This window comes from Lepus europaeus, chromosome 5, assembly GCF_033115175.1.
Source record: "Lepus europaeus isolate LE1 chromosome 5, mLepTim1.pri, whole genome shotgun sequence".
In the NCBI taxonomy this organism is placed as follows: Eukaryota; Metazoa; Chordata; class Mammalia; order Lagomorpha; family Leporidae; genus Lepus; species Lepus europaeus.
Window position 1 is genome coordinate 19,652,351 of NC_084831.1, and position 141,371 is coordinate 19,793,721.

Sequence of the window (141,371 nt, forward strand, 5' to 3'; positions counted from 1 at the left end):
GCCTTCCAGGATGCATTAGAAGGAAGATGGGTCAGAAGCAGAGTAGCCAGGTCTGGGTCAGGCACTCTGATTTGGGATGCTGGCATCTCAAGTGGTAGTTTAACCCATTTTGCAATAATGCCTGCCCTATTTTTATTTTAAATTACAAATAAGAGTTCAGTGTAAAATATTTGTAATTAAATATTTTAAGAAATATTTATTTGAGGGGTAGAGTTACAGAGATAGGGGGAGACAGAAAGAAAAGTCTTCCATCAGTTGGTTCACTCCCCAAGTGGCCACAGCAGACCAAGCTGGGCCTATCTGAAGCTAGGAGCCAGGAGCATCTTCCAGGTCTCCCACATGGGTGCAGGGGCCCAAGCACTTGAGCCATCTTCTGCTGCTTTCCCAGGCCATAGCAGAGAGCTGGATCGGAAGTGGAGTGGCTGGGACACGAACTGGCACCCACATGGGATGCTTGCACTGCAGGCAGTGGCTTAGCCTACTATGCTACAGCGCCAGCCCCTATATAAAATATTAATAAAGGCAAAATACATATACTGATAAAGTTCACCGAATTCCTACCAGCTCAAAATAACTTTTTTGTCACTACACCCCACAGATGGCTTCCTATGTGCTAGCCACCATGCAGAGTGATTCACGGAACAGCAGTCAGAGGTGAGAGAGACATCTCAGCGAGGCTTGCCCAAGGTCACACAACTGGAAAGAGTGGCAGAGCTAGGAACCAGGCCCCAGCTTTATCTGATTCCAAAGTTCTGCTGGCCGTTAACATGCTGGTGGATTTCCTTCTAATCTTTTTTTTCCTCTGCCACAGGAAGAAATGTTTACATGTAAATATTCCTGGATTTTCCTCCTTCCTCCCAGCCCGAGTTCTAAGGAGTCTTTGTGAAGAAGGCAGAGGGGACAGATGGACCTCAGCAGAAGCATGCAGAGCCCTGGGGGTCTCCTGAGAGCAGGGAGGGTCTGGGCAGGGCCTGGGGAAAAGAAGGACAGAAAGGGACACTTGGGGCATCAGTGGTTGACCGTGAATTTGGGAGGATTGTGGAAGGACATCTTGGGGCCAGCGCTGTGGCGTAGCAGGTGAGGGTGCTGCCTGCAGTGCCGGCATCCCGTATGAGCGCTGGTTCTAGTTCCGGCTGCTCCACTTCCTGTCCAGCTCTTGCTAATGCACCTGGGAAAGCAGTGGAGGATGGCCCAAGTCTTTGGGCCCCTGCACCCACATGGGAGACCTGGGTGAAGCTCCTGGCTCCTGGCTTCAGCCTGGCTCATCTCTCACTGTTGTGGCCATTTGGGGAGTGAACCAGCAGATGGAAGATTTGTCTCTGTCTCTCCTTTCTGTAACTCTGCCTTTCAAATAAATAAATATTTTTTGTTTGTTTGTTTGTTTTAAAGAAAGAACGTCTTGCCATAGGATGGGCCGTGTAACCTCTGCAGAGTTCGGCTTCCTGTTGGTGCTTTGGGAGTTGGATCAGGTTCTTTTAGGTGACGAGGGAGAAAAGGACTGCTTTATTCGGGCTCTTGTACACTTTGTGCATTTTTTCTTTTATGGAAATAAACTAGGCTTCCTGCCCTTGCTTGCTCTGTGGCCCCCACCTAGAATGCTCCACCCATCTCTCCTGATCCCCACCCTTTATTCTCGGAGGTCCACCCCCCTCCCCTCCTTCGTTTGCCTCCAGCTCTTCTCTAGTTCCTCGTGATAGCCAGGTAGGGTAGGTCGTGGCCCTCCTCCCCTTCGCGCACTGGGGAGCTGGTAGGACATACCAGGCAAGAAGTCTCTGCCACTGGTAAACCTTTGACTAAGAAACTGGTCTGGTTTGTTGGATCATTTACAACTACCTCGTGGCTGGGCTGGCTGTTGTTTCCCTCTTTACTTGGGCTCTAAGAAGCTCAGAGCTTTTCTATTTCTTGGTCTGTATGCTCTCTCCCAATTTTATTACCTTTAGCCTTAAAAGTCCTTTTATTGGGGGTGGATGTTTAGCACAGCAGTTAAGACTCCACTTGGGGAGCTGGCATTGTGGGATAGTAGGTAAAATTGCCTGCATCACCAGCATTCTGACCCAGCCCCCTGCTAATGGCCTGGGAAAGCAGTGCAAATTGCCCAAGTATTAGGACACCTCCACATGGGAGACCCGGATGAAGCTCCTGGCTTCGGCCTGGCTCAGCCCCGGCTGTTGCAGCCATCTGGGGAGTGAAACAGTGGAGGGAAGAGTTTTCTGTCTTCTTCTAATTCTTTGAAATAAATAAATAAATCTTTAAAATGCTTAAAGAAATAAAGACTCCACTTGGGTTGCCCACGTGACATATTAGAGAGCCAGTTGGAGCCCCAACCGCTTTGCTTCTGATCCGGCTCATTGCTAACGAGCCTGGGACAGCAGTAGAAGATGGCACACGTACTTGGGCCCCTATCACTCATGTGGGAGACCAGGATAGAGTTTCAGACTCCTGGCTTTGGCCTGGCTCAGCACTGACTGCTGTAAGCATTTGAGAAGTGAACTAGTAGATGGATATCTCTCTTGTTTTAATCTCTCTCTCTCTCTCTCTCTGTCTTGCAAATAAAATTAAAACAAATATATAATTAATCTAGGAAAACAAAAAAGGAAAAGGCCGGCTTAGCAGTGCAATGGAGCAGAGACCTTAGACATAGCCCCAAGTCCATCATCACTGATGCTGTGTGACTGTGGGAAATTCTTCTGCGCCTTGGTTTCCTTGGGGCTCCTGATCCCCACCTTCTCAGACATTTTATTTTATTTTTACAAGATGTATTTGTTTATTTGAAAGTCAGAGTCACACAGAAAGAGGAGAGGCAGAGAGAGAGAGGTCTTCCGTCCAATGGTTCACTCCTCAGGTGGCCACGACGGCTGGAGCTGCACCAATCTGAAGCCAGGAGCCAGGAGCCAGGAGCTTCTTCCGGGTCTCCCACGTGGGTGCAGGGGCCCAAGGACTTGGGCCATCTTCTACTGCTTTCCCAGGCCATAGCAGAGAGCTGGATCGGAAGAGGAGCAGCCGGGACTAGAACCAGTGCCTGTATGGGATGCTTCAGGACAGAGCTTTAACCCGCTGCACGGCCCTGTCAGAAATTTTTTATAATCATACCCAGGCCTAGAGAAAGCAATTCCTTGTATGGGAAGAAAAAGTGAGGTGATTGTGGAATATTTAGAGAACGGAGAGAAACACGTGTACGTGTCCTGTGGGAGGCAGCTACCCCATGCCTGGCATATACATGGGTACTGCACAAAGTTTATGGAAAAATGGAATTAAGCTTAGTGCAGTTTTGAAATCCATGCATTCTTGCATACTATGTGGTTTTTTTTTTTAAAGATTTATTTATTCATTTGAAAGAGTTACACAGAGAGAGAGAGAGAGAGAATGGTCTCCCATCTGATGGTTCACTCCCCAATTGGCTGCAACGGCCACGGCCAGAGCTGTGCCGATCTGAAGCCAGGAGCCAGGGGCTTCTTCCGGGTCTCCCACGTGGGTGCAGGGGCCCAAGGACTTGGGCCATCTTCTACTGCTTTCCCAGGCCATAGCAGAGAGCTGGATTGGAAGTGGAGCAGCCGGGTCTCGAACTGACACCCATATGGGATGCTGGTGCTTCAGGCCAGGGCACTAACCCGCTGAGCCACAGTACCGGCCCCCTACTTTGTGTTTCTTTTGAAAAGAAATTTAAATATTTATTTGAGAGGCAGAGATACACAGTGAATACTCTCCCATTCATTGGTTCACTCCTGAAATGCCCGGGACAGCCCAGGCTGAGCCGGGCCTAAGAGGAACTCCATCAGGTCTCCCACAAGGGCAGGAACCTGGGGCATCACCGCCACCTCCCAGGGTCTGCATCAGCAAGAAGGTGGGGTCAGGAATTGAACATAGACACCCTGATGAGACACGTGGGCATCTTAACCTCTAGGCCACACACTTCTCCCCTCTTTGGAGATCTTTCAGTCTTGGCTCTTAGCTTACCCAATCTTAGCATCCTCCTGGGGAAAGAAATGAACAAACTTAAGAGATGACTCGAGCAGGAGTGAGAAAGCGTTGTTCTAGAAGGGAGTTTATGTCAAAAATTAGTGAGGGGACTGGCACTGTGGTATAGCGGGTTAAGCTGCCACCTACAGCACTGGCATCCCATAGGGGCTCCGATTGTAGTTCCAGCTGCTCCACTTCCGATCCAGCTCCCTACTAATGGCCTGGGAAAGCACAGGAAGATGACCCAAGTCCTTGGACCCATGTGGGAGAGCTGGAAAAAGCTCCTGGCTCCAACCTGGCTAAGTCCTGGCTGTTGTGGCCGTTTGGGGGGTGAGGTGCTGCTGCCCCTGCAGGCAGCCAGGCCCTGTATGGGAGAGTTCAGGGGGGCAGGTTGGGTGGGCAGGAGGGCACCTGAAAGTTGCCGACCACCACGAGGCCCACAGCGTTGGTGCAGCCCGTGATGAGTGCCGTGGAGTTAACCCAGGAGTGTCGGCTCTGCTCCAGGAGCTGCCTGTAGCGCAGAAGGCAGATCAGGGCCACCATAAAGCGGCCATGTTGCCAATGAGGCTGAAGAGGCAGCTCTCTGGGGGATTTGTGCTGCACTTGCTGATGAGGGGGACATCGTCCAGGGTGCAGCAGGTCTTGGGGCCCCCTTGCTCAGTTGGGTCAGGAGAGCAGGACTCGTTGTAGGACCAGCTCTCCACAGGGCACACGTGGCCTGTGGCATACACACGGCCACGGCATACACAGTCCATATGCCAGTGATGGAGAATGCTGACAGACAGGAAGGAGGATCCAGGCGGTCATGAGGGACGGGAGCCAGGGTGGTGGTGTGGGGGAGACGAGGTAGGCGGGGAGGAGGGGCGGGCCACAACCATCAGCTGCCCTGGCCTCCCGTAGAGCCCAGCCGCTGTGCCCTGCTCTTTCCTCTCTTTCTCTGTCCTTGACTTTCTTTTTTTTAATTTTTATTTATTTATTTATTTATTTTTATTTTTGACAGGCAGAGTGGACAGTGAGAAAGAGAGAGACAGAGAGAAAGGTCTTCCTTTTGCCGTTGGTTCATTCTCCAATGGCCGCCGCGGCCAGCGCACTGCGCTGATCCCAAGGCAGGAGCCAGGTGCTTCTCCTGGTCTCCCATGGGGTGCAGGGCCCAAGCACTTGGGCCATCCTCCACTGCATTCCAGGGCCACAGCAGAGAGCTGGCCTGGAAGAGGGGCAACTGGGACAGGATTCGGTGCCCCAACCGGGACTAGAACCCGGTGTGCCGGCGCCGCAAGGTGGAGGATTAGCCTGTTGAGCCACGGTGCCAGCCCTGTCCTTGACTTTCAAATAAATCAATAAATATGTTTTATAAAATATTTATTTATTTGAAAGTGAGAGAGAGAGAGGTCTTTTATCTGCTGGTTCACTCCCCAATTGGCCTCAATAGCGGGAGCTGCACCGACCCGAAGCCAGGAGCGCTTCCAGATCTCACACAGAGGTTCAGGGGCCCAAGGACTTGGGCCATCTTCTACTGCTTTTCCAGGCTATAGAAGAGAGCTGGATTGGAAATGGAGCAGCCGGGTCTCGAACTGGCGCCCATATGGGATGCCAGGACTGCAGGCGGTGGCTTTTACCCACTATACCACAGCGCCGTCCCCGAAATAAATAAATCTTAAAAGGAAATTGTGGCCAATTGGGGAGTGAATCAGCACATGGAAGACATCTCTCTCGTCCTGATTTCTCCACTTCTGATCTGGCTCCCTGCTAATGCGCCTGGGAAAGCAACAGATGACTCAAGTGCTGGGGGCCCTACCACTCACATGGGAGACCTGCATGGAGTCCCAGGCTCCTGGCTTCAGTTTGCCCCAGTTCCAGCCATTATGGCCATTTGGGAAGTGAAGCAGTAGATGGAAGATCTCTCTCTCTCTCTCTCTCCCTCTCTCTCTCTATATATAACTTTTTTCAAAAAAAGTTTTAAGGTTTATTTTTATTTATTTGAAAGGTATAGTTAAAGAGGGAGGGAAGGAGAGACAGAGATTTTCCATCTGCTGGTTTACTCCCCAAATGGCTGCAACGGACAGGGCTGGGCCAGACCGAAGCCAGGAGCCAAGAGGTTCTTTTGGGTCTCCTTCCTGGGTGCAGGGGCCCAAGCACTTGGACTCTCCTCTGCTGATTTCCTAGGTGCACTGGCAGGAAGCTGGATCAGAAGTAGAGCAGCCAAGATATGAACTGGTGCCTATATGGGATGCTGGCATCACAGGCAGCAGCTTTACCTACTACACTACAACACCAGCCACAATTAAAGAAATATTAACAAAAAGAAATGATGAGGGGTTGGCTCTGTGGCGTAGTGGGTAAAGCTGCCACCTGTAGTGCCAGCATCCCATATGGGCGCTGGTTTGAGTCCTGGCTGCTCCACTTCAGATCTGGCTCTCTCTATGGCCTGGGAAAGCAGTACAAGATGTCCCAGGTCCTTGGGCACCTGCACCCACGTGAAAGACCCAGAAGAGGCTCCTGGCTCCTCGCCTCGGATCAGCGCAGCTCCAGCCATTGCAGCCAATTGGGAAGTAAATCAGCGGATGGAAGACCTCTCTCTCTCTCTCTCTCTCTCTCTCTCTCTCTGCCTCTCCTTCTCTCTCTGTGTAACTCTGACTTTCAAATAAATAAATAAATCTTAAAAAAAAAAAAGAAGTAGCGAGTGGAAGTTCGGGAAACCTGTCACAAACTTGTTATGAGATTCAGGGAAAGCCACCTGATCGAGCACCATCCCTCACCTGTAGGATGGAGCTGTTGGTGCCGGCCGGTAAGGGTGGCTGGGTGGATCGCCGGGGAGGTGGCACAGATGTGCCCACAACAATGCCAGCCACTGGGAGGTGATCGGGAAATGGGTTCGAGTGGGGAACTCCCTCTCTGAGCTCCCATCACATTCAAGGTCACTCACAATTGTCTCTTGTCACCCAGGGGCTGTGTAAGGCTTGGCTCAGAGCCCAGCTTTGTCACAAGGCTACTGTGTGAATTGTGAAGCCTCTTCCTCTCTGGGGCTTGGATTCCAAGTCCACGCTCACAGGAGCAGGCAGATCACATAAACACGAGAATGCTTCACAAAGTTCACAGAAAAGCAGACTTAAAAGAGAAGTTCGGGGGCCAGTGCTGTGGCCAACATCCCATGTGGGTGCTGGTTGGAGTCCTGGCTGCTCCATTTCTTTTCCTTTTTAAAAGATTTATTTCTTTATTTGAAAGTAAGAGGTATAGAGAAGCAGAGAGAGAGAGAGAGAAAGAGAGAGAGAGAGGCTTCCGTCTGCCAGTTCACTCCCCAAATGGCCACAATGGCCAGAGCTGAGCCCATCCAAAGCCAGGAGCCAGGACCTTTCCTTCTGGTCTTTCACGTGGGTGCAGGGGCCCACCCAAGCACTTCAGCCATCTTCCTCTGCTTCCCCAGGCCACAGCAGAGAGCAGGATCAGAAGTGGGGCTGCTCCACTTCTAATCCAGCTGCCTGCATGTGTCTGGGAAAGCAGAGGAAGATGGCTGAAGTGCTTGGGTGGGCCCCTGCACCCGTGTGGGATACCTACACGGACTTACAGGCTCATGGCTTCTTTGTTGTGGTCATTTGGGGATTGAACCAGAGGATGGGCCATCTTTCTCTCTCTCTCTCTCCTTCTGAAACTCTGCCTTCTAATAAGTAAATATTTTTTTTTTTTTTTTAAAGCATGGGCTCTAAAGTCAGAGAAGTTTGGCCGGCGCTGCGGCTCACTTGGCTAATCCTCTGCCTGTGGCGCCGGCACCCCAGGTTCTAATCCCGGTTGGGGCGCCGGGTACTAGTCCCAGTTGCTCCTCTTCCAGTCCAGCTCTCTGCTGTGGCCCGGGAGTGCAGTGGAGGATGGCCCAACTGCTTGGGCCCTGCACCCGCATGGGAGACCAGGGGAAGCACCTGGCTCCTGGCTTCGGATCAGCACAGCGCTGGCCGTGGCAGCCATTAGGGGAGTGAACCAATGGAAGGAAGACCTTTCTCTCTGTCTCTCTCTCACTGTCTATAACTCTCTCTCTGTCTCACTCTCTCTCACTGTCTAACTCTGCCTGTCAAAAAATAAAAAATAAATAAAAATTAAAATTAAAAAAATAAAGTCAGAGGAGTTCGTGTACCAGTGCCATCACTGAATACCTTTGTGTTCCTGACCAAATCACTGTGCCTCAGTTTTCTTACCTGTAACATGAGGGTAATCATGGCACATGTTTTGTGGTATTACAGTGAGGATCACATAAACAAGGCCAGGACTCAGATAAGGTTAATGAGGCACTTGTCTTGGGTGCAAAATTCAAGGGAGCACCAAAAAGCTCAGTAATCAATTAAGATTTTTAATATTTTTAAAACTCAAATGCAAAAAATAACCCATGAGGAACAAATATCAAAATTTTAAATAATGACAGATCTGATCTTACACTTGCATAACTTGTCCTCACTGGCTTCAGCCCTTCTTTTTGTTTTAAGATTTATTTTATTTATTTGAAAGAGTTACAGAGAGAGGTAGAGACAGAGAGAAGGCTTCCATCCACTGGTTCACTCCCCAGATGGCTGCAACAGCTGGAGATGAGCTGATCCGAAACCAGGAGTGAAGAGCTTCTTCCGGGTCTCCCATGTGGGTGCAGGGGCCCAAGCACTTGGGCCGTCATCTCTGCCTCCCAGAGTGTGCATTAACAGGGAGCTGGCACCAGGAGCGGTGATCGACCCCTCTTTTATTAAAAAGTTAAATGACACATGTCAAACTTACAGTGCCTCGCAGCAAACAGGTGCTCAGCCTGATTATGATGGAGGGACTCTGGTAGCCGTGGGTCCTGCTGTCTTCAGGCCAATGGTGTACCCAGGGTATATGACACACAGGGCACCTCATATTCTGCCTTCAAATGAGAGAATTGTTTTCATTAATAATCAGGAAATAAAACAGATACTGATAATAGCCAGAGAGTAAACACAGTGAAAATTTTCTTTTATTGAACTTCAGACACACACACACAGGCTAATAAAAATGTCTGAAAAATAAAAATTGCGGGGCCGGTGCTGTGGCACAGCAGGTTAAGGTCCTGGCCTGCAGCACCGGCATCCCATATGGGCGCCAGTTGGAGTCCCAGCTGCTCCACTTCCGATCCAATTCTCTGCTATGGCCTAGGAAAGCAGTAGAAGATGGCCCAAGTGCTTGGGCCCCTGCACCCACGTGGAAGGCCTGGAAAAAGCTCCTGGCTCCTGGCTTCAGATCTGCCCAGCTCCAGCCATTCTGGCCATTTGAGGAGTGAACCAGTGGGTGGAAAACGTTTCTCTCTTTCTATAACTCTTTCAAATAAATCTTAAAAAAATAAAATAAAAATAAAAATTGCAGTTAGGGCTAAGCATTGTGGTGCAGTGGATTGAGCTGCAGCCTGGGATGCCCGCACCCCTCGCAGAGTGCCTGTGATGAGTTCAGCCTCTGCTCCATCCAGCTTCCTGCTAACGCACCAGAGGGCAGAGATGATGGCTCAGGCACGTGGGTCCTTGTCACCCGCAGGGGAAACCCACGTGGAGCTCCTGGCTCCTAGCTTCAGCCTGCCCAGTGCTGCCTGTTGTGGGTGTGTGGGAAGTGAACCAGTGGATGGAAGATACCTCTCTTTGTCTCTTCCTCTCTGTCATTCTGCCTTTCAACTAAAATAAATGAATTGTTCAAAAGGGGAAATTTTTTAGTTACATTTATATTTTTAAAGATGATTTATTTATTTGTTTATTTGAAAGAGAGAGAGAAAATCTTCCATATGAGGTTTCACTCCCCACATGGCTGCTGAAGCCAGTGGGCCAAGGACTCGGGCCATCTTCCACTGCTTTCCCAGGCCAAAGCAGAGAGCTGGCTCAGAAGAGGAGCAGGCAGGACAGCAGAAGTAGTGGTGGCTTCACCCCTTATATCCCAGCTTCAGCCCCACATTTATATATATATATATATATATATATATTTTTTTTTGACAGGCAGAGTGGACAGTGAGAGAGAGAGAGACATGGCAGGAGCCAGGTGCTTCTCCTGGTCTCCCATGGGGTGCAGGACCCAAGGACTTGGGCCATCCTCCACTGCACTCCCTAGCCACAGCAGAGAGCTGGCCTGGAAGAGGGGCAACCGGGACAGGATCGGTGCCCCGACCGGGACTAGAACCCGGTGTGCCGGCACCGCAAGGCGGAGGATTAGCCTAGTGAGCCGCGGCGCCGGCCATATTTTTTTATAAAAAGGAACACAGACACACACACAGACATGTGCACACACAGACACATGCACACACATACACAGACACATAGACACACGCACACACATGCACAGACACATGCACAGAGACACACATAGACATGTGCACACACAGACACATGCACACAAGATACACAGACACACAGACACACACAGAGACACACACACATGCCAGACACACATGCACACACAAAAAACACAGACACGTGCACACAGACACATGCACAGAGACATGCACACACATGCACGGACACATGCACACACAGACACACAGAGACACACACAGACACACACACACACATACCAGACACACATGCACACATAGACACACACATACATGCACACACAGACACACATACACAGAGACACACAGACACACACACACACATTTACCTCCAGAAGAACAAACTCCACAGGGTCACAGAATGATCCACAGAGAATGACAGAACTGAGGGAACTCCAATTTTATTCTTTGGTTTTTTAAAACTGTATTTATTTTATTTATTTGAAAGGCAGGGTACAGAGAGAGAGAGGGAGGGAGAGAAGGCGAAATCTTCCATCTGCTGGTTCACTCCCCACACGGCCGGGACGGGGCCAGGCCAGAGCCAGGAGCCAGGAGCTTCATCTGGGTCTCCCACGTCGGTGCAGGGGCCCAAGCACTTGGGCCATCTTCTGCTGCTTTCCCAGGTGTGTTAGCAAGGAGCTGGATCGGAGGCGGAGCAGGCAGGATTCGAACCAGGTCTCACATGGGATGCTGGCATCACAGGCTGCAGCTTATTATTATTTAAGCTTTATTTATTTATTTATTTGAAAGGCAGAGCTACAGAGAGGCAGAGGCAGAGAGAGAGAGATCATCAATCTGCCACCCACTGGTTCATTCCTCAAGTGGCCACAATGACCAGATCTGAAGCCAGGGGCCAGGAGCTGCTTCTGGGTCTCCCACAAGGCTGCAGGTCAACCTGCTACCCCACAGTGCCGGCCCCTGTTCCTCCCTTTTTACAGTCATTGTGCCCCTGTTGTTTTCTGATTTGCTGTTTAGGCAGGGCTACAGGGCCTGGAGTTGCTCCTGCAGTGAACGCCAGTGACTCCGACTCACAGGAACCCCGAACTGAAGGTGTGTGGCTGAGCTCGTGAGCTGGGGGCCACCTTATGACAACTGAGACTACTGATGAGCTTCTGGTCGAATCTTTTATTTATTAAAAGTTTGATGATCACAGCGTGGTGCGCCGGCTGCAGCATGCCAGCCACGGCGGCTATTGGAGGGTGAACCAACGGCAAAAAGGAAGACCTTTCTCTCTGTCTCTCTCTCTCACTGTCCACTCTGCCTGTCAAAAACAAAACAAACAAAACAAAACAAAACAAGTTTGATGATCAAAAAGTACTAATTTGAAGAGTATGTATATAGAATATCCTTAAAAAATTCACAGCAACCCCAGCGATGATTTAGAACTTTGACCAACAGGATGATTTTATCACCAACATTGCTTAGAGCTGCCAGGGCATGATGACAATAAAAAACCGACCTACCCAGCTTGAAGTGCTTTTACATCCTCTCCAGACAATGCCTGCCTTCTTTCTTGTACACAGCAGGCTCGCCACCACCCTCACCTGATTCACCTCTGCCTCGGGCCACAGTTTCCCATCTCCGGCTAGGATCCCAAAGGCCGCCTCCAATGCCAACAACGCCACTGCTGTCCAATTCTGATCTCATAAGCGATTTCAAGCTGTGTGGCCCTGGGTAAGTCAGGTCACCTCTCGGGATCCTCGGGTGGAAAGGGGACCATCATCCGTAGCCAAGTCTTGCCCTGTGATGCCCCAGGAGGCCGTTCAGGAAAGCTTTCTCGTAGAAGGAGGCACGGGCCTGGTAGCAGGTGCACAGGGGCCCGGCTTTGATGACATAGGTGATGTTCTTCTGCAGCACTGCCGAAGCTGTTCGTGGATCCAGGATCTAGGAGCCAGGAAGGGCATCTGGTAGTGGTAGACTTTGCAAATCATTGAGTATAACTTTTTTTCCTTCTGGGAAAATGCTGGATCCTCCAGGCCTCTAGGCAGGGGGCTGATGACCGTGACTTGGGCTGCCCTGCTGCTGTGTCACAGCTCAGCTACGTGGAACATTTATCCTGCAAGGGCAGGAGGTTCAGGAGAAGTGGGGTGTGAGGAGATGCTGGTGCCAGCTGCCTCTTGTCCCCCACAGCACTCCCAAACGAGCTTGCCTGCTTGCTCCGTGGTCTGTCGCCCCAGAGAGAACATGAGTTCCTAGAGCAGGGTCGTCCACTTTTTCTCCTAAAGTGCCAGCAAGGACAGGCCCCGGGCTCTGCGGGCCATGTGGGTCCTGCGGCAGCCACGCCACTCTGCCAGTGGAGTGAGAAAGGATGGAAGCAGCGTGGCTGCACTCCAGTGCAGCTTTAGTTGTGGGTCCTGAAATCTGAAGTCCAGATAATTTTCACATCTCACGAAATGGTCTCCCTTTGAATTATATATAATTCCAGCTGCAATGGCTGGAGCCGGACTGATCCGAATCCAGGAGCCAGGAGCTTCTCCTGGGTTTCCCTCGTGGGTGCAGGGGCCCAAGGACCTGGGCCATCTTCTACTGCTTTCCCAGGAGTATTAGCAGAGAGCTGGATTGGAAGTGGGGCAGCTGGGATTCAAACTGGTGCCCATATGGGATGTCGGCACTGCAGGTAGTGGCTTTACCAGCTACGCCACAGTGCTGGCCCCCTGAATTATATGTTTTTTTTTTTCAAAAGGTTTACTAGAGTCCCCTTTGCTGGTTCACGCTCCAGCTGCCTGTGTTGGCCTGGGCTGGGTTTGATGTAACCAGGTAGCTGGTCTAGGTCTGCATGAACTGGAAGCCTCTGCAATCTCCCAAATATAACACTAACCCCCTACCTGTCAATCAAAACACCCCCTTTCCCAGGATGCACCTGCTTCATCTGGGACCTAAGGGGGAACACCATAAAAATATGGATTTAGTACTTCACATGGAAGTGGGGGAGGTATCACAAACCTACTCGTAAAAAAAGCCAAAATTGGTGGGGGCAGGTGGCAGGGAGGTGCCACTCAGGTGCTCGCTCCCCTTTCCCTACCCCCTCTCCCTTGGGGTAATCCTCTGGCCTGCTCAGGACAGCTTTCTCCACAGGGGGCGGCCCACGCTCACATGCGACTGGGTGTTTTCTCTCTCACTGTTAAATAAATCCTATTCCAGGTTTCGTTCATTAGAAAGGCCTGTACTTAGAACTCCTGTCTCTGTGTGAGACGAAGACCCATGCCCACATCAGGCTGAGGCTGGAGCTGGGAGCTGGGGACACCATCCAGGTCTCCCACACAGCTGATAGGAGCCCCGTTACTGGAATCATCCCCACCGCGTTAGCCGGAAGCTGGTCAGGCGCCGGAGCTGGGCATCAAACCCCCCAGGTGCTCCAGCTGGGATGCAGCCATCTCAGCCAGTGTCCTCACTGCCAGGCCGAATGCCTGCCCCTGATTTTACAGCATATTTTAAAATGTCAGACAATCCTTAGCTTGCAGGCACACAAGCAAGCGAGCTCGGTTTGGCTGTGGGTCCTAACTGGTCCACCCGCCCTCGAGGGCAGAGGCTCTCTGTCCACTCCCCTGCTGTGTCCCCAGTGCCCGGGACAGTGGCTGGTGCCCATCAGTGTTTGTGGACGACCAGCTGCTCCCTCTTCTGCCCGCTCCAACTCCTGTTCCATTCCACTTCTTCCTGCTACTGTGTCACCTCCATTGTCGTCTCCTGTCCTCTCTAGACTGCAGCACTGAGATTCTGTGTCGTCCCCAGTGGCAGATGTGTGGCCCTTCCCCGTGCAGGCGCCCACTGGCCAGCTCTCCTGCCCTGTTCTCCTGGCCTCTGCCATCCGGCCCGACCCCTGCAGACTTCTGCTCCTCCCGTCTCTCGGATCGCTCTTGGGCCCCATGGATCAGCCTGGGCCGTTCCTCCAAGCCTACACCTCTTCCCACGGCCCCATCTGGAGGGAAGGGAAGAGGGTCTTTGTTACCGACCACTTCTCTTGAAGACCTATCATATGCCAACCACTGGGAAGCTACTCAATTGCCTGGTCTTCATAACCACCCGCTCCTCTATAGATGCTCAGAGAGGTTAATTGAGACACTCAGAGTCACACAGCTAGGAGGTGGCAGAGCTGGGATTAAAGCCCAGGCTCGTGCGGCTCCTGTCCAGGGAGACAGAGCTAAGAGAAGTAGACAAGTCCAGCATGGGGCAGCTTTGTTCCAGTGAGGGCCACACACATCTAAGTCCACAATGTGAGTGCTAGGAGAGAGGCGGGCCCTGGAGAGCCCAGGGAGAGAGGCCACTTCAGAGACCTCCGGCGAGGGCCTCACGGTGGAGCTGACATCTCAGCGGCGGCGTGAATGGCTGAATGGTGTGAGCACTGAGAGCTGGAGAAAGAACGCGCAGGGGGCACAGCAGGAGCCAGGCCTGGGGCTGGGGCTCACTCGCCCCATCTGCTGAACACCAAGATGCCTGGTGGCTGGAGAGCAGGGAGCCACGGAGAGGGGCTGCATTCTCTGGGTTTAGAGGCAGAGTTACAGACAGAGAGAGGGAGAGGCAGAGAGAGAGGTCCTCCATCCTCTTGTCCACTCCCGACATGGCCACAACGGCCAGAGCTGAGCTGATCTGAAGCCAGGAGCCAGGAGCCAGGAGCTTCTTCCAGGTCTCCCACCATGGGTGTGGGGGCCCGAGCACTTGGGCCATCTTCCACTGCTTTCCCAGGACATAGCAGAGAGCTGGATTGGAAATGGAGCAGCTGGGACATGAACTGGCATCTATATAGGATGCCAATGCCGCAGGTGGAGGTTTGGATTGCTACGCCACGGTGCTGGCTCTCCTCTGGGGTTTTGTCTCCAGTGTGACCCGGGAGCCGCAGGAGGGCTTCAGGCCAGGGACCAACACCACTGCCATCCTGCAGACCCAGAGGAGGCAAACGGGAGACCGCGCCGCCTTCCTGCCCCATCCCTGCTGCCCAGGTCTGCAGCCTGGACCCCTGTACTCTCTCAGGCTGAACCCAGTGAGGGGCTTAAGAACACTGGCTTTCAGCTCTCAGAGAAGTGGGACCTCCCTGCAGCTGCAGCAGTTTCAAGCTGTCTGACCAGGGGCAATCTGGCCTTCTCTAGCCTCGGTTTTCTCATCTGGAAAATGGGGATAGGGATTTCTGCCTCATGGTGCTGTTGGGCTGATCTGTGGAGCACTCAGCTCCAGGCTGGCCACGTGGAGCTCCCTCAACGAGCCCTGAGCTGGTGATTCTTGTTATCTAAATGCTGAGCCAAGGGGCAGGCAGTTGTGGTGGCAAGGGTTAGGCACTGGCTCGGGACATCGCATCCTCTACAGAGCGCGTGCGAGGGAGTCAGCCTCCACTTCAGATCCAGCCTCTTGCTAATGCGCACCATGGGAGACAGCAGTGCTGACTCAAGTCCCTGTCACTTACGTGGGAGACTCGGACGGCGTTCCTGGCTCCTGGTTCCTGGCTCCAGCCTGGCCCAGACCTGGCTGTTGCAGGTATTTGGGGAGGACTCAATGGATGGAAGTTCTCTCTCTCTTTCTCGATCTCTCTCTCTCTGCTTTCCAAATTAATAAATGAGCTTTAAGCCAATGCCAAGCCCATCCTGCCCTGTGGTGATCACTGTTAAAGGAGTTCCCCATAGGAGGAGCCCCCGCTCCGGTCCCCCACTGTGGGGGCTCACGTGCCACACCCTCCTCTCTGCACCACACAGTATCCCCCAGCCCTCTGCCCCTGCCAGCCGGGCTCCCGCTCCCTGCCGGAGGAACCTCCTCTTCCCCACAGTGTCCTGCGACATGTGTCACACTCATGAGTCACTCACTGACAAACACCCCAGGAGCACCCGGAACAACCTGTTCTAACCTCGTTATTGTTACTGTTATTACCAGGGAGCATTTACTCAACACTCAGAGGCAGGATTTCAGAGCCTGGGGTGAGAGTGGTGGTCTGAGTGGCAGCTGGGTGCTGGTGGCCACATCACTTAGCCTCTTTGAGCTTCCACATGCCACGCAGGTCAGGTGACAGGGAGGCCACGAAGAGCCACCGAGATCCCATCACTGCCCTCACAGCATGTTCGGTCCAGAGGCGCGTGTGACAGTCTAACTCTGAGAAGCACAACAGGCAGGCGGCCATGGCTGTGGGGGTGGAGAACAGGGAGGTGAGACAAGACGTCCTGAAAGAAGTGATTGTGGAGCTGCGCTGCCTTGAGGGAGAGAAGACTGCTCCAAGTACCAGGAGCGGCACGTGCAAAAGTCCTGTGGCAGAGCTGACGGACAGCCAGGAGAGGGAAGCGAGCGTGAGCACGCTGTGGGCTACCGTTTCCCCCTGTAGCTCCCTGCTGAGTGACCACTGCTCCCTCTCTGGGGACCGGCAGGTTGACCCGTCCAATGCCCCAGACAGAACCCAGCTGGGCTCCCCCTGGGCCAGCAGGACCACCGCCTCTCCCACACACGCGGGAGGGGACATGGGAAATGAAACCCATTCACAGGAAGTTGGAACAATCAACCACTCAGTCCTCAGTGAGATCATGCACATGACAGGGAGCGTCCTGTGAGCGGGGACGGAGGAGAGTCAGGGCCCCAGGAAAGGGGCGGCCTCAGACAGAGCCACTGCTGTGTCCAAACCTCACCTCTGCACCCCCACCCCCGCGGCCCAGCCTCCACCTTCCTCCTCAGGGTGCCAGCAACACTTCCGGCTCAGTGTCGCTCCGACGAAGCTGGCTGCAAGTTGGACGTTTGGCACCTGTGCGCCATGTGTTTGGAGCTGTGAGTGGATTATTAGATGTAGTAAATAAATCATCCATGAGGGGTGGCCGTTCAGCCTGATGGTTGAGAGGCCCCTGGCCCGTATCCGACCGCCTGGGCTACCATCCCAGCTCCAGCTCCCAACCCCAGCTTCCTGCCAACGCAGTCCTGGGAGGCAGCAGTGAGGCTCAGGTCGTTGGGTCCCTGCCACCCACATGGGAGACCTGGACCGAGTTTCCTGCTCCTGGCTCCAGTCCTGGCTCAGCCGCAGCCACAGTGAACACTTGGAGAATGAGCCAGTGATGAGAGATGTCTCTCTGCCTCTTCAATAAATAAACAAGAAAAAACTTTTCTTAAATACATATACTCTGTTAAATTTGACTTTCAAATAACAAATAATGTTTTTAAAGATTATTTATTTGAAAGGCAGAGTTACACAGAGAGAGGAGAGACAGAGAGAGAGAGAGAGAGAGAGAGAGAGAGAGAGAGGTCTTCCATCCGATGGTTCACGCCCCAGATGGCTGCAATGGCTGGAGCTGTGCCGATCCGAAGCCAGGAGCCAGGAGCTTCTTCCTGGTCTCCCATTTGGGTGCAGGAGCCCAAGGACTTGGGCCATCTTCTACTGCTTTCCCGGGCCACAGCAGAGAGCTGGACAGGAAGTGGAGCAGCCAGGTGCCCATATGGGATGGGAGGCTAGGGCGTTAACCCACTGCACCACAGCACTGGCCCCAAATAACAAATAATTTTTAAGGACTTATTTATTTATTTGAAAGGCATTTAGGGAGAAGGAGATAGAGGGAGAGATCTTCCATCTGCTGTTTCACTACCCAAATGGCCAGGGCTGGGCCAGGTGGAAGCCAGGAGCACAGAACTCCATCCCAGTCTCCCACGTGGGTGGCAGGGGCCCCTAAAACTTGGGCCATCTTCCACTGCCTTCCTGGGTACATTAGCAGGGAGCTAGATTGGAAGCAAAGCGGGACTTGAACCAAGGCTCATACATGGGATGCCAGCATTGCAGGCGGCAGCTTAACCTGCTACGAGACCACGCCAGCCCCAAGAGCAAATAATTTTTTCGTCAATGTCTAGGTGTCACCACTTGAAGCCTGGGCAGCAGGGACTGAAGCATGGCAGAGTGTGTCCTGGCAAATGGGGGCTCCTGACCCTGACATCAACCATGGCTGCCTTCAGTGTAGCCCCTACCTCTGCTCCGCAGGCAGGTGGAGAGTGAGTGACCAAGAGCGTGAACTCTGGAGGGAGCCAGAGTCAGCTCTGCCACAGTGTAGCTGCGGGACCCGGGACGGACCCAGAGAATGAGACGGTGGCTTCTCTGTGCTGGGTTTCCTGCTCTGTACACTGGTGAGATGGTGGCACCTGCCTCGCAGGTTGTCTGAGGAGCACACCGGTTAATCCAGGCAAGTGCTTAGTCCACAGGGCACGCTCTGGTAGCGCCCGCTGTAACTGAACCGAAGGAGTGCAAACCCCCGAGAACAAGGACTTTGTCCCTGCCTTGCTATATTTGCGGTATCCAGGAGGCCTGGCTGACAAGACATGTTCAGCAAGAGGGCCCGGTGTGTAACACACGGTCATAAACACTGCATTCAATTAAAGTACACGTAGCCCTCACTATATACCCAAAAGACTGAGGTTACAGCGCCCATTTTTCAGATGAGAAAACTGAGATTTAGAGACACAAAATGAGTTTCCCAGTGTTCAGGAAGTGGCAGAGCTACAGAGTCCTGTCCACTCAGATACCACGTGAGCTCCTCCCGGGGCCTCCCACACGCTCAGCAGCACCCCAGCCGCCTTCCCAGGCACATCAGCAGGGAGCTGGATCTGAAGCTGAGCAACCAAGTAACCAGCGCGGGCGCCGTGCACACGTGGGCATCGCAGGCAGCGGCTTCCCCCGCGACCCTGCAACACCTGTCCCCACTTTTCTTAAGCCCTGGTGCGTGCCTTGGCCACGCCACGTCCCCTCTGGGAGCCTGTTTGACTTGGGACCTGGGTGGCGGGCGGCGTGCTGGTAAAGCCCGGCTCTGGGAGGCTCCCCTGCCCTTCCTGCCCACAAACACCTGACCAGTCTCAGCCGGTGAGGCAGCGAGCCCCTGAGCCCCTCCCGCCACCCTCACCCGAGACCCAGTCTCAGCACCCGTGCCCCCAAGGCCTCTCTTTAGGCAGCCACTGGATCTCCCCAGGGTGAAGCCCCCTCCTCTGCCTTTTACATGAAGTCCCACCAAGGGAGGGTCGGGCCTGGAAACCCCCTTCCGAGGCGGGCGGCTGCCCGGTATGCTCCAGGGCGCCCTCAAGAGAGGGGGCGCGGCACAGACTGCGAAAAGGCATGGAACAACTCACTCTGGGGGCGCTGCGGGGCCCCACGGCCGTGACAGAGCGTAGGTGCCCACCTGGGGGCTGCGGCCCTGAGGTCGCCTGGAGACGCCAGGGTGGGCTTCCGTACTGGGCAGAAACTGGGAGGCACACCTGGGGTTGGGTGAGGCGAGGGCCTGAGCGGAGCCCGGCTCCTTTCAAGCCTCGGCCTGGATCAGACCCGGGACACCAAGTGTGGATGTGTGTGTAGGAGGGTGGGGACGGTGGGGCGGGGGGCGACATCAGGACTGGGATTCCACACGAGCTGAGGGGCGGAGACGGGTGGCCCCGGCGTGGTGGGCGCAGGGGGACACGCCTGCGGAGGAAGGGGCCCGCGGGGCCGCGCCACGCGGGCTGGGGGCGCGCGGTGCGGGCGGGGCCGGCACTCGCGGCGCGCCGGGGGCTGGGGTCCGCGCCGGGAATGCCGCGCCGCGGGGGCTGGGGCGGGGCTTGGGTGGCCCCGCCCCCCGCGCAGGTAGCCAATGGGCGCGGCGGCGCCGGGTGACGGAGGGAGCCGAAGTGCGAGTGCCGCGGCGGCGGCGGCGGCGGCGGCGGGCGGCCCAGCCGGAGCGCGAGGGGCTCGGGGGCGCGCGGGCGCTCGGGGACGCAGAGCCGGGGACCCCGGGGCTCGGGAGGCGGCGCAGCCGGGGCCGCCGGAGGAGCGCGGGCGGCCCGGCGGCGGCGCGATGCCGCTCGCCCAGCTCAAGGAGCCCTGGCCGCTCATGGAGCTGGTGCCGCTGGACCCGGAGGTGAGTGAGCGGGGCGGGGGACGGGCGCCGGCGGCCGGCGAGCCCGGATCCGCACAGGGGCGGGGCGGCCCGCGGCGCCGCTGCAGCCCGGCGGGCGCCCGCGAGCGCGCCAGTGCCCGGCGATCTCTTGCCCGGCTCCACCCCCCTGTGCCCCGGGTGTGCCTGTGCAAGGGACAATTCCGCCGAGCGCTGGGGACCCCCCCTGCCTTCGCCGGGAAAGGAGATCCCATGGGGTGCTTAGGTGTGGCCCCTGCACCGCACACCCCTAGGACCCGTCCCGGCGTCTTTCGTGAGCTCCCAGCATCAGTGCAGACCGGCAGCGCTGGGATGCCAGGTGTGTAGGATTCCACCAAGAAACAAGGGGCATGGCGCCCCGCTTCTCCCGTGGCCTCCCTCCAGAGCTCCTGTTTCTGGCTTCGCGGCTCCTGGCCCTGGACGGATTGCCTCTCTGGACCCCTGGCAGCTGTGCCATGCGGGATGACAGCCTGCCTCCGGGGCTTTGGAACTCCCGGGTTCCTTTACCGAGGCTAGGACCAGAGGACACCTGTGTCCCCCGCCCCAGGCTGTGGAGATCAGAGTAGGGAACGCCCTTAGACCTGGAGGAGCGGGACCCCCTGCCTGCCTCCCTCCCTAAGAAGGGCCCGGTCCTCAGGAAGTTGGCCTCTGCCACCCACTTTTTCCCAGAGGCAGCGGCTGTCTTGAGAGTTCTGATGCCAGGAGCACTAAGCAGACAGACAGCTGCCTCTTCTTATGCCCTTTGACCCCAGGGTCAGGGCCAAGGTCAAGACCCTGAACCTGCAGGTTGAAAACTTTTCCGTGGGCTGCTGAGGAGGAGCGGGCAGGTGATACCCCCCACACACCTTTAGGGGAGCCGGTGAGATGAGGGTATACAGAGAGCAGGTGGAGACCTCATTTGACCCCGGGAACCAAAGTGGTTTCTCCTGGCTTGGGCCTCTGTGCCCTGTCTGGGTCCCTTCCTCTGTCCTCTCTTACCCAGAGCGGCCACCATGAGCCCTGCCTCTCATGAGCTCAGGGTCTGGACCTGAGGTCTCCAGTGCCCAGAATGAGCTGCCCCTTTAAAGGGATGGCCAACATCCCGGAGGGTGGGCGCGGCAGGATTAGGTAACCAACCTGAAGGCGCAATTTGGAGTAAATTGCTCTGGGATCCCTGCCACGGGGTTTTACTGGCCCTACACGGCCTGCTCCGAGGTCCTCCAGCTGACTCACCCTCCGAGGTGAGAAACCCCGCCCTCCGCAGCCCCTGTTACTGCCTGCCCCCAGCTGGGACTGGGGCGCAAGGGCCTGGGGGTGCTCAGAGGCGCACTCCATTGCCAGCACACCCCTGCACCCATGGCCTCCCAGAGGAGGGGAGGACTGAGTGCCTGGGGAGGCCTGGGCAGGCACTTCCCTCGGGTTATACTGTAGGGAGCTCCTTTCCATCCAGGGCCCCACTTCCGGCTTCTCTTTGGGGATCCCTGAGGTGGGGGCCTGGTTTCAGTGGGAGATTCCCCTCTGTTTGGGCGCCGTTGCACCTGAAGTCCACGCCGAGTAGAGACTGGCGGATTTCCCAGGCTGTGCCGGGGTGGGGGTGGTGAGTGTGTGTGAGATTTCCGCAGGAGCTCTGCCCTGGACATGCTGTGTGACTCTCGGTGCTCAGCTGCCTAGTTCCCCAGCGGCAGTGGCAGGGGCTGGGTTCTAGCCTGCACTTCCCGGGCCGGAGAGGGTACTGGGCCCTGGGCCCTGCGCCTGTTCCACCCCCCGCCCTGCCCCCACCCCCGCCATGGAGGTGCCAGGCAGTTGGTGTCATTGTTTGGGTAACAGGAGCCACGGGGCAGCCAGGGTGCCGGTTGGGCTGATCTTACCGGAGAACAGGGCCTCGCTGTTCTCAGCCCAGGTGACCTGAAAGTGATACAGCGGCCTGATCTGCAGGTATAGGCGCCGCCGGCAGCAGCTCCCGGCCAGGCAGGGGGCAGTTCAGGGGCTGGTCGGGCATTTGGCAGAAGCCTGGGATCTGGACTGCCCTGCGATCCCCATGCTGCTGCCGAAAACGGGGCCCTGGGAGGCAGGGCCTGGCCCAGGGTGCGGCCCCGGGTGGAGTCAACCCTGCAGAGGTGTGGGTGAGCGTTCTGCCAGGCCTTGCCCCAGGCTCCCTCCTGCCCGGGACGGAGCTCTAGGACACGCCACCCACCGCGCCTCTCCCCGTCACCTTGTTTTAACTCTCACAGCAACTTCTCAAGGAAGGACTATGACCCCCATTTGGAGAACTGGCGTATGAATCAGTGTCAGAGACGGGGCTGGAGCCCAAAGCTCTAGCTCAAGGCAGGGGAAGGCCTGGGTCCAGGCGGCCCAGGTGGAAGGGACTCCAGGACGGCTCCGAACGTCGGCCGCCGTCTCAGCCCACAGGGGCCCTGGGCAGCCTCTGCCGAGAGCTGGCGGTGTCCTGGCACCTGGCCCCCAGCCTCTAGCCGTGTGCAGGCCTGCCAGTGCTGGGCTCGGAACCCGGCTCCCGGAGCTGCTTCCTGCCCGCGGGCACGTGCTGTTCTCCTCCATCTGCTGCCCAGTGTCACCAGAAGCTGCCCTGGGCCCCTCTGCCCGAGACGTGGGAAGGAAGGCCGTCTCTCGGAACCCAGCTCTGACCTCTGGGAAGGGGGTGCGGTGGAGCAGTGCTGGCTGCAGGGGGAGGGAGAGCGTGCATCTGCATCAGAGGCCGAGGGGCTCCGCTCTGTACCAGGCTCGTCAGCTAAGGTCCTCCCGTCGGTGTTCTGCAAGGTCAGCATCGTCATCCTCATTCATTCATTCACGGTCAGCACGTATGAAGCAAGCACTATTGCCAACAGCGCAGCTGTCCCTCAGAATTGCCTTTGTGGTACAGAGGAGGAAACTGAGGCCAGGAGATGTGACGGGGAGGGAGCTGGCAGAGCCAGGGTCAGTGACCTTGTCCTGCTGGCTTCACGGCTGTGCTCCTCCCAGCAGCCCTCGCAGCCACCAGGCTGGGGCTCCAAGCAGCACCCCCAGTCCTTTCTCCAGGGCCGCCGTTCCCCCTAGAGATCTGTACTGGCTCTCATGGGAGGCCTGTGCCATCAGGAGGGCATCTGGGCTAGAGACCCAGGGAGGGGAGGCAGCCAGACCGGACCTGCGGTGTCCCCTGGGTCATCCAGGCCACTGCTCAAGAAATCCATATCTCTACCCACCCACCTCTGCCTACCCTCCCTCATCCAGTCTCTGGGCTGTCAGCCACGTGACTTTGGGTTAAGGTACCACGTCCGCCATCTGCCAGCTGAGGGGCCTTGGCTGAGTCCCTTTCACTCTGAACCTCAGCTGATAGATAGGAGTCGGAGAACCTGCTCCAACCAGCCGGCTCTCTTTGCTGGGCTGGATGTTCATTTGATGTCCTATATGCTGGACCCTGGCTGCAGGCCAGAGAGGTTGATGGGCAAGTCTCGGCCCCTCCCTGAGTTAACCTGCAGGGTGCTCAGTGCTGTGGGGGCAGAGAGCAGGGAGGAGGCTGGTGGACAGAGGAGGCGGCGTTTGAATTCAGTCCTGAGAGAAGACCAGGAGTTCACCGGAGCGACAAGGCAGGAAGGATTTTCTTGGTGGAGGGAGCCACCAGGCAAATGCTAGCAGACTGCGGAGTCTGACTGTTCGGCTCAGCAGTATGGGCCAATGGCGACAGGGGTACTGTGTGCAGAGGGGCTACACGCAGGTACTTTACAGACATTATTTCATTTGCTTCTTGTAGCTGCCTGATGAGGTTCATTACTTTTATCCCCATTTTAGAGATGAGGAAACTGACGCTCTGGGAAATCAAGTAGTCTCCTTAGGGTCATGCAGGGGGTGCAAACCAAAATTTGAATCCACAAGGTCAAGTTCCCGAACCCACATCCACAGTCGTTGTGCTGGGCAGTTGGATTCCTTGCTAAGGAGCTGGAGTTTATTCCGCAGGCCATGGGGAGCCATAGAAAGGTTTGGAGCCTGGTACACAGAGGCCGTTAGTCCACACTGAGTGAGTGAGTGAGTGAATGAAGCGGTAACATCTGATATAGGGAGGATGAGGGTTTGGGGCAGGGGTGAGTGGGTAGCTGTGGAAGTCTAGGATGCTAGGAGAGGTAGAACCCAGACTGCAAGTGCTCCCCTACCCCACCCACCACCCTGGACCCTGGCCAATGCCTCCCTTCTCCCATGCTGCTGAGAGGGGTGTGTGTGTGTGTATGTGTGTGCGTAGGGGCCTGCAGAACACTTGCCCCTGGGGAGGATTAGGGGCATTTATGGGGCTCACGGGGCAGGATGTCCTGGGAGTGGCAGGGGGAGCTGCTCCAGGGGCAGGGAGATTATGTAATGGGCAGAGCACAGCTGTGCCTGCTGCTGCCAAGCAGGGCCCCAGCTGCCCTGTGGACCCAGCTTCTGGCTCCAAAGTCCTGACCCGCCTTAGGCTGGGTCTCCCTAGCTGTTGGAAATCTCCTGTCCACCTCCCAGTGCCAGGAGGGGTGGGACAGCTCCCTTCAGCTTCCCAGAGCCCGCGTAGGGTAGGTTGTTCACCGGATGGCCTAGGCTTGGTGCACCTCGGTGTGCCCACCTGGGGGTGAAGTCTGTAGGACTGCCCAGAGGAGCACCTGGGCACCTGCCCCTCCCTGCAGGTAGCTCCCCTGGCTGGGCTGTGGGCTGCGCTGCAGAACAATCTCTTTTGAACACAACCTGAGTTTTGGACTAAACTTCAAATCCCCACTTCCATTTTTGTGACCTCAGGCACCATCAGTGGGTCCCTGGGAGCCTCCGTTCCCTTCTCAGCCAGATGGAGCAAGGGCCCACCCCCCTGGGGCTGTCATGAGGATTGATGGTGCCACAGGTGTGAGGCACTGTGCCCAGCCTGGCATGTGGCAGGGGTTCGGAAGAGAGCAGCTGTTAGCACCAAGCCCTCCTTTCTGCCCTGCTGGGGCGCCCCGTGCGGGCCTGGGAGAGTGTGTAGCCCCTGCAGGGTGGTGCCCTGGAAGAATGCAGGGGCGTGGAGCAGGGAGCAAGCGTCTGCCTGTCACAGGAGGGGAGGGTCCCGGAGCGGGCTGCATCCTTCTCTCCACCCCCGTGTTGCAGGTTGGGGAAACTGAGGCCTCACTGATTAGCATGCACAGAGTCACACCGTTTGCCTCTGGCACACGTGACCCTTGCTTCTCACTGGGAGCTGGTGATGTCTCAGCGGAGTCTTCCCAATGAGCTGTTTGCTCAGCAGAGAGTGACGGGGGAAATGCTGGCCCCGGGTGCCCTCCCCATGAAAGCAGAGGAGGAGGCCCACCCAGACTCCTGCCCCTCCCTCCGGGACCCCCTGGCTGTGGGGGTGCCCTGCAGAATCTCTCTCCTGTGCAGGTGAGCTCTGACAGCGCTCCCCCCTCTCCCTTCTCTTTTCTAGAATGGCCAGGCCTCGGGGGAAGAAACTGGACTTGAGCCATCCAAGGTGAGGACCAGCATGCACCCTGGGCTTGGGCCCGGGTTGGAGGGTGGGAGCTACTATTTCATGGCCTTGGAGGTGGCAGGAAACCTGTGCTCATCCCGTCTGAGTGTGAGGTCCCCGGCCTCTGGCCTGTTCGCCCAGCTCAGCTGTCCTGTGATCCCACCTGGGTGTAGAAGTCATCAAATCCCGCCTCGTATTTCAGAGCTGACGGACTGTGGCCTGGAAGGGTTAGCAGCTGGAACCCTGGCCACTTGCCTCCCAGGCTAGGACGCTGCCTCAGTTGTCCACTCATGGTTTGGGCTGGCTCTCAGGAGACAGCCCGGGGAGTGACAGGTGACGCTTGGTCCACTGTGCTGCTTTCCTCGGTAGAACTGCACCTGACCTGGGCCTGACCGCGTGTGGGCACGTGGGCTGGGGGGACCCAGTGGCATCCCCAGTCTAACCAGGCCCACTGCCCGGCAGGTGGCCACCCGGGCTCAGTCCCTCAGCCCTGCTCTCTCTTTACTTAGACTCCTTCCTGTAACTCCTTGGATGTTGTGTGGCCTTTGTCCCCTGGGCATTCTCTGTACTGGGAAAAACAATGCCCAGATCTCTGGGTAGCTGTGCAGTCACAGGAGACGCTGGCCGTGGAGGTGCAGAGTGTGGGCTCTGGCGTTACAGCCAACCTGGGTTCCAGTCCCGACAGCCAACCTGGGTTCCAGTCCCGGCTCCACCCCCGGCCTTTGACCTGACGCCCGTCCTCCTTCTGAGTCTCTGCTTCCTCGTGTGCAGGGGGAAAGTCGTGCCTGTCTCACAGGCGTGACGTGAAGGACACATGCGGTTGTGACTGCCCGGCACACATGGCCTTGACACTGGCACGGGAAGGCCTGGGATTACTCAGCCCCACTTCCTGCTGGAGCCCTGCGTTCCGGCTGGTCTGCCTGAGCGCCAGACCTACCAAGAACGTGACCTTTGAGATGAATTTAGGGTTGATACTGATATTTACCTTGAGTCAGCTTCTTAAGAGAAGCTGACCAGCTGGGCAGGGTGGGGCAGGGGGAGCGAAGCATGACCCCTCCCCTTTTGCTGGTTTCTGTGGCTGCAGCATAGGTGGACATTTGGCGCCTAACACAGTTTGCACATCTGCATCCCATATCAGAGGCCTGCGTTTCGGTCTTGGCTCCCCACCACCTTTTTTTTTTTTTTTAAGATTTATTTATTTATTTGGAAGTCAGAGTTAAATAGAGAGAGAAAGAGAGGCAGAGAGAGAAAGAGAGGTCTTCCATCTGCTGATTCACTCCCCAAATGACTGCAATGGCTGGAGCTGCACCGATCTAAAGCCAGGAGCCAGGAGCTTCTTCTGGGTCTCCCATGTGGGTGCAGGGGCCCAAGGACTTGGGCCATCTTCTGCTGCTTTCCCAGGCCATAGCAGAGAGCTGGATCAGAAGTGGAGCAGCTGGCTCTTGAACTGGCGCCCATATGGGATGCTGGCACCGTTACACCACAGCGCCGGCCCCTTGGCTCCACGTCTGATTCCAGCTTCCTACTTGGGAGGCAGCCGGTGCTGGTTCAGGTAGGTGGGTCCCTGCCACATGTGGGAGACTCAGATTGAGCTCCTGGCTTTGGCTTGGCTCAGCCCTAGCTGTTCTGGACATTTTGAGAGTGAACCGGTGGATGGAAGATCTCTCTCTGGCTGTCTCTGATTCTGTCTCTCTGCCTTTCAAATACATTTTAAAAATAGATGAATAAAATAATCATAGAAAACATCAGTAAGTAGCATGGACTGGGCCACTTGGGTTATCCCAGCCCGGGTCTGGAGTGTTTCTTTCCATACAGTGGCTGCCATTAATTGCTTGGTAACAAAACGTAGTTCCCCGGTGAGAAACCAGGATGTTCATATCTTTTGTTTTTCCAGAAGTGTTTTTTAAAAATATATATTTATTTATTATTTGAAAGGCAAAGTTGACAGAGAGAGTTGGGGGGGGGGGCGAGGGAGAGAGAGAAAAAGATACCTCCCATCTGCTGGTTCCGTCTCCAAATGCCTGCAACAGCTGGGCTGGGGCTGGCTGAAGCCAGGCGCCAGGAGCCTCATCCAGGTCTCCCACATGGGTGCAGGGGCCCAAGGACTTGGGCCATCTTCCATTGCCTCCCTTCCATTGCACATTAGTAGGGAGCTGGATTGGAAGCAGAACAGCCAGGACTTGAACCAGGGATGCCAGTGTCCTAGGCAGTGGCTTAGCCCACTGTGCCAGAACGCCGGTCCCAGGAGGTTCAGGCCTTGAGGGTGAGGTTCTGCAGGTGGCTGAGGAGCTTAGAGCTATGGGGGAATGCGTGCAGGCTCCTCACCTCCAGGGACGAGCTGGGAGAAGGCAGGAACGTGACCAGGTAGCCTCTGTTTGCTTCCAGGCTGTCACTCTTACTCTGGGGCAGAAGATTCTGGGTGGGGAGGGGGAGGCCACCTGGAGAGCCTGGAATGCCACGTTGGGGAAGAGAAGGAGCTCCACCCATACCTGGCGCCACACCAGGAACTTTCTGTTTAGTTCTCACTACACCCTCAGAGGCAGAGACAATTACTATGCACATTTCACAGATGGGAAAATTGAGGCCCAACGTCCCTTAGGTGGTGGGTGATGGAATCAAGTGTTGTTGGACCATAAGCGGCCTGTGTGCCTCTCAGCCCATTGAGTTCTGTGACCCCAAGGGCCCACTTCTGGGCCCAGTGCACCAGGGGGCGCTCAACCTGAGATCAGGACCTGGCAACCGTGCAGTGGAATGAGCTGGCCGTGGGCCAGTTGATGCTTCGTCAGGCTTTTGGTGCCTGGGGATCTGAAAGTGAAGTCCGCACCCCGTGCCCTCAGGGGGCACCCCATCTTTGGGGGAAGGTGGACACAGGAGAGCTGCCTGGTTGGTGCTGTGTGGTGATGGGGGTCCTCCATCCTGTGTAGGCCCCGTGCTGCCAGGGATGTGTGCCACCTTCCTCTCAGTGACGTGATGGCATGAGCACACCTCAGGGGACCCGGCTGCTTGTACCGGAGCCCGGGGCTGAGCGTGAACCAGACAGATGGTCACTCTGTGTGTGCCAGGGGAAGATGGGCTGGGGGTCTCCTGGGGCCTGGGCCACCGTCCCCGCAGAGCTGGCATATGGCAGAAGGAAGAGAAGAGGCGGAAAGCACCCGGGAGCCGGGCGTTCTGAGCGCAGAGTCCTGGCCCCGTTTCTCGTTTGCCCTGTGACCTCCAGCGAGCGTCTCGCCCCTCAGCGGCTCAGGTTCTCTTCCTCAGAAAGAATAGCGCCCGCCCCAGGGCCCCCGTGTGATTCGTGCTTGTCTGTCTGTTGGTTTCAGGCAGAGAGGGGCCTGGGGTTTTCTCAGCGGGATGTGGCAGCACCTGGGCACACCTGGTACCCCCAGGCACACTGGGGCGCCATCCCCCTCCCTTCCTGGGAGCAGACTGGACACTCCAGACCCCTCCCCCGGCTATCTCCGGAGCCGGACCCCTTTGAAGCGCCTGCAGGGCTATTCTGAGAGCGGAGCGTCCCCCCCCCCCCCCTTCCTGTTTATGAAATCCTGATCCCTCCCGGATCCCTCAGGCTCCCCAGGCCGGAGCTCAGGCAGGATGTGACTGCGGGCTTTGGGGAGCCCGGGGCAGCCTCAGGTGTGGGGGAGAACATCCCAGGGCTGCCAGCCCTCCCTCCCCGCACCTGGGGCTCCGTGTGGCTGGGTGCTGTCCCTTCAGCCTGCCCAGGGGAGACCCCGCAGCGGGACGCCCAACCAAACGAGGGAGCAGTTGTGTTTAGAATGGCCCTGTTGTCACCGTGGCCCGTTTTGCTCCCAGAAACAGCCTTCGGAGGGAGAAGTTGTCATTTCACCCTCATTCTGCAGAGAGGGAAACTGAGGCCCACACAGGGGAAGTGATTTGTGGTGAGCGGCCGGTTCTTCAGCCCCGCCTGCGCACGCCCATTTTCATGCCCTGGCCCACACGGATCCTCCTCCCCCTGGCGTGTCTTTTGACTTGGCCAACACCTGTACATCCTCAGCGAGTTCAAGGATCAAGAGCCTGCCCCTCTCTGGGAGGCCTTGCAGACCTTGGCCCACCCTCCCCCACCCTGGCAGTGCCCACCTCTGGGCGGCCACAGCACCCTGACTGCAGCCGTGCCCGGGGACAGCTGTGCTTTGCTACTGTGGATTTCTTTAGAGTTGAGGACAAGGCCGGGTCTGCCTTAGCCTCTGCACCTCCTGGCCTGGGACAGGGCGGGGGCTCAGGACCTGTCACTGCTGGCCGCCCTTCAGGACGGAGGCTCTGGAAGCAAACGGCCTTTGCTGGCGCTCTGAGCTCTCCTCCTTTCTTTCTTTTTTTTTTTTTTTCTTTTTTTTTTTTGACAGGCAGAGTGGACAGTGAGAGAGAGAGACAGAGAGAAAGGTCTTCCTTTGCCGTTGGTTCACCCTCCAATGGCCGCCGCAGTTGGCGCACTGCGGCCGGCGCACCGCGCTGATCCGATGGCAAGAGCCAGGGGCTTATCCTGGCCTCCCATGGGGTGCAGGACCCAAGCACTTGGGCCATCCTCCACTGCACTCCCTGGCCACAGCAGAGAGCTGGCCTGGAAGAGGGGCAACCGGGACAGAATCCGGTGCCCCGACCGGGACTAGAACCCGGTGTGCCGGCGCCGCAAGGCAGAGGATTAGCCTAGTGAGCCACGGCGCCGGCCATCTCTCCTCCTTTCTAGCGTGTGCGTGGCCTTGGGCAGGTCACTTTCTCTCTGAGCCTAGCCTTGTTACTCTGAAGGGGGATCATGGCGCCTCCCCTTGGAGCAAAGGCACAGGATCCTAGCCTCAGTGCCAAGCTCAGGCCTGGCAGAATCCACGTGAGCAGAAGCTGAAGGAAAGCGTGCCATGTGCTGTGAATGCTCAGCCAACAGGAGGCACGGCCACGTGGTCGCTCCAGGCCAGCCCTGGCCAAGTACCTGCAGCCGGCCGCCCTCTACAAGGGAGCCTGGGAACCGCGGCCCCGTCCTCACCTGCCAAGGGGCATGCTGGGAGGCATACTTGGGAACCTGTATCCCAGCAGAGGCAGCAGCACCTGGGAGGCCCCGCAGATGCTGTCAGCTGGGGAAGGGCTGTGGGTGTCCTCTCTGGCCAGCGACCGGCAGGTGGGCTCGGCTGCAGCTGGCCCGAAGGCCCAGGCATCGGGCTGGGGGCTCTGGGCTTCTCTCCCAGCTGCCCCACAAGAGGAAGTAAATAAGAGGAAGTATCTGGGGGCAGGGGTGGGGAGGTGAGAGGGCAGGGACCAAGGGATGTGGGCTGTCCTCCCCCTCCCGCCCCAGAGACCTCAGGCCCCACACCCTGAGGCTGTTTCTGCCTGTTGTCCCTTCGGCTGTCTCACAGACCATGGTTCCCTGCTTCTGAGGGCCTGAGGGTTCGGGGAATAAACTGTTCCGAGGTTTGGGGGCTCCCAGAGCTGCCCTGGCCTCTGAGCCTCTGTGGAGGAAGCAGCAAGCCCTCCCTCCCCGCCCTGCAGGCCACCCCTCAGAGGGTGTTAGCCTGCTCCGCGGGCGCGAGGAAGGGGCAGGTGGGGGCGTGGATTCCCACACACCGGTGTCTGTGGACAGGGATTCTGTCCTGCCCCTGTGCAGGTCGGTCCCGATGGGTGCACTGGAGGGGTGAGGCCACGTGGAAAGGGCTGTCCCGGCCCAGCCATGGAAGGTCACGATGTGGGAAGGAGCGCCAGAGCTGTGGCCGGGCCTGGCTGACTTCTGTCCCCGGCGTCTCTGGGGGCCAGGAAGCCTCACGGCCTGGTGACTTCTGCGTAAGCTGTACCTCCTCTCCTTAGAGGAGGCAGAGGGGTGTGGCCAGGGGTGCTCCCTGGACTGGCCGGCTTGGGGTCTGCAGCGTCCCCCCAGCCCCACCCCCGCATGGGAGCCTGACCCGACTTCTGTCCCTCCTCCCTGCCGAGAGGGAAGTGAGAAGGAGGGGGCCCGGGGACCCTGCCTTCTGGGTGAGGAAGGCTACGAAAAGCAGAAGTAAGAAGTACCGGGGCCTCTGGCCGCCGCCGGAGCCACACCATGCAGACCCCGGCAGACTGCCCCGGGGCTCAGAGAGACTCGCTCCCCTCTCCCGGAAAGGTGAGCCGAGGTGGCTTGTCTCTAGCAGCGCCTGCCGTGCGACTGTGGGCGAGGAGTGGGTGTGTGGTGGCTCTGTCCCCTGGGGTTTCTGGGTGACTGCCTCTGTCCCCAGGGAGCGTTGTCGAGTCAGAGGCAGGCGGGTGAGGCGGAGGCGTGGATCTCAGGGTGGGGTGGGCAGGGATGCTTTGAGGCCGTGAGCCACCTCAGCCCCTCTCTGAGCCAGGGCTTCCGCTGTCCTGTCAGGATGTCACACTCAGGGGCAGCTTTTGGTGGGGCTGTTATACCCACTGTCCCCTCTGTCAGGGAGGACCTCCTAAAGAGAGGGCCAGGACCTGGGGTGGGCAGTCCCCACGGACCCCAGGGCCGAGGAGGGGGCGGACTGGGCTGGACAGGAAGTGGCTCTGGCTGACTTACCTGCCCACCCTTTCCTGACCCCGGGTCAGGCAGTAACCAGGGGAGGGACCCGAGTTCAAGTTGGCTTTGCCGCTGGTTTGCTTTGAGCTTGAGGGAGTCACTCTCCTCTGGGCCTCAGCTTCTTGTTCCCAAAATGGAGAGCAGAGCTTTTGGGGTTTTTGGATCTGAGCAAAGCCATCAATCTCACTCAGGAGGACAGAGGCTCCCTCAGCCGCTCCCTTGGTCCGGGGCCCCCTCAGGCCCTAGCATGGGAAGAACATTCTAGGGCGACAGAAGACCTCCGAGACGGATCTGCCCGAGTGCTGAGCTGTCCTCCTGAGTGCTGTGCGGGGGGCTTCAGGCTATGTCCCCTCGTCTCTTTCCTCACCCCCAGGTGCACCAGCAAGAAGCCACAGCTCTGCACTTAACCCTTTCCTGAGGATCCCTGCCCTGTTGCCTGCCCAAGTGTCTCTCACTGTGGGTGCCAGACCCCCACTGCCCTGGTGTCTATCTGTCTGCCGGGCCCTCCCTGGCTCCCTGGCTGTCTCTCTCTACTGCTCATTGTCTCTGTCTCCCCGTGAAGGGTGCTTGCCTGCTGCTGTTGGCTGCATGCCACGTGCCGGGTGCTTGTCGGGCTCGTGTGCCCTTCTCTCTCTGGCTGTTGGGTTGGTGTTCCCATCTGTCTGCCTGATGCATCCACGTGGCCTTCTGTTTCTACCTGTTGGGTTCCTGTCCCCATCTGCCTCTGCCTGTTGGAGTTCTGATGCCACCCACCTCTGCCTGTTGGGTCTCGGTCCACTTCTGCTTGTTCCTCCTGCCCTGCCTGTTGGACACCCATCTTTATCTGTCTGCACCTCTTGGGTGCCTGCCTCTGCCTGGCGTATGTCTCTCTTTATCTGCTGCTGCATGGCAGGCCCATGCCTCTGGTGGGCACCTATCTGTTCAGCAGACGGGTTGGCTCTGGGCTTTGCCTTTGCAGGCCCACAGGGGAGTATGGGGGGCAGGGCCAGAGGGCAGCCCTCAGGCACCAGGGAGGCGGGAAGAGAGAAGAAGGGAAGGTGGTTGAGGGTGTAGGCCTGTAGCTGGGAAACCACAGGCCCCGAGTGATTGGCTGCCCTGGGCTGGGCCCAGCCCCCACGCCCTTACCCTGCACATCCGCCTTGGGCCTGGCTAACTCTGTGGCAGCCCCAGACGCTGCCTACTCCTGCCATGGTGCCGTGGCCCTGCTGGGCGGATGGAGCAGGATCCCAAGCCGCCCCGTCTGCGGCTCTGGGCCCTGCTCCCCTGGCTGCCCAGGAAGCAGCGGCCGAGGGTCGGGCAGACCTCGCTACCTGCCCCTGGCCCTGGCTCTGGCCCCCAGCAGGACTCGGTGAGTGTGCCCAGCATCTGGTCCCGGCCCAGCTGTCGTCCTTGAAAAAGACAGCCAGGCCGGCCTAAGGTGGCTTCGGGATTTCCTGGCCCAGCCCTGGCCCTGCTGGGTCATTAGACACTCTCCAGGCCTGCTTCCGGGGGAAGTAGAGAGGCCCCTTCTGGGCTCCAGGGCAATACCGGCACATTAGAGGGAGGGGAGAACAGCCTGGAACCGCTGTGCCGTGGCAAGGGGCTTCTAGTAGCTTGGTATGGTGGGGATTTGTGCAGGTGGGGTGCGGAGCTGCTGGCCTTGACTCCCTCGTGCTCCGGACTGGGTTGATGGGGATGTCCCAGTAGCCGTCCCCTCATCCCATCTGACTGGGAACAGAGGCCCGTCTCTACCTCCTGGTTATCAGAACAAAGCCTACTTCCTACTGTGGCCAAACCAAAACAGCAGGGGGAGGCGAGCCCCGGCAGGCAGGCCTGGGGCAGGTCTCTGGGCCGCAGCCAGAGCCTGGGGTTGGTCCAGCCTGGCCAGCCGCGTCACTTTGGGCTGACCAGGTCAGAGCAGCAGGAGCCTTAGGAGCAGTGCCTCACCGGGCCGGTACTTGCCCTGCTTTTGAGATGCTTTGGTATGGACGAGCCTGCAGGCTGGCACCGTCGGAGAGCTGTGTGTCGGGCCTGCCGAGGTCTGGGGGGAGTGGACACGGACGGGGCCGCCATGCCCACCGGCTCTGTGTCTCCCCTAGGATGAGGGCGTCCTCAAGGAGATCTCCATCACGCACCACGTCAAGGCTGGCTCCGAGAAGGCCGACCCGTCCCACTTCGAGCTCCTCAAGGTTTTGGGACAGGGATCCTTTGGCAAAGTGAGTTGTGAGCCCACAGCCGGGAGGGCAGCCTCGGTCATGTCCGAGGTGGGGCCCGAGCCACCCTGCGGCCCAGAGGATGGAGGACAGGGTGGGAGGTTACCTTGGTAGCCAGGGAGAGCAAAAGGTCATCTTGGAGCTCTGGGACGCTTGGATCAACCTGGGGCCTGGAGGATGGGGACCCCCAGGCCGAGGCCCTCCCTAGCTTCTCCCCCTATTCCTTCTCAGGTCTTCCTGGTGCGCAAGGTCACCCGGCCTGACAGTGGGCACCTGTATGCCATGAAGGTGCTGAAGAAGGCGACATTGAAAGGTGAGTGAGGGGCGGCCCTGGGCAGAACCCAGGCTGGGTCTCACGGGGGTGGGGGAGCACCATCTTCAGGTGCACCTGCTGGGAAGGTGGAGAAACAGGTCCACTACCGGCTGCCTCTCCCCCACCCCACCCCAGACAAGTGCCGGTGACTGTGGCTGACGGTGAGCATCTGGAAGGAGGCAGTGAGCCGATGCAGGGTGTTGGGGGGTGGGGGGTCCCTCAAGCATCACGCTGGGCAGACAGAGGCGCACTGTTAGCCGAGTGGCTTCATGATGCTGCCGGAGTCTGAGGGAGCCCTGTCCGGCCTCCTAGCTCAGGGTGGGGAAGGGCGCGAGGGAGCCCAGCAGAGTGGCTGGGTAGATAAGAGAGAGCGATGGAGGCAGGGCCCAGAGGTGGGCGGCAGAGGCTCAGGAGGGAGCCCTGAGCCCTCTAGGGTCCCGGAGACTTGTGACGGTGGTCAGTAGTGGAACTTTGGATCGGACATTGGCTGTGTAGCCACTGACCAGGTGGGGTCAGAGCCAAGCAGTGGCTGGGGGTGCTGTGGGAAGCCTAGGTGGTATCACCCTTTAGAATGTTCTGGGCCTCTGGGGGTGATGATGGTGGCTGTGGTGCCCCAAGGCCAGCCAGCTAGTGTGGGAGTTGTCTCCCAGGAGGGATGCTGAGCAGGGCTCTCGGGCTGAGTGGGAGGGGCCGGACATAGGTGCAGCTGCTGCTGTGACCGGTGGGCCTGGATGTCCCAGGAGCCCGGGATCCCAGGGTGCAGATGCAGCCTCGTAGAGGGCAGGTCCAGAGGTCAGGGGGACACCTAAGCCGTAGCCGTGCAAGCTGTGCCGTGAGGGACGAATTAGGAATGTTCCAGCCGAAAAGTGATGGAGGAAGGAGGAACTGGAGAGGGGGGTTGGGACAAGGTGTGTTCAGGAAATAGCAACCAGAGTTAACGGCAGTGTGGTCCCTGCTGTACCCAGTGAGGGAAGTACAGAAGTTAAAATTGACGGGGCCAGGATTTAGGATGCTGCCTGGGACACTTGGGACACCCTCGGAATGCCCGAGTCCCAGTCCCGCTCTGCTTCTGATCCTGACTTCCTGCTGATGTGCACCTGGGAGGCAGCAGGGGATGGCTCCGGTACTAGGATCCCCGGCACCCATGAGTGAGACCTGGATAGAGTTCCTGGCTCAAAGTTTTGGCCAGTTCCAGCCTTGGCTGTTGTGGTCATTTGGAGAATGAACAAGCGGATGGATGATCAGTCTCTGTCTTTTTCTGCCTTTCAAATAGTTAAAGCATACATTAAAAATTTTTACATTAAACTAGAAGATAAAGCATGTTCTGGGGGAGCGGGCATGGGGCCTGGTGGACAGGAGGCCACACCCCATGTAGCAGTTCTTGGTTCATTACTCAGCTCCTGCTAAGGCAGACCCCGCGAGGCAGCAGGTCATGGCTCAAATAGTGGGGTCCCTGCCACTCACATGTAGACCTTAAATGAATTCTCCGTCCCCTGGCCATTGTGCACACTGGGGAGTGAACCAGCAGGTGAGAGTGCGTCCTCTCTCTCTCTCTTAAATAATGCAAACAAACAAAAGCTAGTGCTCTGAAGAGGAAGGCCAGCACTCTTAGTCTGAAGTTAGCCTGAAGTGCCATTAGTCTTGGTCGGAAGTAGCTGGAAGACCCTCGTCCAGCTTGGGAGGCTAAGGGGGAGGTGAGACCTGAACTGAGGGCAGGAAGACCAGCTGATGTCCAAATTAAGATATTTCGGTAAAGGTTTATTCATTTGAAAGAGTTACAGAGAGAGGTAAAGACATACACACATACACACACACACACACAGGTCTCCCGTCCACTAGTTCACTCCCGAAATGCCTGCAACGGCCAGAGCTGAGCCAATCTGAAGCCAGGAGCTAGGAGCTTCATCCAGGTCTCCCACATGGGTGCAAGGGCCCAAGGGTTTGGGCCATCTTCTGCTGCTTTCCCAGGCCATAGCAGAGAGCTGGATTGGAAGTGAAGCAGTCGGGACTTGAACCAGCACCCATATGAGATGCCAGTGCTGCAGGCTGGGCCTTGAACCTGCTGTACCACAGTGCCGGCCCCAATATTTAAATTTTTTTTTTTTTTTTTAATTTGAAAGGCAGAGTTACAGGGAGAGAAGGAGAGAGGATCTTCCATCTGCTGGTTCACTTTCCAGTGGCCTCAACGGCCCAGGGCTGGGCCTGGCTGAAGCCAGAGCCAGGAGCTTCTTCTGGGTCCCCATGTGGATGCAAGGACCCAAGGACTTAGGACATCTTCCGCTGCTTTCCCAGGTGCGTTAGCAGGGAGCTGGATCAGAAGTGGAACAAATGGGACTTGAACCAGCGGCACTCGTGGATGCCAGCGTCACAGGCGGTGGCTTCACCCGCTACGCCACAGCGCCAGCCCTGCAACTTCTATTCTTTAAAAAAATAAGAAAGGGGCTGGCGCTGTGGCGTAGCGGGTGAAGCCTCCACCTATGATGCTGGCATCCCATTTGGGCACCAGTTCGAGTCCCGGCTACTCCACTTCTGATCCAACTCCCTGCTAATGGCCTGGGAAACCAGTAAAGGTGGTCCAAGTGCTTGGGACCCTGCACCCATGTGAGAGACTCCGAAGAAGTCTGGCTTCAGAGGGCCCAAGCTCCAGCCATTGCAGCCATTTGGGGAGCGAACCTGTGGGTGGAAGACCTCTCCCTCCTTCTCTCCCTGCCTCCCTCCTTCTCTCTCTCTGCCTCTGCTTTTCAAATAAATAAATAAATCTTTTAAAAAATAATAAAATTAAAAAATAATGTGGGGGAAGCCCACCCAGACCTGTGGCTCAGAGTCTTGGGCCCAGGGAATCTGTCTCCCTAGTCAGCTTCCAGGGTAAGCATCCACGCCAGCTTCTAGAATTTGGATTTTGTCTGCTAGAGGACAGGGGCTGGTCGAGGTGCCAGGGAAGATGTGGAGGCAGAGTGTGGGGCTCTGACAGGGTGGCCGGGGACACGGCCTGTTCAGCCTGGCTGGAGGTGTGCTGGAGGGCAGGGCTAGACAGATGGGCACTGCTGTGAGGGCTGGGGGCTGAGAGCAGGCCTGGGAGCCGGGACCAGACCCGGAACGGAGGAGGCAGTGTGAAGTCAGCATCCCCAAAGCCTGGGGCACAGAGCCCCAGGAGCTCGGGCCTACTGAGCCCTCAGGTGGCCCTGGGGAGTGAGTGGGTGTGCCGTGTGTCTGGCAAGGGGTGACTGCCTCTCCTCTGGCCAGTGCGCGACCGCGTCCGGACCAAGATGGAGAGGGACATCCTGGCCGACGTGAACCACCCCTTTGTGGTGAAGCTGCACTATGGTGAGACCGCAGCCCTTCCCTGAACTCCCGCACCAGCCCGCGCTTGCCCTGGCCGGTGGTCTACGCTGTCCCGGCTCCCACCTGCAGGCCGAGGGGCAGGTCACACGGCCGGTGACTCTTGCCCCTCTCCCCAGCCTTCCAGACGGAGGGCAAGCTCTATCTCATTCTGGACTTCCTGCGCGGCGGGGACCTCTTCACACGGCTCTCAAAAGAGGTGAGCTGATAGCCCACTGCCGGACCACAAGGCCTCCCACTCCTGGGTCCCGTGCGGCCTAGGTCTGGAGCCACCTAGGCCTTCCTAGGTGAACCTGATCCAGGCCTTGTCTGGCCTGGCTGAGCCTCCGAGAGTTTCTCCTTGATGGATGGAGGAGGGTTAGGCCCTGGGTCTGATGCTCACCGGCTGGGGGAGCTCAGGGTACCTCTCCCCTGTGTGTCTTTCTTCTTCCAGGCTGCCCTGGGCAGAGCTGGGAGCAGCCAGGAGCAGCCCAGATGCACCAAGCAAGGGAGAGACTCGCACACTCTTGTCCCACCTGTTAGCCAAAAGATTTTGAACTGATATAAAAGGATTTTGAGCCAGATACGAAAAATAGGGTCATTAACACAATTCCAACTTTAAAGAGAACCAAGCTTTAAACAAAGGGGGGGGGGTTAAACCTTATTGCGGTGCTTGCATAGGTAAAACATTTACATGATTCAAAAGAAAAATATTTATGGGGAAGGCTTCCTCCTACCCCAGTGCCCTGTGTCCCCCATCAGTAAGCATTTTTATTGGTTTCTTGTTGAACCTTCCCATGTTTCTCCTGCAAACAAATCCCAGCCCAGGTGTGTTCTGAATCGCCGCCGCTCTGGATACCGTGTCCCCTGCCTCGCTGCGTTCCTTCCAGACTGTGGGAAGCTCCTGTCCTAGTTCATGGCTGTGCGCCAGTCCTTCTGCAGGGGCCAACAACACAGTTCCTCCCAGGCTTCAGCCCTGGGACCCCTGGGCTGTTTCCCGACAAAGACCACCACCATCATTTCATACTTCAAACCCCATGATGAATCGGAGGGCCGAGGATGCTAGACCCTAGGGACAAGGAAGCTGCTGCCTGCCCAGGGTCCACTGAAACCCCTCGCACCTCTTGCAGGTCATGTTCACAGAGGAGGACGTGAAGTTTTACCTGGCCGAGCTGGCGTTGGGTCTGGACCACTTGCATAGCCTGGGCATCATTTACAGAGACCTCAAGCCTGAGAAGTGAGTGACCCCCCCAGCCCCACCCTGGCCTCCCTCAGGGGTGCACAGACAAGGGCTGGGGCCTCTTCTAGAACAGGGTCACCTCCACAGAGGTGGGTGTGGCTCTCCTGGGAAACGTCGTCCCAAGGCCAAGCACCTTCCGCGCAGGTGTGTTGCCCACCTTTTTACTAACCCAGCGTGCCATCTGCGATGCTGCTGTGAAAGGTCATTCCTTAATACAACCTCAGGAGTTGCCCTGAATACCTGAACACCTTGCAATAGTGACTCGGGAGCCAGGGGCAGGTGGGGAGGTGGAATGAGGTCTGGCTCCACAGTTAGGCGACCTGAATTCAAATGCTGACTGCACCTGCTCTGTAACTCTGGGGAGTTCCCTAGCTCCCCTGAGCCTTTGTCTCCCATTCATCCCATGGGGCCATAGCAGTACCCGCCTCACATGGATGTTTCAAGGATTAGCAAAAGAGGTGGGGGTGGGCATTGGCACAGTGGCTTAGGCGCCACTTGGGATACCCGTGTCCCATGTTGGAGTGCTTAGGTTTGAGCCCTGGCTCCACTCCTGATTCTAGCTTCCTGCTAATATGCACTCCGAGAGGCAGCAGATAATGGCTCAAGTGGTTGGGCCCCTGCCACCATGTGGGAGACCCAGGTGGAGTTCCTGGCTCCTGGCTTTGGTCCGGCCCAGCCCTGGCTATTGCAGCCATTTGGGGAGTGAACCAATGGATGGGCGATCTTTCTCTGTCTCTTGGTCTCTAGGTCTCTGTCTTTCCTCTACCTCTGTTTCTGTATTTCCAAAAAAAAAAAAAAAAAAGGCCACACATCTGCATAGCACTCCAGGACCCCCGTGCCCCCTGACCCACCCATCTGATCTGTCATCAGATAGACTGGGAGAAGCACCTCCTGTGGGCTGGGCCTGTGTCTCACGGCCCCTCGGTCCCACTGACCACACAGTGGCCACAGCTGAGGCCTTGGCCCCGTCTCTGTTGCAGCATTCTTCTGGACGAGGAGGGCCACATCAAGCTCACGGGTGAGTGCAGGGTGCCTGCCCCGGGCCCCAGTGGAGGGCAGAGCGGGCTCCTGGGAGCTCTGTGCTGTGTGCACGGTTCACTCTCCTGTGAGGCTGGGCCAGGTACCTGGAAGGGGTCCAAGGTCCAGGCCCCAGGCCCGGAACCCGCATCCCCGCTGCCGGCCACCTAGCCTGCGGAATGCCATGGGGCTGACGCCCTCTGGGTGTGCCACGGGTGGCTGCAGGGGTGCCAGGTGTCCTGAAGGTGCGGCCTCTGTCCTTGCCGCAGACTTTGGCCTGAGCAAGGAGGCCATCGACCACGAGAAGAAGGCCTACTCCTTCTGCGGGACAGTGGAGTACATGGCCCCCGAGGTCGTCAACCGCCAGGGCCACACCCACAGCGCCGACTGGTGGTCCTACGGGGTGTTGATGGTGAGCTCCCAGGCACTAGCCCAAGCTCAGCCCTCGGTCCCCCATCTCTCCTCTCATGGCTGTGCTGCGGTTTTCTTCCAGGCTAGACCCCCACCTAGGGCGCCCCAGCCCTGGGCCTCGCCCCAGTGCCGCTCCTGGTGGTCTGGGCTGGCAGAGGGTGGAGGGACCTACACGGTTCTCACTGTGGGTGGACTTGGGTGGCCAGCAGGAATCCTGGGAGTGCAGCAGAGTGGATGGGGCGGAGGAGGCTGGGGTGTGGGAGACAGGATCAGAGCCTGAGCAGATTCCCGCCCTCCGCAGTTCGAGATGCTGACGGGCTCGCTGCCCTTCCAGGGGAAGGACCGGAAGGATACCATGAACCTGATTCTCAAGTAGGCACCGGCCCTGCCCTGATAGCTCAGGGTCCCCCCCAGCCCCAGGCCCTGGTTTGGGGGCTAGAGTATGAGACCCTCCCATGGGCACAATGTTGTGCTTGCCAGAACCCCCTTCGCATCCACCGGGATCCCCAACCGCTCTGGGGGTTGAGTTGGTGGCTGGCTTGTCTGGACTGAGCTGGGGGCTGGGCCTGGACGGGGGCAGGGAGGGGAGCCGGGGCCTCTAGGGCAGGGCTGATGAGAGCCGGGGGCTGTTTCAGGGCGAAGCTCGGCATGCCCCAGTTTCTGAGCACTGAAGCCCAGAGCCTCCTGCGAGCCCTGTTCAAACGGAATCCTGCCAACCGGCTCGGTAAGCGGCGGCGCTCAGGCAGGGGCCGCGGCGGCAGGGAGCTGGGGAGCTGGGCACCGCCGCAGCCGGGGCCCCGGGGCCACATCTGGGTTGAAAAGGGCCGTTGTCCTTTGTGTGGGCAGACAATGCCGCCGGCCACCCTGCCTCTGGCTCAGTGTGTAGGGAGTGTTGGTTGACCTGTCTGGGGGGGTGGGGGGTGGCAGGAACTGAGTCATCCCCACTCCCTCTGGGGACAAGGACAGAGGCCCTGCACAGCTTCCCTGCCAAGGCTTCTGGCACAAGAGGAAGCGCGGGAGTTCAGGAGTCAGAGGCTCAGGTCCCAGCTGGTCCTGTGTCGGGTCCTTGCTGCCGGGCGCGCAGCCTGTGTTGAGTGAATGAATGTCACTTAGGAACCAAGGGGCCCAGGCAGCCTGCTTCAGCCCCTGGGCCCCCGGCTCCTCGTCTCCGAGGGAGGGGATGGTCCAGACCCCTCCGCAGGGCCCGGATGCTTCGGTGAGCTCCCGTTCCAGGCCTGGCACACAGTAGGTGTGCAGGTGTGCTCGCCTCCGTGGCCCCTGGCTTCACCTGGACCATGAGCAGCTCCGTAGGGCGCAGTCCAGGGTTCCGGGGATTGAATGGAGCGAGGGCCTGTCTCGGGTTGAAGACAGTAGGTGAAGAGGAACAGAAATGAGGCTTGAGCCAGGGGTGGTTGGGAGCCCTCTGTGGAGCTCACCGCAAATCCAGCTTCTGTGCTTGCTGTGTGGCCCTGGACAAATTGCAAAGCCTCTCTGGGCCTTCCTTCTTCCATGAGAACATCGGAGCTTCATCATCAGATGCTCCAGAAAGTAGAAACTGCTGAGCAGGCCACAGCAGCCCGGGCCTGTGTGAGCGCTGGGAGGGTGCGGGGCCTGGTGGGCCTGTCCTCCCTCGTGCCCCAGCAGCTGGTCCCTGGGCACTGTGAGATGGGGGGGCGGGGTGGGTATCTGGGGGGTGGACTGTCCAGGCTGGACCTTTGGCTTGGGTTCTTTCAGGCTCCGGCCCGGATGGGGCAGAGGAAATCAAGCGGCACGTCTTCTACTCCACCATCGACTGGAACGTGAGTGTCCGAGCGTGCTGGCCATGGGTGTCCTGGGGTCCGTGGTGAGGGCGTCCTGGGGCCCCAGATGCAGGCGCAGCGGGTCACAGAGGCCCAGGGGCTGGGGCCGGCCTCCTGGGGGATGTTACCCTGCTGTCTGCTGGGCATTGTGGCCTGCACGGGGCTCTGGGCCTAGGCGCATGGTGACCGAGTGTCCACCCATTCGCAGAAGCTGTATCGCCGTGAGATCAAGCCGCCCTTCAAACCGGCCGTGGCCCAGCCCGATGACACCTTCTACTTTGACACAGAGTTCACATCCCGCACTCCCAAGGGTGTGTCCCTCATCTGGTTGGTCTGTCTGAGGCTGGTACAGGAGGGTAGCACGGAGCCAGGGGCACCCTGGAGGGCCGTGGCAGGTGCAGGTGGGTGGGAGGCAGGGCTGAGTGCCTGACTGTGGACCTGCCTCGCTCTGCCTGACTGTCCCGCTCCGGGGCTCTGCATGCCTCCTCGTGTCTGGGTGAAGAGTGGGGTGTGTGGGTGGTTACGGCCACAGTGGAAAGGCAGGACCCCTGCCCCTGGCATCTTCCAGCTCCCTGGGAAGACTGAACGCACCCGGCTTACACTCACGTCAGGGGTAAGGAATCCGCCCTGCAGCACCGTGTGGCAGAGCAGCCTGGCGGAGCAGGGGTGCCAGTGCCCAGGGGTCAGGGGCAAGTGTGGGAACTGGCTCTGGCCGCTCTGACTGCCGAGCCTCGGCGTACTCATCCGTAGCCTGGGCATGGCCACAGAACCACTCATTCCCCGAGGCTGCTGCAGGAAGGAGGGAGCTTGGTAAAGCCTAACTTTTTGGCTAGAGTTGGGCAGTGAGCGGGGAGTGAGATGTTAGTGCTGAGAGGCCTCCCGGTGAGGTGTGTTTTATTAGCAGAGAGGGTGGTGTTCTCGCTACACCTTGCATACCTCTGGGGACGGGGAATCAGCACTTCTCCAAACTGTCTCGTTTTTATCCAGTTAGCAGGCAGACGAGTACATGGCCCCTGCTGTACACCAATCACAATCACCAATGACAGTGAGCAGGACAGAGCCTCATGGAGCTCAGGCTGCTGTTGGGAGAGACTCACAGGGACGGGGGCCTGGGGAGCAGGGAGGCGAGACTCAGAGCAGAGCGCGTGAGCTGGGCGTTGAACGGTGCACAGGGAGTGGATTATCTGGTGGGAGGGGCCACGTGGGCACTGGCTCGGGGGGTCCCCTGAAGACTGGGACGGCAGCCTAGCTGAGCCCTGGAGAGGGAGAGAGACTAGGATCCTAAGGAGCTCAGTTGTCAGACTTTTCCCCAGGGCAGAGGGGAGTGTTTGAAAGCAGGCTGTGGCTCTGGCTATTGTGGAAGATGGGCCCTAGGGGCAGCCCTGAGGCCAGGAGGCCAAGGAGGAGGCTTCCGGGGAGGGGTGGACTGTCTCGGCCTGACCTGGAGGCCGGATGTGGGAGTCCTGTGTTCCTCTTGTGCTGGGACTTGGCTGGTCTAAACGCACGTGCGCAGGTGGACTAAGGCCTGGGACGGACAGGCCCTGCCCGAGCTCCCACTGTGGCAACTACTGAGGCAGGCTGGGAACCCCGTGGGTTCAGAGGCCCCTCCTCATTCACATTCCCCCCCACCTCCGCAGATTCCCCAGGCATCCCCCCTAGTGCCGGTGCTCATCAGCTGTTCCGTGGCTTCAGCTTCGTGGCCACCGGCCTGATGGAGGACGACAGCAAATCCCGGGCCACGCAGGCACCACTGCACTCCGTGGTACAGGTGAGCGGGGCAGGCGCTGCCGCCCGTCATCCTCTCTGTCCAGAAACCACAGAGCAGCGAGTGCACCCCGGCCTGGCTCAAACCCCAACACCAGCGTGGAAGCCGTGGGGCCTCCCCACCCTGGAGTCTCACTTTCCTTATTTGTAAAGTGGGACCATAATGCCTGCCTCACAAGGTGGCCCTGACGAGTGGGTGACAGTGCGGATCTGAATGTCCTGGCACAGAGCCAGGGTCTGGGTAAATGCCACAGGGCGCCTAGGGGCACGGGGGTGGGGGAGCTGTTGGGTGCCTGGTAGGCATGGGTGGCCGGGCCCTTGTGTGTCCTCACACTGGTCCCTGATTGGACACTTGGGCTGCTCCTTGGGAATCAGAGTTCAGAGGCACGAGTGCAGGGTGAGGGACTGTGGGTGAGAGCTTGGCCCCCGTGTCTCAGCCTGAATAGGCAGCAACAACCCTTCCTCTGTGGCGTCGCCGTGAGGATGACCTGAGTTAGTGTGCGTGAAGTGGACACGGCTACGGAATTTATTATCCAGACAGGGGCACCTTTGTCCAGGGTAAATGCTTTGTTTTTATATGTTTCAGAGAGTTTAATTTTTATTTATTTGTTTTCATTTTATTTGAAAGAGACAAAGAAAGAGAGATCTCCCATGTAGTGGTTCACTCCCCAGATGCCCACGGGGTGGGTCAGGCCAAAGCCAGGACCCCAGAACTCCATCTGGGGCTCCCACTTGGTTGGCAGGGGCCCAAGTACTTGAGCCGTCACTGCTGCTTCCCAGGGTGTACGTTAGCAGGAAGCTGGCCTAGAAGCAGAGGAGCCAAGACTCAAACCAGGCTCTCTGATATGGGATGTGGGTGTGGCACCAAACACCCGCCCAGGACAAATGTTAAACCGGACTGGATGTGGCGATGCTGCCACCAGCCAGGGCTGTCCTGGGCCGTGTGGCACCTGCTGGAAGTGCTCACGGTGATGCCTGGCCCACGGCGCCCACTGAACACTGTCTGGGCTGTCGCTGTTGTTCGTGTCTCAGACCCTCAGGCACCCATGAGATGGGCTGGGGCACCCAGAAAGAGTAGGCAGCAAGTGCAGAGCTGGGACCTCGCCCAGGCCCCTGCGGCTCCTGCGTCCCTCTCAGGCCTGCCCAGGCTTCTCAGAAGCATCACCCGCTCGGTGTGTGCCTTGTGACTCCTGCCTGCCCCCTTCACTGCCCTCTGACTGCAGACTGTAGCCCAGACAGGCTGGGAGCCAGCAGGTGTGCCCACTGCACAGAATAGAAAACTGAGGCCCAGGGGCCGGCACTGTGGCATAATGGGTAAAGCTGCCGCCTGTGGCACTGGCATCCCATATGAGTGCCAGTTTGAGTCTTCAGCCTCTCCACTTCCGATCCAGCTCCTTGCTAATGCACCTGAGAAAGTAGTGGAAGATGGTGCAAGTACCTGAACCCCTGCACCCATGTGAGAGACCCGGATGAAGCTCCTGGCTCCTGGCTTTGGATCAGCCCAGCTCAGGCTGGTGAGGCCATTCGGAGAGTGAACCAGCATATGGAAGCTCATGTTCCCTATTCTCTAGCTCTGCCTTTCAAATAAAAAATCTTTAAAAAGAAAATTGAGGCCCAGAGAAGGGCAGGTTCTTGCCTAAGGGTTGCACAGCCAGCACCACCCCAGGCCTTCTGACTCTCCCTGGGGGTTTTCTGCCATCTCTACTGAGCCAAGACCTTGGGTGCTGCGGATGACCGCTGGCATGCTGGAGCCCAGGGTCAGCTCTCCTTGCTCTCCGCAGCAACTCCATGGGAAGAACCTTGTTTTCAGCGATGGCTACGTGGTGAAGGAGACGATCGGTGTGGGCTCCTACTCCGTGTGCAAGCGCTGTGTCCACAAAGCCACCAACACGGAGTACGCTGTCAAGGTGAGCCTGCGGCTGCGCCGCAAACAAGGCTGCTGCCGGGCTGGGGCTGAGGCCAACACAGCTAGGACCCTTGGCACCCAGGACTGATGCCTGGGGCTCTGTGGGTGTGCGGCTCAGACTCGGGGGCCTTGCAGAGTGGGATCCATGGGATCCATCCCCTTGGGACTCACTCACCTGCACCCCCTTTCTTCAGGTCATTGACAAGAGTAAGCGGGACCCCTCGGAAGAGATCGAGATTCTTCTGCGGTACGGACAGCACCCCAACATCATCACGCTGAAAGATGTGAGTGGGGTCCTTCAGCCCGAGTGGGTGCTGGGGTGCCGGACTCTCCAGAATTTTGTCTCGGGCCTTTGATTTCTGATTCTCCCCGTGCTCCTGGGGCAGGGGGCCTTGGTCCCTTGGTCTGGCCCACGGATGAGAGTCCTGTTCATCAGGACCTGTGCCCACATCCCCCTGCCCAGCAGGCACAGGCACCCAGACAGGTGAGGGTGTAGAGCAGAATGCATGCCTGAGGCTCGTGCCCTTCCTCCCCGATCTGGGGACCTGGTGTCCGAGGGGGCCAGGCCTGCACTTGGGCAGCGGCGCCTGACCGTAAGGTCCTCGCAGGTATATGATGACGGCAAACACGTGTACCTGGTGACGGAGCTGATGCGGGGCGGGGAGCTACTGGACAAGATCCTGCGGCAGAAGTTCTTCTCGGAGCGGGAGGCCAGCTGTGTCCTGCACACCATCAGCAAGACCGTGGAGTACCTGCACTCACAGGGGGTGAGTCCACACCAGGGGTGCCCGGGTCACCCCATCAGCAGAGGACGTGACCCGTGGGCAGGCGCCGAGGTGGCCATCTCCACCCCAGCCTCGCGAGGGAGACTAGGACGGGTGAGAGGGAGGAGGGAGACCATCATTTATCCAGTCTCTGTTGTGTGCCAGGCACCACGCCAGGGTTTATTATTACTATTTTTTTTTTTAAAAAGATTTAGTTCATTTATTTAAAAGGCAGAATGACACAGAGAGGGAGAGAGAGAAACAGAGAGAAGAGTAAGCTTCCATCTAGTTCACTCCCCAAATGGCTGCAGCAGTTGGGGCTGGGCCAGGCCAAAGCCAGGAGCCTGGAATTTCATCCGGGTCTCCCAGTGAGTGTCAGGGGCCCAAGCACTTGGGCCATCTTGCACTGCTTTCCCAGGCGCATTAGCAGGGAGCTGGGTCGGAAGTGGAGCAGCCAGGACTTGAACCGGTGTCCATATGGGATGCCAGCATTGCAGGCGGCCCCTTTATCTGCTACCCCACAGCCTTGGCTTCTTAACTTGGACCTGGACATGAGGCCGGTGAAGCCACCTCAGCTCCTGGCGCGGGTTCGTTCTCTGCAGACCTCTGGTGACAGGAGCGTCCGCCCCCAGGGTGGCCGTGGGAGGAAGCCAGGCGCTTGGCTGGGAAAACCCCACGGTCCCTGTGGGTGTCGGCGGGAAATGGGAGCAGACCAGGCAGGGACCACGCCGTAAAGAAGGGGCTAGTGAACCCCCGCATTCCAGCCGAACGGGAGTCGTGGAGGTTCTCACCAGCCGTGCGGCTGCTCTCCCTTCCTCCCCAGCCTCCTTTCTTTCTCCTTTCTTCCCCTCCCTTTCTTATTGAAGTATTTTTCTCAACCTTTGACTACGATGAAGACCATTTCCCCCGAGATGAGCCAACTCTTGGCGGTCGGCCGCGTTCCTCTGCCCCTGCCCCGCCCCGGCTCCCTCTGTCTGTCTGTCTGCGTGTCTGTGTTTTTGTGGGTGCACATGAGAGGAAGCTGTAGACATCGCTAACTGACCCATAAACATCTCTACCTGGAGTAGCTGAGAGCATGCCCGGCCTCTCCTCGCCTCACGTGTGTTTATAACCAAAGACGTGAGCCTTTTCCTTCAGACAGAAGGCATGGCCGTGACTTGTCTTCACGTGGTGCCCAGGCCTCGGCCACGCGTCCTCTGCTGTCCTTCCAGGAAGTCTTCTTGTGATCAGTTCATTGGGATCACAATGATGCAAGGGCCATGCATTGCATTCATCTCTTAGCCAACCTCCCTCTCCCCCTCCCCCCTTCTCTCCTAAAGATATTATTTATTTATTTGAAAGGTAGAGCAACAGATAAAGAGAGAGGCAGAGAGAGATCACCTCCACTGGTTCATTCCGCAAATGGCCACAATGGCCAGGGCTGGACCAGGAAACAGGAGCTGCATCTCGGTCTCCCACATGGGTGCAGGGGCCCAAGCACCTGCACCTTTTCCTGCTGCCTTCCCAGGCACATTAGCAAGGAGCGGAATCGGAAGTGGAGCAGCTGGGGCTTGAACCGGTGCCCATATGGGGTGCTGGTGTCACAGGCAGCAGCTTAACCTGCTGCTCCACAACACTGGCCGCTTAAGTCTCTTAACTGAAGCCGATGTTAAATGCACGCTCTGGTGAGTTCCGTGAACTGTCTGGGCCCATGTTACTGCCGTAGACTTTGCTTTGCTAGGCTGCTGACTTGTTGAAGAGACCAGTTGATCTCGGGGATGCCCGCGTTCCGGAATGGGCAGCTCGCTGCCTGTGGCATCGCGTACATCGCTCCTCCGTTGGCTCTGTTTCCTGTCACCTGGAAATTGTCCTGCAGTCGAAGTCTGGATTAGATTCAGTTTCGTCTTTGGAGGGAAGGTGGGAATAGGGTTCAGAAGGCCAAGGCTCCCCACCCCTGGGAAGTGGCCCCTCCGTGGAGCAGTGTAGCTGACACACGCGTGGGCAGTGGCCCCTCCGTGGAGCAGTGTATCTGACCCACGCGTGGGCAGTGGCCCCTCCGTGGAGCAGTGTATCTGACACACGCGTGGGCAGTGGCCCCTCCGTGGAGCAGTGTATCTGACCCACGCCTGGGCAGCGGCCCCTCCGTGGAGCAGTGTATCTGACCCACGCGTGGGCAGCGGCCCCTCCGTGGAGCAGTGTATCTGACACACGCGTGGGCAGCGGCCCCTCCGTGGAGCAGTGTATCTGACACACGCGTGGGCAGCGGCCCCTCCGTGATACAGTGTATCTGACACACGCGTGGGCAGCGGCCCCTCCGTGGAGCAGTGTATCTGACACGCGTGGGCAGTGGCCCCTCCGTGGAGCAGTGTATCTGACACGCGTGGGCAGTGGCCCCTCCGTGGAGCAGTGTATCTGACCCACGCGTGGGCAGTGGCCCCTCCGTGGAGCAGTGTATCTGACACGCGTGGGCAGTGGCCCCTCCGTGGAGCAGTGTATCTGACCCACGCGTGGGCAGTGGCCCCTCCGTGGAGCAGTGTATCTGACACGCGTGGGCAGTGGCCCCTCCGTGGAGCAGTGTAGCTGACACACGCGTGGGCAGTGACACCACCTTGCACCTGTATTGGTCATGTTGATCCTTTCAGGATCTCTGTCCAGATCCGTTATTTCATTAGGGTTTGTGAGAAAGAACTTTACCTCGTAACCAGAGCTCCTATTTGTGTACCACATGTGCTTCTGCTGCCTTTTTTTTTTTTTTTTAGGATTTATTTTTCTGGGGCTGGCATTGTGGCAGAGTGGGTTAAAACTGCTGTCTGTGGCGCCTACATCCCATATGGGCACCAGTTCAAGTTCCAGCTGCTCCACTTCTGACCCAGCTCCCTGCTAATCTGCCTGGGAAAGCAGCAGCAGATGACCCAAGTGGTCTCTCCTCTCCTCTCCTCTCCTCTCCTCTCCTCTCCTCTCCTCTCCTCTCCTCTCCTCTCCTCTTCTCTTCTCTTCATCTCTCTGTGTAACTCTTTTAAATAAATAATTTATTTGGCCGGCGCTGTGGCTCAACAGGCTAATCCTCTGCCTTGCGGCGCCAGCACACAAGGTTCTAGTCCCGGTCAGGGCGTCGGATTCTGTCCCGGTTGCCCCTCTTCCAGGCCAGCTCTTTGCAGTGGCCCGGGAGTGCAGAGGAGGATGGCCCAAGTGCCTGGGCCCTGCACCCGCATGGGAGACCAGGAGAAGCACCTGGCTCCTGCCTTCGGATTAGTGCGGTGCGCCGGCCGCAGCGGCCATTGGAGGGTGAACCAACGGCAAAAAGAAGACCTTTCTCTCTGTCTCTCTCTCTCACTGTCCACTCTGACTGTCAAAAAAAAATTTTTTTTTATTTAAAAGGCAGAATTAGAGAGAGAGAGAAATCTTCTATTCGCTAGTTCACTCCCCAAATGGTTGCAACGGCTAGGGCTGGGCCAGACTGAAGCCAGGAGCCAGGAGCGTCTTCCCTGCTACAAGGGTAGCAGGGGCCCAAACACTTGGGCCATCTTCCACTGCTTTCCCAGGCCATTAGCAGGGAGGGAGCTGGGTTGGAAGGGAGCAGCCGGGACTCGAACCGTGCCCACATGAAATGCTGGCACTGCAGGTGGCGGCTCCACCCACAACGCCAGCCCCAACATGTGCTTCTAATGGTCACGTTTGAAGAGGCTGTGGCTTTTGAAACGAGCACGAGCAGACTTGTGTTTAGACATGTCAGGGCAGACAGTAACTGTGTTTCCTTACCCCAAGAACGTTTAGAAGACAGCTGAGCCAGTGAGTTACCGATGGGTCATCTGAAGCTCGGAGCAAAGAACCTTCTAGGGTGGGGAGCCTCCAGGTAGTGAGCCCCTCCCGCCAGAGGCATGTGGGCTGCGAGTGCTGGCCACCACTGGGTACCATCCGAAGCCAACTTCTGATAGACGAGTCTCACCCGTTTCTGAATTCTGCGTCAACGCTCTCTGTTGTATCCAGGCTTCTGCATCAGTGTTGTCCTTGGAATCCATTCCTGCTGCGGTGTGGCTGCCACGCACGCCTCCTCTTCACTGTGTAGAATTCTACCGTGTGCACACAGTGTGACTGTCTGCTCCACCATTAATAGATACTGGCTTGTTACCAACGTTTTACTATTACAACATTCCGGTACTTCTGTCTTGGTGGCAATATGTAAGCATTAATGTTGGTTGCACACCTGGCAGTGGAATCACTGGGTTGCTGTGTAGACATATGTTCATCTGTAGTAGATTTTGCCAGTTTTTTCCAAAGTGCTCTCCTACCAGAAGCTGCGGAAGTGCTAGGGCTTGTGCGCACTGCGTGTTTTCCATCTTTGTAAACGTAACCATTTTGAAAGGTGTGGGGAAGTGCCTTCTTGTGGGTTTTTAGTTTTGTTTTATTTTTGAGAGGCAGAGAAAGAGAGCTCCTGTCTGCAGGTTCACATCCTAAATGCCTACAACACCCAGCATAGGACCACACCAGAGCCAGAAGTCAGGAGCTCCACCCCAGTCTCCCACACGGGTGGCAGGAACCCAGGCGCTTGGGCCATCTTCCTGCCTCTAGGGTCCGCACTAGCAGGAAGCTGGGGTCAGGACCTGGAGCCAGGAACTGAGCCCCGGCACTCCGATACGGGACACCGGACACCCACCGGCATCTGCTCCCTCCTCGGGTTCTTAATTTGCATTTCCCTGCTGACGAATGTTTATTGCCCTTTGTCAGCCTCTTTTTTGAAATGCCTGTTCAAATCTTTTGTCCATTGTTCCTTTTTAAAATTGGATTGTCTGCGCTTTTCATCTTCTTTGCAGGAGCCGTTTGTTTACGATGTGGAGCCTTTTAAGCCGCCGCCTGCCTCTCGCTTGTTTCTATGAGGTCTGCATCCTGCCAGGAAGAGCCCGTGTGGTGCGGCCTCTGTGGCACGGACTCGGTCTTCCCTCTTTAACCACTTGATTCACACAGGACAACCTCGCCTCGTGTGGCCCGGTCACGGGGGCCTAAACACACGCCCTCTGCTGCTGCTGCTGCTGCTGGCTGCTCTCCCTACTGTGCATTTTCACTCACTTAGTTGGTCCACCAAAGCCATGAGGAAGGCACCGTTCTCTCCTTGTATAGGCGAGGGAATCGGGGCTCTGGAGGCTTCAGTAGGTGACCCAGGGTCTCCAAGGTCTGTGCTCTTCACCCGGGCTCCTGCTTTTCCTTTTCCGTCTGACCCTCTTGCTGTCAGCGCTTCTCTGTGAGCAGTCACTGTATCTGAACATCCAGCCCGACAGTGGCCTTGGGCCGTTTCCCAAGTCCTGTGCTAAATACTCCTGCAACCTGGGACCTGAGCCCCGTGTCACAGCCGAGAAGGCTGAGGCTAGAGGGGTGAGTGACACGGCCGAGACCACACAGCTGTGATGACAACGCCGGGACACCTGCCCGGCTGCCCCATAGCACAGCTGCTTGACTGCGTTTGACCTGCAGGACGCGGGGTGGTGTTTGTTTCTGTTTGCTGGTTTCGGGGTCGGTGATTTGACTGTTTTAGAAACCCTGGAGCCCAGGCACAGCTGTGCTTCTAGACTGCTCTGTGGGGTTCTTGCCCGGCCTGGCTCTGCACCTTACGCCCAGCCTGCGATTCTCGGCACAGGGGCCGTGAGGATGTCCTCCGCCCACGCCACACACACACCGACGGTCAGGCGTCAGTCACCTGTGGGGACTTTTACTTAATTTATTTATTTGAGAGGTAGAATTACAGGCAGAGAGAGGGAAAGACAGAGAGAAAGGTCTTCCATCCACTGGTTCAGTCCCCAAATGGCTGCAACGGCCTGAGCTGAGCCAGGAGCCAGGAACCAGGAGCTTCCTTTGGGTCTCCCAGGCGGGTGCATGATGAGTTTAGTGTGGGGCGTGTCGAGTTCGTAGTTCAGGAACATCCAGTGATACATGAGCCTGAACTTGGGAAAATTCTGGGCTCAGGTTAGCATTCCAGGCATTGTACTCGCAGCTACAGGATTGATTCTGAATGGAACCACACAGAGAGGAAGCAGCAGCAAAGTGAAAAGTGGGGTGGCCCAGCCCCTCGGGATACAGATGAGCAGATGGGGACCCGAAAAATAAGTCATTTGCTTATGGCCTCTGGGGTATTGTTGATACTTATTGAACACCTACTATGTTCAATACAGGAAGCATTGTGAGTACTGGGATACAGTTGTGAACCCAACACTCCGTGGAGCTTACGTTCCAGTGAGAGGGTTCAGAGGAAAAGTGAGATGTGGAATCAGACGGTGGTGGGTGCATAGATTAAAACCAAGCCGGGTAAGGAGACTAAGGAGTACTGAGCGGTGGTTGGCATTGTATTCGGGGTACAGGGACGGTCTCGCTGATCAAGTGACATTTGTGCCGAGACCTGAGAGAGGAACGAGCCAGGCGGATGGCTGAGGACAGTCTTCCAGAAAGAGGGATCCCCCGTGCCAAGTTCCAGGGGCAGGTGCACGCTTAGCAGTTGAAGGAAGAGCGAAAAGGCTGACGTGGTGGATCAGGTCGAGCAGGGAGAGGGGTCTTGGGAGAGCAGAGAACAGCAGAGATGTGGGTGGGGGGCTGGGGGGAGCTGGGGGTCCCTTGGAAGGGAAGCCTTGGCAGGTTCTCTGTGCGATGGCAGCTCTGACTTGTGTTGCCCAGGGTCCTTGTTAACCCTCACTGGAGGCAGTGCGAGTGCGAGCAGCCGGGCAGTTCAGGAGGTGCAGCGAGGGCTGAGACGGCTGGGCTCTGGATAGCTATATTTTTAAACTGCTATTTATTTGAGAGGCGGGTAAAGAGACAGGCCGCTTTCATCAGCTGGTTCACTCCCCAATGCCCACGACAGCGAGGACTCAGCCAGCACTGAAGCTGGGAACTGGGGACTCAGTCCGGTCTCCCACATAGGCGCTGGGAACCCAGTTACCTGAGCCGTCAGCAGTGCCCCCAGGGTCTGTACTAGCAGGAAGCTGGAGTTAGGCTCCAGAGCCGGTACTGACCACCAGCACTCCGGTGTGGGGCGTGGCTGAGTGCCTGCCCCCCTGGATGTGTGTTAACGCTAAAGTCAGCAGAGGTTGCTGACGCATTGATTGAGGACAATGGGGAAGACAGACTTGGGGAGGACGCCTCGGACTTTGACCTACGCACCAGGGAGGGTGGAGTTGCTCCTGGGCCAGATTACGTGATGAGATTTTAGGCGAGAAATGGGGAGTTCCGTCTTCGGCGGGCTACGACCAAGCCCCCTTGTCCATGCCTGCATGTGGGTTCCCAGCAGGGGACAGCAGCAGCCGCAAGGCCCCCATTCCTGCCCTCCCCCCACCGCCCCCTCTCTGTGTCTGAACGTCCTTGCCCCAGACAGCTGAGCCGGACTGACCGCGGCCCCCTGCCCCTAGGTGGTGCACAGGGACCTCAAGCCCAGCAACATCCTGTACGTGGACGAGTCGGGGAACCCCGAGTGCCTGCGCATCTGTGACTTCGGCTTTGCCAAGCAGCTGCGGGCTGAGAACGGGCTCCTCATGACCCCTTGCTACACAGCCAACTTCGTGGCACCTGAGGTGAGAGGCCCGGCCTCCTTAGGTCCCCTCCCAGAGGCCCCAGGCTGTCCAGGACCCCTGTGTGTGTATGACCTGGGCCCAGATACCTGGGGAAGACCCAGCCCATGGCTGGGACCATTTTGGGGAGAATGTGGCCGCTAAGGCTGACGCCCCCTCCAGGTGCTGAAGCGCCAGGGCTATGACGAAGGCTGTGACATCTGGAGCCTGGGCATCCTGCTGTACACCATGCTGGCAGGGTGAGTGCGCGGCCGCCCTCTGCACCGCATCGGGCCTGGGGGACGCTTGGCCGGTGGCAGAGGCACAGCCCGGCCTGTGGGAGCGTCACTTGGGAGCACCCAGGCGAAGGGGCAGACGGCCTCTGTGGGCTTCCTCCAGATACACGCCGTTCGCCAACGGGCCCAGCGACACTCCGGAGGAGATCCTGAGCCGCATCGGCAGTGGGAAGTTCACCCTCAGCGGGGGCAACTGGAACACAGTGTCCGAGGCCGCCAAGGTGAGTGGGGCCGTCCTGGGGCTCTGCAGCCATTCCTGAACAGGTTTCTCCCAGCGGGATGTTCCATGGATCCCCGGTGCTATATGAGGGGACCTCGACAAGTTCATGGGAAAATGGAATTAGAAGACGTTTGTTTTGGTATAAGAATTTGAACTGCATGCGTAGTGTTTTCGCAAAGCGTGTTTCCCATGAACTCTTTGAAAGCCCCTCATTTTCTCCAGTGGAAGACCGTGCCCCACTGTGTTTGGGTAACGTGGTGATCATCCATGGGCCCTGCCTATGTCCTGGGCCCTGCAGGGGACTGAGAGCGTCATGAGTACAGCCACTAACCAATGCTGACTTAGTGTGGTGGGAGACACAGGCAGCAGGGAGAGGCGGGTGCCCCTGGCCCGGGGCTGGACCGTGGGGGCCCAGAGCAGAGCCCCTGCCAGGTAGCAACAGGTGGAGCACTGTAGCGACAACACAGCCCTGCACTTATGTACTTAATCTGTACTTCCCAGAGGGGAAACTGAGGCTTGGAGAGTTGACATAACTTGCCCCGGGCACTCAGTTGATGAGTGGAAGAGTTGCTTTTGAACTTGAGCCTGCCTGACCCAACCCTTAGGCCTGTCCCCACTTCCCACATGGGTTTTTGAACGTGAAGGAGAGAGGGAGGGGCGAGGGCACTGGTTTGTGTCCTGGCCTCTCCGCTTCTGACGCAGCTCCCTCCTAAGACCTGGGAAAAGCAGCAGAAGATGGCCCAAGTACTGGCCCCTGCTACCCTCATGGGAGACCTGGAAGAAGCTCCTGGCTCCTGGCTCCTGGCTTTGGCCTGGCCCAGTACTGGCTGTTTTCGACCATCTGGGAAGTGAACCAGCAGATAGAAGATCTCTCTGTCTCTCTCTCTGTTTCTGTAGCTCTGACTCTCAAATAAATTTATTTATTTGAGAGGCAGAGTTACAGACAGAGAAGAGAGGGAAAGAGAGAGAGAGAGAGATAGAGAGAGGTCTTCCATCCACTGGTTCACTCCCCAGATGGTCACAATGGCTGGAGCTGGGCCGATCTGGAGCCAGGAGCCAGGAGCTTCTTCCGGGTCTCCCATGCGGGTGCAGGGGCCCAAGCACTTGGGCCATCTTCTACTGCTATCCCAGACCATAGCAGAAAGCTGGATTGGAAGAGGAGCAGCCTGGACTTGAACCGGTACCCAGATGGGATGCTGGCGCTGCCAGCGGAGGCTTAGCCCACTGTACCACAGCACCGGCCCAATAAATACATTTTTAAAAATAAATACATACATACATAAATAAATAAATAAAAGGGAAGGGCATTCATGGAGGAAGTGCCCGGGGAGCAAAGGCCCAGAGAAGGGAGTGGATGCCCTGGCTGCGCCTGGGGAGGCTGGGCTGTGTGGAGAACGGGTGGCGAGGCTGCCACCAGAGGTGGTGGGAGGTGTTGCCTCCGTTTCCCCCCCACACTGAGTGGGACGCAGCTGCCGCAGCCCTGCTACCCTCCCTCCTCCCCCACCCCAGGACTTGGTGTCCAAGATGCTGCACGTGGACCCCCACCGGCGCCTCACAGCCAAGCAGGTGCTGCAGCACCCGTGGATCACACAGAAGGACAAGCTCCCCCAGAGCCAGCTGTGCCACCAGGATCTGCAGCTCGTGAAGGTACAGCCCCACGCCCATGCTGCCTGGCAGCCAGGTGGGGAGCAGGCCCAGGTGGCCTGGGCAGAGACTGGGGTGGCAGACTGGGAGATGCCATATCTGTGGTTGGACGGTGAGGCAGGGAGAAAAGACAGCCCAGCGCTCGGGGCACTGCAGGCTAACATGCAGTGGTGTCACCGCCCACACAGGCCCTGGCCTCTGGGGAACACAGCCACTGACCTCTGAAGCCTGTCTAGTCTGATGGCAGAGGTGGGACCAGCAACTGAGAAATGTCACTGCGCCGGGGTTAGCAGCCCTCTGCGTGGGCTGTGGAACACCAGGAGGGACTGTCCCGGCCCTGGGCCATGTGTCCCCTCTCCGCCACACCTCTCACACCCTGGTGAACTCACCTCCCGCCCTCTCTCCCAGGGAGCCATGGCAGCCACATACTCCGCGCTCAACAGCTCCAAGCCCACCCCGCAGCTGAAGCCCATAGAGTCGTCCATCCTGGCCCAGCGGCGGGTGAGGAAGCTGCCGTCCACCACCCTGTGAGGGCCCAGCGTGTCCAGACCGCAGGCTGGTGCTAGCTCGATGGAGGTGTCTTCCCTGCCCGAGGGAGCAGGCCTGAGTCTCGGGGCCAGAGCGACTCGGAGCCCCGAGCGGCCCGGAGGCAGCCAGCGCAGGTCACCCCGGCGAGGACATGAGAAGTGCCTTGTCCCTCCCCAGGTCAGACTTCTCGGCCCCGGCCCTGCTGGCCGAAGCGGATCCACTGTACAGACTCCTGCCTTATTTGTAAGGAAATAACAGCTTCCACCACCATGGATTTCTGCAGGATCCATTTGCCTTTCTGGGAGCAGAGAGAGGCAGCACAGCCTCAGGAGGGACACTGAGTCACGCTGGGCGCTCTGTGGCCAGGACTCCTTAGAGCGGCTTCGGAGGCCGACCCTGCGCCCCCACGGTCGGCCATGCGGCGCCATCTGCACACAGCTCCAGGCAGCCCCGCAACGCCTCTCAGAACTCCCTGTGTTCGAGTCAGCCCCTCTTCCGTTCTGTTCTCCCAGGGGGCGTCCAGACCACATCGTGCTGGGGAGGGCCCCGGTCCCGCCGGCTCCTGGCCCCGGGCACCAGCAGGGAGAGGGCGTGGACAGTACTTTGGGGCGGACTTCTGTTGGGGTCGCCACCAGACAGAGTTCCTGGGAGGCCAGGGCAGGCCGCCAGGGCCAGGGGGCTTTTGTCGTTTCTTCCTCAGCTGGTAACTCAGGGTTCATCTGTCCACGCCTTTCTAATAAACGTAACAGTCGAGATGAAGCAGCTCCCCTCCTCCGCTTTTCATGGCTGGATTTGCCCTCTCGTCGCTATGGGGTGTCGGGGACTTCAGCAGCGACAGGAAACAGGCCGGGGCAGTGAGCCCAGCTGCACCGAGGTCATGTGGGAAGTGTGCGGGAGTCGTGGGGGCTGGGGACCCCACTGCTGCCTTACTAACAGTGGAGCTATGGCTTTTTTTCCTCTTATTTTTCTGTGCGTTGAGAGCCTGCCAGCTGCTCTCTTGCAGATCCGCGTGGAGTATGCTGCCCGTGTTGCGAGCTGTAGTCACCCCACTGTGTCAGTGACAGTCCTGTTAACCCCTGGGCTCCAAGTGCCAGGCACTGCGTATATCTCATTTAATCTTCTTTTAATTTTTATTTGTTTTCATTTTGCTTCAGAGCCAGAGAGAGAGAGAGAGAGAGAGAGAGGGATCATCCATCTGCTGGTTTACTCCCCATATTCCTGCAATAGCCAGGACTGGATCAGACTAAAGCCAGCAGCCTGGGACTCTGTCCAGGTCTCCTGCTGGGTGGCAGGGACTCAAGCACTTGAGCTGTCACCTGCTGCCTCCCAGGGTGTGCATCAGCAGGAAGCAAGTGGGGAGCAGAGTGGGGCTCGAACCAGCACTCCAGATAGGAGGCGGGCATTCCAAGCAGCATCTTAACTGCCGCACTGACACCAGCCCCTGCCTCATGGCCTGTGCGCCGTGCACCTGTTGCCATCCTGTTTTCCCCAGGTTATGACAGGCAAGCCGGCTCCAAGAGGAGAACCTCTGCTCGCAGTGTTTTCTGGCCACCTACTCTGGCCCTGCCCCAGGTACTGGAGAGCCAGGTAGAGTGCAAAGTCATTGTTTTCATGGGCCATGCCTCCTAGAAACGGACAATTAGCAGACCAAGGTCAGCTCCTGGTGAGGCATATGCAGAGTCAACCTGAGTGAGGGGTGGTGTGGGCTTGGAAGGCCATCGGAGGAAGTGACTCAGAAGCTGGGATCTGAGAGGTCAGCGTCAGGACACAGTGGGTTCCAGTCCTGGCTGCTGCACTTCCCATCCAGCTCCCTGCTATGGCCTGGGAGGCAGTAGAGGATGGCCTGAGTCTTGGGCCCCTGCACCCACGTGGGAGACCCGGAAGAAGCTCCTGGCTCCTGGCTTCAACCTGGCCCAGTCCTGGCCATTGCAGCCATTTGGGGAGTGAACCAGCAGATGGAAGACTTCTCTCTGTCTTTCTCTCTCTCTCTTTCTGTGTCTCTGCCTTTCAAATAAATAACTGTTAAAAAAAAAAAGAAGAAGAAGAAGTTAGAGTTCTGGGGAGAGGTCTGGACTGGAAACCTAAATTTGAGAGTCATTGGCTTGGAGAAAGTTGGTGAAGCTGAGCGCTGGCTTTTCAGCGTGTGCTCCCTGGACCTGTGCCACCAGATCCTCGGGGAGCTGATTTGTGGGAATCTATGTTTTGTTGTTGCTAAAAGTTTATTTACTTATTTAAAAGTCAGAGTTACAAAGAGAGGGGGGAAGAGGGAAAGAGATCTTTCATCTACTGGCCCACTTCCCAGATGGCTGCAACAGCCAGAGATGAGCCAGGCCAAAGCCAGGAGCCTCATCTGGGTCTCCCACGTGGGTGCCTGGGCCATCCTCCGCTGCTTTTTCCAGGCTATTAGCAGAGAGCTGGATCAGAAGTGGAGCAACCGGGACTGGAACTGGCACCCATAAGGGATGCTGGTGCTTCAGGCCGGGGCTTTACCCACATAACCACAGCGCCCCGCCCCCAGAAATCTACATTTTTAGATGACAGCGGATGCATTCAGGGTGGTGTAGCCATAGATGGAATCTGCATTTTTAAAAATATTTATTTATGGGTTAGGGAGAGATAGAGATTTTTTTTTTTTTTTTTTTTTTTTTGACAGGCAGAGTAGACAGAGAGAGAGAGAGACAGAGAGAAAGGTCTTCCTTTTTCCATTGGTTCACCTCCCAAGTGGCCGCTACGGCCGGTGCATTGCGCCGATCCGAAGCCAGGAGCCAGGAGCTTCCTCCTGGTCTCCCATGCAGGTGCAGGGCCCAAGGACCTCGGCCATCCTCCACTGTCCTCCCAGGCTACAGCAGAGAACTGGACTGGAAGAGGAGCAACCAGGACAGAATCCAGCGCCCCAACCAGGACTAGAACCCGGGTGCCCATGCCGCAGGCAGAGGATTAGCCTAGTGAGCCGTGGTGCTGGCCAGAGATAGAGATTTTCCATCTCCTGGTTTACTCCCCAAATGCCTACAACAGCCTAGGGCTGAGCCAGGCTGCAGCCAGAAACAAGGAACTCTACTGGGTCTCCCGTATGGGGGACAGGAGCCCAAGGACTTGGGCCATCATCCTTCACCTTCCCAGGCACGTTAGCAGGAAGCTGGATAGGAAGTGGGGGTGAGACTCAAACCCAGGCACTGTGACGGGATACGGAAGTCCCAGGGGGAAGCTGAACCCACCAAGCTCCGGTGCCTACCCCAAGATTCGACATTTCGGCAAGATCTGCATGTGAGTTGAGGAAGGCTGTTCTGGAGACTGAGAAGGCAGGAGGCAGGGCTTCCCGGTGCACACGGCATGATGAAGGTGGAGCACTGGCGAGGGAGATGGGTGACAGCCCGTGAGCGAGGCCGTGCCACGTGGCAGGACTGGCCTTTGCTTCCATCACCTCTCGGCCCCCCCCTGCTTCACAGATGAAGAAGCCGGAGCTCTGGAGGCGGACCAGTCCTGTTGTGACGGACTAAGATTCTGACAATAGCTCAGTTTCAGGGCTGGCCTCGGTGTGCAGGTTCTGAACCCAACAGCTCCCCTCTGGGCACTGAGAGGGTTCCGTTAGGGTCCCATGGGCTGAGGACACACAGCACTGACCCCTCACTGGGGCGTGCTGTCCCACTAAGCTCACTCTAGTTTTCACAAGGCCAGCTCCCTCCTCCCCACCAGAAAACCTCGCTGGAATCCAAAATTGCTTTGCGGTCACCAGCTTAAGGGACAGAAACTTCCCTCTCTGAGCACCTGCTCCTTGGGCACAACCGGCAGATAGTAACAATGCAATTTGGGGGCGCAATTGCCAGTGCAGGCACCCCCGGTTTCCAGAGTCACTCTTGCCTTTAAGGCCCATATGATACCCCCGGAGCCCTCGCCCTGTGGCCCATCCCCTCCCATGATCCCTTCACTGCTTTCCCTCCTCCCTTCGATCCTCAAGAATTTGATCCATCCCATTTCACACACAAGAAAACCGAGGCTCATGTTAGCGACTTGCCCAAGGGCACAGCTGAGAGGCGGAGCAGAACTCCGGCCGGGATCTGTGATTCTGAAACTCAGCTCCTTCTGTGGGCTGGCCCACCTCTCTGCTTCTGAGAATGTCCCAAGAACCACTTCCGCATGGCACAGATCTGTCTTGGAAGCCCCCTGCCTCCAGGCAGCCATGTGGTCCGCCAGTTCCTCTCCGACTGGGGTCTGTTCTCAATTAGAGGACATTGTTGTCAGTAAGTCCTTGTCCCTGACAGCAGAAAACCAGTGGGCAGGGGGGCCGGTGCAGTGGCACAGTGGGTTAAAAGCCCTGAAGCACTGGCATCCTATATGGGTGCCGGTTCTAGTCCCGGCTGCTCCTCTTCCGGTCCAGCTCTCTGCTGTGGCCTGGGAAAGCAGTAGAAGATGGCCCAAGTCCTTGGGCCCCTACACTCACATGGGAGACCTAGAAGAAGCTCTTGGCTCCTGGCTTCAGATCTGCACAGCTCCGGCCGTTGCAGCCATCTGGGAAGTGAACCAGCGGATGGAAGACCCCTCTCTGTCTCTACCTCTGTAACTCTTTCAAATAAAATAAATCTTTAAAAAAAAAAAAAAAAAAAAAAAAACCAAACCAGTGGGCGACCCCAGGACTTTCTGCGGACAGCCCCGGAGTCCCTGGGCTGCACGCAGGGAGAACCGAAGACAGCTTGTCGGGGTCTGGAGGAGACTCCTGCTCCCACAGGGGACTGGTTAGGTGACTTCAGGTGTCCCCTTTGGGCCAGACTCAGATTCTCAATGGTTGGCACAGACGTCAAAGTTCCCAAAGGCTGCTTGCATTTTACCCTCTTGGGTATCATTTTCCATGATGATTTCAGAGACAAGCCCTGGTAGAAAAACAAAACAAAACAAAAACAAAAGCAGGATTCCTAAATATTTAGGTATCCAAACATCTAGTTCCTTGGTTAACACATGGAGTTCAGTCTCTTACTCAAACCACCAAAGAACCTGCCAATCTGTGACTTGGCCGTTTGGTTAATGCAGTAGGCACAACTCCCTAGGTTCCCGCTCTGTACCAGGCGCAGTGTAGACGTCACCCCTAAAGCTCAAAGCAGTGCCACGAGGTGGGGATCACCATCTCCATTTTCTGACAAGGAAACTGAGGCTGGGGGAGGGAATTTTCCCAGTCTCCCAGCAAGAAGCCGGCTGAAAGCTCCCTTGGGCCCTACTGTTTGACCCTGAGGCGCAGGCTGCGTTCCATCCCACAATGACTCATGAAACCTCACAGGCAGAGACACCTTAAAGGTCTCCGACCCCCGCCCACTGCAGGAATCCCCCACAGATGGTTATCCAGTTTCTGCATGCATGCCGCCAGCGATGGAGAGCCCACCACATCACAAAGCAGTCCCCGCATTGCTGGAAAGTTCCTCCACCATGAGTAGCTTCCATGTCAGAGGGGAGTCCCCACTCACTTCAGGGAACTCGAAGAAGAAGTGACTCAATAGTTGTAGGAGTGAAATCGAAAGGAGTGCTGCACCCCCAACCCCCACCCGGCGACAGCAGCTGCAGGTGGCTGGCCAACGGGTGGGACCGAGGCTGTGCTGAGGAGGGAGAAAAGACCCCAACGGGCCAGCAGGAGGGCCTCAGGGGCCCCCACCCTCAGGGCCTTTGCAGGGGTCCCCACTGTCGCCTCCTGCCTCGACTCCTGCCCAGCTCATGGGTGGGGGCAGCAGCTGGTGCTGCTGACCTGGAGTCAGACAAACCCGCGATCACACCCGGGCCCCAAGGCTGACCGGCTGTGTGACCCTGGGCAAGTCCATTGTCCTGGACTGTCAGACAGAGCCCTCGAAGCGTGAACAGTGAGTGCAATGCAGGAAGTCCTGCCATAGCAGCAGCTGGGGGCGGCTTTGAGGTTAGGCTCTCCTGGTTGTGTCGTTTCGTGTTTTTCTTGAAGTACAGCACTTCTGACTTACAACCCAAATTTGGCCTCTTGCCTGTGGACCTTGCACAAGCCCCGGAACCTGCCTGCCTCAGTTTCCCCATCTGTAACGTGGGCGTTAATAGTCGTGTTTCTGCGGAAGGTGGGACAGGGTGTGCGGAAGCACGGGGTCGGAGGGAGGTGACTGCACTTGTCGGCTACTCCTTGTCCGCTCTCTGGAAGCAGACTCCAACCTCCCGCTCTCTTGTTCACTTTCCCAGTTTGCAGTAGAGGCTGCCATGTCCAGAGCCTGCCCAGAAGTCTGCTCCTTGCCCCAGGTGGAGAAGAGGCCGCCTGCCTGAGACCTCCCTCGTCTCTCCTGGCCTGGAGACTCCCTCTGAGTTATAACTCATGTCTGTGACTCAACCTGAGATTTCTTTTTATAAGTAATTTCCTCTGTCTCTGTTTCCTGCTTCCGCTCCACACTCAGCCCCCAGGGTGTGGGCTGAGTTGAGAAATCGAGGGGCAGATGACACACGTCTGAGCTGGGCACGAGGCCGGTACCCGGGATGGGCCGGAAGTCACCCGGGCGTTGCAGAATCTCCTTACAACTGGGCACAGCGCGCGCTCGCGCTGTCGTCACGGAGCTCTGCCTGGGGCGAGAGTCTTGCCTCGAGGAGTGAGGAGGGGGAGGACTCAGAAGGCATGAATGAGGTCAAATCTCAGCCCCAGTTGTCACTGGCCGTGTGGTCTCCGGTAAGCCCTCGGCTTCATTTCCCTTAGCTGCAAACTATCTTCATATAAAAAGAATCAGTGAGAGGGGAGGCTCTGGCTGGGATCAAGTGCAGGACCCAGCAAGCCACGTTGCAAGAACACGTGATAGGATTTTTAGAGCTAAGTCAGAGCCTCCAGACCAAGGAATGTTTTTATTTGTTTTTAATTTAGGAGGGAGGAAGGGAGAGAGAGAAAGAGAGAGAAAGGCCGGTGCTGTGGCGTAGCAGGTAAAGCCACCACCTGCAGGGCTGACATCCCATATGGGTGCTGGTTCAAGACCTGGCTGCTCCACTTCCGACCCACTCTCTGCTATGCTGGGGGAAAGCAGTGGAAGATGGCCCAAGTCCCTGCACCTGCACGGGAGACCCGGAAGAAGCTCCTGGCTCCTGGCTTTGGATCGGCGCAGCTCCGGCTGTTGCGGCCATCTGGGGCATGAACCAGCAGATGGAAGACCTCTTTCTCTCTTTCTTTGCCTCTCTGTAACTCTGCCTTTCAAATTAATAAATAAATCTTTAAAGAGAAAGAGAGAATATCTCCCATCCCTTGGTTTACTCCTCAAATGCCTTTGACAGCCAGGGCTAGGGACTCAATCCAGGACTTCCACATGGGTGGAAGGAACTCGGTCACTGGAACCATCACGGCTGCATCCCAGGGTCTGCACTGGTGGGACGCGGGAGGCAGGAGCAGGTGCTGGGAACTGAACCCGTGTGCTCCGACAGTCATGTGGGCAGCAGAACTGCTAGGCCAAAAGCCCTCCCCACAAGGGATTTATAAAAAGATTTATTTATTTGAAAGGCAGAAAGAGAGAAAGATCCTCTAGGCACTGGTTCACTCCCAGATGGCTGCAACAGCTGAAGCCAGGAACTGCATCTAGGTCTCCCACATGGGTGGTAAAAACTCAAATACTTGAGCCGCCATCCACTGCTTTCTTGATTGCTTTAACTGGATCAGAAGCAGAGTAGTCAGAACTCAAACGGGTACTCCAATAAGGGACACTGGCATCCCAAGCAGAGGCTTAACTTGCTGTACCACAATGCCAGCCCCAGGCCACAATATGTGTACCGGGGGCCGGCGCAGTGGCTCACTTGGTTAATCCTCCGCCTGTGGTGCCAGCATCCCATGTGGGCACCATGTGGGTTCTAGTCCTGGCTGCTCCTCTTCCAGCCCAGCTCTCTGCTATGGCCCAGGAGTGCAGTGGAGGATGGCCCAAGTGCTTGGGCTCCTGCACCCGCATGGGAGACCAGGAGGAAGCACCTGGCTCCTGGCTTCAGAGCAGCGCAGCACGCCAGCCGTAGCAGCCATTTGTGGGGGTGAACCAACGGAAGGAAGACCTTTCTCTTTGACTCTCTCTCTCTCTCATGATCTATATCTCTACCTATCAGATAAAAAAAATTTAAAAATATATGTACCATTCATCTAATGATGGACATTTGTTCTCCAGTTCTTAAAGAAAGTTATTGTATTTGAGAAGTAGAGAGACAGACAGACACCCAGAAAGTCCCCCATTTGCTGGTTCACTCCCCAAATACCTACACCAGCAAGGGCTGGGCTCAGCAGAAGCCAAGAGCCAGGAAATCAATCCAGGGCTCTCACGTGGGTGGCAGGGACCCAACTACTGCAGCCATCACTGCCACATCCCAGGGTGTGCTTGGGCAGGAAGTCAGATGGGAGCAAGATTGGAACTCAAACCAAGGCACTCCAATAGGAGATGTGGGTGTCCCAGCTGGTGGCTTAACTGCTAGACCAAACATCCCAGTATTTGTTTTTGGCTAATAAAAATTATATGGGGGGTGTTGGACATGTGGCCAACCAGGTCTGAGGCCAGGAGCCAGGAGCCAGGAACTCCATCCAGGTGTCCCACGTGGTATGGGGGCAGGAACCCAAGTCTAAATTGCTTGCCAAACACCCACCCAACAATGGAAAAGCACCCTTGCCTTCTTGCCTTCAGAGGCAAGTCTTTCACCACTGGGCATGCTGTCATCCCTGGGCTTATCCCACTGGTAGTGTCCCTTCCGCCCCATCTAGCTGAGAGTTCTCATCACGCCTGGGTGTTAGATTTTGTGAGATGATTGCTCTGTATCTACTGAAGTGGTCATACTTTTAGGGTATTAATGTGGCGAACCACATAACTGATTTCAGATATCAAACCGACATGTTGTTCCTGAGCTATATGGCTAATCAGGATATCTATTTCCTCTTGAATGAATTTTGGTAGTCTATGTTTCAAACAATTTTTCCATCTCATCCAAGTTCTTGGCATCTAATTTACTGACATGGAATTTTCCATAATATTCTCCTATTCTTTTAATGTCTTTGTTAATTATTCTAACATCCCCCCTCCATTCCAGATTTTGGTAATTTGTGCCTTTTTTTTTTTTTTTCCTGACTGGTCAAAGTAGAGATTTGTCAATTCTATTGATAAGCTGAAAAATCAGCTTTTTGTTTAATCAATTTTTGTATTGTTTTTCTGTTGTCTGTTTCATTGATTTCTATTCTTAAAATCTACAAGGTTTATTTAGACTTCTCCACTGGGAGCTGATTTTTTTAAAAAAAGATTTATTTTAGGGGCCAAAATGTGGCACGGCAGGTTAAAGCCCCAGCCTGCAACGCCAGCCTCCCATATGAGAGCCGGTTTGAATCTTGGCTGCTCCTTTTCCTATCCAGGTTTCTGCTAATGGCCTGGGAAAGCCGTGGAAGATGGCCCAAGTGCTTGGGCCCCTGTAGCTACATGGGAGATCCGGAAGAAGCTTCTGGCTCCTGGCTTCAGATAGGCCCAGCTCTGGTCATTGTAGCCATTTGGGGAGTGAACCAGTGGATGGAAGACCTCTCTCTCTCTCTCTCTCTTTCTCTGTCTCTATCTCTCTTTGTAACTCTGTCTTTCAAATAAATAAAATAAATGTTTTAATAATATGACAATTAATAATATAATCTTTTAATAAATCTTTATTTATTTGAAAGTCAGAGAGAGAGAGAGATCTTCCATCTGCCGGTTCACTCCTCAAATGGCTACAATGACCAGAGCTGGGCCAGGCCAAAGCCAGGAGCCTGGAGCTCCCTCTTGGTTTCTATGTGGGTGGCATGGGTCCAAGCACTTGGGCCATCTTCTGCTGCCTTCCCAGGCCATTAGCAGGGAGCTGGATAGGAAATGGAACAACTAAGACTTGTCAAATCAGCACTCTGATATGAGATACTGGTGCCACACATGGCAGCTTAACCCACTGCCCCCAGCGCCGGCCCCTGGAAGCTCATTAAGATGCTAACTCTGCCAGGCCTCATTCTCCTCGTTGCTGGTGGAAGCATTTGACCTTTCTGAAGGGTAATGTAGCAGTACCAAACCTTTAAAGTGTGTGTCAACTGCACATGCTCTTTGATTCTGAAATGCCACTTTGAGGAACTTACGCAGTGGGGTGCTGGAAAATGTTTAACAACTGGCAGGGCAGAGAGGCCTTTGCTGGTTTTGCCCTGTAAATACTCCCGTAAGGGTCGATTTCAGGTACCGGCCTGTAAGCCAGCTCCGACAGGTTCCAGCATACCACAGAATCCAGGTTGGAGAATTCAGAACCGACCTAACACGTCCCCTGCAGCATTATTTATCTGGTGAGAAGTTGACCAAACATTGTATTACCTTTGTTATTTATTTTACTTTATTTGAAAGGCAGAGATATATTGGGGCTGGCACTGTGGCATAGTAGGTAAAGCCTCTGCCAGTAGTGCCAGCATCCCATATGGGCGCCGGTTCAAGACCTGGCTGCTCCACTTCCGATCCAGCTCTCTGCTATGGCCTGGGAAAGCAGTGGAAGATGGTCCAGGTGCTTGGGCCCCTGCACCCACGTGGGAGACTCAGAATAAGCTCCTGGCTTCTGGCTTCAGATCAGTCCAGCTCAGCTATTTCAGCCATTTGGGGAGTGAACCAGCAGATGGAAGATCTCTCTCTCTCTCTCTCTCTCTCTCTCTGCCTCTCCTTTCTCTGTGTAACTCTGACTTTCAAATAAATAAATAAATCTAAAAAAATGACCTTAATCCTATTTATCAAATTATCATAATCTAATTCAAGTAGTAGATATAGAGCTGTGTTTTTAGTTCTCTGTTATTTAGTTCTCTTTTAACTAGTAGGGTCACATGTTAATTTATTTAATTATAAATGGAATGAGCCACCGTGATTTCTGGCTTCTCACAATTGCTTCTTCTTCTTCTCCTTTTTTTTTTTTTTTTTTTTTGGCAGGCAGAATTAGACAGTGTGAGAGAGAGACAGAGAGAAAGGTCTTCCTTCCATTGGTTCACCCCTCAAATGGCCGCTACAGCCGGAGCTACGCTGATCCGAAGCCAGGAGCCAGGAGCCAGGAACCAGGTGCTTCTTCCTGGTCTCCCACGTGGGTGCAGGGGCCTGAGCACTTGGGCCATCCTCCACTGCCTTCCCGGGCCACAGCAGAGAGCTGGACTGGAAGAGGAGCAACCAGGAGTAGAACCCGGCACCCATATGGGATGCCGGTGCCAACAGGCGGAGGATTAACCAAGTGAGCCACAGCACTGGCCCCTCTTCTTCTTCTTCTTCAGATTTATTTACTTTTTACTTGAAAGGCAGAGTTACACAGAGGCAGAGAGAGAGAGAGAGAGAGACAGAGAGAGAGAGAAAGAGAGAGAGAGGTCTTCCATCTACTGGTTCACTCTCCAAATGGCCACAACAGATGGAGCTGGGCAGATCTGAAGCCAGAAGCCAGGAGCCAGGAGCTTCTTCCAGGTCTCCCATGCAGGTGCAGGGGCCCAAGGCCTTGGGCCATCTTCCAGTGCTTTCCCAGGCCATAGCAGAGAGCTGGGTCAGAAGTGGAGCAGCTGGGACTCAAACCGGCACCCATATGGGATGCCAGCACTGCAGGTGGTGGCTTTACCTGCTATTCCACAGTGCCAGCCCCATTAACTTTTTTTTTTTTTTTTTTTTTTTTTTTTTTTGACAGGCAGAGTGGATAGTGAGAGAGACAGAGAGAAAGGTCTTCCTTTTTGCTGTTGGTTCACCCTCCAATGGCCGCTGCAGCCAGCGCATCTCGCTGATCTGAAGCCAGGAGCCAGGTGCTTCTCCTGGTCTCCCATGTGGGTGCAGGGCCCAAGCACTTGGGCCATCCTCCACTGCCTTCCCGGGCCACAGCAGAGAGCTGGCCTGGAAGAGGGGCAACCGGGATGGAATCCGGCACCCCGACCAGGACTAGAACCCGGTGTGTCGGCGCCGCAAGGCGGAGGATTAACCTGTTAAGCCACGGCGCCGGCCAACATTAACTTATTTTTAAAATCATTTTAAAACTGTGTGCAAACGTATATGTTTTCGGAGACTCAATCTGCCCAAGCGTATGTCCACGTAATTGAAAAGATCAGAGACTCAGAAGTAGCTGGCTCTGACCTTGACCACAGCCATATAGAGCCACCTTGCTGCCTTCAGGATCCCAAAAGAGAGCTTAACTAGTCCCCAGGGTGCTATGCAGGGGCACAGTGGCAGAAAGGGATTTGCCACCCTCAAGCCAGTGGCTGGGAAGCCTAGGAGGGACAGTGTGGCTTTTCTGTTCGCCTTCAGAGCAGCATGTTACAGATCACATTTATTTATTCACCGTGCATTGCAGTGGTGTTGGTGTCTGCTCATTTGTCAGTCAACAAACATTTCCTGAGCACTCACCCAGCATGCAAAGGTTTGGAGGAATAAAATTATGATTTTGGTTTGGTGCTTGTCAGACGCAGTCTGTTTCTTCCCCTAACTTACCACATGCAAAGCACTTTATGAGGACTTTGCATGCTTTAGCTCATTTAATCATCAACCCAGCTAAGCAAGCATCACTCCGATGTCTATGTGAAAGGACGGAGTACCAGAGGACTTAACTGGAACTCAACCTCTTATTCCATAGTTTGTTTATTGAGTGCTTATCAGGTGTCCGACACTATAATAAATGTTTTGTAAGTATTATTGCCTTTACTTACTCATCTATGGAGTGAAGGCTTTTATACTCATTTTCCTTACGAGTATGAAGTTAAATTACCTACTCAAGGTAACTTGTTAGAAGGTGGTGACGCTGCCAGCGCCGCAGCTCACTAGGCTAATTCTCTGCCTGCAGCGCCGGCACCCTGGGTTCTAGTCCCGGTCGGGGCGCTGGATTCTGTCCCGGTTGCTCGTCTTCCAGTCCAGCTCTCTGCTATGGCATGGGAAGGCGGTGGAGGATGGCCCAAGTGCTCGGGCCCCTGCACCCGCATGGGAGACCCAGAAGAAGCTCCTGGCTCCTGGCTTCAAAACAGCACAGCTCCGGCCCTTGTGGTCATCTGGGGAGTGAACCAGTGGATGGAAGACCTCTCTTTCTCTCTCTCTCTCTCTCTCTCTCTCTGCCTCTGTCTCTCATAACAATGACTTTCAAGTAAATAAATAAAAATATTTTAAAAGAAAGAAAGAGGCAGAGAGGGAGAAGAGGAGAGAATACAATCTCCTTTCATCTGCTGGTTCCCTCCCCAAATGCCCACAACAGCTGGGGCTGGGCCAGGTTAAAGCCGGGGATCAGGAACATGGCAGGCAGGGCCCCAAGAACCTGGGCCACCTTCGGTTGCCTTCTCAGGTGCATTAGCTGGAATTTGGGTTGGAAGTGGAGTGGGTAGGACTCGAACCGGCACTCCAATGTGGGACGTTGGTGTTGTGTTGCAAGCAGAGGCTTAGCCTGCTGTGCCACAACTCTGGGCCCCATATCTTGTTTTTGTTGTTGTTGTTTTTCTGTTCATTTTGGTTTACTCCATGTCAAAGGGAAAGAACAAGTCCGTTTGAACAGAATATACAGACACAGCATCACACCACGGGGACATCTGTCTGAACATCTCGGTGCTGGATCTCAGGAGCTTTGCCCCACTACTCCCCCACCGCCACCTTCCTGTCCCACCCTGGGAACAGAGGCTGGAACAGGTTTGGTCCCCAGACTTGGCGGGAGCCAGCCGGCAGGGCCTGGGCCTCAGCCCCACGCTGACTCCACAGTCCTGTGTGAACATGTGTATGAGATGGGCATGTATGTACACGGGGAGCCCATGTGCATGTATGTACAAAGGGAGAGGGTCACTGTCACAGAAGCTGGGGCAGGTGGGGCTGCCGGAGGCCAGGCCTGCGGGGGTGGGGGGAGCTGACTCACAAGCAGATCCTCCGCAGGGCGCTGTAATCGTGTGGCACTGAGGCCACAGCTTGGCTCCCCAGGTCCGCAGCCAGCACCGGATGGATGTTAGGGGCATCGAGTCCACGCGGATGAGGCATCTGTAAGGGTCCCCAGGAGCCAGCCGCCGTTCCAGCTCCCTGACCCGAGCCTTCAGGGCCTGGAACGTGGTCACGGCCGAGTCTTGGCGTTGCTGTTCTCACAGGTCTTCTGCCTGGCCCCCTGCTTGCTGCCTTCGCCGTTGCTGGTGGACGGCATCTCATCCCTGGCCCATCTGGAGACCTCGGGCGAGATGCAGGTGCTGGGAAGGCCACCACTTAGGGGATGACATCGGCCTTGGGGACTGTGGCTTCCCTCACTCCAGAGTGTCGTCCCCACGCACATCCAAGTCAGCAGCGCTGCCCGGGTTCTCTTTGCCGCTGCACAAGAGCAAGCCGGAGCCTCGGAAGGCGCCTTCCAGAAGAGCGCGGCTCCTGTTGGCTTCTGCCCGCAGCACTGGGACTGTCAGAGCAGCCGCTGTTCTCACGCCCCGTCCGCAGGGTCCTCCTCAGCCGTGCGGGAGCCTTCCCTCCACCCTCCGCCCTGCTGCCTCCTTTCCTTTTCCCTGCGCGGGCATTCAGTCGGCTCTGCCGGCTGCCTCCCACTCTCAGGCAGGTCTACTTCCTCCCTCCCGCCGGCCCTGATGCCGGCAGATTCCACCTGGCTACCTGGCGGCGGCACCTCAGCCCCCAGCAGCAGCGGGCGCCATTGTTGGCCCCGGTATCTTGTTTTTACAGTGTGGTCTGTCAAGCCCCTGCACAGCTCTGAGCTTTGGTTTTCTTTATTTCTTAGCTTTAAGGCAGCTGCTGCTGCTGCTGCTGCTTCTTCTTCTTCTTCGTTTTAGATTTATATATTTATTTATTTGAAAGAGCTACAGAGATACAGGGAGAGACACACACAGAGATTTTCCATCAGCTGGTTCACTCCCCAGATGGTTGCAACCACCAAGGGCTGAGTCAGAAGCCAGGAGCCAGGAGCCAAGAGCTTCTTCGGGTCTCCCACCTGAGTGCAGGGGCCCAAGGACTCGGGCCATCTGTTACTGCTTTCCCAGGCCATAAGCAGGGAGCTGGATGGGAAGTGGAACGGCCAGGACTCAAATTGGTGCTCATATGGGATGCTGGCATTGTAGGCGGCGGCTTAACCCACTGTGCCACAATGCCGGCCTCTCGAATGGTATAGTTTAAATGGGTACATCCTATTATATGAAAATTATAACTTAGTGCATTTGACTTTAAACAGTTCTTCATAACGAGGGTGAGATGGACGGCAAAGAGCGAGAGGAGGAGGAGCTGTGGACAAAGGAAAGACGAGGAGGAGGTGCAGCAGCTCCAGCTGAGGAGAGGAAAGTGATTTGTCTAAGGGCACACAGCTGACCAGAGCCCCAGGCCCGATCCACCTGACTTCCAGTTGCTGTCTCTTCCCAGGGCTCCCAACAGCAGTGCGGTTTGACTGTAGACACGGTTAGTGGAAGAAAAACTAACACAAAGGGGGCTTTAGCGATTGCCAAGCAGTTGGGAATGTTGGGTTGGATCCTAAGTCCCCATTTTCCAAGAGGGAAAGCTGAAGTCCAGCCACTCACAGACCTGGGACACCAGCTGCCCCCAGATCTGACGGTCATTTCCCTGGGGCACCCTTTTCTTCCACCTCACTCCTTCCATGTTTCTGTATGTCAGAGAGTTCAGAAAAGAGTAAAGCGAAATAGCACAAAGGATGGAAAAGCAACAAAGGAGTGTTGCAAGCCACAGAAATGAAAGCAGTCAGGAGCCAGCAGTTGGACTTGACTGGTCGCCAAGGCTCTCTGGAGGGCTGGGACTTGAGGAAGGAGGGGTTGGTCACAGGGGAGCAGGTGGACTTCATCGGTGTGTGATTGGGTAGGAACCCACCAACCCACTCAGAGTTACTCCCTTTGGAAGCCTGCCAGCCCCTAAATGTTATCACCGGAGTCTTAAGTTTTTTGTTTTTAAGATTTATTTTATTTATTTGAAAGACAGAGTTACAGAGAGAGGTAGAGACAGAGAGAGAGGTCTTCCATCTGCTGGTTCACTCCCCAGATGGCCACAACGGCCGGAGCTGTGCCAATCCGAAGCCAGGAGCCAGGAGCTTCTTCCAGGTCTCCCACGTGGGTACAGGGGCTCAAGGACTTGGGCCATCTTCTTCTGCTTTCCCAGGCCATAGCAGAGAGCTGGATCGGAAGTGGAGCAGCCAGGACTCAAACCAGAGTCCATATGGGATGCCGGCACTGCAGGCAGCAGCTTTATCTGCTCTGCTACATTATAGCAACCGTGCCCTCCCCCCCACCCCCTGCCATGTCTTAACCACTAGGCCAAGCACTTGCCCTTGAAGCCTAAATTGTTAAAGTTGAAACCACATGTCTTGAAAAGCACTATCCTAGGCTGGCACCGTGGCTCGATAGGCTAATCCTCCGCCTTGTGGCGCCAGCACACAAGGTTCTAGTTCCGGTCGGGGCACCGGGTTCTGTCCTGGTTGCCCCTCTTCCAGGCCAGCTCTCTGCTGTGGCCCGGGAAGGCAGTGGAGGATGGCCCAAGTGCTTGGGCCCTGCACCCGCATGGGAGACCAGGAGAAGCACCTGGCTCCTGGCTTCGGATTAGCGCGGTGCGCCGGCCGCAGCGGCCATTGGAGGGTGAACCAACGGTAAAGGAAGACCTTTCTCTCTGTCTCTCTCTCTCTCACTGTCCACTCTGACTGTCAAAAATAAAAAAGAATAAAAAGAAGAGCGCTGTCCAGAATAACTATGGGACACATTGAATCGAGTTCAGCTGGGGACTTATCTTTGAGAACCTTCCTCGGCTTCCTCTACATCCCTGTGGGGTGCTGCCCTGGCTGAGCCCCCATGTGGACTTCTCAGATCCACGAAGGCAGTGGATTGCCAAAAATGGAAACAGACCTTCACTTACCTTCAGGGTAGTACTTGCTGCTCCTACAAATAAGTCCACAAAGCAAGTTTGTTTCTTGCACAGGTAAAGTACAAAACAGGTGTGTCCCTGATCAACATAGGCCTTCCAAGAAGTGACTCAACAGGCCAGGCTCCTTCCACCTCAGGCCTCTGCCCCCTGACCTCCAGAGTGGCCACACTTGTCAGAAGAGGAAGGAGAGGGGACACAGAGGGGTCTGCTGGGGGAGGAGTTTGCGAATCACTGCTCACATCTCATTGGCGAGGGCTACCCTCATGGCCACACCTACAAACAACCAGGCAGAGATAGCTTCGTTGGGTATGGGGAGAGGGAGAAACTGACTCAGAAGCATCACAGGCAGGAGGGACCTTGTTCACAGCATTTAATAAAATAAACCACTGATTGAACATCTGCTTTGTGCCAAAAATGGTGCTAGGCACTTTGCTTAGCTAACTCAACCCTCTACGATGCCTGGGTAGAGTGTATTATACGGAGGATGAGAGAGAAGCAAACTCAAGTTCAGAAAAATTAGGTAATTTGCTAAGTCACATGGCTGGTGGGTGACGTGTCCAAGGCCTCACACTTGGGTCAGTCTGATTCCAGAGCCCAACCCAGCAGTGACAATGGATTCCTTTTCACCTGTGGTCCTCATTTATATTAATGTCCAAGCTCATCTCTGTAAGCCACGTAAGAACAGCAGAGTGTTCTTTTGTGAGTCCTCCCAGGATATATGTTGCACATAATTGGTGATCAATAACTTTTTGATTGAATAAAACATGTGCAAAGTGCTTTAAAGGTATATAAATTCCATCCAAGTCTGTAAAACGATCTTGTGAGATGAAATAATCATCCCCATTTTCTCAATGAAAAACTTAAAGCTGGGCTTGGCGTGTGGCATAGTGGGTAAACACACCGCCTGCGACGCCGCTATCCCATATGGGTGCTGGTTTGTGTCCCAGCTGCTCCACCTCCAAGCCAGCTCCCTACTAATGGCCTGGGAAAAACAGCGGAAGATGGACCAAGTGCTTGGGCCCCTGCCACCGACGGGGGAGACCTGGATGGAGTTCCTGGCGACCATCTGGGGAGTGAAGCAATGGACAGAAGATCTCTCTCTGTCACTGTCTCTTTCCATTCTTCCTCCATCTCTCCCTCCCTCCTCCCTCCCTCTCTCTCTCTCTCTCTTTTTCTGTAACTCTGCCTTTCAAATAACTAAATAAATCTCTGCCACAGAAAATCACTGATCTGCTTCTTGGTGTAATAGTTTTGTCTCCTAAAACTTCATGTAAAGAGAACTGTACTGTATGTCCTCCCATACTCCTTTTTGTCTGGTTTCATTTGTCACTATCATGTTTCTTTTTTTAAAGGATTATTTATTTATTTACTATTGATTTGTTTGAAAGGCAGAGTGTCAGAGAGAGAGAGATCGATCTTCCAGAGAAGCCAGGAGTTGCGCTGCCATCCCGAGATGAAACACCAGCATCACTAGCGACAGCTTAATCAGCTGGGCCACGTCAGCCCCTGTAATGTTTCTTAGATTCGTCCATATTTGTGCATGTTTCAGTCGTTCCTTCCTTTCATTTTTTAAAAAAAGATTTATTTTATTTATTTGAAAGACAGAATTACAGAGAGAAAGAGAGGTCTTCCATCTGCTGGTTCACTCCTCAGATGGCCACAATGGCCAGAGCTGTGCCAATCTGAAGCCAGGAACCAGGAGCTTCTTCCAGGTCTCCCACACAGGCGCAGGAGCCCAAGGACTTGGGCCACCTTCTACTGCTTTCCCAGGCCATAGCAGAGAGCTGGATTGGAAGAGGAGCAGCTGGGACTAGAACCAGTGCCCATATGGGATGCCGGCGCTTCAGGCCAGGCCTTTAACCCACTGTGGCACAGCGCTGGTCCCGATATGTCTTTTTAATACCACAGTGTTTTGATTAGCTAGCTTTATAGTGTTTATCACTAGCTCTTGAAATTGAGTACTTCAAGGGCAGGTGCTGTGGTGTTGCAGGTAAAGCAGCCGCCTGCAGTGCCAGCATCCCATAAGGGTGCCAGTTCGAGTCCTGGCTGCTCCATTTCTGATCCAGCTCTCTGCTATGGCCTGGGAAAGCAGAGGAAGATGGCCCAAGGTCTTGGGCCCCTGCACCTGCATGGGAGACCCAGAGGAAGCTCCTGGCTCCTGGCTTCGGATCAGCACAGCTCCATTGCAGCCAATTGGGGAGTGAACCAGCGGATGGAAGACCTCTTTCTCTCTGCCTCTCCTTCTCTCTCTGTGTAACTCTGACTTTTAAATAAATAAATAAATCTTTAAAAAAAGAAATTGGCTACTTCATGACCTGCTCTTTTGCATCCTTTTGGATTTTCTCACCCTTGATTTTTTAGAGAATATAAATTTATTTTTTGAAGGGTTGAGAATGTGGTGATGGAGGAGAGACCCCACCCACTGGCTCACTCCCCAAACGCCTGCAGCAGCTGAGGCTCAGCAAGTCTGAAGCCCGGAGCCGGGAACTCAAGGACCCATCCTGAGCCATCACCTGCCACCTCCCAGGGTGTACAGCAAGCCCTGGCTCTAACTTCCTGCTGATGCACAGAGAGACAGAGAGAGATCTTCCCTCTGTTGGTTCACTCCTCAGATGCCCATAGCAGCTAGGGCTGGGTCAGGCTGAAGCCAGGCTGGATCTCCCGTGTGGGTGGCAGGGGCCCAAGGACTTGAACCATCACTGCGGCCACCCAGGGTGCACATCAGCAGGGAGCTGGATCGGGAGCGGAGCAGCTGGGACTCCCACAAGGCCCTCAGGGGTGCAGAGATCCCGAGCAGAAACTCAACCACAGCACCAAACACCTGCCCCTGTTTTGTTTTGAAGACTTATTTATTTACTTGAAAGGCAGAGTTACAGAGAATCAGAGGCAGAGAGAGAGAGAGAGACAGAGACAGAGACAGAGAAATCTTTCATCTACTGGTTCACTCCCCAAATGGCCACAGTGGCTGGAACTGGGCCAATCTGAAGCCAGGAACCAGGAGCTTCCTCCAGGTCTCCCATGCAGGTGCAGGGGCCCAAGGCCTTGGGCCATCTTCTACTGCTTTCCCAGGCCTGAGCAGAGAGCTGGATCAGAAGAGGAGCAGCTCAAACCAGCACCCATATGGGATGCCGGCACTGCAGGCAGTGCCTTTACCCGCTGTGCCACAGCGCCGGTCCCTCCCCTCCAACTTGTTTGTTTGAAGCAGCCTTATTGAAGTAAAACTGATATACAATAGACTGCAAAAGGTACAGTTTGATGAGTCTTGGTATTTGTATTCACAGTGAGTGTTTCCATCACTCCCAGTGACTTCCCCACGGCCCTTTAAGTCTGAGCTTTTTCTTCCTTCCTCCTCCCCCTCCTCTCCCTCCTCCTCTTCCTCCTCCTCCTTCTTTGGGTAAGATTTATTTTATTTATTTGAAAGGCAGAGTGACAGAGAAAGGGATCTTCCATCTGTTGGTTCACTCCCCAAATGACTACAACAGCCGGGGCTGGTCCAGGCCTAAGCCAGGAGACTGGAACTCCATCCCACATGGGAGCAGGGGCCCAAGTACTTGGGGCCGTCTTCCGCTGCCTTCCCAGGTCCATTAGCAGGGAGCTGGGTCATAAGCAGAGCCGCTGGGACTCAAACCAGGGGCGTCTGTGCTTTTTCATCTGCAAAGTCCACCTTGATTGTGAATTTTGCTCAGGGTCTGGCCCAGAGAAGGCACTGGGAAACTGGAGCTTGCGCTTCAGCAGCCGTCAACGGGATGGTTCAATACACAGGCCCCAATGCCCGAGTGCCCGGGTTCAAACCAATCTCTGCTCTCTGCTTCCTTGGGCAAGTTATTTGATGTTTCTGTGCATCAACTAACTTCTCCATCTGTAAAATGGGAATGATAATGTGGTACCTCCCTGGAAGCATTGCTAGAGAATTAAGAGTTCATATGTGTGCGAGGCCTTGTGACACAGCAGGTTAAGCCCCTGTTTGGGATGACTGCATCCCACCTCAGAGTGCCAGGCTGGAGTTGGGCCACTCCTGATCCAGCTTCCTGCTAATGCTCCTGAGTGATGGCAGTCGGTGACCCCAGCACTTGGGTTCCTGCCACCACCTGGACTGAGCTCCTGGCTCCTGGCTTTGACATGGCCTCAGCTCTCACTGTTGCAGGCATTTGGAGAATAAATCAGCAGAAAGAAAAATCTCTCTCCCTCTCTCTCTGTCATCCTACCTTCCAAATAAATAAATAAGGAGCCGGTGTTGTGGTATAGTAGGTAAAAGCCGCTGCCTGAGATGCTGGCATCCCATATGGGCGCCAGTTCAAGTCTGGCCGCTCCACTTCTGATCCAGCTCCCTGCTAATATGCCTGAGAAAGCAGCGGAAGATGGCCCAAGTTCTTGGACCCCTGCACCCATGTGGGAGACCCAGAAAAAGCTCTTGGTTCCTGGCTTCTGCCTGGCCCAGCGCTGGCCATTGCAGCCATCTAGGGAGTGAAACAGTGGATAGATCTCTCTCTTTCTGTATCTTCCTATCTCTCTGTACCTCTGACTTTCTAAATAAATATTTTTTAAAAAATTAATATTTGTGTGGGGCCGGCACTGTGGCATAGCGGGTAAAGCCACCGCCTGCAGTGTCTCCATCCCATACGGGCATGGTTTAGGTCCCAGCTGCTCCACTTCCAATCCAGCTCTCTGCTATGGCCTGGGAAAGCAGTAGAAGATGGCCCAAGTCCTTGGGCCCCTGCACCCACGTGGGAGACCCAGAAGAAACTCCTGGCTTCGGATTGGCACATCTCCAGCTGTTGCGGCCATCTGGGGAGTGAACCAATGGATGGAAGACCTCTCTCTCTCTTTCTCTCTGTGCCTCTCGTTCTCTCTTTGTAACTCTGACTTTCAAGTCAAATAAAATCTTATAAAAAAAGTTAATATGTGTGATAAGCATTTTTTGTCATAAATGATTCTACATATACATTTTGAAAATTTTTTAAAAGATCTTATATGTTTGAAAGGCAGAGTTACAGACAGACAGACAGACAGAGGAGAGAGAGAGATCTTCCATCTGTTGGTTCACTCCCCAAAGGGCCACAATAGGTGGAGCAGGACCAGGTTGAAGCCAGGAACCAGTAACTCCATCCCGGTCTCCTAGGAGGGTGGCAGGGACTCGAGTACTCGGGTCACCGTCAGCTGCTTCCCGGGTGCATTAGCGGGGAGGGGCTCCGAGGGGTTGCATCTGGACTCAGACTTCTCAATACGGCCGTAGGCACCCGCAGCTGTAGCTTACCCTGCTGTACCACACAGCTTGAAAGTTAAAAGCTACTCATTAGCAGCTTCTCTGACATGTAGAGAATTGAGACTCTAGCCTGGGAGGCTGCGAACTAAGGGTGCTTTCCCAGTGGTCTCTCCCAAGCCTGACACATTTGGTGGTCTCAGGGCTCTGATTTGTTTACAGCTGGTAACGGTAACTCCAGGGCCATCACAGAGGAAAGAAGAACTTGTTCTGGCGGGGCTTCTGAGGACAGTTCCGTTTTTCTGATCTGCCCACTGGGAAACAACAACGCTCTCACCCCAGCACCCAGCCCTTTCTCAGCAGGTCACAGCTGGGGCGTGCACCAGTGGCTCAGTGTCGGCGTGTGGCCATCCTGCGTCTGTGTGTGAGTGCTGTGGTGAGCACTCAGACAATAGGACTTCGAGCCTTTGGGGGCATAACTCACGTGTGGATGGCAACAGCAGTAGTAAAAATAGGACTAGCCAGCCTTTACAACTGCACACTCTGTGTGGGGCACTATTCGAAGTGTGTTTCATTGACCTGCTCCATGGAGGTGTTCTTGCTATCTGCTTCCCCACTCAAAAGTAGAAAACTGGGGTTAGAGGTAAGGGAAGTTGCCAAAGGTCCTGCAGTTACCAGGGAGATTTATAGTTCATCGGGGGACTCCTGAGACTCTCTCTCTCTTTTACTTATTTATTTGAAAGTCTGAGTTAGGCAGAGAGAAAGAGAGAGAGAGAGAGAGAGAGAGAGAGGTCTTCCATCCGCTGTTTCACTCCCCAGATGGCGGCAATGGCCAGAGCTGTGCCAATCCGAAGCCAGGAGTCAGGAGCTTCTTCCAGGTCTCCCACGCGGGTGCAGGGGCCCAAGCACTTGGATCATCTTCTACTGCTTTCTCAGGCCACAGCAGAGAGCTAAATCAGAAGTGGGGCAGCCAGGACTCGAACCAGCGCCCATATGGGATGCCGGTGCTGCAGAAGACAGATTAACCTCCTGTGCCACAGTGCCGACCCCCTGAGACACTTTTGATGAAGATCTTTTTTAGCTCTGACATGCTTTTGGCCACTCAGTATGACTTACTCAAGTTGTGAAAACTTGCAAATACATAGACATCAAAAACAAGAGTTCCCACATGATTTTACCTTGATCTGCTACTTCAAAGTCTTTATAAAGAGAAAAAAATTAGATTTGCAATTAAACAAGGTATTGAGAGAGAGTGGAAAGGCCACACCATCGGGTGAAAAAAGACCAGGTTCAGGGCCGGTGCCGTGGCCCACTTGGTTAATCCTCCGGCTGCGGCGCCAGCATCCATATGGGTGCCAGGTTCTAGTCTCTGTTGCTCCTCTTCCAGTCCAGCTCTCTGCTGTGGCCCGGGAAGGCAGTGGAGGATGGCCCAGGTCCTTGGGCCCTGCACCCGCATGGGAGACCAGGAGGAAGCACCTGGCTCCTGGCTTCAGAGTGGCGCAGCACGCCAGCCGTAGCGGCCATTTGGGGGGTGAACCAATGGAAGAAAGACCTTTCTCTCTGTCTCTCTCTCTCTCTCTCTCACTGTCTAACTCTGCCTGTCTAATAAGAAGAAGAAGAAAGAAAAAAGACCAGGTTCAGAATTCTGCCTCTTACCATTGCCTTGTGACCTGGAATAAATAACCACCTCTCTGAGCCAAGTCCAACAGGGTGTGAAAAGCTTAAGTATATGATTTTATTCCAAAGGCGTTGTATGAGGTGTAAATAAGCAAGTTTTGTAAAAAATAAAAAACAAAAAATTGGGCAGGTCCTGACAGGGAGCAGAAATTGAGGGCGTGCTCAGGTGGGCGGGGGCGTCAGCTTCAGACCTGAGACAAGGATTCCTCGGGAAGAGACACAAGGAAACACGCCACGCAGACGCCGGAAAGGACATGGGGGATGCAGGACTGGGCGGGGGGGGGCGGGGGTGAAGGCCGAGCGAGCGAAGGTGGGATCTCAGGCAAAATCCCAGAGCCGGTAGCGAAGCCCTGAAGGAGGTCGGGAGTGACACTGGACGGCGAGGCAGGAAAACCGGGCTCTCCCCGGCACCTGCTGGGAGACTGGGAGCCGTCAACAGCTCAGGCCCTTCCTGCTCAGGAGCTCGGGAACTGGCTGTTGGAAGCAAAAACAAGCAATGGGGAGGGAAGGGGCCAGAGAGGTGGGGAAGAGGCCCGGAGAGGCCTGGGCGAGGCAGGGGTTGGGTGGGGGACTCTTGTCCTCCCAGGAGAGCCGCGCTCAGACCCTTGGTGTGCTACTTGCCAGCTCTTTGCTCCCAGTTCCCCTCTCCTGGTCTCTCAGACCGTAACAGGGGCGCCTGCCCTGCCCCCGCCACACGACCGGGAAGAGCTGTGAGGCCTCGTGGGAGTGTTGGGTGAACCCTTTCATTTGTCTTTCAGCAGCTGTGGACGGAGCGTCTACAGCGTGCAGTGCTGGGTGCGCAACTTGGCCCAAGGTTCGCAAACTGTTAGGAGCTGGATCAGAAGTGGAGCAGTCAGGTCTCAAACCGGCGCCCATTTGGGATGCCCAGGCTTCAGGCCAGGGCGTCAGCCCGTTGCCGGCCCCTCAGCTCCACTCCTGATTCCAGCTGCGGCACGGAGCCTGGAGGCGGCGGGTGATGGTCGCTGGTGCTCACGCAGGATCCCTGGACCAAGTTCCCTCACGCAGGATCCCTGGGCCGGGTCCCCTCACGCAGGATCCCTGGGCCGGGTCCCCTCACGCAGGATCCCTGGGCCGGGTCCCCTCACCCAGGATCCCTGGGCCGGGTCCCCTCACCCAGGATCCCTGGGCCGGGTCCCCTCACGCAGGATCCCTGGGCCGGGTCCCCTCACGCAGGATCCCTGGGCCGGGTCCCCTCACGCAGGAGCCCTGGGCCGGGTTCCCTCACCCAGGATCCCTGGGCCGGGTTCCTCCTCCCGGCTGCAGCCTGACTCAGCCCTGGCTGTTTCACACATGCAGGGAGTGGAACCAGCAGATGAGAGCTGCCTGTCTCTCTACTTCTGCAGCATATACCAGTAATTAATTCATTAACATTAAAAAGAGAAAATCGATGGGGCAGGAGTTTGCCAGGCAGACGCGGCCAGAAAGGGCATTCCTGGCAGCTGGAACAGCACGTGTGAAACCAGAGGTGCGGAACAGCTGACTTACCAGGGGACTCCACCCCAAGGCCTGGGGAGCCAGGACCGGGATCTTGAACTTTAGCTCCACAAGAGGGTGGGGGCCATGACTGATTCCGACCTGGGGAGTGGCTCAGCCCACCTGGCAGCGAACAATGGTTACTCTGATGGCACCAGAGTGAGCAAAGCCTGCCCTGGGGGAAAGAGATCAGAAAGAGGCCAGACAGACTAGCGGACAATCAAGATCTCAGGCTGCAGGCAGTGTTTTTGTTTTGTTTTGTTTGTTTTTAAAGATTTATTTATTTGAAAGGCAGAGTTACAGAGAAAGGAGGTGAGAGAGGTCTTCTACCCACTGGGTCACTCCCCAAATGGCTGCAATGGCTGGAACTGGGCCAGGCAAAGCCAGGAGCCAGGAGCTTCTTCCAGGTCTCTTACGCAGGTGCAGGGACCCAAGCACTTGGGCCGTCTTCCACTGCTTTCCCAAGCCATAGCAGAGAGCTGCATTGGAAGTGGTGTAGCCAGGAGTCAAACTGGCACTCCATATGGGATGCCGGCACTGCAGGTGGAGGCTTAACCTGCCTCGCCACAACACCAGCCCTTTAAATGTTTTATTTTCATTTTTTGTTTGAAAGGCGGAGCCACAGACACGGGTCTTCCCTGCGCTGGTTCACTGCCCAGATGCCCTCTACTTCTGGGCGTCATCAGGGGGCTAGACAGGACGCAGGGCTGGACCGACACCAGGCAGTCTGACAGGGGCTCTGGGTGTCCCACGGGGGCCCCACCCGCTTGTTGTTTTTTTTCAGTAAAATAGGGAAGTAGCAGCCAGGCATCTTTTAGAGGAAATAAGTTTTTCTCCCGTAATGAAACTTAATATATGCTCTTTAAAGATAATTTAGAAAAGATCAAAAAGTAGCAAGAACTGTTTAATCCCTCATGTCCTCACTAAGAACTAGTGGGAAGGGCTGGTGCTGTGGCGCAATGGGTTGTGAAACCTGAGTCCTGTATCAGAGTGCCAGTTTGAGTCCTGGCTACTCTACTTCCAATTGAGCTTCCTGCTAACGCATCTGGGAAGGCACAGAAGACGACCCAAGTAGTTGGGCCTCTTCTACCCAAGTGGGAGTCCAGGATGAAGCTCCTGGCTGCTGGTTTCCACCTGGCCCAACCCTGGCCATTGTGACCATTTGGGGAGTGAACCAACAAAGGATATATATATATATATATATATATATATATATATATATATATATATCTGTCCCTCTGCTTTTAGAATAAATAAACAAATAAATAAATCTTCAATACAATGAAATTTAAAAATTAATCAGAGGCCGGCCAGCGCTGCGGCTCACTAGGATAATCCTCCACCTGAGGCACTGGCACACCGGGTTCTAGTCCCGGTCGGGGCGCCGGATTCTGTCCCGGTTGCCCCTCTTCCAGGCCAGCTCTCTGCTGTGGCCCAGGAGTACAGTGGAGGATGGCCCAAGTGCTTGAGCCCTGCGCCCACATGGGAGACCAGGAGGAAGCACCTGGCTCCTGGCTTCGGATCAGTGCGGTGCGCTGGCCACAGCGGCCATTGGAGGGTGAACCAACGGAAAAAGGAAGACCTTTCTCTCTGTCTCTCTCTCACTGTCCACTCTGCCTGTCAAAAAAATAAAAATACAAAATTAATTAGAGGCAATATTTTTCTGTGACTTTCCCCAAATATATTTTATCCTCTTTTAATCCATTTTTATTTTCATTTCTTTTTTTTTTTAAGATTTATTTATTTTACTTGAAAGTCAGAGTTACACAGAGAGACAGAGAGGCAGAGAGAGAGAGAGAGAGTTACCCCCCAGATGGCTGCACCGATCTGAAGCCAGGAGCCAGGAGCTTCTTCCAGGTCTCCCATGAGAGTGCAGGGGCCCAAGGGCTTGGGCCATCTTCTGCTGCTTTCCCAGGCCATAGCAGAGAGCTGGATCAGAAGTGGAGCAGCCAGGTCTCCAACTGGCACCCGTATGGGATGCTGGCACTGCAGGCAGCGGTTTTACTGGCTATGCCACAGGGCCGACCCTTTTTTTTTGAGAGGTAGAGTTACACACAGTGAGAGGAAGAGACAGAAAGAAAGGTCTTCCTTCCGTTGGTTCACTCCCCAAATGGCCGCAATGGATAGAGCTGTGCCAATCCGAAACCAGGAGCCAGTAGCTTTTTCCAGGTCTCCCATGTGGGTACAGGAGTCCAAGGACTTGGGACATCTTCCACTGCTTTCCCAGGCCATAGCAGAGAACTGGATTGGAAGAGGAGCAGCTGGGACTAGAACCAGCGCCCATATGGGATGCCGGCGCTGCTGGCAGAGGATTAACCCATGGCACCGGCCCCAGGCCCCCCATTTTTATTTTCATTTTGCACTAAAATATAAACACTGTCATGTTTAGTGTAATTATCTTCAGCAGCTTTACAATATTCCGCCAAGTAGATGTTTTTGGCCATTTGTTAACTGATGGAGATTTGGGTTGCATCCTTTTAAAATTCTTTTCAATATGAAGTGACCATTGTGAACACCTTTGCACACATGGCTTTTTCTGAATTTTGGGTTCATTTATTAGAACTGGTTTCCAGGAGTGGATGGTCAGGTCAAAGGGAAAGAACTTTCTAGAGAGAACTTTGCCAATTGTTTTCCAAAAGCACTATCCCCTCACTTCCTGGACCCTTCTATTGGCACTCCTGCCCCTGATCACAGTGGCTTTACTTCACTGTCATTCTACTTCGGGGGGGGGGGGGGTAGCATTTGGTCCAGCAGGAGGGACCGCACATCTTTTAGCACACTCAAGTTCAGTGCACGTCTCTGCTCCTGACTCCGGCTTCCCACTGATGCACACTCTGGGGGCAGCAGTGACTGCTCAAGCAGCTGGGTCCCAGCACCCACATGGGGGACCTGGATCGGGTTCCCATCATTTTGGGGAGCAAGCCAGCAGATGGGAGTTCTCTGTATCTTTCTTGTTTAAAAACAGAGGGGGAGGCCCTTTTAGAAATGAAGATTTGGGGAGCTGGCCGTTGTAGCACAGAGGGTTAAGCTGCTGCCTTTGATGCCGGCATTCCATATGAGTGCCAGTTTGACTCCTCGCTTCTCTCCACTTTTTTTTTTTTTTTTTTAAGATTTATTCATTTATGTGAAAGGCAGAGTTACAGAGAAGGCAGAAAGAGAGAGAGAGAGAGAGAGGTCTTCCATCTGCTGGTTCACTCTCCAAATGGCCACAACAGCCGGAGCTGTGCCGATCTGAAGCCAGGAGCCAGGAGCTTCTTCTGGGTCTCCCATGTGGTGCAGGGGTCCAAGCACTTGGGCCATCTTCTACTGCTTTCTCAGGCCATAGCAGAGAGCTGGATTGGAAGTGGAGCAGCCGGGACTCAATCAGTGTCCATATGGGATGCAGGCACTGCAGGCGGAGGCTTTACCTGCTACGCCACAGCACTGGCCCCGCTGTTCCACTTTCTTACCCAGCTCCCTGCTAATGCAGCTGGGAAAGAAGCTGAAGATGGCCCGAGTCCTTGGGCCTCTGCACCTGCACGGAAGATGGAGCCCCAGGCTTCTGGATTCAGCATGGCCCAGCTCTGGTCGTTGTGGGAGAATGTGTGTTGTGTGTGTGTGTGTGTGTATGTATCTGTAACTGCCTTTCACATAAATGAATAAATCTTAAAAAAAAAAAAAAGGAGGGAGGGAGGGAGGGAGGGAGGGAGGAAGGAAGGAAGGAAGGAAGGAAGGAAGGAAGGACGGATGGATTTGAACAGTACCAAAGCCCTCATCAGCTGATGGATGGCTTCCGGTAGCTGGGCTTTTCTGTTTTAACCTGTTTCGCGGATGTTGTTTCTCTTTTGACCAGCAGATGGCAGGCTCATCCCACAACAGGTGGTCATGACTTAATTTAATTGCAATGAGAAGAAAATTGCTTCTTTTCCCACATGTATTTCCTTCGTGAGATAAACAGCACATCGGGCATTTGCCTGTTTGTTGGAAGTCAGATATGTAAGAAGCGAGCTTTTCAGCAGAGACCACTAAGCTAGCCAAGGTAAGTTCTGAGCCTTAGACTATTAACACTCAGTGCCAAAACAAGGGTCTCCCAAAGAAGCAAATGGAGGTTGAAGGCCGATTGTTAAAAGTCCACATATTCTAGATTTTCCCAGGTTAATAATCATAAAAAGTTTACAGCCAGAAAGTCACAGAGGCCCTTCGGTTGTAATCGTTAGGCTTTAGAGTCGGTGGGAACACCCTTCTCACCCAGGGATTTTAAAAGCCAGGCCCAGCCCCTCCCCACCGCCCCACAATCCCCTCCTCTAACGCTCATTTCCCATCCCTTCACAAAATTGCCAGGGTAATTGACTCTTGGATGAGATGAGTTTGACTTTCTACCCCGATTTTGTAACCAAAGTTCTTTTGGTGAGGTTCTTTGTTTGAAAATGCACAATAAAAATGGCTTTAGAATGACTTCAGAGGACTCTTTTTCTGGTGCCAATAACAGATTCCAAAGCAGCTATTATTCGAGGTGGGTGACAGGATCCCTTGAGACTATTTAAGTATCGGTTTTCAAAGTGCTTAGGAACCTGAAATGTCTTGTATGGTATATTTGCAGGTGCAGAATTGGCCAAGTGCTCCAGGGGTTACAAAGACTGCCTTCCTGTGGCTGCAATAGACAGATTCAGCCTCTTACTGAAATTGAAGGCTGCAAGGTCGATAACAAATCTGATTCGAACTCTCCCGTGTCACCGCAGCCCAAAGGTGCCTTTGTCTCCCAGGAGAAAGAGGTCGGAGGGAAGCAATGGCCCTTAGCCAGGGCCACGTGGAAAACATTGCAAAGGAAGACTTGTCCTGAGAGCGGAGGCTTAGGAGCCGTGCGTGTGAAGCAGATTTGCTTTGTTCCCAGCCAACCTGTCTGCATGCAGACTGTGGAGGTGACGGGAGCTGTGGCGCAGCACACTGCTGTAACAGCGTCGTCCAGTGGGAACCTCAAAGCGCGCAATGGCTTTATTTTTGTTAGACATGATTCTCCAACCTCGCTTTTTTATTGCACTAACCAAAATAAATCTGGATAAACTTAAAAAGCTGCCTTGATGTCAGGAGGAAAATGGATATTGGCTGTCGCAAATGTGTTTTTGAAAGGTGGTACATAATCCTAGCGACACGCAGCTGAGCAGACATTCGGGTTCCCGGGAACGCAGTACCACCGAGAGCACGCTCTTCGCGGCCGGATGGCTCCAGCGGGTCTTACCAAAACTTCTAAAGAAACCTTTGGCCCCTTCCTTCACTCTTCCATCTGTAGTTCATACTTACGTGTGCTTAGTGGTGCCCGGAATTCCTTTTATTTCCCGGGCGTCTGATGATACCTGTGCAGCAGGTGCTTTCGTCAGACCTCCTGCAGGGTGGTGTTTAGGAGAGCGGGAAGAGCCCAGGCTTTTGCCTAAATTGCGTGGCTTAGGAAATCAGTGGGCTCCTTGAAGATTAAGTGGGGCTTTCAGACATCAGGGTCTTCGGTGATGAAGGTAGAGGTGAAAGTGCTTCGCTCAGACAAACCTGAGATGGGGGATGTAGGTGTCACATTCGAGACACAAAGGTGCCTCTCAACAGGAAAGATTGAATCGGCTCTCCGTCCCAGGATCACTGCCAGGTTTGAACATTTACTTGTCTGTGTTCCAGGCAGGAGACACTGCTAATGATGGGAGCCATTCCCATGGCTACAGAGAATTGTCTGAGCTGGGGAGGCAAAGTTCTGATCCAGAGGGGGCTGGGGGAAAATGCCCTCCCCCGCGTTGTCAGGAGGAAATTCCAGGGTTGTCAAGGGACCTGCCTCCTCTGGCAGGATGGCCCTCTGTGCCTGGCACCTGAGATCTGGAAACAGTGTTTCCTTCACCTTCCTATCACATGGTAAGAAGCCCTGTGTGGGAGAAATAGAATTATGAAAGGTTTTTTTGTTTTTCATATATTATCTGAAAAGTTTGTTTTAAAAAACCCAGAGTGAGGGGCCAGTGTTTGACACACATGCTGCTTGGGAAGCCTGCATCCCATGTCAGAGGGCCCGGGTTCAAGTCCTGGCTCCGCTTCCCATTCCAGCTCCCTGCTAATGCACACACTCTGTGAAGCAGCAGGTGCTGGCTCGAGTACTTGGGACCTTGCTGCTCCATGGGAGACCCAGGTTGAGTTCCAGGTTCTTGGCTTTGGCCTGGCCCAACTCTAGCTGTTGTGGGCATTTGGGGAGTGGACCAGTAGGTGGGAGATCCTCTGTCATCTGTATTTCTGCCCCTTTTCTTCAGAGATTTTTTTTAATGTATTTATTTGAGAGACAGAGTTACAGAGAGAGAGAGGGAGAGACAGAGAAAAGTTTTCCATCTGCTGGCTCACTCCCCAAATGGCTGCAATGGCCGGAGCTGAGCCGATCCAAAGCTAGGAGCCAGGAGCCAGGAGCTTCCTCTGGCCTCCCATGCAGGTGCAGGGACCCAAGCACTTGGGCCATCTGCCACTGCTTTCCCAGGCCATAGCAGAGAGCTGGATCAGAAGAGGAGTGGCTGAGACTCGAACCGGCTCCCATATGGGATATCGGAGCCACAGGTGGACACGTAGCCTACTATGCCACAGCTCTGGCCTTATAAGTAAAATGAAAACAAATCATTATTGTTTTCAACCCAGAATGAGGACTTTACCAAGAGAGATTCTTAAAAGGGACAATATCTGAGAAAGGCAGAGTGGGCCATTGGGGTAGCCAAAACAGTTCAAGCAGTGGGAACCTGTTGCCTTGTCCTTGATGAAGCTGTCGCTCGATCCTTCCTGCTCTAGGTAAAGAGGGTGCTGGCCAAGCTTACCTTTCTGGTGGTGTAAAATCCAGACTCCCATGTGAGCCTCTCCACTGTCACTTTGAATTTCTACTCTGTTCTCTTTCTCCATTAATGCAAGGCACCTGCTCCCTGTCCCCCACCCCACCCCCACTCCTCCAGCTGTCTGTCTGTCTCATTTGTGTCAATTAAGAATTCAATACTGCTTGATTTAATTGAATGACTTTCTCTGTTTGGAATCCTAACCACAGACAGAGCATCAACTCTTGCTCCCGTTGCCAGAATAAAAACTCTAAAAGCTAAAGACACACAAGGGTGCCTTAGAAAAGAGCAAGGGGTCCTCACTGGTTTTGCCAGTGAATCTCAGAAAGAAAAGATGGCAGGGGGCTGGCACAGCAGCTAAGTTGCTACCTGGGATGCCATAGCGAAGTACCTGGTTCAAGTTCCTGCTACTTAGGGCCGGCATTGCTGCATAGCCGGTAAAGCCGCCGCCTGCAGTGCTGGCATCCCATAGGGGCACCGGTTCAAGTCCCAGCTACTCCACTTCCAATCCAGCTCTCTGCTATGGCCTGGGAAGGCAGTAGAAGATGGCCCAAGTCCTTGGGCCTGTGCACCCACGTGGGAGACCCAGAAGAAGCTCCTGGCTCCTGGCTTTGGATCGGCATAGCTCCGGCCATTGCAGCCAATTGGAGAGTGAACCAGCGGATGGAAGCCCTCTCTCTCTCTCTCTCTCTCTCTCTCTCTGCTTCTCCTTCTCTCTCTGTATAACTCTGACTTTCAAATAAATAAATAAATCTTAAAAAAAAAAAAAAGTTCTTGCTACTCCACTTCCCATCCAGCTTCCCGCTAATGTGCACCCTGGGAGGCAGCAAACAGTAGCTCACGCACTTGGACCCCCGCCATCCAGGTGAGAGACCTGGGTGGAGTTCCAGGCTCCTGGCTGCAGCCTGGCTCAGCTCTGACGGATGCAGACATTTGGCCTGGCTTGCAGAGGGTCTCTCTCAGATCCTCTCCCTCTCTTTCAAATAAAATGAAAATAAATAAATACTATGCATTTTAAAAAGACTGAGCTCCCTCACACTAGCCAGTTATGTAGTTGGTGGCCTGCCAAGGGTCAGCACTACATGACCCCAAATCATCTGGATCCATTTAATTTCACAAGTGGATTTTTTTAAGGGAAAGTTTTTTGTTTGTTCCCTTGTTGTTGTTGTTGTTTTTTTTAAGATTTATTTATTGATTTGAAAGGCAGAGTTATAGAATGAGAAGGAGAGACAGAGAGATCTGTCTCTTAGTTCACTCCCCAAATGGCTGCAATGGCCAGAGGCTTCATCCAGGTCTCCCACATGGGTGCAGGAGCCGAAGCCTTGGGCCGTCCTCCACTGCTTTCCAAGGTGCATTAGCAGAGAGCCGGCTCTGAAGAGGAGCAGCTGGGACTCAAACCGGTGCCCACATGGAATTCCAGCGCCTCAGGCGGCAGCCTCATCTGCTACACCACTGCACGTAGCCCACAGAAGCGGATCTGAAGGCTAACAAACCAAATACCAAATCACTGACACCACTTCTTGGTTTGTAAATGCCTTTCTCATCCTCAAGGATGACTTGGCCTTTCTGTCCCTTTGATCACTGAATAAATGGGGCCTGATCGTTAGCCACCTGGCTGTACTCACGTAGCACCCACTAAGTGCCGAACAATATCAGAGGAGCTGGAAACAGTGTTCTAGGAACAGAAAATAAAAATTCAGTTCCTGTTCTCACGGAACTTATATTCTAATGGATGGGACAAAAAAACAAATAAGGAAACACAGTGTATTAATTGGTATTAAGAGTTATGGAGAATTCTGGCCGGCGCCGTGGCTTAACAGGCTAATCCTCCGCCTTGCGGCGCCGGCACACCGGGTTCTAGTCCCAGTTGGGGTGCCGGATTCTATCCCAGTTGCCCCTCTTCCAGGCCAGCTCTCTGCTGTGGCCTGGAAAGGCAGTGGAGGATGGCCCAAGTTCTTGGGCCCTGCACCCGCATGGAAGACCAGGAGAAGCACCTGGCTCCTGGCTTCGAATCAGCAAGATGCGTCGGCCACGGCGGCCATTGGAGGGTGAACCAACGGCAAAAAGGAAGACCTTTCTCTCTCTCTCTCTCTCTCTCTCTCTCTCTCTCTCTCTCACTATCCACTCTGCCTGTCGGAAAAAAAAAAAAAAAAAGAGTTATGGAGAATTCTAAAGCAGCATTAAGAAAGATGGAGATGGCCGGCGCCGCGGCTCACTAGGCTAATCCTCTGCCTTGCGGCGCCGGCACACCAGGTTCTAGTCCCAGACGGGGCGCCGGATTCTATCCCGGTTGCCCCTCTTCCAGTCCAGCTCTCTACTATGGCCCAGGAGTGCAGTGGAGGATGGCCCAAGTGCTTGGGCCCTGCACCCACATGGGAGACCAGGAGAGGCACCTGGCTCCTGGCTTCGGATTAGCGCGGTGCGCTGGCCACTGCACAGCGGCCATTAGAGGGTGAACCAACGGCAAAGGAAGACCTTTCTCTGTCTCTCTCTCACTGTCCACTCTGCCTGTCAAAAATAAAAAATAAAAAAATAAAAGCAAGATGGAGCTTACAATCTGGGCAGAGTTTTTTAGTTTTTAAAGGGTGATCGGGGTGGGTATTGTGGCTCAAGGGGGTAAACCACCATTTGGGACACCTGCATCCCACGTCTGTCAGGGTCCCCGGATCAAGTCCTGCCTCTACTTCCTCCCCAGCTGCCTGAAATGTGCCTGGGTGGCAACAGGTGATGGATCAAGCACTGAGTCCTTGGCACCCATGCAGGAGACCCTGATGGAGCTCCTGGCTCCTGACTTTGGCCTAACTCAGCCCTGGCTGTTGTAGCCATGTGGGGAGTGAACCAGCAAATGGAATGGAAGATTCTCATTCTCTCTCTCTCTCTCTCTCTCTCTCCCCCTGTTCCTTTGCCTTTCAAATAAATAAAAATGAATAAGCAAACATTTTTTAAAATCCTAACAAACAGGGTGATCAGAAAGGACCCACTAGTAAGATGATTTGGACTGAGACATAAAAGAAGAGCAGGAGCCATCCAAAGATGAGGGGAGCAGATTCCAGGCAGAGGTGCAGCCAATGCAAAGGTGCAGAAGCAGGAGGAGCACCCTTGTTGGAGGAAGCAGGGTGGCTGACCAGAGGGAGCCAAGGCTGCAACACCAGGGACAGGGCAGGGACTCAGGAGTGCGGCGGGGGTGGGGAGCGGGGGTGGGGAGGTGGCTGGATTCTGTAAATTATCATAGTCTTTGATTTTTATTGATTGAGATAAGAAGTCCCTGGAGGGTTTTTATAGAGAAAGGATTTTTGTCTTGTTTTCATTTCATTTGAGAGAGAGATGAATGGACAGATAGCTTTCATATGCTGGTTCACTCACCAAATGCCTGCAACAACCGAGACAGGGTCAGGCCGAAGCCAGGAGCCCTGGAACTCCATCCAGGTGGCCCACATTAAGTGGCAAGAGTGCAAATACTTGAGCCATCACCTCCTGCCTCCCTGAGTGAACATTAACAGGAAGCTGGAATCGGAACTGGAGTAGCAGAGACGCGAACCAGACACTCTGGTGTGGGAATGCAGGAGTCCCAAGTAGTGACTTAACCACTCTGCCACACACCTGCCACTTATGTTCTTAAACATGCTTTCTGAAATTATTTTTATCTACTTGAAAGACATAGCAAGAGAGAGGAAAGGAAGGGAGGGAGAGAGAGAGAGAGAGAGAGAGAGAGAGAGAGAGAGAGAGAGAAGGAGAGGGAGAGGGGGGAGAGAGAGAGAGAGAAAAATTAATTCATTCATTGGTTTACTCCCCAAAAACCCACAGTAGCCAGGGCTGGGCCAGGCTGACATCAGGAGCCTGGAACTCCATTCAGTCCCCCATATGGATGTCAGGGGCCCCAGTACTTGAGCCATCAGTACTGCCTCCCAGGATGCAAAATTTATTTATTTGTTTATTTATTTGAAAGGCATAGGTGACAGAGAGAGGGAGAGACAGAAAGAAAGATCTTCCCTCTGCTGGTTCACCCCCCCAAATGGCCACAACATCCACATCTGGGCCACGCTGAAGCCAAGAGCCACGCCCTCCAGCTGCTTCCCACACAGGTGGGGAGGACCCAGGTAGCTGGGCCATCATCTGCTGCCTCCTAGGTGCATTAGCAGGAAGCTGCATAGGAACTGTGAATCACTGGGACCTGAACCAGGCACTCCAATGTGAGGTGCAGTCTCAGTGGAGTTTAACTTACTGCACCGCAACTCCCACCCCTGACTTATATTTTGAAAGGATGATTCTAGCTCCTATGTAGAAAGTAGGAGATGGAGGTACAAGGGCAGGAGCAGGGACAGCAGTTAAGAAGCGATTGTGAGGGGCCGGTGTGTGCGCTGTGGGCTGTGGTGTAGCAGGTAAAGGTACTGCCTGCTGAGCAGGCATCCCATATGGGCACTGGTTCGAGTCCCGGCTGCTCCACTTCTGATCCAGCTCCCTGCTGTGGCCTGGGAAAGCAGTAGAAGATGGCCCAGGTCCTTGGGCCCCTGCACCCACATGGGAGACTCAGAAGAAGCTCCTGGCTCCTGGCTTCTGATAGGTGCAGCTCCGGCCGTTGTGACCATTTGGGGAGTGAACCAGCAGATGGAAGATCTCTCTCTCTCTCTCTCTCTCTCTCTCTCTGCCTCTGCCTCTCTGTAACTCTTTCAAGTAAAAAAATAAATAAATATTAAGAAGAAGATGATGATAATGATGAAGAAGTAGCAATTGTGAGAAGCCAGACAAGAAATCATGGTGGCTCATTCGATTTATAAATAAATAAATTAACATGTGACCCTACTAGTTAAAATAAAACTAAATAACAGAGAACTAAAAACATGGCTCTATATCTACTACTTGAATTAGATTAAGATAATTTGACATTTTAATGAAGAACATTTCATTAGAACTACGTAGAAATACTGTAGTATTCACCTGTTCTAAACATCCTCCTTGAAAACTCTTTAGCTGTGTCCGTTGGACCCGGTCTTGCTCCTCCATGGACAATATAAACTGGCACTGATCAGGTAAACTTAATATCACCCTTTACTCTTCTAACATAACTTTCATGAAACTGGTTAGTTATTGACCAATTTTTTAAATGAGAAATACAACTGGTTGTCTTTTCTATACATTTTCTGCATAAAGAATAATTTCAGGCCGGTGCTGCGGCTCAATAGGCTAATCCTCCGCCTTGCGGCGCCGGCACACCAGGTTCTAGTCCCGGTCGGGGCACCGGATTCTGTCCCGGTTGCCCCTCTTCCAGGCCAGCTCTCTGCTATGGCCCGGGAAGGCAGTGGAGGATGGCCCAAGTGCTTGGGCCCTGCACCCGCATGGGAGACCAGGAGAAGCACCTGGCTCCTGGCTTCAGATCAGCACGATGCGCCGGCTGCAGTGCGCCGGCCGCAGCGGCCATTGGAGGGTGAACCATTGGCAAAGGAAGACCTTTCTTTCTGTCTCTCTCTCTCTCTCTCACTGTCCACTCAGCCTGTAAAAAAAAAAAAAAAAAAAAAAAAAAAAAAGAATAATTTCAGAGAAATGATGGTGGCTTGGGTCAGGTGTTAACAGTGGGGGTGGTGACAAGTGGCCAGGTTTTGAAGGTAGAGGTGCCACAGTTGGCCGATGGACGTGATGAGAAGCATCAACTGTTTTATGCGGGTTAGGGTCCAAGCAACTACTAGGCATCCGTGGAAAGAACAGAAGCGTTGAATCAGGTGATGAGATGATATCTCAAGTTCATAGCTTCCAGATTCTGTAGTCTTGGGTGAGTCACTGGGCCTCTCTGAGCGTCAGTCTTATCAGCAGGAAAGTGACAATGGTGAGCTCAGCATGTGCCCTTCTCACAGGTCTGTGGCGGGAACTGAATGGCATATGAAGTGCTTACAAGGGTAGTTGGCATAGAGGTGCTAAAAAATCATCAGCCTTATGAAATATCATGGCTCTCGGTCTTCTGCTTCTCATTGTATTTATGCATTTATTAATTTACTGAAAGGTAGAGAGACAGAGAGAGATAAACAGAGATCTCCCAACTACTGGTTCACTCTCCCAAATTCCTATCGCAGCCAGGCTGAAGCCAGGAGCTGGGAATTCAATTAGGGTCTCCCACATGGGTGGCAGGAACCCAAGTACTGGAGCCGACACCTGCTACCTCCCAAGGTGCACATTAGCAGGAAACTGGAATCAGAAATGGAACTGGGACTCAAACTCAGGCACTCTGTTCCTAACCACTCTGCAAACATCCATCCTTCCCCCGGCACTTAGAACACAGCGACAGCACTTTGTCCAAGAAGGCCCTGTGTGGACTGGCCTCCCCTGCCCCTCCAACCCACCAGCCACACTGACCTGCCTGGCAGCTAATGGAACTGGACAGCCTTCTAGTTTCAGAACTGTCACACTCTGATGCCAGAGTGACCTTCACCCCAGTGGTTGGTGCCTTCTCATTTTGCACACAATTTTACTTCCTCGAAGTGGCCCCTCTTGGCAAAGAGAGAGAGAGAGAGAGACTGAGACAGATAGAGATCTTCCATCCACTGGTTCACTCCGTTAAATGCCTGCGATAGCCAGGGATGGACCAGGCCAAAACCGGAGTCAGACAAGCAATCCAGGTCTCCCACATGGGTGGCAGGGACCAAACTACCTGAGCCGTCACCTGCTGCATCTCAGAGCGCACATCAGCAGGAAGCTGGAATTGGCAGTGGGGCCTGACTTTAAAACTAGGCACTCCAGGGCCGACGCTGTGGCGTAGTAGGTTGAGCTGCTGTCTGTGAGCCAGCAGCCCATATGGACACCGGTTCAAGTCCAGGCTGCTCCACTTCCAATCTAGCTCCCTGCAAATGCATCTAGGAAACCAGTGGAAGATCACCCATGCCTGAACCACTGTATCCATGTGGGAGACCTGGAAGAAGCTCCTGGTTTCAGCCCATCCCATCGCAGCTCTGACCGTTGTGATCATATTGGAAGTGAATCAGCAGATGGAAGATTCTCTGTGTAACTCCGCTTTTCAAATAAATAAATATTTAAGAAAAAAAAAGTAGTGCCCTGGCTCCAGATAATCGAAGAGTCCTCACTTTTATCCATCCAAGAAACTTGTACAGGCAAGGGAGTGGGGAGGGAATTCCGAGCCAGGAAACAGGGTCATGAAAGACAGGCAGCAGGTCATGTGTGGACAACAAGGAAACATGCATGATTTACGGTGGTCGCAGTAGGGGTGGCAGAGTTGGAAATGTCCCATTCTCCTATCAATTTTCTGAAAGGATTTGTATAAGATTGGTTTGTTCCTTAAATGTTGGGTAGAATTTACCAGAGAAACCATCTTGGCCAAGTAGTTTCCTTAGGGAAGACTTTTTAGAAGATGTTAAATAGATCTGTAATCTATTATATATATCTATATACCATATGTCTATATATGTTACAGACTAGATAACCTATTATCCTGTCTGTAATAGATCTAGGGCCATTTAGGTATTCTATTTCATCTTGTGCTAGTTTGTTAAGCTACTTGTATTGGATAAGAAAAGTCTTAAATGCTAGACTAATCCTCTTTTCTTTTTCTTTTTTTAAAAAGATGATTTTTAAGAACAGTTTTAGATTTCTGAAAAATTGAGGTTGTACAGAGGTCCTGAATACCCCACACTCAGTTTCCCCATTATTAGTGTGACCTCATAATTAATGAAACAATATGGATACATTCTTATTAACTCAAGCCCATAGGTTATTTCCTTAGTTTTCTTTTTGAAGTATGTACATTTTTTAAGATCTATTCTTGTTCTGAGAGAGACAGAGCTTTGGGCAGAAAGATAGAAAAGCAGAGTTTGGCCGGCGCCGTGGCTCAGTAGGCTAATCCTCCGCCTTGCGGCACCGGCACACCGGGTTCTAGTCCCGGTCGGGGCACCGATCCTGTCCCGGTTGCCCCTCTTCCAGGCCAGCTCTCTGCTGTGGCCAGGGAGTCCAGTGGAGGATGGCCCAAGTGTTTGGGCCCTGCACCCCATGGGAGACTAGGAGAAGCACCTGGCTCCTGCCATTGGAACAGCGCGGTGCGCCGGCCGCAGCGCACCTACCGCGGTGGCCATAGGAGGGTGAACCAATGGCAAAAAGGAAGACCTTTCTCTCTGTCTCCCTCTACTGTCCACTCTGCCTGTCAAAAAAAATAATAAAAGAAAATAAAAGAAAAGCAGAGCAAAAAGAGATCCCATCTGCTGATTCGTTCCCCAAATACAATGGCTGGGGCTGGGCCAGGTAGAAGCCAGGAGCTAGGAATTCATCCAGGTCTCCCACATGAGTGGCAGGAACCCAATTATCTGAACCATCTCTGCTGCCTCCCAGGGTCCACATAAGTAGGAAACCGGAATCAGGAGCCAGAGCCAGGTATCCAACTTAGGTACTCTGACTTGAGACACAGAGTAAAGGTTCACTCCATCCTTAGTTTTCCTCTAATACCCTTTTTTCTGTTATAGCATCTATATATGTTATAGCATTTATTCTATCCACGATACTAAGTCACGTTTAGCTGTCATACCACTTTAGGGTCCTCAGCTGTGTCAGTTTCTGATTTTCCTTGGTTTGGATGGACCCTGACACTTCTGAGAACCGAGTATTTGCTGTAAGATGTCCTACTGTGTGAGTCTGACTGATGTTTTCCTTAGGATAAGATTGCGTTTCTGAGTCCGTGGAAGACCACAGAGTATAGTATAGGGTCATTTTTCGTTGTCATTCTCAGGGGTACACTCTATCAACACCGTTAGACTGATGAAGCTTGCCCTGGGCTTCTGGCTGAGGCACTGTTTGTTTGTCAGGTCCTTACCACACCCTCTTCCATGCTCTATGTGTTTTTTAAAATTTTATCTATTTATTTTTATTTAAAAGGCAAAGCGACAGACAGGTGGAGAGAGAGAGAGATCTTCCGTCTATTGGCTCATTCTCCAGATGCCTGTTAACAGGGCTGGGCCAGGCTGAAGCCAGGAGCCAGGAACCCCATTTACGTCTCCCAGGTGGGTGGCAGGGACTCAAGTATTCGGGCCATGTCTGCTGCCTACCAGGGTGCAGGAAGCTGGGTAGGAAAGGGAAGCTGGACTCAATCCCAGGCACTCTGGTATGAAATGCGGGTGTCCCAAGCAGTGGGTTCATCTGCTACGCCATAACCCCCAGCCCCATCCTGTACTCTTTTGAAGGAAGCCACTATCTGCAGCCCTAACCTGAGGCTTGGCACGGTATATTCCCTGTCCTGGAGGGCAGAGTATGTACATAAATTATTTTGAGTTTTTCTGCACAGGAGTGAATCTTATTTCTTTGAAATGAACCACACTTTGGAACCGATAAAGACTTCCTAGTTAAGAGTGACAGTTCTTCAGGAAGGTTGACCTGCAGAATGTACAACAACGAGGGTTTGGGTGAGAGGTCAGGGCAAAGGGAGCAACCAGGGTGGGAGAACCAGGTGGCCGACTTCTACAGAACGGTGAGGAGTAAGTGACCAGGGCCTTGACTAGGGTGGTTTTGGAAATAGAAAAAAAGAGAAACATAGCCACTTCTTTGTATCTCCTGCCTGAATTAGGGTATTGATAAATTTTAAGCTTAATGGAACACTGTGCTTCTTCTAAGCTTTTCCTCTGCCCTAGGTGGAAATCACTCCTGGTACCAGAGCCCAGTGGTAGGAAGGGATAAGATTTCCGCGATGGTTTAAACTTCCAGCCTTTAAGACCTATGTCTTAGGAACTGGTGCCAGCTGTCTGTCCTTTTAGTCTTAAGTTTAACTTCACAACTAGCTTTTCCAATACACTGTTGATATTTCTCTTTTATATGACAGATGTGGTTTCACAGGGCATCTAGAGGTTACTTAAATTCTGTAAGTAAATACTGTGGTGTAGCTGTTTTCCTAATTTGGGAACTGAAAATGCAACTATGATAGAGAGAAGAAACATAGGATTGGAAGTCAAAAGACCTGAGTTTTAACACTTGGCTCAACCACTTTTTAGCTCTGTGCCCTAAGGCAAGACACTTAATCTCTTTGAGACTTAGCATCCTCATGTGTAAACTGAACGTAAAACCAGTCTTGCATATTTCACAGTGTTGTTCTATAAGCCAAATGGAACTTTTTCTTTTAAAGATTTATGAAAGGCAGAGTTACAGAGAGAGGGAGAAAGATCTTTCATCCACTGGTTCATCCCCGAAAGGCCTCAATGGCCAGGACTCAGCCAGGCTGAAGCCAGGAGCCTGGAACTCCATTTAGGTCTCCCCCATGGGTAGCAGGGGCCCAAGGAGTTGGGCCATCTTCCACTGCTTTCGCAGCAGCATCAGCAGGGACCTGGACCAGAAATGAAGCGGGGGCCAGCGCTGTGGCACAGCTGTTAAATCGGCAGCCTGCAGTGCTGACATCCTATATGGGCACCAGTTTGAGTCCCGGCTGTTCCACTTCTGATCGGGCTCTCTGCTGTGGCCTGGGAGAGCAGTTGAAGATGACCCAAGCCCTTGGGCCCCTGCACCCAGAAGAGGCTCCTGGCTCCTGGCTTCGGATCGGCCCAGCTCTGACTGTTGCAGCCACTTGGGGAGTGAACCAACGGATGGAGGACCTCTCCCTCCCTTCCTCTCTCTCTCTCTGTAGCTCTGCCTTTCAAATAAATAACTAAATCTTAAAATAAATAAATAAATAAATGAAGCAGTGGAGACTTTAATAAATAAATAAGTAAATGAGGCAGTGGAGACTTGAACTGGCAGTCATGGGAAAGGCATCAGAGGCAGCAGAAAACCCACTGTGCCACAACACCAACCCCACCTTTTCATTAAAAAAAAAGTCTATTTAAAATGTAATGTCTATTTATTCTTGTGTGTTTTTAATGGATTTATTTGAAAAGCAAGAGTTACAGGGAGAGAGGAAAAGATATAGAAAGAGAGAGAGAGAAAGCAGTCTCCCATCCACTGGTTTACTTCCCAGATGGCCTCGACAGCCAGGGCTGGGCTAGGCTGAAGCCAGGATCTTCCTCTGGGTCTCCCACATTGGTGGCATGTTTTCCCAGGCCATTAGCAGGGAGCTGAATAGGAAATGGAGCAGCCAGAACTCGACCCAGCAGTATGGGATGCTGACTTCACTGTGGTGCCTTCACCCGCTGTGCCGTAACTCCAGCCCACTCAATTTTCTTCCTTCATGGCTGTGTCTTTAGTACATGTGATAGTACTTCAGCACAATAGGCACTCAATTCATATTTGCGGAACAAAGAAAAGAACATTTCTCTTTCACTTTGGGTTTTCTCTTTGACTTTAATAGTGTACAAATATGAAAACCCCAGAATATGGTACTTTGACAAAACAGTAATGGGACTCTGTGACCCAGGGGCTTCCTGTGAAAACACCCATGGTAGAATAACATGTACACATCTAAACTGAAAGGGTCCTCTCCTCTCAGCTCTGAGAACAATGGAAACTTTTAAGTTACTGTTTACTTTATTGAGGATGGTGGAGCAGAGTGGACTCTGGGGGTCATCTGTTCTCCCAAATCTTGGGCCCTGGGCAGTTTGCCTGTCAAGTAAGGTTGGGGTCATTAAGATAATCCTCTCTCTGAAACACAAGTACCCCAGCAGGGGATCACAGCTTAATCCTTCCCTTAACCCTAGAGTTGGATTTAAAATACGGGGTGGGGAATGGACAGGAAGATGCAGTTCACCAGTTCTGCCAATGTACCCAGGGCAGCACTTGACCGGATTTTCACATGCCAAAGTCTCCTTGCCTCTAAGCATCATTCCACAAACAAATGCCACACTCTGCAACTGTTGGAGGAGGACGTGAAATGACTGTAACTAGCTGCAATTCTACTATTCTGATCTCCTCCACAATCGTAATTACATAGGGATCATAGGGCCTGGAAGAGATTCTATTTCCAAATGTACCAAATTTGTGCCTCTGAAGGGAAACCAGATTACTTACCTGCCAACTTGTGCCCTGAGGTGTAGATTTGGTTGTAGGCTGTCCATTCAGGTTGTTACCAGGTGATACTAATAAGAATATATGAGTATATGAGGTTTAAATTCAGATGTTCATATTTAAATTGAGTGTCTCCTGTACTACTGATGTCCTCAAGGAGATAGCAAGCAAGAAGGAGCTGAGGTCACCTGTCTTTCCCTGCGGCCCCACCTGCTCTGATCCAACCCACGCCTTCCATGGAGCAGAAAAACCAGTCACCACAAAACCATGCCTCAAACCAGTACCAGCTAAAAATAACCAACCTGGCTTCAAGATGCATCCTTGTGATGATCTTTAACTAATAATTATAATGGTACTATAATGAATTACCATGGCTGACACTCCTACTCCCATCATGCACCTGCCACCATGACACTTTCAAGGTTTCCAAAAAAGGACAAAAAATAGGTGATACACAAACCCTGCCCAAACCTCTCCTCGTATGAATATTCAATTAAACCTAACCCCAAACACCACCCCTACACCTCCAGGTCACATGAAGGGATACCCCCAAACCTCTGAGCACTGTTCACCTTCAAGTATACCCACGCTCCCACCACTGTGTATTTTCACTATGCATACAAATAAATATTACACCTCTGTTAACCTTTACCTATGTCTCATCCTTGATTTTTTTTTTCTTCCACCACAGACAAAAACCTAGACCCATCTATTCAATGACATCTAGACCCAGTCACCCCATAATACTACATGCTATGAGCAATGATTCTCCAACCCCTATGAGGGGACTGGTTATACTGGGCACATGTGAAAAAAATCTTGGGGACTCTGTCTTAAACCTAACAAAACAGAATCTAACGTACAATGTAATAATCTGCTGCTCTTGTTGTGTGTGTGTGTGCGTGTGTGTTTCAAATGGCAGAGACAGAGATAGACAAAGGGGGAGAGAGACAGAAAGAGAGTGTTCACATTTACTGGTTCACTCCTTAATGCCTGCAGTGGGTGGGACTGGGCCAGGGCCAAAGCTAGGAGCCAGGAACTCAATCCAAGTCTCCCACAACGATGGCAGAAACCTAATTACTTGAGTCATTACCATTTCCTACCAGGAAGCTGGAGTTAGGAGCCAGAGCCAAGAATTGAACCCAGATACTCCAGTGTGGAACATGGGCATCTTACCCACTAGGCTAAAAGTCCATCCCTATAATCTCTTTTTCAAACACGTACTTCATGGTTATCCTGAACCCCAAGGCTGGGGAACCCCTGTGAAGGATATCAAGGAAGTACATGATGTGGACTCCCACTTTAGGCACTTTGTAGTTTATCTGGAATGTTAGAACGGAGAAGTAAAATAACTGTCTATGATTTTCATGACAGTGGCTAACTATCTTACAAATGCTTATATAGGCCAGCGCCGTGGCTTAACAGGCTAATCCTCCGCCTTGCGGCGCCGGCACACCGGGTTCTAGTCCCGGTTGGGGCGCCGGATTCTATCCCGGTTGCCCCTCTTCCAGGCCAGCTCTCTGCTGTGGCCCGGGAAGGCAGTGGAGGATGGCCCAAGTGTTTGGGCCCTGCACCCGCAAGGGAGACCAGGAGAAGCACCTGGCTCCTGGCTTCGGATTAGCGAGATGCGCTGTCCGCAGTGGCCATTGGAGGGTGAACCAATGGCAAAAAGGAAGACCTTTCTCTCTGTCTCTCTCTCTCTATCCACTCTGCCTGTCCAAAAAAAAAAAAAAAAAAAAAAAAAATTCTCTGAATAAACCAGGCTGTTACAAGCAGGCAAATGGGGAGTGAACTTGCTGTGCCACAAAGCCTGACCCCTGAGTGCGTGGCTCATCTGGGGACTGCACACACTCGGGCTCCAGTTTCTCCTGCTGTGTGAGGTTGTGGGTGGGTCTGAGTTGTTAAAGTGCAGAACAGCAGAGTTCAGAGTTTATCAGACCAGACCGTTCCGAGGTCTCAAAGGGGAACCTGGTGCATGGAGAAAGTTAAGGACTCGCTCAAGTTCAGGGTCAGAATGGGGACTAAGTCTTTGTGTCTGCTCCATGGCTGGACCCGCAAACAACCCACAGTGGCGGCTTTTCCACGGGGATCAGGCCATCGGTGGACTGGATGCTGTTCAACCACTGGGGAAGGCCCCCTACTGTACAGAGTCCATGGATTCAAATGTTCATCTCACCCAGAAACACCCTTGAAGACACACCCAGAAGTGAGAAATGCGGGCCCCTCACGGTACCGTACCTGCTAATTCACAGCCCAGGAGAGAGCCAAGGATGGATCAAGTGCTTGGAGATCTGGATGGAGTTCCTGATTCCCGGCTTCAGCTCGACACAGCCCCGCAGTTGCAGACATTCATGGAGTGAGCCAATGCATGAAGATCTCTCTCCATCTGTCTGTCTCTGAAACACATAAGTTATTAAATAGAGATCTCTATTTAAAAACTGTAAAGCCTTTGGGATGGAATCCTGTGTTCCAGTCCCAGCATGATCCCTAAATGCTCCACGCACTGTCATCTTTTAGATTTACCTCATAATCTTCTTCTGCACTGTCATGTTTTAAGTTAAAATGGTATCCCAGAGGCACTGTTTTAAATAAGAAAAAGGCTCTCTTAAATAATGCAAAAATTCCCACAAAACCCTATTACAACATTTAAAAATTCAATTATTAAAACTTTCGGAGGGTTGGTGCTGTGGTGTAGCAGGTAAAGCCACCATGTACAGTGCCAATATCCTATATGGGCACCGGTTCAAGTCCCAGCTGCTCCATTTCCAATCCAACTTCCTGCTAACATGCCTGGGAAAGCAGCCAAAGACGGCCCGAGTGCTTGGGCCCTTGCCACCCATGTGGGAGACTCAGGAATCTCCCGGCTTCACATCTGGTCACTGCAGCCATTTAGGGAATGAACCAGTATGTGGAGGATCTCCCCTCTCTGTAACTCTGCCTTAAAAAAAAAAAGCCTGACCCCTAAATTTTTTTAAAAAAATCCTGAACATATATGGGTCTTGAAATTCCTCTTAACACATGAAGCCGTTTACTACCTGCCCTGAGATGGAATGTATTGCTCCCAGCTCTCCTGGTAAAGGGACTTGTGATCTGTGACCCTAGAGAAAACCATTCTAAGGGCTATGGTATACAACTAGGTAAACTTTTTCCCTTTCTCTTCTGTTTCTTTGCTAGATACAGAACAAGAAGTTTCAGATGCTTGAACCAGAAAACCAAGCTCCTGAGTGATTGAGGATTTTCTGGTTTCAAATTAAACAGAAAACTAAATTAGCAAATTAACTGTTGGGTGTATTTTCCTGGATCCTTCATCAGCTGCTGCAAGACCAATAGCCAATAAAAGATGACTCTTGGTTGCCTTGTAGAGGGGGTAGGGTTCAGAATCAGGTTCTGCTAGCTACCAAGTGTCAGACATGTTAATTTTAAATTACTTTTGTACAGCCTGGTGTCAAAATGATTAAAGCATGAAGAGAAAAACAGAACTAGAGGAGAGAGAAGGGAAAGTACTTACCTTGCATTTGAAGCAAGGGCACTGACAATTCCATTTCTGCTTTCTTCTATATGATGTGTGAATTCTAAGCTTTATACCCTTTATTTTATTTTTAAATTGTATTTATTTGAGAGGTAATGAGAGAAACACACACAGAGAGAAACAGAGGCAGAGAGACAGTTTCCACCCATTAGTTCACTCCCTACATGTCCACAAAGGTGCCAGGAGCTGAGAACTCAATCCAGGCTCCGATGTGGGCGATAGAAATCTATTAGTTGTGTCATCATCACTGACTGGGAGGCTCTGTGAGCAGAAAGGTAGAGTCAGGAGCCAGAGCCAAGAATCAAAAAAAAAAAAAAAAGTTATTTGGGGAGCCAGTGTTGTGACATACCAGGTTAAGTCAGTGCCTGCAATGCTGGCACCCCTCATGGACCCCCATTTGTGTCCGGCTGCTCCACTTTGGATCCAGCTCCCTGCTAATGTCCTGGGAAAAGCAGCAGATGACCAAAACACTTGAAGGACTTGGAAGAAGCTCCTGGCTCCTGGCTTGGGTCTGGCTCAGCCTTGGCCACTGTAGCTATCTGGGGAATGGACCAGCAGATGAAAGATTGCTTTCTCTGTAACTCTGCCTTTCAAATAAATTTTTTTTAAAAATTACTCAGAGGAGAGGCAGGCATCTTAGGTGCTAGGCTAAATATTCATTGTAGCTTTAGGGCCTTTAGTGACCACCCAAGACACAGAGGTCATTCCCTTTGTGTAATATCAGTATCTCTATGTGGCAGAGCCTGTATCACATACACTAATATGACCACACTTTCTTCCTCCTTCCTTAATAAAGCTTTATTCTGATAATGCATATATGGGGTACTATGTGTCAGGCACTATTCCAAGTGTATTTACATTTAGTGTACCAAATAATCTTCACAACAATGCTGTAATGTTAAGAAAACTGAGGCTTAGAAAGGTAAAGTCTCTTCCTCTGGTTGATCAGCTCTCAGAGGCAGAACTGATCTTAGTTTCCCCACTTTGTTGAGAGACCGACAATTTAAGTCTAATTGCTTAGGCAACTTCATTGTCTCTTTTAACATTCGTGCATACTTTTGGGTATGTGACGTTGCTGATGAGACATGACTTTTTCTCCACGAAATATCAAGATCTACAGAACCAGTTTCCCAGGGTGAGCAGGGAAACTACTGAGCTCTCTGGCTGGTTTGTCTCCTGGTACCCAGTTTTCCCAGTTGACTTTGTGGGCTTCATAACACCTTTTGCTCAAGATGAACAATCTCAAATGATTCTTTCTTTTTCTTTTCTTTTTTTTTTTTAAGGTTTATTTATTTATTTGAAAGGCAGAGTTACAGAAGCAGAAAGAGAGAGAGAAGTCTTCCATCCACTGGTTCACTCCCCAGATAACTGCAACTGCCAGAGTTGAGTCATTCTGAAGCTAGGAGCCAGGAGCCAGCAGCTTCTTCCAGGTCTTCCATGCAGGTGCAGGGATCCAAGGACCTGGGCCATCTTCTACTGCTTTCCAGGCCTGAGCAGAGAGCTGGATCGGAAGTGGAGCAGCCAGAACTCAAACCAGCACCCATAGGGGATGCTGGCACTGTAGGCAGTCGCTTTACCTACTACACCACAGCACCAGCCCTTCTCAAATGATTCTTGTACATGAACTACAAAGTTGACCTCATTGCTATTGCTTTTCAACAGTCAACACAAAGCTGCACTACTTGAGTTCTCTGCCAGATTTTATTTTCCTCACTCTTCCTACAGTCACCCCCACATTACTGTATCATATTGTTGACCTCTCTAATTGCAGAGTAGTGTTACAGTTCAATTTTTAAAAAAGATTTATTTATTTATTTGAAAGTCAGAATCACAGAGAGAGGAGAGATGTGAGAGCAAGATCGAGAGAGAGAGGTATCTTCCATCTTCTGTTTCACTCCCCAGATGGTCACAATGGCTAGGACTGTGCCAGGCTGAAGCCAGGAGATCCAGGAGCCTCATCTGAGTCTCCCACATGGGTGCAGGGGCCCAAGGACTTGGGCCATCTCCCACTGCTTTCCCAGGCACATTATCAGAGAGCTGGATTGGAAGCAGAGCAGCCAGGACTCAAACCTATGCCCATATGGAATGCCGGCACTGTAGACAGTAGCCTAGCCTGCCACAGTGCTGGCCCCTACCGTTCAGTTTTTAAGATCCTAGGGGCCAAGAGTGGGTTAAACCTCCAACTGTGGTGTCGGCATCCCTTATGGGTGCTGGGTCTAATCCTGGCTATTCTACTTCTGGTCCAGCTCTCTGCTGTGGCCTGGGAAAACAGTTGAAGATGGCCCAAGTGCTTGGGCCCCTGTACCCACATGGGAGACCCAGATGAGGCTCCTAACTCCTGGCTTCCGTCTGGCCCAATCCTGGCCATTGTGGACATTTGGGGAGCTAACCAATGGATGGAAGATCTCTTTCTCCCTAATTCGGCCTTTTAAATAAGTATGGGCATCAGTTCAAGTCCTGGCTGCTCTATTTTTGATCCAGCTCCCCACTGATGGCCTGGGAATGGCAGCAGATAATGGTCTGCAAGCTTGGGCCCCTGACACCCGCCTTGGGAGATCTAAATGAAGTTCTTGGCTTCCATGGTTGCGGCCATTTGGGGGATGAACCAGTGGGTGGAAGATCTCTCTCTCTCTCTCTCTCTCTGTAACTCTTTCAAAAAACAAATAGTTTAAAAAAAAAGTGCTATCACTGTGTTACAAGCTTCTCAACAGCCTAATGAGGTAGGTGACATCGTTTCCCTTCTTTTTACATTGTTCAAGTAGACTATGGATGAAAGGTACCTTAAACATTACACAGCCCAGTGACAATGTGCACTTTGAAGGTCTTCAGTAATTTGAAGGTTGTTGTATTTTAAGGTGCCCTATTTTATAAGTTTTTAAAGGCAAGTAATGTCTGTTTTTATTTTTTAAATTTGTATTGACTTGTTTAATGTATTTGAAAGAGAATGAGAGAGAGCAAGTACTCCCACATACTGGTTCACTTGGGCCAGGCTGAAGCCAGGAGCCAGGAATTCAATCCAGGTCTCCAATGTGGGTGGCAGGAACCCAAGTACTTGAGTCATCGTTGCTGCCTCCCCGGTTCTGCGTTATCAGGAAGCTGGAATCCGGAACAGAGCCGGTAAGTAAACTCAGGCACTCTGATATGACTTAACCACTGTATCAAATACCGCTCCTACCAAAGCAGCCTGTTTCCTATCCATAGGACTTCTTTCACATTCTGAGCAACAAATGTGTCTCTGAAGCTCCTATTCTTCAGTTCTAGGGGCCTGGAGCTTTTTATTTTTATTTTTTTAAGATTTTTTTATTTATTTGAGAGGTAGAGTTATAGACAGAAGGAGAGAGAGAGAGAGAGAAAAAAAAAAAAAAGGTCTTCCATCTGCTGGTTCATTCTCCAAATAGCTGCAAAGGCAGAGCTGAGCTGATCGAAGCCAGGAGCCATGTGCTTCTTCCTTGTCTCCCATGTGGGTTCATGGGCCCCAGTGCTTGGGCCCACTGCTTTCCCAGGCCATTGCAGAGAGCTGGATCAGTAGAGGAGCAACCAGGACTAGAACCAGTGTCTTATGGGATGCTGAAGCCGCAGGTGGAGGATTAACCTACTGAGCCACAGCACCAGCTCCCCCCGCCCCTTTCTTTTAAAAAACAACAGTCCATTAGGTATTTCAAGATGGCTCTTGGATCACATGAATTCTTCAGTTCTGTATGAGCCAGAGTATCAAGGCCCCTCAACATCTTGGTTTGTTTGTTTGTTTGTTTGTTTGTTTACTTTAGAGGCAGAGACACTGAGCCCTTCAAAAGCGCTCCCATTCTTTGGTTCATTCCTCAAATGCCTTCAATGGCAGAGGCTAAGCCAGGCTGAAGCCAGGGGTTGGGCCAAGCCAAAGGCAGCCAGGAACTCAATCCAAAACTAGGGAGCTAGGAACTCAATCCAGGTTTCCCACTGGGGTGGCAGGGACCCAACTACCTGAGCCGTCACCTGCTGCCTCACAGTCTGCCTTAGCAGAGAGCTGAAATCAAGTATAAAACCCAGGTACTCTGACATGGGATGTAGGCATCCCAGCCAGCATCTTAACAGCCAGGCCAAAGGCGCAGGACATCTTCCTTATTAGTTTCCACCTAAAGAGAACACACTGCTTAGATGTGATCTAAAGAATAAAGTAGAGCTTTTTCTTTGTTCTGATGCTATACTTCCATTAATCCAGCCTAAAATTACACTTATCTGAAGCCCCATATGGAGGAAACAAATCAACCACGCCCACATCTCTCCTTGCAGTGTCCTCAGTTTTCATGTTTACGCTCCTTTTCTAGTTCTGTCACAACTCGCCCACATGCTTCTCTTCGGCGTGACCTTGATCCTCATTCTTTGCAGTGTGGTACTGCTCCCTCCATGGGCACATATGTTACATTTATTTTCTCTCAGCTTCCATTTCCTTCTCTCTTCCCACTTCACCTCGTGGTTCCTACCTTGTCCAACATTAGAATCCAAATCACTCTCTAGCCATCTCACTTCTTTATAATGTGAAGTAAGCATGTCCTGAAAACATTATTATCCAGTAAGGGTGGATGTGTCTGTCCTGGTTAGCACTTACAATGCATATGCTGACAGTCTGAGGCTGGCTTCCAAGAGAGTAATCTGATTTGGGAATGCTTTGCCTAAGCAGATCTAAAAAACTTTTCACTTTACTAGAGTTTCAGAGTGGGGAAAAAGCAAACAAACAAACAGAAAAACCAGCTCAGGCCCTTGTTATAGAATGGAATCTCAAACGCAGAAGGTGACTCTTCACTCTTTGGATAAACTGATAACCAACATGGTGAGGAAGAGCTTTATGGAAACAGCCTGGGTTCGAACCTTAGATTTGTTGCTTCCAGGCTGGATAATCTAGGGCCAGTTACTTAATTCTCTGTGTCTCAATTTCCTCATCTATATAATAGTGGCAACAACTGCACCCACTTCTTGGGCCTATTGTGAGAACTTAATTTGCATAAATGCTTAGGACAGTGCCTGGGTCACATAGTGAAGAATAGCTATGATAATTATTCTTGCATGTTATAAGAGAATTTAAAGTTAAAACGGAAAAGAAATTCTTTGTCCCAGGCACTTGGGTTTTCGTTCGGCCTGCATCTACAAGCTTTGATTCATTAAGCATTGGGATTGAGGTTTTGGCTTTATAAGGAAGCAGACACTCAGAAGGAGGCTCAAGAGTCATTTGTGAATGAATGCCCCTCAATCCCGGGCTGGCGAGGAGCAGGGTAGAATTGTTATTTAAGAGAGAGAGTAAAGGCTAGAATTAGAATCTACCCGGAGATGAGATCTAGCAAGATCTCTTTCTTTTCTCTCCATTGAATAAAAAAAAAACAAACTTTCAGGCAAAAATGAGTAAATGTCGGTCCTCGTAGATCTTACCAAACAAATCAAGTGATCTCCCAGGTCATTCTTTTGTGCTTCTAAAATCTCTGGATTTTAAAAAGTTAAAACATGATTTCCTCTATCTCACCACAACACCAAAAATTATTTTGAAAGTCCTGGTCATAAAGCAGTTTAGTACATGGGTTCCACAGAAATTTGTTTGGTTATATTGTACGGTTTACAGCATAGACTACACTAACATAGAAGAATCTAGTTTAGGTTGTGTCAAATCGTGTTAAATTACAACATTAAATAAATGCAAAGAGCCAGAACAAAGAAAGTGATTAAGCTGGTTTAACAGCATTCAGCCCACTATGCTAAATCCCCTTAGGGGGCTCAAGTTAAACAACAAATTTGGTTTCTTGGCCTAAATCTTTTTCTTCAAAGAAGACATTTTTCTTGTAATTCTGATAGGTTTGTTTTCATCTTCAATCCTCAGGGAAGCTGGGGTGAAAACAATCTATCTGACAGGCTCCGCATTTTAGAGAGAAATGGACTAGAGGGCGATGGGGTCTGAGGCACGGGAGGTGTGTGATTGTTCAGTTCCAGAAAAACGCCAGCTAGTGACACCCAGGATGAGAATTTTATCCCGCAGTGAATCAAATAAGGCTGCGAAGGAGATAATAAGGTGTAATTATAGCAGTGCTGTTAGTGCCTGTTTATGGGGTCTGGCAGCAATTTGGTTGAACACCCCTCATTTTGAGAAATTTGTAATTTGGCAGTCAGAATTCTTGCCTTGAAATCTGGCACAAACCCTCACAGTTTAATATTGCAAAATCTGGGAAATGTTGAAATGTGGCTGCAATTCTAATTGAACTTTTTCAGGCTCTTTCGAATTGGTTTTTTTCCTGCTGGATTGAAAAACAAACGTCTCTCTTTTGAAAAGTTCACGAGGCTTTCTAAACCACAAACTCAAGTAAACTTTCAGGCAAACGGACTACTCTCATAAACTCTCACGACTTAAATCTTGTGTACACACGGGGGGGGGGGGGCAGCTAGCAATTGAAAAACCAGAGTTCCTTCTGCTGGTAGCCCTTTAAAAAAAAAATCCCCACAGTCAGTGTTTTAATTTCCTTTGAGTCAGAGCAGGGCAACGTGGTGTTGCTCTTCGGTGTCTCCACCGCCTGCCTCCCCCGCGACAACTCCCCGTCGTTTCAAAGGAAAAGGGAGGACGCCGGACGAGCGCGCTGTGGCCAGCTCCGGCCACGCTGCCCCGCGGACTTCTCTGAACTAACTGCAAGTTTTCTGACAGGAAGCCGGTCGGCCCTGGTGTCTCAGCTCCGGTTCCCACGGCCTCGGCGCCCGCGGCGCCCCCGACGCCCCGCGCGGAGCCCGGCCGAGGCGCGGGGTGCGGGGCGCCGCGGGCGGCAGGGGGCAGCAGCGGGCGCCCGTTGTTCTGCAGGCGGGGGGTGGGGCGGGGCGCGCGCCCCCACCCCTCCCCGGCTCGCTTTCCGCGCCCCGCACGCTCCCCTCCCCCGCTCGCGCCGGCCCTGCCCTGCACGGGGCGCAGGGCGGGGACGCAGGCCCTCCCCCGGGACAGGGGGCGTGTGCGCCCCGCGCGCCCCTCCCCCCGCCGGCTCTCCTGGCTCCCCGAGGCGGGAGTTTCCAGGAAGAGCGGAGAGCGCGCGCCGCACCACCGAGCGCACGGAGACATCAAGTAGTCCCTCAGCGCGACCTTCTTAGCGGGGCCCGCTGGCTGCCAGGGGGCCGTCGGCACCGCCCGGAGCCAGAGCGTGGAGGCCCAGCCTGAGGGAGCGCCCGGGAGGCGGTGTGAGCGCCCACTCGGCCTTCGCAGAGGAGGGCTGTGTGGGGGAGGCGGAACGAGTTCCGGCGGAGGGCGCGGGCGCGCCCGGTGGAGTGAAGCGCCGCGCGGCCGGAGCGCTCACAGAGTTAAAGTGGGCGGGAAAACCCGGAGCGGACTCGGCACGCCCAGCGCCGCCCGCCCCCGTCTTCGTGGGGGAGGGGAACGAGAGACCGAAGCAGAGAAACGTGTTCCCTTCCCCGGCCGCCTGAATGCTCTCAGGAGAAACAGGTGTCCGCTCGCCACCTCGAGGGACGCGGGCCCCGGCGGGGCGGGGCGGGCCGCGCGACTCCCGCGCTCACGTCCGCGCCGTCGGCGCTGAGCGCGCGGTCGGGAGCCCGCGCCTGTGGGCCGGGGCAGCGGGGCGCGCGCATGCGTGCGGTGGGAGCGCGCCTCCCGCCCCTCCCCCCGCGTTCCTCAGCCGCCACCTCAGAGCCTCCCCCGCACCCAGCGCGCTCCGGTCGGGGGAGGCGGCCCGGCTCGCCCGTCCACTGACTAACCCCTTCACCTCGGTTTCGCCCCGCCCCCCCGGGAGCTTCGGTGCGGACTCCGCGGCTCGGGCTCGGCTTTCACATTCCCGCCTCCGCCCTGGCTCCCCTCCCACCCCTAAAGCACTTCCTGCAAACTGCCCTGTTCTCGCTCGTCGCCGCGCCGCCGCCTCCTGGCCCGAGCCGGGTGGCTGTTTGCACGCTGGCGGGGCCTCGGTCACAGTCCTGGGGTCGTGCGTCCCGCGCGGTGGCAGCCCCCCTGCTCCATTTTACAGATGGGGAAATGAAGGCCCAGTGCTCTCCCAGGGTGAGCCCTAAAGGCTCTTTGGCTGGACGGCCGGCCCTTTAAACCTCGCCTCTTGGCACCCTCAATCCTTCCAACCACACCAGCCCGGCTAGCAAAAGCCATAGAAACAGATGCCCCCAAATTAAGTGTGTAGCGATTACCACATTGGAAGAAGGGCCGGTTAGAGATTTGGGTTGGCGCACAGGCTGTTAGAGGTGAGGCTGTTCAACGTCAACTCGTCTCTAAGTAGCATGTGTAACGTCTTCTCTTGGGTTTTGTGATTCTTACACGGCGACCTGGCTTGAAAACATTCTTTGGTTCCTGAAAATATTTTTCACGGAATTTGCCCCTCAGATTGTACCATCTTATTTTATGTATGTATTCGAAAGAGTGGCAGAGATGGATCTCTCCCGAAATACCCTCGACTTCTGGGCTGGACCAGGGGAAGCCAGGAGCCGGAAACTCCATCCAGGTCTCCCACATGGGTGAAGGGGCCCAAGTACTTAGGCCATCATCTACTGCTTTCCCTGGCGCATTAGCAGGGCGCTGGATGGGAGGCGGAGAGTAGGGGATGCCACCGCAGCTTAACCCGCCGCACCACAACCCTGGCCTAGGTCCCATTTTATTTTAAAAGATAGATTTTTCCTTTCTGTTACTGTGCTTGGCATTATTATCCTGCTTCTTGCCCCTCCAAGCTCCAGTGTCAGTTGTTCCCTGTTTTCAGCTCCTGTCAAAGCTAGAAATCCATGGGAGGCTTGCAAGAGAAGGTGATGGATGCCACAGAGAATCTTGAAATATTGCCTCCTTAAACATTTTGTGCACCACAAACTTAAAACTTACAATCAGGAGTTCAAGGAAACAGGAGACTTGTGTCATTTTATGTATATTTAGAGATTCATTATTTCAAATATAAATGTTTTGAGTGTCTCATTCCAAACATTGTAAATATAGATCTGTTTTTATTCCGTTCTGTTTAGTTTTAAATGACAGTTTTATCATGATTTTTCTCTCAAGTATTCCTAAATTACTTATTAGGCTGATGTCTTTTAAACATAATGATAGTCTGAAGAACCAGTCCAGATTGTTACAGGACAGCTTTTTTTTTTTTTTTTTTTTTTTTTACGATTTATTTATTTAGCTGAGAGGCAGTCACAGAGCAGGGGAGAGAGAGAGAGAGAAAGGTCTTCCATCTTCTGGTTCACTTCCCAAATGGCCACAATGGCCGAAACTGGGCCGATTCTAAGCCAGGAGCCAGGAGCTTCTTCCAGGTCTGTCACGTAAGTGCAGGAGCCCACTCACTTGGGCCATCTTCCAGTGCTTTCCCAGGCCATTAGCAGGGATCTGGACAGAAAGTGGAGTAGCTGGGATTTGAACCCGTGCCCATATGGTGCCGGCGCCACAGACCAGCCCCTGGACTCATGCTTCCACCTGTATTCACTGAAACTTCATCTTGGTCTGCAGACTTACGCCTCTCATGGGGTTAGTGCAGTAAGACAAACTAGGTTTTCATGTCAGTATAATTTTCTCTCTTTTTAAAAGATTTATTTGTTTGAAAGGCAGAGTTACAGAAAGAGAGGGAGAAAGAGAGATTACATCCGCTGTTTCACTCCCCACATGGCTGCAATGGCCTATCAGGGCCAATCTGAAGCCAGGAGCCAGGAGCTTCTTCCACATCTCTCATGTGGGTGCAGGGGCCCAAGGATTTGGGCCATCTTCTGCTGCTTCCTAGGCCATAGCAGAGAGCTGGATTGGTAGTGGAGCAGCTGGAACTTGAACCGGTGTCCATATGGGATGCCAGCACTGGAAGTGGCGGCTTTTATCTGCTCTGCCACAGTGCTGGCCCATTATTTCTCTTTTTAAAAAGGTTTATTTAAGGCCGGTGCCGTGGCTTAACAGGCTAATCCTCCGCCTTGCGGCGCCGGCACACCGGGCTCTAGTCCTGGTTGGGGCGCTGGTTTCTATCCCGGTTGCCCCTCTTCCAGGCCAGCTCTCTGCTATGGCCCGGGAAGGCAGTGGAGGATGGCCAAAGTGCTTGGGCCCTGCACCCGCTTGGGAGACCAGGAGAAGCACCTGGCTCCTGGCTTCTGATCAGCGCAGTGCGCCGGCCGCAGTGGCCATTGGAGGGTGAAGCAACGGCAAAAGGAAGACCTTTCTCTCTGTCTCTCTCTCACTATCCACTTTGCCTGTCAAAAAAATAAAAATTAAAAATAAAAAGGTTTATTTACTTATCTTTTTTTTGAGTGGCAGAATTAGAGAGAGAGAGAGAGAGAGATCTTTCATTTGCTAGTTCACCCCTAAAGTGGTCATAATGGCCAGGGCTGGGTCAGGCCCAAGCCAGAAGCCTGGAACTCCATCTGGGTCTCCCATATGGGCAGTAGGGGCCCAAGCACTTGGGCCATCTTCTGCTTTCCCAGGCACATTAGCTGGTAGCTGGATCAGAAGTAGAGCAGCCAAGACTCCAACTAGTACTCATATGGATGCCAACTTTTCAGGCAGTGGCTTAACCTGGTGCACCGCAGTGCTGGCTCCCATATATCCTATTTTAAATCCTATTTTATCCTATTTAAATATTGTGATGTTTAAATTCAGAAGTTAAATTGGAAGAACCCTAAGAACGACTTTCTTAAGTAAAATGAAATATGAAAACATTATTTCTTATTAAATCTAAGGTACTTTTCAAAACTCTAATATGTTACTGTATTGATACTCACAACACACAAGAGTGCTCCACAGACATTTGAGTCAAGCTGTTGTGGTTTATGTATCATTGAACTGGGAGAACAGTGGCACTATTTGATTTCTTTAGGGAAAATCACACTGTAGACTAAAACCTGTAGAAAAAGTAACACAGCTCTCATCTTTGTCATAATGAAATTCAGGTCTTTATCATCAGCCTCTGTGTCATATAGCCGATCATTATTGTTGGTCTAGCGTCTAAGGTGACATTCTTTTTTTTTTTTTTTAAAGATTTATTTATTTATTTGAAGGTCAGAGTTACAGAGAGAAGGGGAGAGACAGACAGAGATCCTCCATCCACTGATTCAGTCCCCAAATGACTGCAATGGCCAGGGCAGGGCCAGATCTAACCAGGAGCCAGAGGCTTCATATAAGTTGCCCATGTGGGTGGCATGTGGCCCTAGCACCTGGGCCATCCTCTGCTGCTTTCCCAGGCCATTAGCAGGGAGCTGAATAGAAAGTGGAGCAGCCAGGGCACCTATGTGGCATTGCAAGAGGTGGCTTAACCCACTGTGCCAATACATCAACACCAAATACATGCCTTTAAATTAAGTTTTTTAAAAAATAATTTATTTTAAAGGCAGAGTTACAGGAGCTTCTTCGGATCTGTCTCCTACTTGGGCGCAGAGATCCAAGCACTTGGACCATCCTCTGCTGCTTTCCCAGGCACATTAACGGGGACCTGGATCAGAAGTAGAACAGCCAGGACCTGCACTGGTGCCCATATGAGATGCTGGCGTCGCAGGCAGAGCTTAACCCACTACACCACAATGCCAGCCCCTAATTAAGGCTTTTTACCACCAAGCCTTCCAAAAAAGACCTTTTTTTTTTGGGGGGGGGGACAGGCAGAGTGGATATATATAGAGAGAGACAGAGAGAAAGGTCTTCCTTTTGCCGTTGCTTCACCCTTTAATGGCCGCTGCGGCCGGCGCATTGCGCTGATCTGAAGCCAGGAGCCAGGTGCTTCTCCTGGTCTCCCAAGCGGGTGCAGGGCCCAAGCACTTTGGCCATCCTCCACTGCCTTCCCGGGCCATAGCAGAGAGCTGGCCTGGAAGAGGGGCAACCAGGATACAATCCAGCGCCCCAACCAGGACTAGAACCCGGTGTGCCGGTGCCGCAAGGCAGAGGATTAGCCTGTTAAACCATGGCGCCGGCTCAAAAAAGACTTTTATAGTCAGTGCCTCTGACTCCATTCTTTGTGGGGTCCTGGGTAACTCATTTCTCTTATTTAGACTTCAGTTTCTCTACCTTGTGTCTTGCCAAACCCACAATCAGCTGTGGGCCATTGAGGGCTACAGGTGTGAGAGTACCTGTTTCCCTCATTCTACAGGATTCAGACTCTTAAAGCAATTTCTTCTTTTACTCAAATCTGTATCCTTTTTAGTCTTATAAGTTTTTTACATATTGTCATGAGAGTTTCTCACACTGGAGACTTGAAATTTGGGGCTTGAAAAAATAATGTGATATAATGTTAGGGCCTTAGGTAAGGGCCCAAAGAGACTACATCAAGAGTTCTTTATTATTGTTGTTGTTGTTATTTATTTATTTGAAAGAGTTAGAGAGAAGGAGAAACAGAAAAAGGAGCCAGGAGTTTCATCTGGGTCTCCCACATGAGTGGCAAGGGCACAAACACTCCAGCCTTCCTCCACTGCTTTTCCCAAGCCATTAGTAGGGAGCTAGATTGGAAGTAGAGCTGCCAGGACTCGAATTGGTACCCATATGGGATGCTGGCATCACAGGCAGAGGTTTTACTCACCATACAACAACTCCAGCCCCACATCAGGATTTTTTTTTTTTTTTTTTTTTTGACAGGCAGAGTGGACAGTGAGAGAGAGAGAGAGAGACAGAGAGAAAGGTCTTCCTTTGCCATTAGTTCACCCTCCAATGGCCACTGCGGCCGGCGCACTGCGCTGATCCGAAGGCAGGAGCCAGGTGCTTCTCCTGATCTCCCAAGCGGGTGCAGGGCCCAAGCACTTGGGCCATCCTCTACTGCACTCCCGGGCCATAGCAGAGAGCTGGCCTGGAAGAGGAGCAACCAGGACAGAATCCGGCACCCCGACCGGGACTAGAGCCTGGTGTGCCGGCGCCGCAGGCAGAGGATTAGCCTAGTGAGCAGCGGCTCCGGCCCCACATCAGGAATTCTTAACCTGGCATAAATGATAAAATTTATTTGGTACAGGAAGGTGGATGACAGGAAAATTTCATCTATTTTTACTGGCTTAAAATTGAAATTTAGCATTTCATTGTAATATGAACATAGGAAACAAAATCACATCAGTATTAGCAGCACAGTTCTGATGACTTTGTCACCAATAGAAATCATGGATAATTTCTTACCACACTGCAGTTGTTACAGGCATGTTGATATATATCTGTGTTGTTTGCATTTTTCAATATTTTATTAATTTATATGAAGGGCAGAGTTACACACAGAGAGGGAGAGAAAGATATTCAATCTGCTGGTTCTCACCCCAAATGGCTGCAACAGTCAGGGCTGGGCCAGTCTGAAGCCAGGAGCCTGGAACTCCATCCAAATCTCCCACATTGGTGCAGGGGTCCGAGCACTTGGGCCATCTTCTGCTTTTCCAGGTGCATTAACAGGGAGCTGGATCAGAAGTAGAACAGCCAGGACACCAACTGATACTCATGGGATGTCAGCTTTGCAGGCAGTGACTTAATCTGTTGGGGCACAATGCTGGCCCCCTAGATCTTGTTTTTTAATATTTTGATAGACACATTTATTATATCATAAATATTTACTATTTTGATAAGTATTTCAGTATAGTAGGTTTCCTTTGTAAACCTATGTAATATTCTCTGTATTATTTTATGCATTTAAAAATATTGTTCTGAGGTTCAGGTGTCATGGCTCAGCGGTTTAAGCTGCCACTTGAGACACCTACATTCCATGTAAAACTGCTGGTTCAGGTCCTGGCTGCTCTGCTTCTGATCCAGCTTCTTCCACTGCATCCTGGATGCCGTGGATGGTGATTCAAGTGCTTGGACCCCTGCCCCAAGGTGAGAGACCTGTACGGAGTTTTTGGCTTCTGGCTTGGGCCTGGCCCAGCCCTGTCTTTTTTTTGGGCATTTGGGGAATGAACTAGAGGATGGAAGATTCTCTTTCTTTCTCTCTCTCTCTCTCTCTCTATCTCTCTCTCCTTCTCTCCCTCTCTCCTTCCCTCTTGCTATGCCTCCCAAGTAGATGAAAATAAATAAATTTTTCAAAATAAAAATATAGTTCTGAGAAGATACTTATAGACTTCACACTGCTAAAGGGGTCCATCCACGGTACAAAAAAACAAAACAAAACCAAAAACAATGGTTAGAACTCCTGCTTTAATCAAAATAAGTGTTAATAATGGATTATAAGCCAATGAATAAGGACTTATGAGCCCATACTGATATAAATAGATAAATTAATGATTACATAAATGCGAAAAAAAGAAAAGTTTTTCCTTATAATAGGATGGCAACTAATAATTCTGATAGAGTGATGGAGTAAAAAACTCATTCATGGGTGCTAAAACTGGAGGGTAAAACTTTGATGAGGAGAGGACTATTTATATAAATAACAATCTCCATAAATTACCTAAGACTTAACAATAGTAACTAGTGGAGGGAGATCATTAGCAATGCCTTAATAGAGTCCTCAGCTAACGTTACCAACATGGGGACAAGTTGACTTCATGCACCTCTTGGCGAAGCACTGAGGACACAACGTTGCTTCACTGGTAATCCTGAGAAAAATACACAGATGGAATCTAATCATGAGGAAATGTCAGACAATCCAGTTATAAAATAACTGGTCTGTAGTGTTAAAAAGTGTCAAGGTCAGGGCCAGTGTTTGCATGACAATTAAAATGCTGCTAAGGACACCTGTGTCCCATATGAAAGTACTTGGGTTTGAGTCCTAGTCCTGCTTCTGATTTCAGCTTCCTGCTAATGCACTCTTAGGGTCTTGCCTCCCACTTGGGTGACCCAGGTTGAATTCCCGGCTCCTGGCTTTGGCCTGGCTAAGTTCCAGCTGTTGTGGACATTTGCGGAATGAATCAGTGAGTGGAAGATCTTTGTCTCTGTCTATCTGTCTTTCAGAAATAATTTAGGTGGGTGCAGGGGAAAATGGTGGTGGTGGTAGCGGCTGCAGCAAATGTGACAGGAGAAAGCAGCAGGGTGGAGATGGGTGCAGCAGTAGTCCCCAGAGTGATGGCTTCTGGAGTGACCAGCAGTGTTTCCCTTGCCTTCATCCTGTTGTCTTCCTGAACATCTTAGACCACCGGACCCACACGTGCTCCCAGGAGGCGGCCTATACAGGTGACTGGGGGCTCTGATCAGAAAGCAGAAAGGCTGGGGCCCGTGCTGTGGCACAGTAGGCTAAGTCTCCACCTGTGGCACCAGCATCCCATATAGGTATTGGTTCATGTCCAGGCTGCTCCTCTTCTGTTCTAGCTATCTGCTTATGGCCTGGGAAAGCAGTGGAAGATGGCCCAAGTGCTTGGGCCCCTGAACCCACATGGGAGATCCAAAAAAAACTCCTGACTCCTGGCTTTGGATCAGCCTGGCTAAGGCTGTTGCAGACATTTGGGGTGTAAACTGGTGGATGGAAGACCTTTCTTTCTGTGTCTCCCTCTCTGTAACTCTGTCTCCCAAATTAAAAAAAAAAAAAAAAGGCAGAAAGACCAGAATATCAAGGTGATTAACTCCTTTGAGCCACTGTCTGACATAGTTGAAGATTATCATTGACAAGGAATATTATTATTTTTTAAAATTGATACATTTATTAAAAATATAACCTAATGGTCCTGTGGTTCATTGTCACTCTGGCTGTGTTTGACTTCCATACAACCAAACTAATTATAAGGAACTCCACAGATACACTAGAGACAAAAATAAAAAGGTGAGCAGAAATGATTGACAAGACGGGGCTATTTCAGACATTATTCCCTTATAATTAATACTTGCTAGAAAATGGAATCAGACCTTCTTTACATTGACACTGACATTCACGGAGACTGCCCAACACAGGCAGAAGGGACACCATGACTACAAGTCTTCGTATTTCCTAAGTAGTTCTATATTTTAGCTACAAAGGTCAATTCCCAGAGCCAAACTTGTTCTTAACAAGTAGAATTTTTATGTCCATTCAGAGTCTCATACACCTTTCTGGCCCTATTCATTTGCAGAAAGGAGTAGAAACCGTAACCAGGTTCATCTCATGCATCCAAGTGTGATGCCCAATCTTCATGTGCTGTCCAACTTCTTTAAGATAAAAGGAGTGACTCAGAGCAGGGCCACGTAGATGAGGAGGTTCTGTGTAGAGGATGTCACATCCTCGTGCATCTTCTGTTTCAGCTCCTCTGGGTGCAGCTTCGGTACGAGGCCCTCGATTGGGAATGTTCTGGTTGTGCCTCACCGGCTTCCAGCTGCAGCACTGTGCTCTCCCCACCTTAGTGACCGCCTGGAATCTGGAACTCTGACAAGGAGTGTTAATGCACCATGGGGGAGCAGTACAGATGGGTATTCAAGGAGCTGGAGTTTCTGGGTTTATATGTTACAGAGGGCTGCCTGACCCTTCCAACATCCATGTCCGTAAACAAAGAGCCCCCTCTTTCTTAAGCTGAACCCTATGGCCTGTCAGCATTCTTGAGTGTTGTTGATATCATCGATGGAGAAGCACCAATGCTGTTTGCTGAGCCTACCTACGCTCTGGCCGCAGAGCAAGCTGAAAGCATCAGCGTCGACCATGCGGCCTGAATGACAGCAACAGGCAGTGGAGAGAACTCTGCTCTGGCTAAACTCCCGACATCACAGCACAGAGCCATCAAGATGCTGCACAGCCGCGTCAAGCTCATCTTGGAGCACATCAAGGCCTCCGAAGCAGGAGATGTCCCCTTTAGCCATAAGGTACTGCAGGAGGCCTCTGCTCTGTGCCACTGCCTCTCAATGCTCAGACAAGTTCAAGACAGACTTTTATGATCGATGGAATGATGTGGGATATATGGCTTACCTTGGCACCATCACCAAAATGTACAACACCGTGAACCAGTTTGTGAACAAGTTTGGCATCCCCTATGATCGACAAGGAGTCAGCAGGTAAATGTGGGAGCTCTTCGGATGGGAGGGTACCTGAAGGGACAATGCAGAGGGGTCAGCCGGCTATCCCAATGGGAGGGGTGCTGCACTCCCTTTAGAGAAATCACTGTCATTAATTGAAGGGGAATAGTCCCCTCAGCACCCCTTAAAATGTCAATGTCAGAAAATAAAAATAAAAGAGGAACCAGTCTAGATTAGAAGAGAAAAAAAAGATATGACAACTAAATGCAGTATGTGATCTTGGATTTGATTCCGGAAAAGGAGAATAATGTCTCCAGGACAAATGACTTTAATATGGACTGCGATTAGATAGTAGTATTGTGGCAATTTATATTTATTTATTTATTTGAAAGGTTCTGTGATAGGGGTTGGAGGGAAGGGTGGAGGGAGATCTTTCATCTGCTGATTCACTCCTGAAATGGCCGCAGCAAAGACTTGGCCAGGTTGAAGCCAAAGCCAGGAAATCCATTGCCTGTTTTTCCCAGATGCATTAGGCAGGGAACTGGTCATAAGCAAAGGACTCAGGACTTGAACTGGCACTCCAACATGGAATGCGGGCATCCAAGCGGCTGCTTAACCTGCTGTGCCACAATTCCCACTCCTGTATCAATGTCAAATGTCCTGATTTTTTTTTTTTTTTTTTTTTTTGACAGGCAGAGTGGACAGTGAGAGAGAGAGAGACAGAGAGAAAGGTCTTCCTTTCGCCGTTGGTTCACCCTCCAATGGCCGCCGCGGTAGCGCGCTGCGGCCGGCGCACCGCGCTGTTCAGATGGCAGGAGCCAGGTGCTTATCCTGGTCTCCCATGGGGTGCAGAGCCCAAACACTTGGGCTATCCTCCACTGCACTCCCTGGCCACAGCAGAGAGCTGGCCTGGAAGAGGGGCAACCGGGACAGGATCGGTGCCCCGACCGGGACTAGAACCCGGTGTGCCGGCGCCGCAAGGCGGAGGATTAGCCTGTTGAGCCACGGCGCCGGCCAAATGTCCTGATTTTGGGACCAGTGCTGTGGCATAGTTGGCTAAGCCTCTGACTGCTGCATCATCATCCAATATAGATGTCGGTTCGTGTCCCAGCAGCTCCTGAAGAGCTCAACTCTCTGCTTACAGTCTGGGAAAGCAGTGGAAAATGGCACAAGTCCTTGGGCCCCTATATCCACATGGGAGACCCAGAAGAAGCTCCCGGTTCCTGGCTTTGGTTCAGCCCAGCTCCAGCCATTGAGTCCATTGAGGAGTGAACCAGAGGATGGAAGACTTCACTCTCTGTCTGTAATTCTACCTCTCAAATAAATAAATAAAATATTTTTTAAAATAAAAGAAGTCCTGATTTTTTGTATCTATACTGTGGTTACATAAGATAATAATTTTTAATAGATTTTTTAAAAGATTTATTTATTTATTTGAAAGTCAGAGTTACACAGAGAGAGAAGGAGACAGAGAGAGAGAGAGAGGTATTCCATCCACTGGTTTGCTCCCCAATTGACAGCAATGGCCGGAGCTATGCCGATCCGAAGCCAGGAGCCAGGAGCTTCTTCCGTGTCTCCCACATGGGTGCAGGGGCCCAGGGACCTGGGCCATCTACTAGTTTCCCAGGCCTGAGCAGAGAGCTGGATGAGAAGTGGAGCAGCCAGGACTCAAACCGGCACCCATATGGGATGCCAGCACTGTAGGCAGTGGCTTTACCCATTATGCCATAGCGCCAGCCCCAATAATCTTGTTCGTAAGATACATACAGGGGGTAAAGTAAAATGATATCTCTTAGTTTCAGATAGTTCAGATAAAAGGTGTGCATATGACATTATACATAGAGAACAACAGGATGTTTGACCTAGTGGTTAATTCATTGATTAGGACAGCGGTGTCCCACTTCAGATAGTCTGGATTCAATTCCTGGCTCTGGCTCCTGACTCCAGCTTCTTGCTAATGCACCCACTGGGAGGTGGCAGTGATGGCTCAAGTGACTGGATCCTTGCCACCCAGATGGAAGACAAGGCTCCCAGCTTAGGTCTTAGCCCAGCTCTGGTCACTGCAGGCACCTGAGGAGTAAGCCAGTTAATGGGATCTCTCTTTGTCTCTCTGCCTCTTAAATAAATAAATAGATTAATTAATTAATTAAAAATAAAGCAAATGAAATGAAATTAAATAATTTATGATTTGGATAAAGGACTCATAGAAGTTCTTATGTTATTCTTGGTTTGTAGCCTCCTTTCTTTTTTTTTTTTTTTTAAAGATTATTTATTTGAAAGAGTTACACAGAGAGAGAAGGAGAGGCAGATTGAGAGAGGTCTTCCATCTACTGGTTTGCTCCCCAATTGGCTGGAACTACGCCGATCCGAAGCCAGGAGCCAGGAGCTTCTTCCAGGTCTCCCATGTGGGAGCAGGGGCCCAAGGACTTGAGTTATCATCTACTGCTTTCCCAGGCCATAAGAGAGAGCTGGATCAGAAGTGGAGCAGCAGGCACTCGAACTGGCACCCACATGGGATGCCAGCACTACAGGCAGCGGCTTTACCTGCTTCTCCACAGCACCAGCCCCAAAAGGTAGTCTTCCATTTGGTGGTTCATTCCCCAAATGCCTACAACAGTCAGGGCTGGTCCAGGCCAAAGCCAGGAGGCAGGAGGCAGGAATTCAATCCACATGAGTGGCAGAGACCCAATTACTTTAGCCATCATTGCCTACTGCCTCGCAGGATGCACATTAACAGGAAGCTCAAATCAGAAGTGGAGCCAGGACTTGAACACAGGCACTCCAGTATGGGTTGCAGGCATCCTAAGCAGCGTCTGAACTGCTGCACCAAATATTTGCTCCCCTTGTACTACTCTTCTTGAAATTTTTCTGTAAATTTGACATACTATTGTTTTCAATTACTTATTCCACTCCCTCACTCCCTCACTTTAAAGAGGTGAAAGTTCAGATTTTGAAAGATGAAGACTTGCTTATGGTCACACAGTGAGTGGCAGAGTTAGAGCCCAAACGCAGGTCTCCAGATGTCAATCCTCTTTCAATACCACCAACGGAATCCTCTGGTGTTTGCATTTGGATGGCAAAGGTTGAGCCACCCCTTTTACTTCTCCTTTTTAGTTCCTTAGATTGGTTCCTTCTACTAGAGAACCAGAGTAATGTAACTAAGTGCTGCTTTCAGTTCCTTCATGACTAGACGAGGAGTGGTTAGAAGGTTTTGAACTGTACAGTTGGGATATCCTTTTTCTCTTGTAGTTCCCATAGCTTTCTTAGTGCCAGCCTTCTGCAATGGTTTTCTATTTTATGGTGCTACTTGTAGACCCTCTTCTATAGAATGGTGTATTACTATTTACACTTCCTCCCATTGGCCTTTCCGTTTCAAGGCCTCTGCAGTATTATCTACACTAAAGATAATTTTATGGATTTCATTTCTGTGTTCTATGACTTAGTCTTCTCATTTGGTGGAAAATTAAAGCATCATATATTGGAAAAAAGATAATATCTCAGAAATATATATATATTACAAGAAATATATATATTATATATATTATATATTATATATATACAAGATATATATATATATATATATATATATATATATATTACAAGTAGAGTTAGACAGTGAGAGAGAGAGAAAGGTCTTCCTTTTTCTGTTGGTTCATCCCCCAAGTGGCTGCTAAGGCCCATGCATTGCAGCAGACGTGCTGCACCGATCCGAAGCCAGGAGCCAGGTGCCTCCTCCTGGTCTCCCATGCGGGTGCAGGGCCCAAGGACTTGGGCCATCCTCCACTGCACTCCCGGGCCACAGCAGAGAGCTGGACTGGAAGAAGAACAACTGGGACAGAATCTGGCACCCCAACCGATACTAGAACCCGGGGTGCCAGCGCCACAGGCAGAGGATTAGCCTAGTGAGCCACGGCGCTGGCCGAATTATATTCTTAAGGAGCCCGTGCTGTGGCGAAGCAGGTAAATCACCGCCTGCAGTGCTGGCATCCCATACGGGTGCCTGTTCAAGTCCTGGCTGCTCTAATTCCAATCCAGCTCTCTGCTATGGCCTGGGAAAGCAGAAGATGGCCCATGTCCTGGGCCCCTGGCTTTGGATAGGCACATCTCCAGCTGTTGTGGCCATCTAGGGAGTGAACCAGTGGATGGAAGACCTCTTTCTCTCTTTGCTTCTGCTTCTCTGTAACTCTGCCTTTCAAATAAATAAATAAATATTTTTTAAAAAAATTATATTCTTAAAATAAGGAGATTATATCTAATCACAACAATAGATAGCAGGGGCCATTTACCAGTTTTTACCAGTTAACTGAATAATACCAGTTTTGTCAAATAATTAGGAAACCAACTCTATCATTTTTCCCTTTTTCTGGCTCTTGGCTTTGGATTGGCACAGCTCTGGCCGTTGCAGCCAATTGGAGAGTGAACCAGTGGATGAAGACGTCTCTCAATCTGCATCTCCTCTCTCTGTGTTAACTCTGACTTTTAAATATATAAATAAATCTTAAAAAAAAAAAAAAAAGAAGTAGAAAAGCTGGGACTTGAACTGGCACCCATATGGGATGCCTGTGCTTCAAGCCATGTGTTTTTTTTTTTTTTTTTTTGACAGGCAGAGTGGACAGTGAGAGAGAGAGAGAGAGAGAGAGAAAGGTCTTCCTTTTGCCGTTGGTTCACCCTCCAATGGCCGCCGCGGTAGCGCGCTGCGGCCGGCGCACCGCGCTGATCCGATGGCAGGAGCCAGGTGCTTATCCTGGTCTCCCATGGGGTGCAGGGCCCAAGGGCTTGGGCCATCCTCCACTGCACTCCCTGGCCACAGCAGAGAGCTGGCCTGGAAGAGGGGCAACCGGGACAGGATCGGTGCCCCGACCGGGACTAGAACCCGGTGTGCCGGCGCCGCTAGGCGGAGGATTAGCCTATTGAGCCGCGGCGCCGGCTTTTTTTTTTTTTTTTTTTTGACAGGCAGAGTGGACAGTGAGAGAGAGACAGAGAGAAAGGTCTTCCTTTGCCGTTGGTTCACCCTCCAATGGCTGCCGCGGTAGGCGCGCTGCAGCCGGCGCACCGATGGCAGGAGCCAGGTGCTTCTCCTGGTCTCCCATGGGGTGCAGGGCCCAAGCACTTGGGCCATCCTCCACTGCACTCCCTGGCCACAGCAGAGAGCTGGCCTGGAAGAGGGGCAACCGGGACAGGACCGGTGCCCCGACCGGGACTAGAACCCGGTGTGCCGGCGCCGCAAGGCGGAGGATTAGCCTAGTGAGCTGCGGCGCCGGCTAAGCCATGTCTTTAACCCGCTGAGCCACAGCGCCAACCTCAAATCTATCATTTTCCATGTAAATAAGTTTAAATCAGCTATATGATAATTATCATCAGTGTGAGGACTCTTTGTCTCCAAATGAGGTAATTCAAAATATTAGGTGAACCCTTGTGGGCCTTTGGTGCAGTGGTTAAGATGCCACTTGGGATGCCCACATCCTCTGCAGAGGGTCTGAGTTCAAGTCCCAGCTCTATTTCTGATTCTGGCTTCCTGCTAATGGCTGCCCTAGGAGGTAGCAGAAAATAGCTTAATTACTTGGATACCCACCAGCCACATGGGAGACCCAGATTGAGTTCCAGGATTCTTGCTCTGGCCTCACATTTATATACATATATATAGGCATTTAGAGGGTGAAATCAGCAAATGGAAGATATATCTTTGGCTGTCTCTGTCTCTATGCCTTTCAAATAAATAAATAAATAAATAAATTTAAATTAAGCTCAACCATATGAAATTACCACTTTGGAGGCTGACATTTGGCCTAGTGGTTAAGACGCCATGGTCTCACATGGGAGTGCCCGAGTTCAGTTCCTAGCTCTGCTCCCAATTCTAGCTCCCTGCCAATGCAGACCTTAGGAGGCAGTGGTGGTGGCTCAAGTAGTTGGGTTCCTCCATCCACATGGGAGACCTGGATTCAGTTTCTGGCTCCTGGCTTCAACCTGGCTCAGCTTCAGTCATTGTTGGCATCTGGGGAGGGACCCAGTGAATAAGAGCGCTCTCTCTCTTTCTCTCTGCTTCTTGAATACATTTTTTTTCAAAAATGAAATTATCATTTTTGTAACAGTTGAATCTCAACAATTTCATATGGTTCATTCTAATAGCAGTAATCATATCATGAGGTAGTGTTGTATTTTCTTGTCTCTCACTGCATTGGTAAAAGCTCAAGGCATCTGCTCTTGACTTTGCATCTTCTCAGTTTTCTTTTCCTGCCCAGGCTGTTTCTCTATCCTGTTTCTCTATCACAGTCTCGGTGAGATTCTTGTTATGCTTCAGATTCTTCCAAATATCCATCTTGGCTTGCATTACCTTCTGCCACTTGGGAACCTTCCAGGGATTCATAGAAAGTTAGAGACAGGACAGCCGTTTAACCTAGAGATTAAATGCTTATTGAGATGCCTGTATCACACTTCAGTTCCCTGCTAATGTGGACCTTGGTGGGCAGTGGTGATGGCTCGGATGGCTGGGTTTTTGCCACCCAGGTGGGAGACCTGGATTGAGTCCCCAGCCTCCAGTTTTGCCACCGTCCCACCCTCCCCCCTATTTGTGAAGTGTGCCAGTGGGTTGGGATGCTCTCTCTCTCAAATTTAAAAAGATTTTTTTTTTGTTTTAAAGAGAAAGAATATCAGAGTCAGTTTGTTGAGTCAGATGAAGAAACAGAGGTTTACAGAGGATGAATGACCTGTACAGCATCACAAAGCCAGCATCTCAGAAGTACGGCAAGCATGCAATACTCTGGCTCACTGGACTGTGTCTTCCTATCTCTGCACCCATTCTATCTGGGTAGACCAGTTATATGGACTTGTGTCTGTCAGTCAGTATTTCCCTCTGCTCTCTCTGTTCCCTCCTCTCCTTTTTCATGGTTCTTAATTTTCATCAATCACCCGTGTCTTCTTTTTTTCCTCAGTCCTATTTTTCCACCCAAGAACAGACAGAGCTTGTGTATGTTTCTCTTTTCAGCTTTGCCATTGTTGAAAGGTGAAAACATAACTCTATTTCTTGGTTTTTAAAATCAATTTAGGTCTCCCACATGGGTGGCAGGAACGCAATACTTGAACCATCAGTGTTACCTCCCTGGGTCTACATTAGCAGGAAGCTGAAGTCAGGAACTGGAGCTAGATATACAACCAAGATACTCTGATATAAGATGTGAGTGAATTAACCAACAGCTTAACTTATAGGTCAGTTGTCACCCCTATTTGCTGATCTTTATTTTCTGGGGCCATTCATGAGGAGTAACTGGGATTTTTTAAAATTTATTTTAAAAACAATGAAAGATGCCCTTGCATTTACATATTTATAAAAGATTTATTTAGTTATTTGAGAGACAAAAACAGAGAGAGGGAGACAGAGGTCTTCCATCAACTGATCCACTCCCCAGATAGCCATGATGGCTGGAGCTGTGCTGATCTGAAGCCAGGAGCCCAGAGCTTCCTCCAAGTCTCTCACATGGGTGCAGGGGTCCAAGCACTTGGGCCATCTTCTACTGCTTTCCCAGTCCATTATCAGGGAGCTGGATCAGAAGTGGAGCAGCTGGGACTTGAACCAGCACCCAAATGGGATGCCGGAGCCACAGGTGGAGGTTTAGCCTACTGTGCCACAGAGCCAGCCCCTGTGTGTTTATGTATTTATTATGCATTATCTTATACTAAGGTTCATAAATATCTGTCCCTACAAGAAAAACTTCCATAGCCCAATGGAAAAGAATCAGCTTATTTTTTTTTTTTTTAAGGAACCAGTGATCTTTTGTTAAGCTCCATCAATAGTTGTGAACTACCTCTGACTCTGCTGAAGATATACCATGTCATTGTTCCCAAGACACTGAACTGTTGTTTTGGAAAGACATTTGTGAAGCATGTTCACAGGAATAGAGTAAAATATCAAGAAAAAAAAATTGAGGGGCCGGCGCGATGGTGCAGCGGGTTAGGGCCCCGGCCTGCAACACTGGCATCCCATATGGGCGCTGGTTTGAGTCCTGGCTGCTCCACTTTTGATCCACCTCTCTGTTATGGCCTGGGAAAGCAGAAGATGGCCCAAGTCCTTGGGCCTGGCTCCTGGCTTAAGATCAGCTCAGCTCCAGCTGTTGTGGTCATTTGGGGAGTGAACTAGCAGATGAAAGACCTCTCTCTTTCTCTCTGACTCTACCTCTCTCTGTCACTCTGTCTTTCATATAAATAAACTAAATCTTAAAAAAAAAAAAAGGTGAGCATGAAGGAAGTGAAAGATTTTAGAGTAAGGAATACATCTCTGGGTTCTAAGTACATTGTAGGGATTTTTAAAGGGGAGGGCAGGGGCAATTGCTTTCTTACAGTTTATGAACTTTGAAGATACTCCAGAGTGATATAGATACTAAGTAGCAAACCTTGGGAAAGAATTTTTTTAAACTTGATACTTTTATGAGCATCTTAGGGTTTCCCTTATTTGAAGACTTAGCTTTTGATAAGTTCCCTGCAAACACCTCATTTGTCAGTATTTGCATCTTTCAGTCCAAGTATTTGGTTCTCTGTACTTGACCTGCTTGGGGAACAAATTGACTTTCTCAGGTTTGTGATGGTCCAGATACTTCTGAGTTTGATTAGTACCGCCTGATGGATCTCAGAAGTCATCGGAGGTCAGTGTCTGTTTTGTTTTCATCCATCTGCTGTGTAGCATTTCTAGGAATCTTCTTTGGGTTTCTTTTATTAGTCATGTTTTACTCCCATCACCTTCTTATATGTAAACTAAGTCTTTGTTGAAAGCAATTTATGGCAAATTGTATAATTTTCTTTGGAGAGAAACAGGTGGATTTGTAGGACTACGTGAATATCTCTCTGGTCTCTTTTGCTTTTCAAGCTTTAATCACTCTGTTTGTTGTTCATGGATCCAGTCTGGGGGACAAAAACAAAAACAAAACGCTAGATGAGAAAGACTTATTCATCTGAAGTAAATGGAGCTACCATTAATAATTGTAAGTGAGTTTTAAAGACTTCATGATTCTGTCTTAATAAGGTAATTCTCTAATTTTATCACTTACAAACTTGTCGAGTTCTATCAGTTGTTACTGTTAGATAACTAGAGCTGAACAGATGTAGTGTTTATTTCAGGATACATTCATAGTACATAGTGATGCTGAGATGTGACAGATGCGTTACCAAGTACTTTATCAAATATAAAAGAATCAGTGCTTATTACTCCTGCCTCTATTTTGCAAGTGTTCCTTATAAACACAGTGGCCAATACATTTTTTTTTTTTTTGACAGGCAGAGTGGACAGTGAGAGAGAGTCAGAGAGAAAGGTCTTCCTTTTGCCGTTGGTTCACCCTCCAATGGCCGCCGCGGTGGTGCACTGCGGCCGGCGCACCGCGCTGATCCGATGGCAGGAGCCAGGTGTTTATCCTGGTCTCCCATGGGGTGCAGGGCCCAAGGACTTGGGCCATCCTCCACTGCACTCCCTGGCCACAGCAGAGAGCTGGCCTGGAAGAGGGGCAACCGGGACAGGATCAGTGCCCCGACCGGGACTAGAACTTGGTGTGCCGGCGCCGCTAGGCGGAGGATTAGCCTAGTGAGCCGCGGCGCCGGCCAGTGGCCAATACATTTTAAGAACTATCACCTTAACTTATTTTATTTATTTAACTAATAGTTATCTTACTTGTTGAATTGACTCCCATCTCCAGAAAAAGAGCCTTGTTGACAAACTTTAAAGGGTGATTCATTATTGATGACTACCCTCATAAGTTTCTTCTTAAATGAAGAGTTTAGCTGATGAGCTTGGTTAATCTAGAAGCTGTTTAGAGGTTAACATGCCTACATCTGGGGCCGGTGCTATAGCTAAGTGGGTAAAACTGCCTCCTGCAGTGCCGGCAACCAATATGGGTGCCAGTTTGAGTCCTAGCTGCTCCACCTCCAATCCAGCTCTCTGCTATGACCTGGGAAAGCAGTAGAAGATGGCCAAAGTCCTTGGGCCCTTGCATCCACATGGGAGACATGGAAGAAGCTCCTGGATCCTGGCTTCGGATCAGCCCAGCTTTGGCCATTGTGACCTTTGAGGAGTGACCCAGCAGATGGAAGACCTCTCTTGCTCTGCCTCTGCCTCTCTGTAACTCTGCCTTTCAGAGTGTCTGGATTCAGGTCCTGGCTACGTGCTTCTAAGTTCAGTTTTCTGCTAATACACACCAAGTGTGGCAGCAAGTGATGGCTCAAGTGGTTGAGTCACTACCACCCATGTGGGAGCCCAGAATGGAGCTCCTGACTCCTGACTCCTGGCTCTGGCCTGGCCCAGCCCTCTACACTGTAGCCATTTGGGGATTGAACCAGCAGTTGAAAGATCTCTTTCTGGGGCCGGCGCTGTGGCATAGTGGGTAAAGCTGCTGCCTACAGTGCCAGCATCCCTTATGACCAACGGTTCAAGTCCCGGCTGTTCCTCTTCCAATCCAGCTCCCTGGTATGGCCTGGGAAAGCAGTGGAATATGGCCCAAGTGCTTGGGCCTCTGTACTCCTGTGGGAGACCCAGAAGAAGCTCCTGCCTCCTGGCTTTGATCGGCCCAGCTCCAGCCATTGTGGCCATCTGGGGAGTGAACCAGCAGATGGAAGACCTCTCTCCTCCCTCTCTGTAACTCTGCCTTTCAAATAAAAAAATAAAATAAATAAATCTTTTTTTTAAAGAAAGATATCTGTCTGTCTGTCTTTCTGTCTCTCTCTCTCTGTCACTCTCTGCTGCCTGCCAGGATACATTAGTAGGAAGCTGGATCAGAAGTGGAGGAGCCTGGAACTGATGTTGTGGCATAGTGGCTTAAGCCGCCACTTATGGGCACTGGTTCAAGTCCTAGCAGCTCCACTTCTGATCCACCATCCCTGCTGATGGTCTGGGAAGGCACAGAAGATTGCCCCAGTGTTTGGGCCCCTGTGCCTATTGGGAGACCTGGGGAAAGCTCCTGGCTCCTGGCTTCAGCCTGGCCCAGCACAGGGCATTGCACCCAATTGGGGAGTGAACTAGTAGACTGAATGAAGATCTTTTTCTGTTTCTCTGTCTTCCCCACCCCCATAAATCTGCCTTTCAAGTAAAATGAAATAAATCTTTTTTAAAAAAGAAGAAGTGGAGGGCTGGGGCTGTGGCCCAGTGGGTTAATCCTCCACCTGTGGTGCCGGCATCCCATATGGGCGCCTGTTCTAGTCCCGGATGCTCCTCTTCCAGTCCAGCTCACTGCTGTGGCCTGGGAAAGCAGTAGAAGATGGCCCAAATGCTTGGGCCTCTGCACCCACATGGGAGACCAGGAAGAAGCTCTTAGCTCCTGGCTTTGAATCGGCATAGTTCCAGCCATTGTGGCCATTTGGGAAGTGAGCCAACAGAAGGAAGACCTTTTTCTCTGTCTCCTCCTCTCACTGTCTGTAACTCTACCCATCACATAAATAAATAAAAATCTTAAAAAAAAAGAAGAAGAAGTGGAGGATCCTGGATATAAATCAGCACTCTGATATGGGATGCAGGCAGCTGAACATTCTATGCCACAATGCCTGCCAACTAAAATAACTTTGTTTTTTAAAAGATTTATTTATTTGAAAGGCTGAGTTACAGAGAGAGAAGGAAAGACAAATATTCCATCTGCTGGTTCACTCCACAAATGGCCAGAGCTGGGCAAGACTGAAGCCAAGAGCCCGGAGCTTCAATCAGGTCTCCTACCTAGGTGCAGGGGCCCAAGGACTTGGGCCACTTTCCACTGCTTTCTCAGGCACATTAGCAGGGACCTGGATCAGAAGTCGAGCAGCTGGAACTCGAACCAGTGCCCATATGGGATGCTGGCATTGAAGGTGGCAGCTTAACCTGCTATGTTTCAATGCCAGCCCTATTCTTTTTTAAGATTTACCTTTTTTATTTTATTTGAAAAGCAGAGTTACATGGAGAGAGGGGGACACACAGAGAGAAATCTACCATTCTCTGGGTTACTCACCAAATGGCTGCAATGGCTAGGGCTGGGTCAGGCTGAAGCCAGGAGCCTAAAACTCCATCCTAGTCTCCTCTAAGTACTAGGGCCACCTTCTGTTGTTTTCCCAGGTGCATTACCAGGAAGCTGGATCGGAAATGGAGCAGCCTGGCTTGAACTTGAACCCATATAGGTTGCTGGTGCTGCAGACGGCAGCTTAACCTGCTATTCCACAGTGTTGGCCCCTAAAATAAATGTTTTTAACAACAGCAAAACTACCTAGATTCATTCTACTTGGACAAGGTGTACCAATCTATTATAAAGTGTTTCAAATACCCTCATTTTCTTTAAAAACTTTCTAATAAATTGGCTATGATGATCTTGTTCTTCTCTTCTAGCCATCCATTAATGTATACATATATACAGATATGTATATATATTAAAGACATTTATTTGAAAGGCAGAGAGAGAGAGAAATTTTCCATCTGCTGGCTCATTCCCCAAATTCCTGCAACATCTGGGGCTGGGCCAGGCTGAAGCCAGGAGCCAGCAACTCTATCAGGGTGTCCTGTGTGGGTGGCAGGAACTCAAGCACTTGATCTGTCCTCTGCTGCTTCCAGGTGCATTATCAAGAAGCTGGGTTGGAAGTGGACTAGCTGGGACTCAAACTGGCACTTCAGTATGGGATGTGGTTGTCCCAAGCAGCAGCTTGAGCCACAGCACCAGAGTACTCACCATGTCATCCATTAATGTGCATTCCAGTGTTTCCTGAGTCAACTGGATTTCTAGAGATGTTATTAGGTGTTTAAGGTGAAGTAAATTCGTGAACACTGTATATTCCTTTCTTGAATATATTCATGATCTCTATTAGTATACTAAAGGCTCTCAAAGGTCTATAGTAAAAGAAATCTGCTTCATTTTGTTGAGCCCATTGTACTTAATAAATGCATTTTAAATGGCAGATTGTAATTCAAATGTCGTTTTCCACATGAAGACTTTCATGACTCCCACAGGCAGAATCCAATGTATCTGCCATTGAATTCACATAGCTCAGAAATACTTAATACAGTGCTATAAAAGTGGTAATTTCTATTATATTGTGATGTAATATTTTGATTGCAAGCAACAGAAAACTCATCTCAAGCTGTCTAAAACAATTAAAGGAATTTAGTCATCAACTGAAAATCCAGGCAAAGCTGAGTCTTCAGTGTTGAGGCTCAATGATGTTAGCAAACACTTTGTTTCTTTGCATTTCTCCTTCTAGAGTATTTGACATATCTCAGTTTGCTCCTTCGTGGTGTCAGTGCAGCTGCAGGGACTTCTAAGAGAGCCCTCCTCTCTGAGCGTTCCTCACTTCCACTAGAACATCTCGTAAGGAAATTCCTTCAAAATAATAAGGGAATGTCTTTCACAGAAGCCTCAGCAAAGCTCTTGTCATATCTCATTGACTTGAATGAAGGTCACCTGCTTATTATTGATATCACCAATGTTCATGGACATGGCCATGAATATACTAGACCTAAGCTAAATTGGACCCACTCCTGGATTAGGGGTGAAATCAACTTTCTTAGAAGCTTCCTTATGTGGTTTCATGTAAGAGAATATGGGTACTGCTACTTAGGGGAAGGAGGAGCAGATGTTGGGCAGCCAAAATCAACAAAAATCCAGTACATGAGGCTTTGCACATTAAACTACTTCTGTATTAGTTAATACACTAATTAATACATAATTCAATCATGCATGACTACTTCCATATTAGTTAATCTGGTTCACAAAAAAAAAAAACACTTATAAACAAACATTCCTTACATCAATATTCATAATAGTCAAAAAGTAGAAACAACCCAAGTTACCATCAACTGATGAATGTTTAAACAAAATGTGAAATATCTATAAAGTAGAAATTTTTTTCATCAGTAAAAAGGAATTAAACAGGACCAGCACTCTGGTGTAGCGGGTTAAGCCATGGCCTGCAGCGCCGCCATCCTAAATGAGTGATGGTTCAAGTCCTTGCTGCTTCACTTTCAGTCCAGCTCTCTGTAAATGCAACTGGGAAATTAGCAGAAGATGGCCCAGGGCCACGTGGGAGACCTGGAAGAAGCTCCTGGCTCCTGACTTGGGCCTGGCTCAGCCCCAGTTGTTTCTGCCATGTAGGGAGTGAATCAGCAAATGGAAGATCTCTCTCTCTGTGTCTCTCTCTCTTTGTGTCTCCTTCTCTCTCTTTGTAATTCTTTCAAATAAATCAAAAAAAAATTTTTTTTGACAGGCATAGTGGACAGTGAGAGAGAGAGACAGAGAGAAAGGTCTTCCTTTGCCGTTGGTTCACCCTCCAATGGTCACCACGGCTGGCGCACCGCGCCTATCCGAAGGCAGGAGCCAGGTGCTTCTCCTGGTCTCCCAATGGGTGCAGGGCCCAAGCACTTGGGCCATCCTCCACTGCCTTCCCGGGCCATAGCAGAGAGCTGGCCTGGAAGAGGGGCAACCGGGACAGGATCGGTGCCCCGACCGGGACTAGAACCCGGTGTGCCGGCGCCGCAAGGCGGAGGATTAGCCTATTAAGCCGCAGTGCCGGCCAATCAATCTATTTTTTAAAAAAGAAATGAAACTGCTACAACACAGATGAACTTGAAAAAATTATGCTAAGTGAAAGAAAGCAGTCATTGCAGGTCACACATTATGTGACTCCCTTTATATGAAATTTCCAGAATAGACAAATCCGGAGAGGCAGAAAACAGATTCGTGACCACCAGAGGACAGGGGAGCAGTTTGGGCCTGATGGCTAGTGGGGACAGTGTTTCATTAAAGGGTGATGGAATTGGTGGTGTTACTTGCACAATCTTGAAAATACCTTTGAAATCACTGAATTGTTCACTTTAAGTGGTAGACACTACACAATATATAAAAGTACTGAAATGCCACATGTTACCCCATAAATTATACTTTTTACACACTTAAAAATGTATTTTTGTGGCCTGCGTTGTGGCATATCAGGTTAAGCCACCACCTGCAGCTCCAGCATCCCATTTGAGTACTGAAGAATCTAGGCTGCTCCACTTCTGATCCAGAGCCCTGCTAATGTGCCTAGGAAAGCAGCGGAGGACGGCCCAAGTGGTTGAGCCCCTGCACCCAAGTGGGAGACCTGGAGGAGGCTCCTGGCTTCAGCCTGGCCCAGCTCTGGCTGTTGTGACCATTTGGGTAGTGAACCAGCAGATGGAAGATTCTCTCTCTCTCTCTCTCTCTCTCTCTCTCTCTCTCTCCCTCTCTAACTCTTCCTTTCAAATAAATAAAATTTATCTTTAAAAATGTTTTTTTCTCATTATGTATTTGAAGAGAAGACACACACACGCACGCGCGCGCACACACACACACACTCTTGCTCCCATCTGCTGGCCCACTACCCAGATCCCCCTAGCTGAGGCCAAAGCCAGAAGTTCAACCCACTTCTCCCACATGGGAGGCAGGAACCCAATTATTCAAGTGATCACTGCTGTTTCCCAGGATTTTTGCCAGCAGGAAGCTGGAGCCAAGAACGGAACCAGACATCTAACTCAATCCTCTAATGCAGGACATGCGCATCCTAGCTACTAGAACAAATAGCCATGCCTATATAATTTCTGTCAGTTAAGCATAAGAAAACTATTTTTTTTTAATTTAAGTGGTAAATTTTGTGACATGTGAATTAACATAGCAGGTACCCAAAAATGAGCTCCATGGTATGTGTGTGTGTGTGCATAAACATATATATTCCCTCTCATATCTATATATGTATAAGAGAAATGCTTACACATATGAGAAAGTATGTGGGTACATACATGAGATAGAATATGAGATAGATAGATAGATAGATAGATAGATAGATAGATAGATAGATAGATATAGATGTTTTAGAAGCTCATTTTTGGGACAGCAATGTGGTATAGTAGGTTAGGGCTCTGCCTGTGGTGCCAGCAATATCATATGGGCACCATTTCGTGTCCCAGCTGCTCCTCCTCTTTTTTTAAATAATTATTATTTATTTATTTATTTGAAAGTCAGAGTTACACAGAGAGAAGGAGAGGCAGAAAGAGAGAGAGAGAGAGAGAAAGAGAGAGAGGTCTTCCATCCGCAGTTCACTCCCCAATTGGCCACAACGGCTGGAACTGTACTGATCCGAAACCAGGAACCAGGAGCTTCTCCTGGGTCTCCCATGCAGGCGCATGGGCCCAAGGACTTGTGCCATCTTCTACTGCTTTCCCAGACCATATCAGAGAGCTGGATGGGAAGTGGAGCAGCCAGAACTCAAACTGGTGTCCATATGGGATGCTGGCACTGGAGGCGGTGGCTTTACCCGCTATGCCACAGCACTGACCCCGCTGCTTTAGCTCCTCTTCTGATCCAGCTCTCTGCTTATGGCCTGGGAAAGCAGTGGAAGATGGTCCAAGGACTTGGGCCCCCACACCCACATGGTAAAGCAGGAAGAAGCTCCTGGCTCCTGGTTTTGGATCAGTCCAGTTCTGGAGTGAACCAGCAGATGGAAGACCTCTCTGTCTCTCCTCACTGTTTGTAACTCTGCCCCTCAAATAAATAAATAATTGTTTTAAAAAGCTCACTCTAAAAAATTCATTTATTTGAAAGAGTTACAGAGAGAGAGGAAGACAGGGAGAGAGAGAGACAGAGAGAGAGAGACAGAGAGAGAGATCTTCTATCCACTGGTTCACTCTCAAGATGGCTGCAATGGCCAGGGCTGGACCAGGTTGAAGCAAGGAGCTCCATCCATTTCTCCCACGTGGATGACAGGGACCCAAATACTTGGGCCATCATCCACTGTTTTTCCCAGGCCATTAGCAAGGAACGACCAGAAATGGAGCAGTGGGAACTTGAACTGGTGCCCACTTGGGATGCTGGCATCACAGGCATCAGCTTTACCCACTGTGCCACGTTGCCAGCCTCAGGAGCACATTTAAAAAATGTATTTATTTGTTTGTCTGTTTATTTGAAAGACGGAGTAACAGAGAAAAGAGAGGGAGAGACAGAGAAAGAGAAAGATCTTCTATCTGCTGGTTTACTCCCAAAATGCCTGCAACAGCCAGGGCCGGGCCAGACAGAAGACAGGAGATTCCATCCCAGTCTCCCACATGGGCAGCAGGGGCCCAGGTATTTGAGCCGTCATTTGCTGTCTCCCAGAGTGCTCATTAGGAGGGCAGGGGATTGGGATCGAAGGCGGGACTTGATCCCAGGCATTCCCATATGGGATGTGGGCATCCCAAGTGTCGGCTTAACCTGCTGCACCACAGCAACCATTCCTAGTTTTCTCTTTCTTAAATTAGTGATGGATATGAGTGCAAACCAGTATCTTTATAACTAAAAAGTTTTAAACTATATTCAAAGATTGTGTTTTACTTTGGTTGGTTTCTTTTGTGATCTGTCCTTTGCACAGATACCATTTGGACACATACTGTTACAGAATGGAGCTGGTTAGTCCATGTTTTCCTCATTCGCACAATACTTATTTCACTGATTTACTTGTAAAAATTGCTTTCACTTCATTTTCAGCTTCGAGAGCTCAGTTTAACTAGGGCTTTAAATTTCCTTCATCTGATTAGTGCTTATAATATTTATGTTATTTTTAAACACTATTACCTTGGATTTGTGTTTCCTCCCTAGAGGGTTTTAATCATATTAGTACCATTCAAGTTAATGGTTTCTGTACTTAGCTTCATAAAGGCAGGATGTGGAAAACCTGTGTGTGCAGGTAAAATTATTGGCGATGCAAATAATCATGAATCTGAAAAAGGGGAAGACCAAAAAATAAGTTTAAGGTCTAAATTCTTTCTGGCTTTATTTTTAGATTTGATTTAATTTATTTTATTTATTTGAAAGGCAGAGAGAGAGGAGAATCTTTCATTTACTGTGTCACTTCCCAAATGCCTACAACAGCCAGTGCTGGACCAGGCTGAAGCCAGAAGCCAGGAACTCCATCCAGGCCTCCCATGTGGGTGGCAGAGATTCAAGACTTGAGCTCTCCTGCTGCCTCCCAGGGTGTGCATCAGCAGGATTTGGGAGTAGAGCCAGAATTCAAACCCAGGCACTCTGAAACAGGATACAGGCATCTTAGCTGCTAGGTCACATGCCCACCCTTACCTTGCACTTTCTTTCTGGTTTTATTTAAACTTGCCACTCTTCCTTCTCACTACCGCAGTGGATAAGTGAGATAAAGAGCCTGCCTAGCTCTACCATTCACAGTCCTTAAGTACTTTCATAACCCTTCCATTGCGAGGGTAGCATGGGGGTGTAAGGCGGCAGCTACTACCAGCTCTGACTTGTTCTTAAGATTTCCAAGAAACTCTGTGATATATCCGTCCTTCTATGAAATAACAGGATGCTGTCTGTAAGAACTGACAGTCCCAGTGTGACTTGTGATCTTTTCTTTAAGCTACAGGTGTTCTCTTTTCCAAATCCTATTTTTTAGAATTTCATTTATATATAAAATGGAAAGAATGGTGCAATGGCCATCCCATACACCCTTCACCTAAATTTCTCAATTGGTAACATTAATGTTTTACCTTATTTACTGTGTATGTATGTAGGTAAATGTGTTTAAAATACATATACATATATAACTTTTAAAAATATGAATTTTGGGGCCAACATTGTGGTGCATTGGGTTAAGCCACTGCCTAAAGTGCCAACATCCCATATGAGTGCTGGTTCAAGTCCTGGTTGCCACACTTCTGGTCCAGCTCCCTACTGATGTGCCTAGGAAAGCAATGGAAGATGGTTCAATCACTTGGGCCCTTCTCCTCATGAGAGACCTGGATAAAACTTCTAGCTCTTGGCTTCAGCCTGGCTGATCCCTGGCCTTTGCAGCCATTTCGGGAATGAATGAGCAAATGGAAAATCTGTCTTTCCCTCTCTCTGTGTAACTCTGCCTTTCAAATAAATAAATAAATCTTTAAAAGAAATATGATTTTTTTCAAAAGTAGGTTACAAGTTGTAGATATCATGACACTTTTCTAAATATGCTAAATATTTTAGCATGTTTCGATTAAGAAAAAATACATTTTCTACTGTATTAATTTCCTATGGCTGCTGTAACTAATTGCCCCAAACTTGGTGAGTTAAGAGAGAGAAAGACAGAGAGAAAGGTCTTTCTTTTTTCCGTTGGTTCACCCCCCAATGGCCACTGCAGCTGGCATGCTGTGGCCGGTGCACTGCGCTGATCTGAAGCCAGGAGCCAGGTGCTTCTCCTGGTCTCCCATGGGGTGCAGGGCCCAAGCACTTGGGCCATCCTCCACTGCACTCCCGAGCAACAGCAGAGAGCTGGCCTGGAAGAGGAGCAACCGGGACAGAATCTGGTGCCCTGACCGGGACTGGAGCCTGGTGTGCCGCTGCCACAGGCGGAGGATTAGCTATTGAGCCGTGGTGCCAGACAATAAATAATTTTTTATAAAAAGACATGTTCGGGGTCAGCACCATGGAATGGAGGGTAAAGCCGCTTCCTGTGGTCCCGGCATCCCATATGGGCACTGGTTCAGTCCCAGCTGTTCCACTTCCAATCCAGCTCCCTGCTATGGCCTGGGAAAGCAGTGGAATATGGCCCAAGTGCTTGGGCCTCTGCACTCCTGTGGGAGACCCAGAGGAAGTTCCTGGCTCCTGGCTTTGGATTGGTGCAACCCTGGCCATTGCGGCCATCTGGGGAGTGAACCAGCACATGGAAGACCTCTCTCTCTCTCTCTCTCTCTCTCTCTCTCCCCCTCTCTGTAACTCTGCCTTTCAAATAAATTAATAAATTAATTAATTAAATAACATGTTCAAGTGGTGATGGGCCACTCGCCTGGTTCCTAGTTATTCCCTGCTAGCCATTTGCTCATCCACCAAACATCTGCCAAAGAGGTCTTAATAATGTACCATCTGCTCACTCTTTTCTTTAGCTTTTTGCCCCAAATTTAAAATAACAAATATGGAAAAATATAAATATCTGAGTGCAGCAGGTGAGTTTCTTGAACATAATTGAAAATTTCTACACAGATCTTGGGAAATTATATTAAAGCCACTTGGGTGATCACTAGTATCTCTGGGGCCTAGGGGCAACAACTGTTGAAAAGGAGGACTTTCACAGGTCAATGAAACATCTCAAACTATCAGGAGCTGTGGAATATTAGACATTTTTTACCCTTACTAAGTAAATATTTTATTTGTTTATTTGAAAGAGCTACAGAGAGGGAGGGAGAGAGATCTTCCATCTGCTGGTTCACTCCCCAGATGGCCACAGCAACCAGGGCTGGGCCAGGCCAAAGCCAGGAGCTTCTTTCCAGGTCTGCCACATGGGTGCAGGGGCCCAAACACTTGGGCCATCTTCTGCTGC

General features: G+C 52.4%; 1 protein-coding gene and 2 pseudogenes across 1 annotated transcript; 2 read left to right on the forward strand and 1 right to left on the reverse strand.

Moving 5' to 3' along the window:
* Window positions 1–19,989: 19,989 nt before the first annotated feature.
* Window positions 19,990–57,692, forward strand: RPS6KA1 (ribosomal protein S6 kinase A1). The gene is made up of 22 exons (XM_062190701.1): window positions 19,990–20,073; window positions 25,472–25,516; window positions 34,100–34,216; window positions 34,445–34,526; window positions 37,770–37,850; window positions 37,985–38,064; window positions 38,975–39,081; window positions 40,065–40,102; window positions 40,371–40,513; window positions 40,814–40,884; window positions 41,148–41,236; window positions 42,247–42,311; window positions 42,520–42,622; window positions 43,949–44,079; window positions 45,857–45,982; window positions 46,176–46,265; window positions 46,590–46,748; window positions 54,110–54,271; window positions 54,431–54,507; window positions 54,647–54,764; window positions 56,273–56,410; window positions 56,816–57,692. The coding sequence occupies exons 1-22, from the start codon at window positions 20,011–20,013 to the stop codon at window positions 56,936–56,938; spliced, it is 2,208 nt and encodes a 735-aa protein (XP_062046685.1). The 5' UTR covers window positions 19,990–20,010; the 3' UTR covers window positions 56,939–57,692.
* Window positions 57,693–62,556: 4,864 nt separating this feature from the next.
* Window positions 62,557–111,922, reverse strand: LOC133759035 (E3 ubiquitin-protein ligase RNF220-like; annotated as a pseudogene).
* A 7,143-nt stretch (window positions 111,923–119,065) lies between these two features.
* Window positions 119,066–121,364, forward strand: LOC133760635 (COP9 signalosome complex subunit 6-like; annotated as a pseudogene).
* Window positions 121,365–141,371: the final 20,007 nt, after the last annotated feature.

What these genes read in the sequence shown, in the direction of transcription:
- RPS6KA1 (XM_062190701.1), top strand. Translation starts at nt 20,011, where the DNA reads ATGCCGCTCGCCCAGCTCAAGGAGCCCTGGCCGCTCATGGAGCTGGTG. An exon ending in CTGGACTTGAGCCATCCAAG is followed by an intron (nt 25,517 to 34,099) that starts GTGAGGACCAGC and finishes TGTCTCCCCTAG; the next exon opens with GATGAGGGCGTCCTCAAGGA. An exon ending in GGTCCTACGGGGTGTTGATG is followed by an intron (nt 40,514 to 40,813) that starts GTGAGCTCCCAG and finishes CGCCCTCCGCAG; the next exon opens with TTCGAGATGCTGACGGGCTC.